At 46.9% G+C, this 118844-nt stretch overlaps 1 protein-coding gene across 1 annotated transcript; it reads right to left on the reverse strand.

The window, feature by feature from the left end:
• Positions 1-14406: 14406 nt before the first annotated feature.
• On the reverse strand, positions 14407-109329 carry LOC144938423 (potassium voltage-gated channel subfamily KQT member 4-like). The gene is made up of 13 exons (XM_078866204.1): positions 109056-109329; positions 108935-108996; positions 51360-51486; positions 50144-50319; positions 45298-45426; positions 44055-44165; positions 42692-42787; positions 41521-41609; positions 34876-35171; positions 33606-33711; positions 30816-30947; positions 18493-18631; positions 14407-15563 (listed from the first exon to the last, which is right to left on the reverse strand). The coding sequence occupies exons 1-13, from the start codon at positions 109327-109329 to the stop codon at positions 14709-14711; spliced, it is 2592 nt and encodes an 863-aa protein (XP_078722330.1). The 3' UTR covers positions 14407-14708.
• Positions 109330-118844: the final 9515 nt, after the last annotated feature.

Consider the following 118844-nt stretch of genomic DNA (forward strand, 5'->3'; position numbering starts at 1 on the left):
ATAATACAGCGTGCCAATTCCATCAATTGAGCGGGACGCTGCGGCCATCCCTCGTCCGCCGAGACCCGATCGGCACACGTATCAACATCGCTATACTAAGCAATCGCCTAACTTCTGACCTAACTTCTGACACCAGTGTAGTGTCTGCTAAAGGGAGGCACACACACTAATTTGGAGGAAACAAGTTTATTAACACAACTCTCTAACAACTTCGGGTTCTACACTGGTCGCTATGTGTGTGCGAGTTAGCTATTGCGAACGGGCCAATCAGCACACACGCTGTCTGACCCATGATCCTGAGTTAAGACCCGGCCCCCGGTGACGTGTCCCTCAGCCTCCTAGGGGGGTTCCCGGCGCTCAGCAGCACTCCCGAATTAGGGGCTGGTGCTCCAATATAGTGACAGGATATGTCACTACAGAAAGATAAATTGTGGACCAGACTTCATCTCTTAATGGTGGCTCTTTGTCGGACTGTGCTCATGCACTCTTGTCTGACGAAATTCACTTTGAAGAATGCAGCCACCATCTTGAAGATCCTCGATGGATTTTCCCCCTGCCTGACTCTCTCCTCCCACTCCCTCCTTCATTGAGTTCCAGTACGGAAAGTCCAGCATGGATCTCTCCAGCACCGAGTTCCAGCACTGAGTTCCAGTATGTGTTCCAGTACTGAGCTGCAACACAAATATTACAGTCTCCTCTTTTCCCTGCCACTGTTAAGATGCCCCTCACTTCGAAATCTGAGGAGTGATTTGCTTATATGTTTTTAATTAAATTTTTGTTTAGCCTACGCTGTTAGTTTTATTTCCATGAACACCGATGTATTTATATATCCCTTTATAGTATTAGTACAGAGGCAATTAGATTCTTCTACAAGCCTTTATTTAAGTCTTGGTCCTCTTGGTAGTCTTCCAGAATTAAACGTCTTTAGTTTGTTTAACACGTAGGCTTTCTTTAACCATCTAAGGGCCCAGCACATCCAAATGGAAATAGGCATGCAAGATTACAGTTGATCCGGGTAGAGGAGTAACAGAGGTCAGTGATTCGTGAGCCCCAGGATTTCTAGACCAACTCACTTCACCTCGTGACAGAGAGTCCCAGTAAGAAGGCTTCAGAAGAACGCGGCAGCTGAGCCAGGAGTGGAGGAGGATCTCGATGAGAGGCGGTGACCGTGAACGAGTGGTGGTGGCACTGTCATGGAATATGGCCTTTTGGAAAGTTAAAACGATCGACATACGTGAGAGACATTGGAGTCGAGACCCGGAGCATGGGTTTATCAAAGTTTATTCTCCAACAATTTGCGCCGTGCATCTTAGGACATTGTTGCACGCACTGCATTTTGCGAGATATTTTACGTTGGATTCAGAGTATGATTGTGAATCACGACGAGATGCACACGTGCGAAAGTAAAAGCGAAGTTGTGTCCGATCCAATAACTAGAACTCGGTCAAAATTATCACAGGGTGTGTATACGGTACTCGCACTCACTCAAAGACAAATATCCCCAGCATATCCTGAACAGACTGTTGGGGCAAGTGTTGTTAGCAAGCAACTTATGACGTCTGGCACGTCACATGAGGGGGGTGGGTGGCCGCCTTTGTCTCCCTAGTGGAAATGTTTTTATGCACTGCACCAGGTAGTTAATTGAGGCTGAGTTGACCAAGGGGAGGTCCATGACCAGTTCAGGTAATCATGACTGGTGTTGGTCATGAGCGGGAATCGAACTCGGGTCGCCAGGTTTGTAGCGCAGTGTGCTAATCACTACACTACCACTCCCTACTCGCCCACAGTCACACAGACTCCAAATACTAAAACTCTTCATGTTCTATCAATAGCTACATGCTGGAGTAACTATAGCATGGGGCATGAATACAGTTTTTTGCATATAAACATAGTTCAAATACAATTGATCTGTATTTATTAAATCCCACAGTGAAGGCAATTAACTAATCATCAATAAATAAATAACTTATTGTTGATCCATAAGAGAGATTTTTGGGTTGGAGCACGTAAATATGTCGTTAAACCTGCCACAACCTGACACAGAGACTTAGTAAAGTTTCGATTTAAAGCTTTCGTGACTGCAGGGATTCATCTTCTTGGTTCTTTCGGTAAAGTCACGTAGAAGGGAAGTAATAAAATAATAAAAAATAAAACATAATAAAACAATTCTCACAATTTTTTATTACTTCCCTTCTACGTGACTTTACCGAAAGAACCAAGAAGATTAGTAAAGTTTGTCACGTAAACAAAACATGCCAATTAGTTACAAAGTTCAGCACACCGGTGTGTTGGAGAGTAAACCCACAACATTTAAAATTCGAGTACATTTCGCCAGTAATCACAACCAGCATCATCAGGCGGACAGCGTGAGTTGTGGAGAAATCCTCCTGCTTCGAAAGATTAATGTGTTGTCACTTTTGAGCCAATCAGGGGCAAAGGCCGATGGGGGAGGGTTAATGTATGCATTTACATTACAATGGACACCATTAACCGCTTTGGTTATTCATAGCGTAATCAACGTACATAATAATGCATGCAAACCATGCCTGTACATTCTTCCGTTTTTGGGTGCAAGAAATAGCAGTACCTGTTGTCTGCTCACAGTTAATCACCATCGACGTATATGGCGACTAGTATAGGCATGCAGTTAAAGTGTATTACTTGATAATTCGCTTCCAAGCAACACTAAGCCATCAGAACGGTTAAAATGATCTTAATTTATCTCAATATCGACAGATTCTCTAATCAGTCTTGGACAATAGTAACTTGTTTTGCACAGATCTTCAACATCAAAATAAATTGAGTGTCTTTTTGGCACGTGTGTTCTGCCACTGTATTTGGGAGTGTTTCATATTCCTTTGGTGTTCTTCTAGTCTCATGCTGATCATTCGTCCTGTCTGACCAACATAGCATTTGACACAGGAGCAATTCATCCGGGACACACCTTCTGTTGATAGCTTCGGTAATATAGCTTTTATGTACGGTGCCAAACCTCACTTGGATGTTTTGTTTTTCCAAAAATATGGCTAGTCTATAAGTTACTCCGACAATGTACGGTATTGTAATCGTTTTAATTGCCTGATGAATTTCAAAGCGTGTGCTATTTGGTTTTGGAATTCAGTGCCCTGTCGATTTGTGCATTATTTTACCTGTTCATTTGCAGTGCTTCTTTAACATTTTAATCCCACTCCCCAGGCTGTCACCATCTGACACTTCCTTCGCCTGATGTATGAGCGCGTTCATGAGGGAGGATTTCTGCGTGGGGTGATGGTGTGACTGCATTCAGATAGGTGTCAGTGTGCGTTTTATTTCATTAAAAGCTGCGTGTTTTACTTATTGTTGATATTTATAGTTGCCGAACTCTAAAACCCCAGATGTAAAACCAAAGAGTAAAAAAACCTGTTGACATAAGCATACCTTAGGGCTTAACGTGCTCAACTTAAGGGTGGAGAATGTTAAATTTCAGGAGAAAGAAAACGATTGTTCTCACCGAGTAGTTCCACATTTCAGCACATAAAACTATTTTTCATCGGACAAATAAACTTTGGAGGCATATCTACCCAGAACATGAAAAACAGGGTGGTGCATTGTGGCATACCAGACGTTGAATGACTCAGGCTTTAAAATTTGCATATACAGTACTTTGTACACTCATATTAAATAAATGTCAATCATAGTATTAAAACATCACAATGCTTGCAGGGCAGTATTGTAAAAGTAAACCAATTTTAAAATTAAAACCTTTGCTGGTCTGCATTCCAGCATATGCGGGGAAGTCCCATGAATGTGAATGCAATAACTCCTTCCTTGTCAAGAAGAAGTCAAGCTGCAGTCATCTGTGCTTGCTTGCGACTGCCAAATTCCACTTCATTTTAGTTCAGATTTGAGACTTCATTATTAACCGAGATTTATTAGTTACTACATGTTGTCACAAGTTTTGCCGACGTTGTTTTGTAACAGATTGTCAATTGTGCCAAAACAAAAACATCCTCAGTCTCGAATGAGCAATGGGTCGTGGTTCATCTCTGTTGGTGAATGTTCCACATTTCTCTGGCAGGTATCAGTCTCAACTTATAACATCGTTAGTTATGACAATGTCATCAGTTAATCTTACGTGGTTGATACGTTCTCTAGGTGTATACCTTTACTTTCCAATTCAATATTTTTTAAAACGACCATTGTTAATCTCAATCGCCGCAGTGAGGGATAATCTCTTTACACGACTATTCTATTTTTATATTCCTACATCCAATCCAATTGCAGCTGTTCTATCCCCACGCATACATTTGAGAATTTTAATATAGCAAAACTTCAGCGAGAAAATCTTGACAGCAGTGATCAACACTTTAAATGTGTTTATATATATATATTTTTTAAATCACCCCGACCAGAACCACCATCTGAACAACATCCACTAACCACCACCAACGCCATCAGGACCACAACCACGAATAACCATCATTACCACAACTGACACCAGAACCACATGGTAGGGCTTGGCCTCACGTGTGTTCTGAGACCTACTCAACACGTCCAACAATCCATCGCAACATCCCATGCAATTTTTGACGTTAACTTTGGAAATGTTTTATTTGTCACCGTTCATTTTTTGTAATACGTTTGATTTTGTAAATATTTTGTTGGATTGTCAAATGCGAGCGTGGGGGCGTAGATATGTTTTAATTTCAATACTATGGGTGGTATACGAAACCACATCTTATGGGTGGAGTATTGCAAAGCTTATGGACAAAGAAAGGGTAGTTTCATATTTCAGCACGATAAGCTCTTTGTAGAAAGATAGAAAACACCTGGATAAATTTTTGCACATTAAAAAAACAGGGTGTTGCAGTGCCATAACAGACTTTGAGCAATGGTCAAATTTTTTTTATGTGTACATTAAGTACAATAACAAAACATCACAAGTGTAAATTACTCCAGCATCCTACTTGTTCTGTCCTTTGACTCTACATCGCTGCTGTGATTACATTTTATGGGTGGAAGGCACTTCTGGTATAGTCAGTCGAGATATAAAACGATTCCTTAGCATTCAGACGTTGATTTCCCATTATAGACAGAGCAGACCTTCCCAAGAGCCAATCTTCTAGATACAGAGAATATTCCAAGGAAGGCCGTCTTTTCAGAGCACGATGGAGGCGTCTTTAAGGAGGCTGGGGTGCGCTGGTCCCAGCTTCACCTAAGCAACAGTGACCATGCAGTGCCATCCCACCCCAAAGCTGCCAGGAGAACCAAGGAATCCTGCCTGCAAAAACACGAATGTGACCTTAGAGCCGCTCGTGAGCCATTTGGGAGCACTGTTACTAACTTTGTTGAGGATTACTAGGCCTGGTGACTTGTGTTCTGCCTCGCTCTTGTCTGGAACTGTCCGGTGAGCCGTGACAAAGATCTCCCCCTGTGGGCTACACATGAGTGCACCGTCCCGTTGAAAACCGTTGGCAATATCTTGTCTGGCACCGTGTAAGACAGCTCGTTAAACATCGCATGTTCTTCCTCGTCAAATTACTCTGCAAGCCACCTCTTTCGCGCACCCGGTGATATCATGTCTGAACCAAGGAATATGGCGAATGCCTTGAAAAGCGCGAGTTGTGCAGTCTGTTGATACCTGGAGTTTGCCCGTGCAGAGTTTACATTATTATCAGTGACTGGGAGATAGCTGGGAGTCAACTCTGGAAACCCTGCATATCTTGTAAGCTCTGATTTTCATCCCGAGCCCAAGCCGTGCAACCTTGCCACCTCGTCAGTAATCTTTATTGATCCTTTAACCAAGGCCTGGAACCATGCGATGTCTGCAAATCTGCTCAGCCCTGTAGTCCGAGAGCTGTGAGCTTGCTGCCTCTTCAACTCGGTCTGGTCCTCCATTTGTGGTCTGCGAGCTTGCAACGTCTCCCCCCTTGTCTCGACCCTGTTGGTCGAGGCCCTGTACATCTGAAACCTTCTACGACTCTGTCTGGATCGTGTAATCCCATATTGTAACCTTCTGTTTTTCACGACTGAAAGTCTGGCAAATTGGAATCAAGTCATCCCTGCGTTGATGTTAAAACTGGAGCACTATGACTATGACTTAAACCTTGCTGTCGCTATCAGGCAATCCAAGGGCCATGCATTCAACGATGTAGTTGTGGTGGTTTCCCCATTTACAGCACTCTGCATCTGCGACCTTGTCTCTACCTACTCCTGTTACCTTTGTATGGGAGTGCAAGAACGAATGGTGAGAACTCGAGTATTGTCCACTTTTCCTGGTCACGCGGTATTGTGAGAACCTTGGATGCATGAGTCCCCTTTGTCCCATATACCATTCTGGCCAAATAACAGCATGCCCCTTGCCCATGATTAGATGTTAATATACTTCCCCAAGCTCTAGTCTGTGCCTTGGGCTCAATGTAATCAGTTTTGGGATTTTTACAGAAGTACCTTTTGCCCTGATTAAATATTTCCTTTGTATAAATTTGATATGTTCCTTCATGCCTTGGATTCCTTTTAAATTTGTTTTTAAATCATTGTGCCGTGTTCATTTTTCTACGATTAACCTATATTGTGCATTTCTATTTTCTTAATGACCCTCTCAAATCATTGCACATTTCATTGTGTTGTTCCTTGCGAACCCCAGTTACCTGACCTTTCCTTGCGTTGAACCTCTTACCCAGAATCTGGGTATCTTGACAAGTACGTTGCCCGAGACAAATGCAGACAATACTTTAATTGTATAAATGTTTCTACATTGTATTTATATCCGTGGTGGTAATTTAGCAGTTTAAGTTGGTAATGTATAGAAAGACAAGTTGTGACCAGACGTCATATTTTAATGGTGGTTCTTTGGCGGACTGTGCTCGTGCACCCTTTTCAGACGAAATTCACTTTGAAGACCGCAGTTACAGTCTTCAAGATCCTGGATGGGGTTACCCGCTGCCTGGCTCTCTCCTCCCACTCCCTCCTTCATTGAGCTCCAGTACGGAAATTCCAGCATGGCCCTCTCCAGCACTGAGCTCCAGGACTGAGTTCCAGCACTGAGCTGCAACACTGAGCTGCAACACGAATATTGCCTGTCTCCTCTTTTCCTCACCACTGTTAAGATGCCCCTCACTTTGAAATCTGAGGATTGATTTGCTCTATTTTTTTAATTCCATTTTTGTTTAGCCTACGTTTTTAGTTTCATTTCCATGAATATAAAACACACTTTATATACTAAATACCCTTGATTATATATAGTTTAGTATGAACCCCTTTTTTTACTACACCATCTTTACCCATTTAGTTTATCTACATTCGGCTGAAGACCACTCACCACCAATATATATATAAATCGCTTGGATTAATTATCAGTAGAAATGCAATTATATTCTTCTACAAGCCTTTAAGTCTGGGTCCTCTAGGTAGTATTCCAGAATTAAACGTCTTTAGTTTATTTAAACATCTAAGGGTCCAAGCATATCCAAATGGAAATAGGCACAAACCCAGAATTAATTAACCACATTAATTGTAACAATTTATAATATGCTAATCAATTTACTGATCATATTGTATCAAAAAATCTGAGACCTAAAATTAACTCGCTCAAAATTATATATCGTCTTAACCCAAATTTTGTAGCCACCACTAAAACATGGCTCTCTTTAAAGATCCTGGACCAGAATTTCAATTGATGGATTAAACATCTTCGGAACTTATAGACTCACTCCAGATTGTAAATGTTGTGGCTTGGCTCTCCAACACACCGGTGTGCTGTACTAGTTACGAATTGGCCACGTTCTTTTTATGTGACAACTCTTACTAGTTGGCTGTGTCAGGTGGTGGCGGGTTTTAATGACATTTATATTTTTACGCGATCTACCGGAAAAAAACTATTATGGATGAAATTAATTTAATTGATTGGTCTTCAATCCTTCATTCGAATATACAGCAATCCATTGCCAACCACGGACTTGCTAACCATGGAATCCACGTACACACGGTTTTATTATCTGAATACCAATTTACCAAACTCGGCCTGGAAACGTTGAGTTCATATTCTATGGGTCTTTTGGTAAAGTCACATAGATAGGTTCAAAGAAAATAACAAAAAACTACGACGTTTCGATCGCAATGCAAGCGGTCGTCATCAGGAGGAAAAAAGAGAGGAAAGCTGCTGAGGCAAGACTATTTTAAGGTTTGAAATGGGTGTAGCCCAAGGGTCATAAACGGAGTGGGCGGGGCTATTGATGTTAATGTGAGAAATTAGCATGTTAATGGCAGATCCGAGGACGACCTCCGAAAGATTTCCGTCAAGATTTAAACGTTGACTTTCCACGCCTGCCTCCTCGCCTGCCCACTCATCCGTCATTGATGACCCGGAAGAGGAGGGGGAGGGTGGGCTGAGCCTCTCCTCCTAACCACCCCTTCCCCCATCATATTCATTGTCATCTTCATAATCGTGGTCTTCTACCGTCAACAATAAAGGTATGTAAAGTTAATGTAATATCTATTCGTGTTTTATTATTTTATTGCGCAATGTACTGTATTTCATTCGTGTTTAGTGATGAAACAGGTAACTTAGTTAACCTAGGCCCCCTATACTCTACCAACCGCGGATTTGCCTACCGCAGCCTTTTTCAGAAACCTCTCTCGCGGTTGTCGAGGGATTGCTGCATTAGAAGTCTGCCTCGTCCACTCGCTAAAGGCAATTTCTGGATATTAAATGATAATTATCAATTTGCACCCCCTCATAGAACAATGAGTAAAAATAAGGTTAACCCCCTGGTTCACGTCTGAACTAAACAATCTCCAATAAAGCTACACAGCATGGGCCATATCAAGGATATCAAATCCTCCCGAAGGAACAATAAATGTCGGAATACTTTGTAAATACGTGTACAGAACAAAAAAATACTAAAATCTAAATACTTTAAACAATTAAGACAGCCCCAAAGACAATTCCAACACATTTTGGTCTGCATTAAACTTCCCTCAGAATGCCACGACTCATTCTTCTATTCCTTGTCTATTTATAAATGGCAGTGATATTTCTGGTGAAAATAGTATTGTTGATTCTTTCAACCAAGCGTTTTGTTCAAGCGGCGAATATCTTGGAAACAAGTCATCTCTCTTCTTGGTTCTTTCGGTAAAGTCACGTAGAGGGGAAGTAATAAAATAATAAAAATAAAACATAATAAAATAATTCTCACGACGTTTCGGCCACAACGCAAGCAGCCGTCCTCAGGTGAAGAATGAAACACCACCAAGCTTGGAGCGTATATTTAAGCTGGGTTGGAGGGGGGGAGGTGGGAAGAAGAGCGCCTTGACAAAATAATTTGCATATCAAGAGGAATTTAGCATATGGAAAATGGAGGTGGGCGGGGGGGTTTCAAATTAATATTATGCCCGTGCATTATGCAGGATTAGCAGCATCAAAGGGAGGGGGAAGGGGGGTAGCATTAACAAAGGAAAGGAATGTTAATAGTATGTAGCTGCAGTTACTAAACAACCACGTAAAAACTAAAGTATAAACTACATAAACAACTAAAGTATAAACTACATAGCATCATCAGTATACTTACTATACTCGACAATAAGCTGAGTTACTAACAGTAAGTAATACATTACAATTCTACGTCGTAAAAATTATATAATATGCTTCCATCTAAACTTTATTCTCTTACATCACACGAGTCTACACCGTACTATATACTGCCATAGACAAACCCAACATTAAATTATATACTGTATTGCTATAAACCACCCTATACCTTATACATTTTAATATAACACTGTATTATTCTACCCACCCTAATGTGTATCACACTGCTATATGTTTACTATACAATTACGATACTATATATTACTTTGTACATTGTATTAAGCATATAAATGTTATACTATTTGTTATTATACACTGTGCCATTGACCGTCGTGTCAATGGGTGAGTCGTGGGGGGAAACTTGCAGCGGAGCAAAGAATCCATTTCCTGCGGAGAATACAATGTCAGTGAGTGGAACGCGGTCTGAAAGTCACCGTAAACGTGAACACAATCAGTTAAGATCCGAAATGGTGTATTACGTCCTTCCAATGATTGCTAAGCCAGAATCCATCTTCTCGGTTGAAATTGTCTCTGTGTTTGTATATGTGGATCGCCTCATGAACGAATCTCTCGTGATAGCCAGATGGCTTGCAGAGAACCTCTGTCTTGGAGAAGTCAATGTCATGTGAGCCCACTGAGTTGTAACAGTGATCTGCCACGGCTGAGGTGTTTGTCCTACCGTGTTTCAGGTCTGCTTTATGTTCACGGATGCGGTCCGAGACATGTCGTTTGGTTTCTCCAATGTAACTGCTACCACAGAGGCAGCTTAGTTTGTAGACGCCAGGGTACTCTATGTCTGGAACCACATCTTTTACAGACGGGACCAGTACATAAAATCCGTGATCTGGTCCCGTCTGTAAAAGATGTGGTTCCAGACATACAGTACCCTGGCGTCTACAAACTAAGTTGCCTCTGTGGTAGCAGTTACATTGGAGAAACCAAACGACATGTCTCAGACCGCATCCGTGAACATAAAGCAGACCTGAAACACGGTAGGACAAACACCTCAGCCGTGGCAGATCACTGTTACAACTCAGTGGGCTCACATGACATTGACTTCTCCAAGACAGAGGTTCTCTGCAAGCCATCTGGCTATCACGAGAGATTCGTTCATGAGGCGATCCACATATACAAACACAGAGACAATTTCAACCGAGAAGATGGATTCTGGCTTAGCAATCATTGGAAGGACGTAATAAACCATTTCGGATCTTAACTGATTGTGTTCACGTTTACGGTGACTTTCAGACAGCTTGGTGGTGTTTCATTCTTCACCTGAGGACGGCTGCTTGCGTTGTGGCCGAAACGTCGTGAGAATTATTTTATTATGTTTTATTTTTATTATTTTATTACTTCCCTTCTAAGTGACTTTACCGAAAGAACCAAGAAGATGAATCCCTGCAGTCACGAAAGCTTTAAATCGAAAAGTAATCTCTCATCAACTAATTTCACTCAACCCTAATTATTCCACCCTTTTGTCTTGCTTAAAAACATTTGAACTAAGAGAAGTAAAAACAATTATGACTAAACTTAATCCCTGTAATACTGCTGAACCAAATGTTGTTCAAATATTTAAAAAAATGTGACAATGCTGTTTGAGTCCCCAGTCCACCATTCGTTAAATGTGTCAGTGCATTCCAACTCAATACCCTGTGAGTGGAAATTTACATTTGTCCGTGTTTATATCCAGGGAGGGATTCAAAGAAATCGTCCACTTACCCGCCCATCTCTAATCTCTGTATCGTCTAAAACAGAAAAAACTAGGCTTGAGTACTCACGCCACTGCCAGGGTCCACTGTTACCATGGTCGGCTACGTAAGGTGCGAAATAAGTTTAACATAATATCTAGATTTGAAGTTTTCGTGACATACATACTTTATGAAGAAATTAATTCCCATCTCCATGCCAGCGCCATACATCTACAATAAAACAGTTATCATAGAATTCTAGTGCTGGCACAGAGATGGAGTTCATCTCTTCATAACAGTGGAGTGTGGCCGTGGTCACCAGCTGAACAAAAACCGCCTTAGACAACTGACCCGCAACATAGTGTGATGGAAACTTAACAAAACATCAATCTGGTTTTAGTTCTAAGCATAGCACCATCACTGCATCACTAACAATTTTGACAATATGCTCAGCTGTCTTCGTAAGCTTGGCGAAGGGATTTATTTGGATGGTAAAAAACAATGCGTAAAACTGGGCAATCTTTTCTCTGACTTCGTTCCATTCAGCAAAGGCGTTACATGAGGTTCTATGCTCGGTCCTATTTTGTTCTCAATCTATATAGATAATATAGTCATCTCATAACATGTATGCTAATGACATGATTCTCTATACCTCAGGATCTTCATTAGTTAATGTACAACAAAAATTACAAGATGACTTTACAATCGTATACCAAATATTAATAAGCACTGAAACTCCACCTGAATGCAAAACCCCCAAAAGGTGTGAATTTTCTGGGGCACTTCTCTACTATAGCTCAGAGGCATTGCACGTTGTCCATAACCACCCTCTAAGGTTCAATTGAAATTGTATCCTCATACAAGAATATTGGCATCTGGCTTTCAAACCTCAAAACAATTTGAATAAATAATAAAGATCCAGACTTTGTGAAGAAACAAATCCTGTTTCTCATCTTTACACGGAAACATGTGATTGCTACTACCTTTATGCCTATCGTAGAATATGCTGACATCAAATATAAATCAATCTCTAAAACCATTTTACATTTGCTAAATCCTAGCTTTCATTCTGCCTGACATTTTATTTTACAAACTAATTACTATGATCTTTAGTCCAAGACCGGTCAACTCTGAATTTTAACTTGGAGGGAGATGCAATGGACAAGTTAATATTGATTGCATACACCTTTTATTTATGTGTGTTTGCGCAGAGCCAGGCAGTAGCTTCATCATTTGTAGAATGCAGTGTCCTCAGACCGCCACCATGCTTGGTTCGCAGACAGTCTTCAACAATGTGTCATCGTCTGTCTTGCACCATAGCTACAGTTCACCAAATCTCAAAACTTAGATGCCCCACAACACTAAAGTGCATTGTAACAAGGGAAAAAAATAAATTCACGGTTCTCAGTCATTCCCTGTTAATGCCCCAAATACCTGGAATTCCATCGTTTCAAAATTGTCCATGGTTTCCCTCCCATACAAATCACAATGATGCACTAAGCTGATTTTTTTAAATAACTCAACTTGAAATTGCATTTCATATATATATATCAGTCAGTTTACAATAACCCTATATCTTAATAATTGTTTTTTTACCCTTCTATCTGGCAACAAAACTGACACCTTTTTACAAGGAGTCATGTTTGCATAGACCACAATACCTGCAGTTACACTGTGAGATCTCTTTTACCAGTGGCAAAATATAATGGTAGGTTTTTACCCTTTTAACTGGTACAAAACTGACACCTTTATTCAAGGCATCATGTTTGATGCCTTGAAAAAGAAGCAACTCTGATAAGAGTTGCTTCTTTTTGTTTGCTTTATTGACTACTTGTGTTGTGGTCATTGCAAACATGATGCCTTGAATAAAGGTGTCAGTTTTGTACCAGTTAAAAGGGTAAAAACCTACCATAATACCTGCAGTCATAATGCAAACAAAAAACATAACTCTGATATTATGACTGCAGGTATTGTGGTCTATGCAAACATGACTCCTTGTAAAAAGGTGTCAGTTTTGTTGCCAGATAGAAGGGTAAAAAACAATTATCATATTTTTACTGGCAAATGAGGTTCCAATGGTGTAAACCCTATATCTATTTAATGTTTCTGTAACTTAAATTGGAATTGATTTATGGTCAGTCTAAAAATAATCTACCCAAGCCAACTTGCAGTATGTAAGACAGCGAATTATGTTTGCGCACTTTAGACATTCGTAAAGGCGCCTTACAAATAAATGTTAACTATTATTATAACGTTGATGTCTCGTGCGACAGTTGTTTTTTTCCGATTTCTACTTGCTTAATTTCTGTTATTTATTAAATTTACCTTTGTCATACTGGTGACCCAAGTCACTCTTGCATTGGAACTATCCTTATCTGGAGTTCCCACCTGATTCAAACTAAATCAACTTAAATCGTGGAAACAAACACATGTTGAACATCCCTGATGCACCCATAGGTGCATAGCGAATGCCTCTGGTGCCTGAATACATCTTTACATGGGTATTCTCACTCAGCAAGAGCCAGAACCCCAAAAGGCACAAAACACAATACAAAGCCCGTCCTCTTGATTGCCTTGACCAGATTAACCATGTACACGTAAAATGAAAGATTTCCATTTACCGTTATAGACCACAGGGGCAAGCGCTGTTAGTGAGTGGGTACTATAGCTGGCAAAGCACGCTATGTTTGATTGTCTTCCCAATGTTATTATTCAATATCCTATCAGTTACTCCGAAGTTGACCTAGAAGAAGTATAATAGAGGTTTAGATACTGATGTCAGGTATTGAAACTGGGTAGCCAAGATGTGTGCTAACCACTGCACCACCATGTCCTATTATATACAAACACACACACACAACCCACACATGTAGAACAGACAGTAATGCATACATTTACCCACTATTGTAATCGCAATAACATAGTTTAACGTCTCACTGAAATCCATCACTCACCTTTTTTTAAATACCTCACTGGTTATATATAAAAAGCAGGATACTATTCGGTAGGTACATTCATAATGCGTGTTTCTATTGATATTCATGCTTTGGCAGAAGGAAATACACTCATATTTGGCTTCTGATACAGGTCTGTCATGTACATTGACACACAGTCAGTACTCTAAATTATACTTAAAACATTTAATCCCAAGCCTGTGGTGCATAATCTCTGCCTTTGGTTTCTGATACAGCAAGACTAACTGCAAAGCAGCCACCTGTGATACCTGCGGGTCTACTATAGTATTTCAATGGGCCAGGAAGTGCAAAATTAAATCCTTGTACATGAAAGGGCTTCAACACCCGTCAATTGGCAATGGTAATGACTCAACACTCCAATTTAACTTGGAGCAGTAAGGTGCATTTGACAGTCCACTTGGCTTGGATATTAACTTCTTCCACTATAAAAATGACGAGACAGCGGACCACCTGCCTGTTCTCATGGGCGGGTGTCCTTCACACGCCACCTCCATCCGGGTGTGGGCCCTGAGCACAGATGACTGGCCCATCGAGCCCACCCTGGAGGGAGACAACAGAGCCCCATGCCCGCTGCTTTATCTGCAGCCCCTGGGCTCCATGACCAGCCCGCCAGCCCTGGGGCCTCACTTCTGGGCCCTGCTCAGCCACTTGTCCTGACCAAGCTGGGGCAGCCGAGCCAATCTGTGCCCGACTGTCCCCGATGACAGCCAGCGATGGCTCAGAACAGACCGCCATTCCCGCCATCTCGCTCAACATGGAGCCCGACAGTGTCACTTCAAGCTGCCCTGGCACCATGCCGGCATGGTGCGAGCATGGGGGTGTGGGTGGTGCACATTGTGCAGAGCCTTGGTGGCCTCTCCACTGCCCATGTCCTGCCTTGCTCACCTGTTGCGGAGCCACACACACACCTGGTGGATCATCCAGAGAGTCCGTTTCTCGCAAGGTGCTGGAAATCGTGGGCATTGAGTGTGCCGTTGTCGGGTAAGGGGGAGGGAGGTCTTGCACGGGGTGGCCGGGAGAGTGTGGTAGCATCGTGAGAGCTGCAAGCCCATTGGCCAGCGTGACTGAAGAAGTCGCAGCAGTTGAAGGCGACGTGCACGCCACGGTGCCCACATTCCCTGTGAATGACACCCTCACACGTGCGGTCACCGCTTCATCTGCATCGTCTGTGCCCGGGTCTCCAGAGGGACTGGCAGCGAAGACCGAAAACTTCGTGTCACCTGGTGTAGGTGCCCTGGAAGTGGGCTCCTTTTGAACGTAGCCCTCCGCCCGTAACCTTGCCTGGCGGTGCAGCTCAATGATCGCATCCAACTTGTCCTCAATCACTTGCACCTGCAATGTAACCATAGAAAATGGTCTCTCTTCTTAGCCTGGTGCATTGAATGCAATAGGTGCTGTTTGTAGTCATCTGAAGAATGGTGTGGTGGTGCATGCCTGTGATCCAGAACTTTGCAAGCAAGGGTTGGTAGATCATGTAGATCTGAATGTAACTCCCATAACCACAGGGTTATGGGGTGGCTAGATGTCATTATAGTCAAACAGTTAATGAACCCATCTGTGCAGACCAGGAAATTGAGTGAAATATATATTTTTTTGCTGTTTTTTTTTTACTTGCTTGATCTGATGCAAACAACTATTCAATGTCATGGGACCTCCTTTACCAGTATCAAAATATAATATTTTACCCTTACTGGCAATAAAACAGTTGTGTTGAGATGTTAAAACACCAAACAGGAACCTTTTGCAAGCAATCATGTCTGCATTAACTACTTGTGGTGAACATGCAAAACAAAAAAAATATGCTTTGGTAGTATATGCATTGTCTTTGAAAGTGATTGGTCCACACCAAGACAACTTTCTTTATAGCCTCGTCTCAAAACATGCTCTGGTAGTATATGCATCAAAGACAATGCATATACTATCAGAAAATGTTTTTTTATTCGCATGTCCACAATAATTATATGTGGTTAATGCAGACACGATTTTTTGCAAAAGGTTTCTGTTTGGTGTTTTAACATCTTAATACCTCGTCTTGGTTCTTTCGGTAAAGTCAAGTAGAAGGGAAATAATAAAATAATAAAAATAAAACATTCAATACAATTCTCTCGACGTTTCGGCCACAACGCAAGCAGCCGTCCTCTTTTTTTAAATCGAAATCTTAATACCTGTTTTATTGCCAGAGAGGGTAAAACCTATGCTTATAACTATGCAACGATTACTTAGTGTATTTCCAAAGATTCCACCAGCAGTGGTTTTTATCTGGGACGTTAAGCAATATTGGGTTTAATGAAACAATTCTTTCAGCATGTTTTATGTTTGGGCACGTGGGCTCAGAAATTCATGGAAAAAAATCAATGATACAAAAACCAGGTAACATGCGTGGCGTAAGTTTTCATAGCTCATTTTTATTTAATTAACCACAGAGAATAATTTCTGAGGATGAAAACTAAATTACTTGCCAAACGTCCCAATGCAAGACGCTCATAATAACAAGTTTTTACACTTGATGTTACTTGATGTAACTTCCATGAATGAATGAATTACGTAATTTGAATTACAGGAAAACCTCGCTGAATCAAGGAGGTTATATTCCTGGAAATTGCTGTGTTGGGGAAAAACAACGTTCGACAAATAATAGACCTGATGAGAAATAAAGGGTTGCATTTCTGGGTAAAAAATGATTACTACTTCCCTCTTTGTTTCTAGAATTCTACGCAGTTTCTGCTCTTATTTTTTAAGTTTGTCTTTTTATCTCTCTGGGTTTTTTGTTGTCTCTCTCTGCTGGTCTATCGAGCTTCGTGTTTGTGTCTTTCAAATTTCACACTTAACTTCTAATTTAGCAATTTTTTGGTAAAACGTAATCAACCAGGCTATGCGTTAATTGTGTGTTGACCGACCCTCTGTGTTGCATTGCGTTACATTTCGAAATTTTGCTAGGTTTATTTGATTTAGTGTACTTTCTCTGTCTCCACTCGTTTTATCGTTATTATGTTCTGCTCTCTCTGTGTCTCGGCTGTTGTCCCTCTCCCTCTCTGCCTTTGTCTGTTCCTCATGTTTGTGTCTTGTCTCTCTTAAAAATTTCACACTTAAATTCTAACTTAGCAATCTTTGAAATACGTGATCAACCAGGCTATGCGTTAATTGTGTGTTGACCGACTCTCTGTGTTGCATTACATTACATTTCGATATTTTGTTAGGTTATTAAATTTAGTGTGTCTCTCTCCCTGTATCCTAGTTTTCAAGCTTTCGCACCGCGTCGTGCTTTTCATTGACATGCTAATTTTCTCTAGCCCCTCCCTCTCTCTCCGCCCCTGCCCCCTCTCTCTATTTAAGGCATCGACACAGAGACATGGCTTTCTCTGTGTGCCTATGTTTTATTCTCTCTCTATGTATCTCTGTGATATCTGTCTGCTTATATGTCTGTCTATATGTTTCTGGTTCTGTGCTTTATCTCTCTCTCAAATTTAGCATTCTCAGGAAGAATGTAATCAACCAGGTAGGGTGTTGACTGTTATGTTATCCGACTCTCTGTTGTATTACATTCCATTTCTAAGTATACTAGATTTGTGTTTCTATTTCATTTATACCTGATGATGATTGCTTGTGTTGCAATCGAAACGTCGTATGCTAGTATTTAATTTATTATTTTATCTTTATACGTGACTGAATAATTCAATTCAATGATTCACATTTGAGAAGTTACATGTTGAAAAATATAGATGGTACTATTTTGGGAGTGGGCCAAAAGCATTAAATGTTTCCTTCGCGCTGCTTACAACAAAAAAATCTCGTGGCTTTAAGTTTTCACATTTTTGGAAGGCTCAATTTGGCTGCATGGTGACCTCGTGACACCGTTTTTCCATCAAATTTCCCGCATGTATATAGCCATGTCCACCCAGCAGCAGCAGCTGGAGCAGCACCATCAGGTTGTACATAGTGCATGGCATCAATTTTTGTTATATTGGCCCCATGAAATCCTAGACCGACCCTGCCCACTCCTCAGGTAGCCCCGCATTTTGGCTGTATCTTTTATTGAGCTTGGGACACCAGAACATTTAAACTGGTACAAGATCCCAATTTTCTCAAAAGCTTCACAACACTGGGGCAACCTTTTTGAGGCTCGGAATGTCTTGGCCAAACCAGGACATTCGGCAGCTTTAAAATGGCTGACACTGTTGTCATTAAAAAGTGCAATGGATAATTGATTAATGGACTCGTTAGAAATGTTAATCGATAACAAGGTTCACCTCTCGCCCCGCACCTGCTTCTCGACACGTGCCACGCGGCCCAGGAGACTGATGTCGTCAGGCGGCTCCCCTCCATCCAGGCTGGACCCCTTCTCCTTCCACGGCCGCTTCTCCCCTTGGCTCTGCCCACGCATGCCCACAATCTGCTCCACCCTTGAGTACATGAGAGGCGGACAGCTCCCGATTAGTTCTCGGAGCGGTACGCGCCGACGCATACTGTCAAAGCATCCATTTGAGGCGGCTACTCTTGTCGTTAGCCACTTCTGGAAACTGAATATATGTATCAGTATTTGCTTTAGCTTGAATATTTATTTTAATCAAATTTGCCTATTCACCCTCGTCAGCCGTTTTTCGACTGAGGGCTGGATGAAGGCCGTTTGAGGCAGAGAATCTGGTTGTTTGAAGCTGCAATCTCTTTCCATCCCACCAATGATATATTTTATCATCCAGAGTTCATCACTTTATCTCCTCATCTGTAATTCTTTCATGCATGTGCCCCCTTGATTATTTTGGATCTACTTTGTTTTTGTTCACCGTGATACTTTCTGCAAACATGCCTTGTACAAATGTATTAACTGTGTACTCCACCTGTCCCTAACACACTGCCTGTTATGCGCCACTCAGCATTGTCATCAGCCATGGTCAAAATACCGCTAGTTGAAGGCCTCTCCAAGCTACTGCCACCTCTCACAATCCTACAATGTAGTAATCCACTCGGCCCCTCACATCGGGCCGATTTGGATCACTCCATTCGGTGGACGACCTCGTGGATGCTTTCCATTCCTTGGCTGCCACAGTGCCTTACTATCAGCCTCACTGTAGGCACAGCTCCTGGGACCATATTTCATGCCTCAGTCCTGTGATACGGTTACATTCTGATGTTTTCCAATCCCAGTTTTCTATACCGTACTCTGTTCATTAAGGGTGTTAACGATTAATTGATTCATTCCTGTTCTTAAGCTTGTGTGACACTTGCATCAGATCGTGCGCGTATTGTGTTTCCGCGGATATTTGTGGTATCTAATGGCCCCTCGTGACCCCTACAGCCACAGTAGGCTCTTTTATTCACCATGTAAAAACACATGTAATGGCATGTGCATGGTTATGGCCCTTTTGTCATTTCACTGCAAAAACGAACACCTCCCCATTCCAAAGGATTCATGGGGGTAATGTGACCATACCTCACCTTACTGGGTCAGTGTAGATTAGTGAAGGCATGAGGGAACTTAAATGTTGGGATCATTAAACTACAGTGTAGAGTATATGCATTATGCTGTGCTACCCTCTGCTGACACTGGAGTAGAATACATTGTCTCAATTCATTGATTGTATTTGGGCTGGTGGAGGTGAAGCACTGGACACCTGTGGTTCATTGTCGTTTCTTAATGGACTTGTGAGGGCCTCGACAGGCACTCCCATGCAAGCTGGCTCAACGGTGATCACGCTTACGCACTCACTGGGCAGTTCACATACCGAGTAAAGAACGAATTTTTTCGATTTAAAGCTTTCGTGACTGCAGGGATTCATCTTCTTGGTTCTTTCGGTAAAGTCACGTAGAAGGGAAGTAATAAAATAATAAAAATAAAACATAATAAAACAATTCTCACGACGTTTCGGCCACAACGCAAGCAGCCGTCCTCAGGCGAAGAATGAGAACATTATCAAGCTAGGAGCTTATATAGGTGTAGCGAGGAGGAGCGCCTTAACAAAAGAATGTGCATATGAAGAGGAATTTAGCATACCAATGGACAATGCGTAGGGGGTGGGCGGAGGGGTTTCAAAGTCCCATTATGCCCATGCATTATGCAGGATCAACAGCACCACGGGGGGGCGCAAGGAACAGCGTTAATAAAGGAAAGGAATGTTAGTGATATGTAGCTGCATTTACCAAACAACCACGTAGAAAACCGAAGTGAAAACTACATAAAAAAACTAAAATATAAACTGATACTTACTATACTCTACAATAAGCTGAGTTACTAACAACAAATAATAAAATTACAATTCTACGTCGTAAGAAGTATATAATATACTTCCATCTAAACTTTATTCTCTTAGCATATACAGTACTATATACTGCCATAGATAAACCCAACATTAAATTATATACTGTATTGCTGTAAACCACCCTATACTTTATACATTTTAATATAACACTATGTATTATTCAACTCACCCTAATGTGTATCGAAATGGTTTATTACGTCCTTCCAATGATTGCTAAGCCTGAATCCATCTTCTCGGTTAAAATTGTCTCTGTGTTTGTATATGTGGATCGCCTCATGAACGAATCTCTCATGATAGCCAGATGGCTTGCAGAGAACCTCCGTCTTGGAGAAGTCAATGTCATGTGAGCCCACTGAGTTGTAACAGTGGTCTGCCACGGCTGAGGTGTTTGTCCTACCGTGTTTTAGATCAGCTTTATGTTCACGGATGCGGTCTGAGACGTGTCGTTTGGTTTCCCCAATGTAACTGCTACCACAGAGGCAACTTAGTTTGTAGACGCCAGGGTACTGTATGTCTGGAATCACATCTTTTACAGATGGTACCAGATCACGGATTTTATGTACTGTGTTGAATCGGACCTGGATCTTGTGTTTAATCAGGATTTTGGAGATCTTTTTTGTGACCCCAGCAATGTAGGGTAAGGTGATGGTCTTGAAAGGCTCCTCAACAGGATCTTTCTTGATGGTTGGAGTGATGGCTTTGCGGATTGTGTAGTCGGAGTAACCATTAGCCTTAAGAGCTTGGCGTACGTGTTTGAGTTCACTGGAAATGTGTTCATGGTCGGAGATGCATTGGGCTCTATGATATAGAGTCTTGATGAGGGAATTCTTCTGGGATGGATGGTGGTGGGAATCCGGTTTTAGATAAGCATCCGTGTGGGTGGCTTTCCTGTAGACAGAGTGGCTCATTGAACCATCAGGTCTCCTTTTGATTAGGACATCCAAAAAGGGTAGCTTGCCATCATTTTCGACTTCCATGGTGAATCTGATGGCTGGGTGTATGGAATTGATGTGGTCGAGAAATTGGTCTAGAGCAGGCCGGCCATGTGGCCAGATGACAAAAGTGTCGTCTACGTACCTCTTCCATAAGGTCGGGCGTAGAGTGGCAGTCTGGATGGCGTCCGTCTCAAATTTTTCCATGAAGATGTTGGCTACAACCGGAGATAGGGGGGAGCCCATTGGGGTGCCCTCAATTTGCTTGTAGAAGGTTCCATTCCAGGTGAAGTATGTATTGGTTAAGCAGTGTCTCACCAGGGGGGGTACCCCAGCATTTAATCCTTGATGAACCAAGTCTTCAATGATTGCGATGGTGTCAGGCACAGGCACCTTGGTGAACAAGGAAACCACATCAAAACTGACAAGCAGGTCCTCTGGGGACAGGGCAATCCCCTTGATTGTCGATACCAGGTCAGTAGAGTTTAGTACTGCAGAGGTGGTTTTTCCAGTGAAAGGCCGTAGGATTTCGGACAAAAAACGAGCCAGTTTGTAAGTGGGGGAGTTGATAGTAGAGACAATGGGACGAAGAGGTGTATCTTCTTTATGTATCTTTGGCAAGCCGTACAATCTTGGTGGCCTGGCTGCAGAAGGTTTCAACGAGAACTGTTTGGTCTGATCAATTAATGCGGTTGAAGCAGAAATGATGTTGTTGGTTTTGGAGACGAGGCTGTTGGTGGGGTCTCTTTTTATTTTTGTGTAGCTGCCATCGTTGAGTAGTTCTTGAATTTTGTTGTTGTATTCTATTTTGTCCATGATGACAGTGGCATTGCCTTTGTCGGCTGAGAGGATGACAATGTCATCCCTCTTTTTTAATTGAGCTAATTCAAAACGCTCATCTTTGCTGATGTTGCTAGCTGGCATCTTAGCGTTTTTGAGGGTTACAGAGATTTCAGATCTTGCTACGTCTGCAGCGATGTGACTCAAGCCCTTGAGAGCTACATCTACTCGAGCAATTATATCATTAACTGGTATGTGTCTAGGTGTGACTGCAAAGTTTAGTCCTTTAGCTAAGACGGATTTCAAACCTTCAGAAATAGGACTGTTACTGCGATTAATTACGACTTTGTTAACATCTAGCTTTTCAATGTGTGGGTCCGGTTTCTTGTTTGAGAGGCGGTTGAATTTGGAAATCAAGTTGTCCTTACATTTAGTCGACATAGCGGCAGCTGAAGAGGCAGTCATTTTTTCCACGTGTTCCCAATCCGATGTGGACATTGTTGCACTCAAAGATAAGTGTGATTTGTAGAGTGTCTTGTCTAACTGATCTAGTTCGGTGCGCGTAAGTCTGATTTTCTCTGAGATAAGAGCTAAGCTAGTTCTAGACAGAATTCGTTTCGCATTAGAAGAAGTTACAGCAGCAGATGTTAGTGTAAATGCGTTTGGTATTACCTTAGAGTCGCGGCATCTCTTCAGAAAGGTGAGAGACTCGATTAGCTGAGCCTTCTTATCCCGGAGCTTGTTGAAGGATCTCAAAGTTATGTGGAAACCCTCCCCGTAGAGGCGGTTAAATTTCGATTTAAAGCTTTCGTGACTGCAGGGATTCATCTTCTTGGTTCTTTCGGTAAAGTCACGTAGAAGGGAAGTAATAAAATAATAAAAATAAAACATAATAAAACAATTCTCACGACGTTTCGGCCACAACGCAAGCAGCCGTCCTCAGGCGAAGAATGAGAACATTATCAAGCTAGGAGCTTATATAGGTGTAGCGAGGAGGAGCGCCTTAACAAAAGAATGTGCATATGAAGAGGAATTTAGCATACCAATGGACAATGCGTAGGGGGTGGGCGGAGGGGTTTCAAAGTCCCATTATGCCCATGCATTATGCAGGATCAACAGCACCACGGGGGGGCGCAAGGAACAGCGTTAATAAAGGAAAGGAATGTTAGTGATATGTAGCTGCATTTACCAAACAACCACGTAGAAAACCGAAGTGAAAACTACATAAAAAAAAACTAAAATATAAACTGATACTTACTATACTCTACAATAAGCTGAGTTACTAACAACAAATAATAAAACCTCAGCCGTGGCAGACCACTGTTACAACTCAGTGGGCTCACATGACATTGACTTCTCCAAGACGGAGGTTCTCTGCAAGCCATCTGGCTATCATGAGAGATTCGTTCATGAGGCGATCCACATATACAAACACAGAGACAATTTTAACCGAGAAGATGGATTCAGGCTTAGCAATCATTGGAAGGACGTAATAAACCATTTCGATACACATTAGGGTGAGTTGAATAATACATAGTGTTATATTAAAATGTATAAAGTATAGGGTGGTTTACAGCAATACAGTATATAATTTAATGTTGGGTTTATCTATGGCAGTATATAGTACTGTATATGCTAAGAGAATAAAGTTTAGATGGAAGTATATTATATACTTCTTACGACGTAGAATTGTAATTTTATTATTTGTTGTTAGTAACTCAGCTTATTGTAGAGTATAGTAAGTATCAGTTTATATTTTAGTTTTTTTTATGTAGTTTTCACTTCGGTTTTCTACGTGGTTGTTTGGTAAATGCAGCTACATATCACTAACATTCCTTTCCTTTATTAACGCTGTTCCTTGCGCCCCCCCGTGGTGCTGTTGATCCTGCATAATGCATGGGCATAATGGGACTTTGAAACCCCTCCGCCCACCCCCTACGCATTGTCCATTGGTATGCTAAATTCCTCTTCATATGCACATTCTTTTGTTAAGGCGCTCCTCCTCGCTACACCTATATAAGCTCCTAGCTTGATAATGTTCTCATTCTTCGCCTGAGGACGGCTGCTTGCGTTGTGGCCGAAACGTCATGAGAATTGTTTTATTATGTTTTATTTTTATTATTTTATTACTTCCCTTCTACGTGACTTTACCGAAAGAACCAAGAAGATGAATCCCTGCAGTCACGAAAGCTTTAAATCGAAATTTAACCGCCTCTACGGGGAGGGTTTCCACATAACTTTGAGATCCTTCAACAAGCTCCGGGATAAGAAGGCTCAGCTAATCGAGTCTCTCACCTTTCTGAAGAGATGCCGCGACTCTAAGGTAATACCAAACGCATTTACACTAACATCTGCTGCTGTAACTTCTTCTAATGCGAAACGAATTCTGTCTAGAACTAGCTTAGCTCTTATCTCAGAGAAAATCAGACTTACGCGCACCGAACTAGATCAGTTAGACAAGACACTCTACAAATCACACTTATCTTTGAGTGCAACAATGTCCACATCGGATTGGGAACACGTGGAAAAAATGACTGCCTCTTCAGCTGCCGCTATGTCGACTAAATGTAAGGACAACTTGATTTCCAAATTCAACCGCCTCTCAAACAAGAAACCGGACCCACACATTGAAAAGCTAGATGTTAACAAAGTCGTAATTAATCGCAGTAACAGTCCTATTTCTGAAGGTTTGAAATCCGTCTTAGCTAAAGGACTAAACTTTGCAGTCACACCTAGACACATACCAGTTAATGATATAATTGCTCGAGTAGATGTAGCTCTCAAGGGCTTGAGTCACATCGCTGCAGACGTAGCAAGATCTGAAATCTCTGTAACCCTCAAAAACGCTAAGATGCCAGCTAGCAACATCAGCAAAGATGAGCGTTTTGAATTAGCTCAATTAAAAAAGAGGGATGACATTGTCATCCTCTCAGCCGACAAAGGCAATGCCACTGTCATCATGGACAAAATAGAATACAACAACAAAATTCAAGAACTACTCAACGATGGCAGCTACACAAAAATAAAAAGAGACCCCACCAACAGCCTCGTCTCCAAAACCAACAACATCATTTCTGCTTCAACCGCATTAATTGATCAGACCAAACAGTTCTCGTTGAAACCTTCTGCAGCCAGGCCACCAAGATTGTACGGCTTGCCAAAGATACATAAAGAAGATACACCTCTTCGTCCCATTGTCTCTACTATCAACTCCCCCACTTACAAACTGGCTCGTTTTTTGTCCGAAATCCTACGGCCTTTCACTGGAAAAACCACCTCTGCAGTACTAAACTCTACTGACCTGGTATCGACAATCAAGGGGATTGCCCTGTCCCCAGAGGACCTGCTTGTCAGTTTTGATGTGGTTTCCTTGTTCACCAAGGTGCCTGTGCCTGACACCATCGCAATCATTGAAGACTTGGTTCATCAAGGATTAAATGCTGGGGTACCCCCCCTGGTGAGACACTGCTTAACCAATACATACTTCACCTGGAATGGAACCTTCTACAAGCAAATTGAGGGCACCCCAATGGGCTCCCCCCTATCTCCGGTTGTAGCCAACATCTTCATGGAAAAATTTGAGACGGACGCCATCCAGACTGCCACTCTACGCCCGACCTTATGGAAGAGGTACGTAGACGACACTTTTGTCATCTGGCCACATGGCCGGCCTGCTCTAGACCAATTTCTCGACCACATCAATTCCATACACCCAGCCATCAGATTCACCATGGAAGTCGAAAATGATGGCAAGCTACCCTTTTTGGATGTCCTAATCAAAAGGAGACCTGATGGTTCAATGAGCCACTCTGTCTACAGGAAAGCCACCCACACGGATGCTTATCTAAAACCGGATTCCCACCACCATCCATCCCAGAAGAATTCCCTCATCAAGACTCTATATCATAGAGCCCAATGCATCTCCGACCATGAACACATTTCCAGTGAACTCAAACACGTACGCCAAGCTCTTAAGGCTAATGGTTACTCCGACTACACAATCCGCAAAGCCATCACTCCAACCATCAAGAAAGATCCTGTTGAGGAGCCTTTCAAGACCATCACCTTACCCTACATTGCTGGGGTCACAAAAAAGATCTCCAAAATCCTGATTAAACACAAGATCCAGGTCCGATTCAACACAGTACATAAAATCCGTGATCTGGTACCATCTGTAAAAGATGTGATTCCAGACATACAGTACCCTGGCGTCTACAAACTAAGTTGCCTCTGTGGTAGCAGTTACATTGGGGAAACCAAACGACACGTCTCAGACCGCATCCGTGAACATAAAGCTGATCTAAAACACGGTAGGACAAACACCTCAGCCGTGGCAGACCACTGTTACAACTCAGTGGGCTCACATGACATTGACTTCTCCAAGACGGAGGTTCTCTGCAAGCCATCTGGCTATCATGAGAGATTCGTTCATGAGGCGATCCACATATACAAACACAGAGACAATTTTAACCGAGAAGATGGATTCAGGCTTAGCAATCATTGGAAGGACGTAATAAACCATTTCGATACACATTAGGGTGAGTTGAATAATACATAGTGTTATATTAAAATGTATAAAGTATAGGGTGGTTTACAGCAATACAGTATATAATTTAATGTTGGGTTTATCTATGGCAGTATATAGTACTGTATATGCTAAGAGAATAAAGTTTAGATGGAAGTATATTATATACTTCTTACGACGTAGAATTGTAATTTTATTATTTGTTGTTAGTAACTCAGCTTATTGTAGAGTATAGTAAGTATCAGTTTATATTTTAGTTTTTTTTATGTAGTTTTCACTTCGGTTTTCTACGTGGTTGTTTGGTAAATGCAGCTACATATCACTAACATTCCTTTCCTTTATTAACGCTGTTCCTTGCGCCCCCCCGTGGTGCTGTTGATCCTGCATAATGCATGGGCATAATGGGACTTTGAAACCCCTCCGCCCACCCCCTACGCATTGTCCATTGGTATGCTAAATTCCTCTTCATATGCACATTCTTTTGTTAAGGCGCTCCTCCTCGCTACACCTATATAAGCTCCTAGCTTGATAATGTTCTCATTCTTCGCCTGAGGACGGCTGCTTGCGTTGTGGCCGAAACGTCGTGAGAATTGTTTTATTATGTTTTATTTTTATTATTTTATTACTTCCCTTCTACGTGACTTTACCGAAAGAACCAAGAAGATGAATCCCTGCAGTCACGAAAGCTTTAAATCGAAATTTAACCGCCTCTACGGGGAGGGTTTCCACATAACTTTGAGATCCTTCAACAAGCTCCGGGATAAGAAGGCTCAGCTAATCGAGTCTCTCACCTTTCTGAAGAGATGCCGCGACTCTAAGGTAATACCAAACGCATTTACACTAACATCTGCTGCTGTAACTTCTTCTAATGCGAAACGAATTCTGTCTAGAACTAGCTTAGCTCTTATCTCAGAGAAAATCAGACTTACGCGCACCGAACTAGATCAGTTAGACAAGACACTCTACAAATCACACTTATCTTTGAGTGCAACAATGTCCACATCGGATTGGGAACACGTGGAAAAAATGACTGCCTCTTCAGCTGCCGCTATGTCGACTAAATGTAAGGACAACTTGATTTCCAAATTCAACCGCCTCTCAAACAAGAAACCGGACCCACACATTGAAAAGCTAGATGTTAACAAAGTCGTAATTAATCGCAGTAACAGTCCTATTTCTGAAGGTTTGAAATCCGTCTTAGCTAAAGGACTAAACTTTGCAGTCACACCTAGACACATACCAGTTAATGATATAATTGCTCGAGTAGATGTAGCTCTCAAGGGCTTGAGTCACATCGCTGCAGACGTAGCAAGATCTGAAATCTCTGTAACCCTCAAAAACGCTAAGATGCCAGCTAGCAACATCAGCAAAGATGAGCGTTTTGAATTAGCTCAATTAAAAAAGAGGGATGACATTGTCATCCTCTCAGCCGACAAAGGCAATGCCACTGTCATCATGGACAAAATAGAATACAACAACAAAATTCAAGAACTACTCAACGATGGCAGCTACACAAAAATAAAAAGAGACCCCACCAACAGCCTCGTCTCCAAAACCAACAACATCATTTCTGCTTCAACCGCATTAATTGATCAGACCAAACAGTTCTCGTTGAAACCTTCTGCAGCCAGGCCACCAAGATTGTACGGCTTGCCAAAGATACATAAAGAAGATACACCTCTTCGTCCCATTGTCTCTACTATCAACTCCCCCACTTACAAACTGGCTCGTTTTTTGTCCGAAATCCTACGGCCTTTCACTGGAAAAACCACCTCTGCAGTACTAAACTCTACTGACCTGGTATCGACAATCAAGGGGATTGCCCTGTCCCCAGAGGACCTGCTTGTCAGTTTTGATGTGGTTTCCTTGTTCACCAAGGTGCCTGTGCCTGACACCATCGCAATCATTGAAGACTTGGTTCATCAAGGATTAAATGCTGGGGTACCCCCCCTGGTGAGACACTGCTTAACCAATACATACTTCACCTGGAATGGAACCTTCTACAAGCAAATTGAGGGCACCCCAATGGGCTCCCCCCTATCTCCGGTTGTAGCCAACATCTTCATGGAAAAATTTGAGACGGACGCCATCCAGACTGCCACTCTACGCCCGACCTTATGGAAGAGGTACGTAGACGACACTTTTGTCATCTGGCCACATGGCCGGCCTGCTCTAGACCAATTTCTCGACCACATCAATTCCATACACCCAGCCATCAGATTCACCATGGAAGTCGAAAATGATGGCAAGCTACCCTTTTTGGATGTCCTAATCAAAAGGAGACCTGATGGTTCAATGAGCCACTCTGTCTACAGGAAAGCCACCCACACGGATGCTTATCTAAAACCGGATTCCCACCACCATCCATCCCAGAAGAATTCCCTCATCAAGACTCTATATCATAGAGCCCAATGCATCTCCGACCATGAACACATTTCCAGTGAACTCAAACACGTACGCCAAGCTCTTAAGGCTAATGGTTACTCCGACTACACAATCCGCAAAGCCATCACTCCAACCATCAAGAAAGATCCTGTTGAGGAGCCTTTCAAGACCATCACCTTACCCTACATTGCTGGGGTCACAAAAAAGATCTCCAAAATCCTGATTAAACACAAGATCCAGGTCCGATTCAACACAGTACATAAAATCCGTGATCTGGTACCATCTGTAAAAGATGTGATTCCAGACATACAGTACCCTGGCGTCTACAAACTAAGTTGCCTCTGTGGTAGCAGTTACATTGGGGAAACCAAACGACACGTCTCAGACCGCATCCGTGAACATAAAGCTGATCTAAAACACGGTAGGACAAACACCTCAGCCGTGGCAGACCACTGTTACAACTCAGTGGGCTCACATGACATTGACTTCTCCAAGACGGAGGTTCTCTGCAAGCCATCTGGCTATCATGAGAGATTCGTTCATGAGGCGATCCACATATACAAACACAGAGACAATTTTAACCGAGAAGATGGATTCAGGCTTAGCAATCATTGGAAGGACGTAATAAACCATTTCGATACACATTAGGGTGAGTTGAATAATACATAGTGTTATATTAAAATGTATAAAGTATAGGGTGGTTTACAGCAATACAGTATATAATTTAATGTTGGGTTTATCTATGGCAGTATATAGTACTGTATATGCTAAGAGAATAAAGTTTAGATGGAAGTATATTATATACTTCTTACGACGTAGAATTGTAATTTTATTATTTGTTGTTAGTAACTCAGCTTATTGTAGAGTATAGTAAGTATCAGTTTATATTTTAGTTTTTTTTTATGTAGTTTTCACTTCGGTTTTCTACGTGGTTGTTTGGTAAATGCAGCTACATATCACTAACATTCCTTTCCTTTATTAACGCTGTTCCTTGCGCCCCCCCGTGGTGCTGTTGATCCTGCATAATGCATGGGCATAATGGGACTTTGAAACCCCTCCGCCCACCCCCTACGCATTGTCCATTGGTATGCTAAATTCCTCTTCATATGCACATTCTTTTGTTAAGGCGCTCCTCCTCGCTACACCTATATAAGCTCCTAGCTTGATAATGTTCTCATTCTTCGCCTGAGGACGGCTGCTTGCGTTGTGGCCGAAACGTCGTGAGAATTGTTTTATTATGTTTTATTTTTATTATTTTATTACTTCCCTTCTACGTGACTTTACCGAAAGAACCAAGAAGAAGAGTAAAGAACGGTCTGTTGAAGCCACTCTTCACTGCATTTACACTCATCAATGAAGCTATACTTCCCCCCACACTATGGAAGTTGGGGGTGTCTTACTGGAAAATGGTCCCTGGTGATTGTTTGTTGGATTACAGACAGGATTCTACTCAACCGCGGGCGACTGAACCGGTACCGAGTCTACTGTTTTTTGTGTAACTGTGTATTCGAAGGTGATAAACGAAAGACTCATAAAGACCGCGATTTTTTGTCGAAAAATGTGCGTAGCGTCTCTCGGCGATATATTAAAATTATTGGGAGTGTCTGATCACCCACGAAATCCTCACAGTGGCTATGTCCCCGACTCTCCCTGCTCCTCCTGTTCCTCCCAGACCAGCGCTGTTTGTATGGGGAGGGCGGTGGCGAACCTTCCCTGCAGGCTCTTGATGCGGCTGAGCATGTCAAGGTGTCCGGCCGAGTACTGCTCGATGACGTCCTTCACGTCATATGGTCGCAGCGTCTCCTTAAACTTCTTCTTGGCGACAAGAAAGTGCATTGCTCTGATGGAGGGGGGGGGATTAGCGGCAAGGAGGAAAGGGTCGTCTTGTGTCACACTCCCACCACACACACGGACACACACACACTGGCCAAGAAGGTTCACTATTGTGCTATATAGCTTTACAATGTGTTTTCTGGTTTTACTGCGTGTTTTTACAGCACGATATATCCGATGTTGAGGGAGGCAGTGAGCTGTTCAATTCAGTTCCTGAATAAGATCCTAGAAGCAAAATGTCAGACATGCCGAACAATACATGGTACAACCCAAGAACACATCAGAGAGCTATACACACCAAATCTTCATTGAATCATAGTGTATACAGAAAACTATAAATTAGTAAAACTGAGCTGAGGAACTATATTGCATGATTTTTGGGACCACAGTGTCTGTGCATCAAATGGCAAGTTAAGTCATCTTCCAACATGACAATGCCAGACCACAAACGATCCTAAGAACATCAGAGGCCAATTGTACAGTTTGGCTGGACTGTGCGGCCCCATTCATCATATAGACCAAATCTAGCACCCTTACATTTTCATCTGTTCAGGCCTGTGAAGGATGGCCCACATGAGCAACATATTGAAAACTGCACTGCGGTACGGGATTATGCTTGCAAATGGTCACGGGATACGGATGAATCGTTTCACCATAATGAGGGATTCTTGCTTCGATTCCACGTTGGCCTACATGCAGAAAAAATAAAAATAAAAGCTAAACAACAATTATGATAGTAGTAGGGTTTTACCCTTTTAAACTGGTACAAAACTGACACCTTTATTCAAGGCATCATGTTTGCAATAACCACAACACAAGTAGTCAAAAAAGCAAACAAAAAGAAGCAACTCTGATAATGATAATAATATGCACTGTCCTTGAAGTTGATTGGTCCACACCCGAGACGGCTTTCTTTAGAGCCTAGTCCCCATTGGTGTTGGACCAGATGACACAAGAAGGCGTACAACTCAAACACAGTGCAATATCAGAGTATTGAGAGCTCGGGGTAAGCATTTACTCTATGAGATCTCTTTTACCAGTGGCAAAATATAGTAGTAGGTTTTTACCCTGTTAAACTGGTACAAAACTGACACCTTTATTCAAGGCATCATGTTTGCAATAACCACAACACAAGTAGTCAAAAAAGCAAACAAAAAGAAGCAACTCTGATAATGATAATAATATGCACTGTCCTTGAAGTTGATTGGTCCACACACGAGATGGCTTTCTTTAGAGCCTAGTCCCCATTGGTGTTGGACCAGATGACACCAGAAGGCGTACAACTCAAACACAGTGCAATATCAGAGTATTGAGAGCTCGGGTTAAGCATTTACTCTATGAGATCTCTTTTATCAGTGGCAAAATATAGTAGTAGGTTTTTACCCTTTTAAACTGGTACAAAACTGACACCTTTATTCAAGGCATCATGTTTGCAATAACCAGAACACAAGTAGTCAAAAAAGCAAACAAAAAGAAGCAACTCTGATAATGATAATAATATGCACTGTCCTTGAAGTTGATTGGTCCACACCCGAGACGGCTTTCTTTAGAGCCTAGTCCCCATTGGTGTTGGACCAGATGACACCAGAAGGCATACAACTCAAACACAGTGCAATAGCAGAGTATTGAGAGCTCGGGGTAAGCATTTACTCTATGAGATCTTTTTTACCAGTGGCAAACATGATGCCTTGAATAAAGGTGTCAGTTTTGAACCAGTTTAAAAGGGTAAAAACCTACTACTATATTTTGCCACTGGTAAAAGAGATCTCATAGAACAATTATGATATGCGCCTGAATGAATGTCAATACGTTATTGAAACGATAAAATTATTTTTTTTAAAGTAACACAAATTTTTTGGGGCTTCCTTTTTTGCAAATTTTTAGGTTTAAGTTTGAGGATGGGTCGTAAGTGAAGAGTGGCCTTCGGTTCGCTGGAGATTGACTAGCGGTGGGGTAAGATAATCAGAAGAACATGGCTATTTGAAATAATAAATTCAGAAATGAGAATGAACTTTGATGATGGACTGAACAATAATAGAACAAATTGAGGAATTCAGACTGCTATTGTCTTGTCAGAAGAATGCCACCAAATGGCAATCCAGCAAAGGCAATGGCAAAGCTCATAGAAGGAGAAAGAAGCAGAGGACGACCGAGAAAAATACGTAGTGACATAGGGGATGAGGAGGCACGAAAATAGAGAAGGATGACTATGGAAACCTCAGCAAGAGGTGGTTTATGATTGCCAACAGTGGAGGACTGCTGCTGATGCCGGAGGTTCGTGGACCCAGCGGCCTCCATAAAGGGGCTGAATAGGGAAAGAGGTATGAGATCAGTCGGAGAGATTATGGTGCATAAAAATGTTCGCTTTATGAAAAGTTTAAATTCTCATGCCTTGGGGCATGGGTGGGGACCGGTAACGCTGCTGTGAGAACATGATACAAGCAATGCATAGCAAGATTTGAGAAGTTTGCTGTTGATGCTGCTGGGTCAAACTGGAAATACCCCCAAACATTACTCAGTCTGTAAGCGTCTCTTGAAGTGAGAGAAGTAACCGTGTGTTCCGCCAAAAGGTAATTGTATAGCCCTATTGCAGTCTTTGGTCAGGAAAAGGTTTCCCACACGTATTATATTGTAACTGCTCGTACAAACCCTTCATTGCACGCACCTGATGGCACGAATGACGGCCTTCACAGAGGGCTCGAAGTCCTGAGGGGCCTCATCCAAGAAGCAGCCCGATTCCTCAGAGCCGCCTTCCAGAAACACTCCAGTCTCTGAATAGATGGGGCAGCCCAAATTCACACAAAAACATGCGGCAAGTCGGGAACGAGGTAAGTTTGGACCACGTAGGCCTTAACGAGGTGTAAGGTGTGCATTTGTGTGCATGTGTGGCCAATGGGGACTGTGGATGGGTGCAAGGGGCTGGTAACCCCTCAACCTTAAATGTAATTATCACTTAACTATGTGGAAAAAATGTAAGCTTATGCCGGAAGCCCCCGGGGTGACAGGCATCTATGTCGTCTCCTGGCCAAACCCCATTTATCGGAGCCAGGAGGCTGAACCCGAACCCTGCATCGGCGAGTCATCTCAGTCAGTCAACCCATGGCATCCGAGTCTGTCCCCTGATCTCCTGGCAGCAGGCGTTCGACACTTCACGTGACCTTAAAGTGCATATAGCTTGGCACAAGCGTCGTGGTGACATCACAGTCACTTAGTGGCGAATGGCGGTTGTTGTTGTGTGCGTGTCGGTGATGTGAAGCAGTATTGTAGCTATCAGTGTGCAGGCATTGCGACTGCAGCAGATTCCACAAGCCAAAGGTGTGAAGACACTGAGCTTTCGAGTGGTCGTGGGCGGGCCCATTCAAACCACGAAGCGATTAATGCTCGGGTCAATGCATTGAGCTACAACCTGAGTAACCCACATTCAATTCACTGACATCCATGTGCTCACTACCAGCAATCGGCAACAGTCCGTAAAGCTAAACTGGAAAACTTTGCATTTCCTGAGTGGTGTGTGGATGTGTTTTCAAAGATGTGTGTTAGGGAGGGTGCTTGCAAAAATGGACCTTTCTGAAGTAATGCCTGCATCGGCTTTAAAAATTTAGGCTGGCCTGCATATGTTCCATCCTGGGTTTAACCTGGCTGAATTGTGCAAGAGGCTTCCAAATCATTTTAAAGATCTGGACATATTCCCATCAATGACCTCCTCTCGCAGGCGAGGGCTACTTTGGCTGGGTCATGTAGCTACATGCCGAGCCACCACACAGCCGAAACAGCTTCTGTGTGCCGTGCCGGATTCATTAGGTGCTCACTAACAGCACTTGCCACAACAGCACGTTAAGGCTATACAGGGGGGGGGGTCTTTGTCTTTGTGTGGCAGCATGTTCCGGTCAGCACTCAAAGAGGGTGAGCAAGGCCCCCACCCACTCAGCCCTCACCATGCGCGGAGCGTGCCCCGGGCGCGCGTCCCAGCCGCAGGCTCGTCCGCCTCCGCGCTCGCTCGCCCAGCCCCAAGCTGTGGCTGCGGCCCTTGGTGGTGGCGCGGAGGGGATTGTTGTTGACCACGTCGCTGTGCCCCGGCGTGCCGAGGGGCGGGTTGGGAGGGCCCCCCAGTCCCTGCACGGAGGAGTCGGCGCTGTGAGTGCGGCGCGGGGGGCCCTGTGCCCCCCCCGGGCGGCTGCGCATGAGCTGCGTGACGGGGCTGGAGAGGCGCTCTCGGAGTCCGACCTTCTGGCTGGGTGCCCGGGGCAGGAGGAGTCACGCACGGGGAAATAAGGGTAGGTTTCAAACGTTGGCGTGGTTTCTTTTTTTTTTTGCGAAGTTTTAATAATACGACACACGTAGGGCGAAGACTGGTTTTCCAGTTTCAGGTAAGCGGTGTTTCCAGCTCGGTGAGTGTGTAGTTAGACCAAAATAACAAGAAGAGACATTTTTTGTTCCAAATTCGGTATTAAAAACGAGAGACGGTGGTCCTGAATAAACAACGTCGTGAAGCAGTCCTTGAAGAGCCGCATGCAGCTCTGAAGCCGCAGGTTGCTGACCCCTGAGCACATTTCTATGACGAGAACATTTAGCGTATTTGCGAGTGATTCCACGTTTGTACTAAGCATTCTGTGTCAGTTGACGATGTGTATGTAATACCTGGTCAATTGTCTAGTGACTGAGGATTTTTAGAAGGTCCATCTAGAGGCAGAAATAAACTTTACAAGGTTCGTTTGACAACTTTCGACGATTAAGGAGTTGATTCTTTATTCGGAGCAAGGTGAGCGTTAAATGAGCCGAGTGTTTTTTTTTCCATAGAGAGACCTTAGAGGCTTTCGAAGGGTGGATGATGTTTTCTAAGGTGCAATACAATTCACGACAAACAAAAATTCGTCATGAAAAAAACTATAAAAGCGCTGTATGCAAAAAAAACGGTGCAACTATGTAAATGTGCAGCCCTTTGTGAATCCACTGCTGGATTAGGGCTGACACCATGCGAATTGTGCGGGGGGGGGGTTATTTTACCAAACTTAACACATCAGTACAGGTTTAAGGTGGAATGCATCGATGTTGGAGCATATGACTACAGTACAACAATAGATATATAGCCTGGAACCTTGCCCTGCAGCCTCTCACCAGCTGTGGTGGTGTCCCTAGCAAGCACCTTCCAGTTGCAAACCTGCTTAGCTTCTGAGAGCCGATAAAGTCGGGCTCATTCTGGTTGATCTACTTATAGGTGATGCAAATATACAGTACAAAACTCCTCTTATCCGTAGCCCTATTATCGAAAACTCCTATTTTCTGTGGCCCTATTCCTATTATCCGCAGTTATTCGCGATTGTACCCAACAAGCGTAGCGGAGCGACTTCTTAATACTTTTTTTTTGTTTCTTTCACAAATAAGAGGAGTTTGGAACAGCAAACTACTCCGAATACCTGCCCGGGAGCTATTCAATTATATAAAAAAAAAAAGAAAAATGCACGAGTGACCACAGACACAAATATACAAGACACAGCAACAGACAGGGAGACAAAGACCCCCCCCCCCCCGTAGCTTCACCAGGCTGTTGGGGCAAGTGCTGTCAGCGGGTAGCAGCACCTGTGAAGGCCGGCACGGCGCACCGGGTACTCATTTGAGGCTGAGTCGACCTAGGGGGGAGGCCCCAGGACCGGTTCAGACGATCGTCACCGGGTGTTGACCGTGAGCGGGATTCTAACTCGGGCCACGGGGTTCGTAGAGCGGCGTCGCTGACCGCCATGCCGCCACTCACCACAGAGAGACATGGACACAGACGTGGAGACAGAGACAGACACAGAGACGTGGAGACAGAGACAGGAGACACAGAGACGTGGAGACAGAGACAGAGACGTGGAGAGATGCACACAAAGTCATCGTGGGGGAAATAAAAAAAGAAAAGGGACGAAGACAGAGGCACGGAGAGAAAGGGACTCTCCCTTGTCTCGAAGTGGGCTGGGCAGGACACGTCGCCGGCCACAAAACACGCACAGTGCCGCGAGTTGCCCAGTTGGCATGGGCGTAATAAAAAAATGCCACGGTAATCGATTACTTGAGATTACCTCACGAAATTCCACGGTAATCGATTACTTGAGATTACCTCACGAAATTCCATGGTAATCGATTACTTGAGATTACCTCACGAAATTCCACGGTAATCAATTACTTGAGATGACATCACGAAATTCCACGGTAATCGATTACTTGACATTACCTCACGAAATTCCACGGTAATCGATTACTTGAGATTACCTCACGAAATTCCACGGTAATCGATTACTTTAGATTACCTCACGAAATTCCACGGTAATCGATTACTTGAGATTACCTCACGAAATTCCATGGTAATCGATTACTTGACATTACCTCACGAAATTCCACGGTAATCGATTACTTGAGATTACCTCACGAAATTCCACGGTAATCGATTACTTGAGATTACCTGACCAAATTCCACGGTAATCGATTACTTGAGATTACCTCACGAAATTACACGGTAATCGATTACTTGAGATTACCTGACCAAATTCCACGGTAATCGATTACTTGAGATTACCTCACGAAATTCCATGGTAATCGATTACTTGAGATTACCTCACGAAATTCCATGGTAATCGATTACTTGAGATTACCTCACGAAATTCCACGGTAATCGATTACTTGAGATTACCTCACGAAATTCCACAGTAATCGATTATTTGATCGATTACCATGTCTGTGTGTCGTGCTCTATCTGTTGAGTGTCTGTGTGTCGTGCTCTATCTGTTGAGTGTCTGTGTGTCGTTCTCTATCTGGTGAGTGTCTGTGTGTCGTGCTCTATCTGGTGAGTGTCTGTGTGTCGTGCTCTATCTGTTGAGTGTCTGTGTGTCGTTCTCTATCTGGTGAGTGTCTGTGTGTCGTGCTCTATCTGGTGAGTGTCTGTGTGTCGTGCTCTATCTGGTGAGTGTCTGTGTGTCGTGCTCTGTCTGGTGAGTGTCTGTGTGTCGTGCTAACTGGTGAGTGTCTGTGTGTCGTGCTCTATCTGGTGAGTGTCTGTGTGTCGTGCTCCGTCTGCTGAGTGTCTGTGTGTCGTTCTCTATCTGGTGAGTGTTTGTGTGTCGTGCTCTAACTGGTGAGTGTCTGTGTGTCGTGCTCTATCTGGTGAGTGTCTGTGTGTCGTGCTCCGTCTGCTGAGTGTCTGTGTGTCGTTCTCTATCTGGTGAGTGTTTGTGTGTCGTGCTCTATCTGGTGAGTGTCTGTGTGTCGTGCTCTATCTGGTGAGTGTCTGTGTGTCGTGCTCTGTCTGCTGAGTGTCTGTGTGTTGTGCTCTATCTGGTGAGTGTCTGTGTGTCGTGCTCCATCTGGTGAGTGTCTGTGTGTCGTTCTCTATCTGGTGAGTGTCTGTGTGTCGTGCTCTGTCTGGTGAGTGTCTGTGTGTCGTGCTCTATCTGCTGAGTGTCTGTGTGTCGTGCTCTGTCTGGTGAGTGTCTGTGTGTCGTGCTGTAACTGGTGAGTGGTTGTGTGTCGTGCTCTATCTGGTGAGTGTCTGTGTGTCGTGCTCTATCTGGTGAGTGTCTGTGTGTCGTGCTCCATCTGGTGAGTGTCTGTGTGTCGTTCTCTATCTGGTGAGTGTCTGTGTGTCGTGCTCTGTCTGGTGAGTGTCTGTGTGTCGTGCTCTATCTGCTGAGTGTCTGTGTGTCGTGCTCTGTCTGGTGAGTGTCTGTGTGTCGTGCTGTAACTGGTGAGTGGTTGTGTGTCGTGCTCTATCTGGTGAGTGTCTGTGTGTCGTGCTCTGTCTGGTGAGTGTCTGTGTGTCGTGCTCTATCTGCTGAGTGTCTGTGTGTCGTGCTCTGTCTGGTGAGTGTCTGTGTGTCGTGCTGTAACTGGTGAGTGGTTGTGTGTCGTGCTCTATCTGGTGAGTGTCTGTGTGTCGTGCTCTATCTGGTGAGTGTCTGTGTGTCGTGCTCTATCTGGTGAGTGTCTGCCGCTGGGTAAGTGAAGCTCTATACACGTCCACTTAAGGGGCCCTGGATTACTCGAAAAATATGAGTGTATAAAATATCGCTTAAAATGAAAATGCTGATAAAACAGCAATCTAATTAAGCATAATAAGCCGATCAATCTCCCAATTTTCTCTTGTCTGCACCTCCCTTCTCGCATCTCTCGACTCGACGTGCGACAGCGGCTGCTCGGGAGAAGGCGGCACGTACGGAGCAAACTGGCTCCTGTGGTCTCAACTGCCGCTGGGGATGATGGGATTTGAATAGCTAACCTCCTTCTCGGCGAGTTTTGTCTGCAGCTCTCTCATCTCACCGCATCTTTGTCTCTTGTATATATCCCTGTCTTGACATCACACGAGGATTAAAACAAAATGGAGGGGGGATTCCTCCCCCCCCCCCCAAAAAAAAAAGTTATGCCTAGGGCCACCATGTGGCTGCTGCAGGAAGGAGCCTCTGAAGAAGTCATGGCCTCTGTGTTAAAATGGTTCGACGTGACCACCGGTGCACATCACTTGAAACAGGAAATCCCAGCCAGAGTTGGCAGCTCAAAAAGAGGTCCTCCCCATATAATAGAACGCCGAACGGGGGTTTCTCAAAATCCATCTATTGCACCCTCTCCACGTCGCAGGTTTTTTTCCTCTTTACCAGTGACGACCTCATTTGCATTTGAAGGGAGAAACATTGGAGGAGATGGATCAGTGGCCTGCGGAATTGCTTTGAGGAGCAAATGGCGTTTGAGAAGTCCCTGGTGAAACGCGAAGCTGAGGTAAAGTGAACGCACACTCAGTAGAAGTATTGTTTTGAGAGAGAAAACAAGAATCAAGTACAGCAGACTCTTAAGCCTGGTTCGGTCAACCACACTCATGCACATATAAGCTAAACTCGATTCAGTGTCTCCACATAATATAAATTAAAACACATTTAGTCTACCAGCCTAATAGCTCTCCAGACCAATATTATCAAGCGGCAGACTTTTATTTCTTAAACAAATGCGATTTTATAATATTAGTCTTGAAAACCAATTGCCTGATGGACTAAAAGTTGTTTATTGTATGTGGAGACACAAAATGTACTTATTCTTATATTTGTTTACCCATAGTGCTCCACAGCAAGGCGAAATTAGTTTGTACATGGATTAGTTTGAATGTGGAAAACCAGACGTCTGCATCTCATCCGGTCCTAACCTTGATTAAAGACTGTCGAACATTGAAATTCTTGAAAACTTTTCATTGACAGTTGTATTTAGGTATTAGTACTCTTTCTACGTCAGGCAAGGGGAATAACTGCTTGGCATGACCGTGGTTTCACAATGGATGACACAAAATGGATGGCACATAGTACACAACCACGCCATGCTCAATCGCGTCAACACAACAAAGAAACCAGCACTGCACAGCAGGGCAACGGCTCTACCTATATCGACGACCTGCGTGCGAGCGAAAGAACCTGTGCAGCTTGCTGTGTGGGAGTGGGGGCAAAGTGGGGTCAAATGTCAGAGGGTGAAGGGTATGTTCATGTCACCATTAGCCTCAGTAGGCTACATTTGAAAACAATAAAAGTTGCCAGCTCGGAAGCACAACAAACCGGGGAGCAGAATAGATTATCTCACCGTACCAGATAAAGGAGAACTCCACGTAAATGCGTTGTCTTGAGAGTGGTGTATTGTTATGCAACCAACCAATGTGGGAATTTTAATGTCCTGGAAGACTTGAAAATTTACCATGACGGCCTACAAAAAAGAGGATGTTCCTGGGAAAACGAGGTAAGGTGGCAATCGCTGGAAACATTTGAGGGAGGAAGAGCATCTCCTTGCTTGCTCCAGGTTCCACGGGAATATTTTTTTGTTTTCTCTCACGTTGTACTTCACAGGCAAAATTTTTTTTTTTCTCTCACGTTGTACTTCACAGGCTAAAGGTCATCGATGTTTATCAGAGGATCCACGATTTCTCCCTGGTGACTGTATCACGTGTTGCAATTCAAGAATTGATTCCTCTTTAACATTGTGGTAAATATAAATCGGCCACCAGTGGCACCAAGGGTCAGATAGATCCAGCACATACGACATATAAATCATCACCAAATGCAGAACTTGAACGTATATATGCTGAACAGATTAGCAATTAGAAAGCGGTAACTGGGGAGGCTAAAGTGGAGATGAAACAATGTGATCAGGACACTGGTATACACATTTTATTTTATCAGCTACGGCCCACGGAGCTATATAGCTATTTTTCAGAAGCGACCTGGCTATCACAAATGATAGCTGAACGAAGTGGCTTATCACGTGAAAACCGAGAGTCGCCAATTACTCTAAACGCATGTTTTTAAATGTGGAGGGAAAAAACCGGAGGACCCGGAGGAAAATGCAGGCGATCACGGGTAGAACATGCAAACAATGAATAAATATGATAGTGGTTATATTTATGATTTTAACAGCTTTGATGATGATGGTGGTGATCATGGTATTCCTGGTGATGATACTGCAGGGCCTGTTGATTGGTTGTGACGATAGTGACGCTGATGTCGATTGATAATGGTGATTGTCACTGCTGGCTAAATGCCATCGTGTGGTGGCGACGATGTCCATTGAGTGAGGTCTCTGCATACCTGAGCGACGGGATGCAGTCGTAGTAGAACCTCCAGGTGGCGATGAGGTGGGGGCGGCTGGCGTCCGTCGAGTGGAGGCGCCACGCTGCCTGGGAGAGCCAAGGAATAGCCACATGATCAGATCACAGGCTCAATAGCCGTGTGCTGGATCAAGTTTCTTCATACAACTCTCACCCTCAATTCCCATGTTATGTCCATCCATCCTCATTGTCGAAAGCATGGTTCCTCAACTATATTTACCAGTGGGCCACGTGACAGCATATGTTAGAGGTGCAAAAGAGTGGTTACGTAGAGGCGTTATAATGTCAAACGCCATCATAACGTCTGTATATACGATCACTAACGTTTAGTAACTTTTATCTAAATCTATCTCCTAGTCTAGCTTTCTTTCATCTCACTCATCTATCTTTTTTTGTCTCTGCGAGTTCTTGGCGGGCAATAGCTCGGCGGCCATTTTTGTTTACATAGTTGTTGAACACAGGCCTAAAGCGTCCAAAACTTCATGCACCGACCAATGTATTTTTTTACATTCCATTAATCTACACATTTTATTTTTTAACAATGTATCCACAGATCCAAATAAATGCACCGCAGTCATCATTAGTACTGCTTTATAACAGAGCATGCTCGCGTTGTGGGCAATAGCCCTTTTTAGAGGCCTTCACTCTGAAAAGTTCGTTAACTCAAACAGTAGCCTCTTATAATAATTTGTATTACAACATTTCAATTGTAATAGTGGTGAGATTTATTTCATGATTATTTTTTGTACTTGCATCATATATTTTGCATTTATATAGCATTGAAACGCGACTGTATTACAAGACGTAGCATAGAAACAGTTAGCATCTTTATTTTTATAGAGACACAGTTAGCCTTAAGCCGAGGTAATAAAGTCTCTAGCCTGAAATTGAGCAGGGCAAGGAGACAACAGCACAGACGACTGAGGTAGGAGAGTTCCAGACTGCGTGGACAGCAGAGGAAAATGAGCGAACACCACTACCAATGCAGTTCTTTGATTTTCCACCGAATTATCAAACTCTTTTTTGTTTTTGTCACAGATGCATTGTTGTGTTCTTCCAACTGTCGGTGCCTCTTTCCCCCACGTGACGGCATCCGCGTCTGTGTGTGTACGAGCGCGCTCTCTTTGTCTGGCTGTATGGGCACCTCCTACCTGTATGAGCCCTGCAGCCGGGCTGCGTCTCTTCTCAAAGTGTTTCTGACGATGCTGCTCTTGCACCTTGAGGGCAAATCCTGAGCCCAGGATTCCCTTGGGGTTGGTGGGAGGGGGAGGCAGAATGGGGCCCGTGCAGCCCCCAAGGGCATGGGGAATCGATGAACATTTGGACAGGGGACCAGGGGAAGGCAGAGAGATAGGGGATGGTTAGATATGCGAATTAGTGGGCAAATCCTCAGAGCCACCCTTAGACAGTAGTCCCTCGGTAAAAACTATTTATTCGTTCCTCGAAAACTTACTGCTAACCGAAATAACTGTGAATTAAATTAACTTATAAGTTGAAAAATTATATTTAAAAAATCACTGAGTCTGCAAGAGAGACTGTTTCACTGCAAAAACAATGTAAACAAAGTAAATCGAGGTCTAAACGCTCATAAATGGTCGTAGCTGATTGTCTGAGGGCATGGCTCAGCCTCACTTAACGACTGCTCGGAATGGCCCAAATTGGTGCCCGCGTGCATTACGTAAACATACCGTTACTCAGAATGTTAACGTTAAGTCGAAACTATGGGGTCTTATGGGAGGCGAAACGTTAACATGAAAACCCTTAACCGATGTCACTGTTAACTGAGGGATTACTATACAGTTCACTGGAGATTATCCGTGGGTGAATTATCCGGGTTGCGGATTAACCGTGCTTGCAAAACAAATCAATGCAATATCTTCACGTGCACTCTTATTTAGTTAGCTGCTCCTCACGAACCGCGGGTCAGCAGACTCAGTTGCCACGTGTTTGTAAACATATCGGAAAGCAAATTGAAAAATGTAAAACACTTGACACATTCTCTAGACATCACCTCTCGTTCCAAAGTATCCTTCCATCTCACCCTCAGTCTCCCTCTACTCCTCTGTCCTGCCTCGGGGTAGCATCTCCATAGCACTTCCAACAGATGTTTGTATTAGTCTATGGGTCCCTGTGTAGCTTTGTAGATCTGTGTGAGTCTATGGGTCTCTATATGAGTTTGTGCGAGTCTGTTGGTCTACATATCTTCTAATTGAATCTTCGTTGTCTCTTCTCAACACTTACCAAACCATCTAAGTCTCATATCGAATACCTTCAAAAACACCAGTAACCCCCGCTAAGTTTCTACTTCATTCTACCTCCTTTCCACTACTAATATTCCAAACATCCATCTCAACATTCTCATTTCAGCTCTGTGATGCTCACTTTCTTCTATCTTCCACCGTGTCTACATCTCTGAACTATTATGGCAGCTATATAAATGCAAGTTGTTGTCATTATCATCAACAGTGTGGATGGTTGGGAAGCGCAGCGTGCAGCATGCGTGTGGGCCCGTACGGCTGGGAGGGCGAAGAAGGATATCCCGAGCAGCGCGAAGCTGGCCGCCATGAGCCGCCCCACCCACGTCACCGGGCACTTGTCCCCATAGCCGATGGTGGTGAGCGTGATCTGTGCAGGAGCCATCCACATTGCACGCAGGCATGCCCCCCCCCCACACACAGATGTGACCGACAGCTATGCAAACACAAACAAACTATAAACTTTTGTTTTTATCTTACACTGGTAAAGCCCACTGAGCTATCAATATAGCTCTATTTCAGAGACGCAACCTGGCCACAAATGATATTTCAACGAAGTTGCCTATCATATGAAAATGTATAGCAGCCAAATGCTCTGAACGCATGTTTCTAAATATGGAGGGAAAAATGGGAGGACCCAGATAAAAATCCACATGACCACAGGGAGAACATGCAAACTCCAAATATACAGGCGTCAGGGTTGGGATCTAACCCACGATCTCCTGCATACCAGACGACGTAGTGAACATCTCACCACCGTGATGCACACAAACGCACACGCATTAAGGTGCTTTGGTCCAGGGGTGGGAAACCTTTTTATTACGGAGGGTCGGATAGGTATCTTGAATACCTTTCGCAAGGACATGTATTAACACGCCGCTGTGGTCGCATCTGTTACTGCTGCAGGCTCCTTGTGGTGACATCAATGACCGAGTGCACTAATATTCTAAACTCCGTATTACCAGATAAACAATATTCCCCTCTAGCACCTCATTAATGCAGCTAACATCCTTGTAATGATGCATGGATGTAATGTGTGGGCAGTTTTAATGTGGTGGGTGAGATGTGGCTGCTGGCCATGTGATATGAAGTCGTGGGGCGGATTCTCGGCCTGCAGACCGGGGGCTCCCCACCACTCCTTTAACTTTACAAACACACGTGAGACACGTATGTAGGATTCAGGAGCACAAGCTGCCACGACAGAATACGAGGATGTAGACCAACAGCCAACATTGGTCACAAATATCTGAAGCAGTCTTGGGCCTCCCCTAAATCGACTCAGCCTTAAGATGAGTACCTAGTGCAGTGTGTAACGTCAGCGTTTTAGAGATAAATGCGGCCGGGCGTGGTGCCGTTCACAGATCCCCCTCGTGCTATGTCCCGACCTTCATATATCGGTGCTCCCTGACGGCACTTTCCCCGACAGCCTGTTGAAGGCTACATGGGGGATCTCTGCCTTTGCCTTCGCAGCCACCTCCACACAGATCGGTTCCTCATCTCACCGTGCCCCACCAGAGTGCGTCGGCGTAGGTGCCGAACTCCTTCTGGTTCTCGTCCTTCTCGGCCAGATAGACGAGGAACGAGGAGAACACCAGCACCAGGAAGCCGATGTACCAAGCCGTGATCAGCTCCTGCACCACCACCACCACCAAGCACAGTCATAAGAGCCGCGTGACTTCATATGCCCAGCTTCTTCAGGAACGAAATTCAATTACTGAAGAGGCGCCGAGCACGCGGAGCAAAGACATCGGGCATCGTGTCGAACAACACACAAGCATGTTGAACTTCTTTCGCACCATACGTAGCCAACCGTGCTAATCGGTACAACCCAACAGACAGCAGACAGCTGTAGGGTACAACCGTGAAACCCTGTGCAGTAGCGTTACATTACATATTCAAAACACAGTCGGCTCTCAATTATCCGGCGTAATGTTGGGAATATATGGCTTGCATAAAACAAGCACACGTATAAATACAAAACTGATGCAAACTAGGCTTTGAAAATGTTTACTATTTTCTTATATTCTTTGTATTCTTTAGTTCTTTCAGTAAAGCCACGTAGATAGAAAAATAATAATAAAAATAAAGTGAATACAATTTTTTTTTAAAGAAAAATAATAAAAACAAAGAAACACTAATGTAGACTGTAGCCTGGCTCTTAATCGGAGTGAGTGTACTGGCCATCTATAATTTCTTACATAGAATGTTTTCAGTATTTATCAGATAATCGAGAGGATCTGTATATTCTGCTTTACCTGCCACCCAGCAGAATGTTTTTGTTCAGTGATTTGTTGACCTATCCTATACTTTGTTGTTGTAACTTTCTGACCCGCCCCTACTGGACATCTATCAAAGAGAGCTTTATAGCTCATCGGATTCCTCCATTATAAATAGTGATTCTGATTATTTTGACTGAAGCAAAGTGATTGTTTAACTTCCACTCGTTTACCCAGGAAAGCCTCACCGAGTTTAATGACTCTTTTAGGCGCTACGGTGGTGAGATATTAACTACCTCGCCGGGTATACAGGAGGTCGTCGGTTAGATCCCGACCCTGATGCGTGCTGTATATTTGGAGTTTGTGTGTGTCTCTCTCCCCGTGGTTGCCTGGATTTTCTCCGGATCATCTGGTGTTTCCCTTCACAATTAGAACCAACGTGCTTTCAGAGTATTTGGCTCAAATACATTTCCACGTGATGAGCCACTTCGTTGAGTTATCATTTGTGATAGCCAGGATACCCCTGAAAAAGAGCGATATCGCTATATATTTACTCATATACACAGTACATATAACGGTTACACGCCTGAGCCACCCAAAACACTTCACACAATCACTTCTTATCGTTTCCCGATTTTCCAAAAAAACAATGTGTTTATTGTGGCCCATTTTATATGGAAAAAAATGTATTGGCAAACTAAAAAAGCTCTAAATTCAAATTACTCATTCGAAATGTGTGTTTATAGTGGATTGATGGCAGGTTGATTGTGACATTTTCATCGTTACAGTAACCATTTAGTTCTTGTGAAATTGACAGCATCCGTGCAATCTCGGTGTTATTGATTGTAAAGTGACACTGATTAAAAGACTTATGGCAGGATTATTTTGTATGAATTATATTTAAATCATATTTACCCATACACAAAGTACAGCGAAGCATAATACAATAAAATGCGAAATGCAATTATAAAGTCGTGGGAAACTAATATTACGAGAATCATGCGGCTGTTGAAATATTGATTTATTTTTTACGAATAAAAAACTACACATTTTTTGGGGGTTTCCGACTCCTGAGTTACGCCAAATCACACTGCCCGATTAGACTGCGGTTTCTTGCTGTTGGCCAGCAGAGGGCAGAACAGCCAAGTCATTGTCACACTCCCCACCTCTGCCAACCCGCACTCATTATTTAGATTTGTTTTGCTGCTATAAATGTCCAAATGATAAGCGATTTTGTTGAGCTATCATTGGTGGCCAGGTCGCTTCTGAAAAATACGTTAATACCTCAATGGGCTTAGCCTGGTTGGATGGAGATGGTTTAGTTTCATTTGTCTCTGTCTGGGTGATTTATTTAACTTTCCTGTACTTTGCACTCCTATCATATTTTTGTTTTGTTTGTTGGAACGTTCTTACCCGCCCCGACTGGACATTCCTCCAGTATTAGTAAATATTCTGTTTTTGATTCTGCCACACAGCAGAATGCTTTTGTTCAGTGATTTGTTGACCTATCCTATACTTTGTTTTTGTAACTTTCTGACCCGCCCCTACTGGACATCTATCAAAGAGAGCTTTATAGCTCATCGGATTCCTCCAGTATAAATAGTGATTCTAATTATTTTGACTGAAGCAAAGTGATTGTTTAACTTCCACTCATTTACCCAGGAAAGCCTCACCGAGTGTAATGACTATTTTCGGCGCTACAGTGGTGAGATGTTAACGACCTCGCCGGGTGTACAGGAGGTCGTCTGTTAGATCCCGACCCTGATGCGTGCTGTATATTTGGAGTTTGTGTGTGTCTCTCTCCCCGTGGTTGCGTGGATTTTCTCCGGATTATCTGGTTTTTCCCTTCACAATTAGAACCAACGTGCTTTCAGAGTATTTGGCTCAAATACATTTCCACGTGATAAGCCACTTCGTTGAGTTATCATTTGTGATAGCCAGGATACCCCTGAAAAAGAGCGATATCGCTATATATTTACTCATATACACAGTATATATAACGGTTACACGCCTGAGCCACCCATAAACTTCACACAATCACTTCTTATCGTTTCCCGATTTTCCAAAAAAACTACGTGTTTAATGTGGCCCATTTCATATATCAAAAATACTTGACAAAATAAAAAATCTCTAAATTCAAATTACTCATTCGAAATGTGTTTATAGTGGATTGATGGCAGGTTGATTGTGACATTTTCATCGTTAAAGTAACCATTTAGTTCTTGTGAAACTGGCAGCATCCGTGCAATCTCGGTGTTATTGATTGTAAAGTGACCAGTGGCGGCTCCTGCAAAATCTCTCAGGGGGGGCAAATGTCTGGATGATTGATAAGGTCCACCCATGCAATGAATACATTAACAGCTTAAGCATGTAAAGGCAACTTCACTTCTTTAATATTAATGAAAAATAAAGTGACTCTTACAATACATCTTGTTTGTTTATATACTCACTATTAAAACAAACCACTCAAGTTTATTTTATTAAAGATTCCACTAGGTGGCGATAAATTATATTGTTGGATGAAACGTGCTTACGTATGATGACGTTAGCACGTATGATGATGTAAGCACGTTAGTGCATGCCCTCCCGGAAGCCATAGAGAATGCATTGCAGCGCCCCCGTTCGAAAAAAAACTTCTTTGAATGTAAGTCTATGGGGCCACTCGGGGCGATTCTCAGCCGTAGTGAAATCGCCCAAAAAGAGGCGGTACTCCACAGAACGTGACATGACGCTGATTGGACTATATCCAGAGGCTGACAGTGACGGCTAGCGTGACTCTGTGGTTGAATAACATTGGTGGTGCGTCGCCCAATCGCCCTAATGAAGAAACCGCCCCTGAAAGTGACACTGATTAAAATACTTATGGCAGGATTATTTTGTATGAATTGTTTTTAAATCATATTTACTCATACACAAAGAACAGCGAAGCACAAAAAATAAAATGCGAAATGCAATTATAAAGTTATGGTAAACTAATATTACGAGAATCATGCGGCTGTTGAAATATGAATTTATTTTTTAAGAATAAAAAAAACTACAAATTTTTTGGGGGTTTCCGACTCCTGAGTTACGCCAAATCACACTGCCCGATTAGACTGCGTTTCGTGCTGTTGGCCAGCAGAGGGCAGAACAGCCAAGTTCATTGTCACACTCCCCACCTCTGCCAACCCGCACTCATTATTTAGATTTGTTTTGCTGCTATAAATGTCCAAATGATAAGCGATTTTGTTGAGCTATCATTGGTGGCCAGGTCGCTTCTGAAAAATACGTTAATACCTCAGTGGGCTTAGCCTGGTTGGATGGAGATGGTTTAGTTTAATTTGTCTCTGTTTGGGTGATTTATTTAACTTTCCTGTACTTTGCACTCCTATCATGTTTTTGTTTTGTTTGTTGGAACGTTCTTACCCGCCCCGACTGGACATTCCTCCAGTATTAGTAAATATTCTGATTTTGATTCTGATAAAACCCCACGATCCGCACAGCGTGAAGAGTAGTCTCATCCAGCAGTAGATTGACATAAGGGCTGTTACATGCACAATATCCTACCTGCACAAAGCCAACGGTTGAAATGAGTCCATTCAGCCGCTTGTCAGACGTGATCGATTTTACTGAATGGTTATTTGCCCAACAAAACTCGCCACGACCGAAATGATGGACACGACCTCTTCTCTATCCTATTGCGTCACGGGCTGCCCACCCATTCATACGATAACTGCGCGCGCATAGACCGTGGCCAAGGTAAGTTCCCGCTATTCCCAAGAACTTGCAGCTCTCCAATTTGCTTTCCAGTTGTTACCACGTGCGGTTTGGCAAATCAGAATCCGAATATTTGTTTATACTGCAACAGGAATCCGATGAGCTATGAAGCTCTTTTCACAGGTGTCCAGTCGGGGCGGGTAAGAACGTTCCAACAACAAACAGTACAAAAACACGAGAGGAGAAACACGTCCCGACGTTTCGCTTTTCACGTGATGGGAACTCCTGCAGACACTTCCGGCGAGCGGAACAACACTCGGGTAAAATCCGAAAACACATCGGAGAACTCGACAGCGCACAAACCCCGATAACCAACGCCAAAGTGGCATTTGTTGTTGTTGCGGCCTTTTGCGCCAATTGGGGGCCTATCCCTCGCCTTGCTGTGCGCGTAGACCACGGAGCCCAGCAGCTTCCAGGTGCCGCCCCTGCGGTCCATGCGGACCATGCGCAGGATCTGCAGGAAGCGCAGCGAGCGCAGCGCCGACGTCGCGAACACGTTCCCCTGCGTCCCAGCCGCCAGCACGGCCAGCGACGCGATCAGCACGATGATGTCTGGAAACACAGCACCGAGGATAACGGTTAGCATATATATATGCACAGTATATATAACGGTTACACGCCTGAGCCACCCAAAACATTTCACACAATCACTTCTCATCGTTCTGATTTACCGAAAAAATACATTGTGATTATAGTGGCTCATTTTATATGGGAGGAAAATATGGACAAAATTAAAAAGCTCTCAATACAATTACTTATTCGAAATGTGTTTTAGAGTGGATTGATGGCATGTTTATTATGTGACATTTTCATCGTTACAGTAACCATTTAGTTCTTGTGAAACTGACAGCAACCGTGCAATCTCGGTGTTATTGATTTTAAAGTTACACTGATTAAAAGACTTACGGCAGAATTATTTTGTGTGAACTGTATTTAAATCATATTTACTCATACACAAAGTACAGCGAAGCACACGCACAACACAATAAAATTCGAAATGCAATTATAAAGTTGGGGGAAACTAATATTTCGAGAATAATACTGTGAAATGTGTTATTGTATCATGAAAAATTATAGCGTGGCAATTCGAGTATATTCAGTGACCTTGGTTTCATCGCTACAGAGTTGCCACTTCTACAATAAAATAAAAATTAACTACATTTAAAAATGGGAAGGATGTGGGAAGACCTACATGAAAAAATGCATTGTCTTGAGTGGCGTTTTAACGAAGCGACTGACAACATTTGGGATTGTCAGTGCCTCAGAAAGATATAGATAGGTTGCCGACCCCAGGCCTAGCTGCAGTGCATTCATTAAGTGCATGGTTCAACTCCAGCGGCTGCCCTGGTTATCACTGTGGGTTCTATAGCATAACAATACGCGCCGTCTGCCTGACAATTAACGTTAAAGATCCCGTGACGTATTTCGCAAAAAATATAGACTATTCCTCAGCCGGCGTCACGATCCGAATCTGTGATCTCGGACAGCTACCTCAAGGAGAGGATGATTCTAGGACACACAAAAAAAGCGGGGCAAGGTGGCAACCCTAAGCCATGCCACGCACGAGAGTTGGTAGGAGCGGATGCATTCACCGATCACGCAGAAGGGCTTCCTGGAGAACTTGAGGCGGCCCCTCCAGCCCCGGTAGCGGCAGCAGCAGCCGGCCGCCCAGATGCGCGCAATGTACTCGATGCCAAACACCACGATCATGATGTACTCCTGCACGGGCACGCAGATAGACAAGCAGGGAGGGAACGAGACGCGGTTGAGACTTGCAGCGTTGCAGCGTCGTGGGTTAGCGCTACGCTGCGCTACGAACTCGACCACCCGAGTTCGATTCCCGCTCACGGCCAACGCCAGTGACGATTATCTGAACCGGTCCTGGGCATCCCCTAGGTCGACTCAGCCTCAAATAAGTACCTGGTGCGGTGTGTAAATATCGCCTACTAGGGAAGACAAAGGCGGCCGGGCGTGGTGCTGGCCAGCCACGCCCTCGTGTGCCGGCCTTCACAGGTGCTACTCGCTAACAGCACTTGCCCCAACGGTTTGTTAAGGCTACACGGGGGGATCTTTGTGTGTGTGTGCGAGGGGAAGGGAAATGGCCGGGTCGTTAGCAGACTGAACCGAAGCTCAACAAGAGATTTCTAAACATATTATAAAAAGTTTTAAGGTTGGTTCAGCCTAAAATAAGTAAGACCTGGTATTGTGCGGTCACTATCCATGCTGGGGAGACCGAGATGGATTTGGTGAATTGAGAACCGACAACAGTCTCTCTAATTTTGCATTTATGAAGTGAATGTACTGCAAGTATCCACACATATATAGATGTGGGGTTGATCCTGACCCTGATGCCTGTGTATTTGGAGTTTGCATGTTGTCTCCCCGTGGTCACGTGCATTTTTTTCCAGGTCCTACGGTGTTTCCCTCCACGTTTAGAAACGTGTGTTTAGAGTAATTGGCTGCTATGAATGTCCACGTGATAAGCCACTTTGTTGAGCTATCATTTGTGGCCAGGTCACTTCTGAAAAAAAGTGACAGCTCAGTGGGCCTTACCTGGTAAAGTAAAATATAGTTTATACCCACACACACCAAGTATTCGTGCACATACCAATGCATATTTTGCTACTTTTACCAATTCAAGTGGTGGGTTGCTTATCTTGAAATCATTTTACTAAATATGATTTTAACAAAGCTAGTTTGTGCACATCAATTTTTTGTATGACATAGAATGAATAAGTTTGTATGAATTAAAATTTTAGAAAGTAGATTGATACAATAAATAAATGGCATGCGCCAGCTTTCCACATGCCAGACATTGCCATCCTAACTCTTTTTGTTTTCGAAAAATCGAGATGCACACACACAAAGTGCTTTGTGTTCACATTTTGTATTTGCAATGCTTCAGACTTTCACGTTACATTCTTCAAGGTTGTCTTACACCACTGCAAAAGCTCTGTTTTGGCTGCGTGGGTGAGTGAAAGCATTGCCTCGTGCCTATCCATCCAATGTGGATGCAGCAATGGTGCAGAGGTGAGCAAGATTGCTTCACGGACCCAGCCACTGGTGGTCGGTTCCCGGCCACGGCTTCTATGAATGGCGAGTGATACCTGAACCGGTCCTTGGTACACACCCATTCACGAATATGGATTGACCAGCATGGTCAAATATGGTCAATGACTGACCAGTATGGTGAAATATGGTCAATGACTGACAAGCATAGTGAAATATCCTCCATGAACAATGGCAGTGAGGGGGGGGGCTTCATCCAGCAGTGGAATGAACAAAGCTGGACTTGAGCACATGTCTGTATTTATAGACCCAACTGAAATCCTCTAACATATCTGTGCCTTCCTCTGGTAACCTGCAAGGCTGAGTCCATTGTATTCATGGCACAAAAGGGGACTGGGAGGATTCTAATGTAAGGGTCATCACAATCTGGCTCAGTGCACCAACACAGTAGTGGCACGTGCGCTTGCTCTCAAGATAATCCATAAACATTGTACAGCACTTTTGTCAATCAACCTGCCGGATGAGGATCTCTCCACACCTTGATAGGGTGGAGGGGTTATTTGGCTATACTTCACCATGCTGGTTTGCACACGTTTGTGAAGCAAACCACAGAAGCACGTTTGAACAATATAATGTTTTTTTCTGCACTGCCTTCTGCTGGCCACCAAGCAACCCAGCCTCAAAAGATGCCTCTGACAACCTAGCATGCGTAACCAAGGCCCCCCCCCCCCACCCCTGCATCTCACTCTCTGGCCAGGATCTTCACCGAATCGACTGGGTCGGTGAACAGACTTCGAGAGGGTCCGATGCCTACTCTGCGTTGTGTCTTCTGCCCTCGAGTCACGCAGAAAAGGCCAAGGCTTTGGAGAGTCGACGATGAACCACGGTGGGATCAGTTCAACACAACAAGCCTGCTGCTCGGAGCAACATGCGAATCCCCATTACAACCAACACGCAAGCAACATAATTTGAATGAGATCAAACGCGTGCACCAAGCAGCATAGCTGTAGCTTTTGCTATGCTGCCTGCTACACGTATATTTGATCGTATAATTGTTTTCTACCTACATGACTTTACCGAAAGAACCAAAGAGTATGGATTCCTGCAGTCACGAAAGCTTCACATCTAGATTCAACAGGAAAGTTCAAGGGCTCAAATGGACTCGCACAGAAATCATCAACAACCAATTTAGCCGAATTGTTCTTACCTGTACATTTTAAATCACCATGAGTGCTCCCATGACATTGCCCATTAAACGTTGCTGTTGCGATTAGTTCGAATGGCGTAACGCTCCAACCGATTTCAGTTCGACCGCAGGAGCGGCCAGGACTGGCTGACAAACGAGAGCGAAGCCGCTTGGAGCACACGGCACAAAGCAACCTCACGTCGCAATCTCACGTCGCAACACGTCGCGTGGACTCGGCACGCAACCCATCACACGCGCGCACAGCGGCGATTCCTCCGTCCCAGCAGCTTTATTGCAGGTCTTGAATACCCGCCGAGCTTCCAGACGTTCAAACAAGATCGGGCTCGGGCACAGCCAAGAAGGCCATCCGTTAGCATCGCGGCGATTGGACGATGTCGTTGCATTTATTTTACGCTTCGTAAATCCAAAATTTATTACGCGACCACAATAGGACAAAGACCTCCCCACGAAGCCCACATATCATGTTGGGGGCAAGTGCTCCCTTATAAAGGATGATGGCCGAAGAGCAATCAACCACAATAGTGGAGGGTCGATTACAATTTTCAGATGATGCATTGACTTAATTAACTAAGCGCCTCAGCTTTGCTCTAAATGACTGCGCACATGCGATATCCCACTGGACCAGCAATGATTGCAAAATGTTGTAGGTACCCAGTAAACCTTCACATTAGTGTGAATTATGTGTTGATGTGACAAGTCTATTAAAAAATTCTGTCTGAAGGCCTGGTGATACATTCCTGGGTACAGATTTCAATCACTATCCAATACACTGTCCAAACGTAGTCGAGTGGCAATTTTACCACAGATGATGCACACACACAACACCAGTTTCAAAAATACTTGAGCCACACGCGCACACACAAACACACACACAACTATAATAACAATCGCCATTCATCAATAAATGGCACCATGACACCTGTGCCAGGCAAGGTGCACTTTGCGGCCACGCGGTGTGACGAAGGTTAGCTGAAGGGAGTTTTGTTGGAACAGGCCCGCATTTTGAAAAGGTAAACTGGCTGGGTTGATTTGAATAGTAAACTTTAAACAAAAAAACGCCTTAAAACATTCTGGGTCAGACAGCCCAATGTGGGACACTCCTCAAGCACAGCCCTTGACTCCGAGTAACGCTTCATCAATCCACACTGGCCAGCGTGATAACATGTGGTCAAACAAACCCTTGAACCGACACGGGATAGGAACGCCTGTGCTCATTATTTATAACTAGCGGGAAGTACCCGGCGTTGCCCGGGTCTTAAAATTTTTTCAAAACTACTCTTAAAAATCTAACAGCAGTGCGTACTGACTATGGTGGTGGTACCTGCAATGATTACAGCAGTGCATACTGTGGTGGTACCTGCTTTTACTGCAGCAATGCACACTGTGGTGGTACCTGCTATGATTACAGCAGTGCATACCGACTGTTGTGGTACCTGCTATAATTACAGCTGTACATACTGACTGCAGTGGTACCTGCTATGATTACAGCAGTGCATACCGACTGTGGTGGTACCTGCTATCACTACAGTAGTACATGCTGACTCGATAGCAGTATTTATCGACTCTATAGCACAAAGTACTAACCTGACAGAGTGGCGTGGTGAGGCCTAGTCCCGTGCAGAGCCTCCGGCCTCGCCTAGATTGTCCAACCGGCCGAGGTGGCACCTTGGCAGGCTGGGGCTGGGCTGCTAGCCCTGACACCCCCCCCCCCCCCCTCAGGCACGATGTCCCCGGCCGCTCTGCAGTAATATCTATGGCCTATAGTGGTAGCATCTACCGACTGTATAGTAGTAATAACTGCATGCATCGGGGTGGGGGGGCTATGAGACAGTGAAAAATTTACCTGAGCGTTTAGTGTATTTTTATAGGATTTTTAACGCGAAAAAAAATGTCCCCCTCACTCCCACCGAAGGCGTGCGACTTGGCATGGGCCGTCCTCCCCACCAAAGGGGCGTGAGTTGGTATGGTCGTGCACGCGTCATAAATAAATAAATAAATAGGAAGAAAGCACGCAGAAATCGCACTAAATCTCTATTTAAACTAATTTAAAGTTGACGGATGTGAAAAAGGAATAGCACTTGCTCATGGCGGGGCTTACGGCATGGTACCTGGCTATTTTTCTTCTTACTTAAACTCCACCGTTGGAGAGCCAAGCGCGCGACCACACACAAACCCCGTCACAAACAAACCCCGCCACAAACCCACACACAACTTTTGACTTTAATATATATAGATGCGGGAATGTATTGGGAGCCAGTGAAAGCCAAAAACTAATTAAACATGACCAGGTGAGAATGAGGGCATTTGGCAATTGGACCAACTTGAGTTTGTGGAGGAGCACATTAGTGATACTGTAGAGGAGGGAGTTACAAGTCAAACAATTATGTAAGTGTAATGTTCGCCTGGATGACGACATCTTTATGATGATAAATAATACACTTTTGACACGGAAGAAAATCATCTCCTTTAGATATATATTGGGGCGCCACGGTGGCCAGATGTTAACTACCTCGCCTGGTATGCAGGAACTAGTGGTTTCAATCCCGACCCTGACGCCTGCTGTATATTTAGAGTCTGAATGTTCTCACCGTGGCCGCGTGGATTCTTCTCCAGGGCTCTCCGGTTTTGTCCCCCACCCTTTAAAATGCACACACTTTTATAATATTTGGCTGCGATACATTTCCACACGATAAGCCACTTCGTTGAGCTATTATTATTTTTGATAGCCAGGTCGCTTCTGAAAGAGATCTACATATATCAGTGGGCTTTACCTTGTAAAATAAAAACATTGTTAGTTAGTAATAAAAAAAAGTATGAGTTACGCCCAATGTTTCAAATGCGACGTGAACTTGAGTGGCACAGCTCAAGTTTGTACCACAGATTAATAAACAGGTGTGGATGTCCAGTAGAGGAGTGGCGTTTATAGGATTTGGCTGCTTTGAAATTCCACGTGATAAGCCACTTCGTTTTGGCTATCATTTGTGGCCAGGTCGCATCTGAAAAAGAGCTACGCAGCTCAGTGAGCTTCACCTGGTAAAATAAAAAAATAGATGTATTTAAATAATTTAGTATAAAAAAACGAATCAACAGATTTAACCGATGCGCACAAGCTTTCCCAATCGCTGAGGCGCACCACGCACCGCAACCACAGCACAGCGACCACCAACTACGCGACACGCACGGAACAGCCACCACCAGCACCACCACAACATCCGAGTTATTAGCGCAACAACAATTCTGCTGCCGACCTCGCATCGGACAATGAGACTTCTTCACACAAAGTCCGTGCGAGGTTTATTATGGGGCTAAATTCGATGTTGCTTTATAGCTCAATTCTTCACACACTAGTGACCTACTCCGTCATGAACTCCCTCGCCGTTCTTTAGACCCCCGACTCGGGGTCCATTTTGAACGTGTTTACCCTTTGTCACCCGTCGTCACAAAATCACGAGGTCACTCTGGTGGCTCTATATTCCTGCCCAAGCTCTACTAATTTATTTATTCTGCTTTTTTATGTAATGTATTTTGCCTCCATAATGTATGATTCGTCATTATTTATGAATTCCAATTAAACTTTGTTCCATAGGCACCGATTGTTGTTGCGTTTCATTTTCTCCAGGAAACGTTTTAGCTCTTTATTGTAGGCATTTTTCCTCGAAGGTTTGTTTGCAGATTTAATCGGTCCCGACGGACAATGTCCCACGTGGAAGCCTCTGCCCGGGACCCTTCAAGGGCTGTGCGAATGCTCCACTTTGACTCGCGAGAAGTGCTGGGCAGTGCAGCCAAGCTCTGCTTCATATAGTTAAATTCAAATTTCCGTCCATTTGTACATGATGTATAGCACTCTGTGTCTGGCACAAAGCTGTATTTTTAATTGCCCGTTCTTTCACACCCCTAAGGCATTCGATCTCATCATTTAACGATGTTTTTTAGCATGGGCTCATTCGAAGCAAGCTGAATGTCAATACTCGGCCTGGCGCCTCTCCCACACCTGAGCATTGCAACTGAATGAGGGGTGGTTCTGTATGCAGACAGTTGTGTTGGTCCCAGTCATTGTGATTAGAATTAACGACATGAGACAGCATTCCTTGCAAATGTTTTGCGACATCTTTCGACCATTTAATCTAACAAACGTAGATTTGGAGATGTTCCCTGTTTTTCACATCTATCAGTATTTGATGTAAAATTTGCCCCATTTACAGTTTACAGATTTTTTTTTTTTACACCGGTGTGCAATTCAGCTCTCTCCATCTCTCAGCCCAGTCTTGCAGCTGCTCTGCCACCTTTCTTCTCCCCATCACAGCCTCTGCCACCTCCTGGACATCTCGTCTTTAGGCGCGCGTGCAACAGCCTTCACCGCACACACTTTTGCCGTCAACTTCACAAATGCGTGCATTCATAGAACACAACATTGCGTTAAGGGCTTTCGATATAGCGGCCAAGAAAAGCATATTGAGCACGTGAACGAATCACGAACCCCCTCTCCCCATACTCAATGGTTGTATTAATTAGGCCCAATCTCAGCACTTGACCATCTGAGCTATGAGCTCAGAGACAAGGAAGAAGAATGCAGCACGTGCATGGGGTCCATTCCTAAACCTTCAATATCTGAGCCCAGAATGGCAATGACTGCCCCCCCCTTCCTCAAATAAAATCCCTCTTCCCCACCCACTGCCTGCTCTGATGAGTCTGCTGTGCCTGATACCGTCGATGTCACTGGTAATACCGTCCAGAACGTCAGGATGTTGCGAGGGAGGATGTACCCACCAGGATGAGCAGGCCCTCGGAGGCGAGGTCCTGGTACTGGGGCACCGTGGAGAAGACAGACAGCACCAGGCAGCTGAACACCAATGTGAACCTGCAGAGCGCGCACACGCACACGGCGCGCAATTCATCCCCTCCAAGTAGATGTTTACCAGACTGTTGAAGCAACAGCTGTAACCGGGCGCCTTTTAGGGCCAACACGGTGCAAGCATTAAGGGCTAAGGATAAGGTTTTGCCTATACTCTTTGGTTCTTTCGGTAAAGTCACATAGGTGACTTTACCGAAAGAACCAAAGAGTGTGGATCCTTGCAGTCACGAAAATTTCAAATCTAGAATGAAGGTTTTGCCTCTTTTGGGCACTTACGTGCCTCACAGAACTCATAGAAACGTATGTCTCATATTAGCCATTCCAATGTACTGCTGCAGTCTAGGAAAAGGAGAACCCCAGTGGCAGCTATGCCTGTGTGGTCACAGGGTGAACGCAGCATCGACTTGCAGTTGGGTATTCGTCTGCCCTTAGGGGGTGATGTCCCAACAGTGATTTGGCGTGGCTCGTACAACACCTGGCCAGCTTTGTTTGCCCACTGCTGGTGTGTACACACTGCACAGGAAACTCCTCGTTATAGGCCAAGTCGACCTAAAGGAGACCCGGCACCAGTGGCGGTTCGTGACATTTCCACGAGGTGGGGCTGTTGTGAGTGACCTCTGAAAATATGGTGTTATAATTAAGAAATACCTCCTCATGGTATTGGCCTTCCCGTGAAAGTGATACAACTGTCGTATCTACCAACGGGTAGGCATTATGAACGATACGAAACAAACAACAACGCAATCCAATGCTGTCCCCATGACCCTCAAGTCCACACTACGCAACCCCTTTGACACTGCCAAAAGCCTAGAGCGTGTAGGCCGTGACCTGCTCTATTGGCACAATGCCACCTCGCGTCGTGACGTCGTCTCATTACAGATTACAGCCACGGGCGCCTTTTTCACCGCCCAGAATTGGTCTCAAACGGCGTGGCTAAAACGCGAAGCTGATCGCAATGAACGAAGGGGAAATCTCTCACTCGGACGCCTCCGCAGCTGCCCCGAGACCTCACCGAGGCACAAATCAACACTGTGGTATTGCAGCAGTTTCTCATACGAACAACTATTAAAGTTAGCTTCATTAGGCAATTCACGTGAAGGAAGCATTATATTTATACAAAAAATATCAACACAAAACAATTTCTAGAAAAACATATTCTATAGGTCTTTCGGTAAAGCCACGTAGATAATAAGATGATTTTCAACTGAAGACGATTGCTTGTGTTGCGATTGAAACGTCGTGATATATTTTTTTTATTTTTCAATCTACGTGGCGTTACCGAAAGACCCATAGAATATGTATTCCTGCAGTCACAAAAGCTTTAGGTCATGATTTAATTTATAGAAAAGTATTTATTATTGGAGAAATAATTTCCCATCTCCAGCTGCTGAGTGGGGCTGCCCCCCCACCCCCCCCACGAAAGCTTCAAATCAACACGGAGAGAACATTCAGACTCCACTGTGCCACTGTGCAGCGAGGGTGGTGCGCGCTGTGTATTTTACACCGAGCAGGCCTCCATCACGCATCCATTAGCCACGTGGCTGGTGTGCATTAAAGGTCACTCGAGATTCACCTCGTGGCCAGAGCGATATTGACCAGTCGTGGATATACACGTACCGTTGAAACTGACCTTATAAACCAACACAGACGACTATTTTGCTCATAGAGGGAAATCATTGGGATGCGCCCATTTATATTGTGCCACAATCACGCCCAGACAAATACAGATCCAGCTGTTAGCCTTACCAATGTAGTGACATAGAATGGTCACTACTGTGTCGGCCTGTACGAAGGCTGGGGGCCCCAAGGGGGTGCCTGGGGGGTCACGTGCTGGAGGGATCCGGACCTTCCCAGAGGTGGGGGAAGTGAGGCGTGTCCTGGGAAGGGAGGCGTGGCCTGAAGAGAGCCAGCCACGCCTGGGTGGAGCCAGCCACGCCAAAGCAGATATAAGCGTGGTGTGAACGCAGAGCAAGGCTGTTGTACTGTACTCCGAAGTGAAGACATCATCGGCCGTCAAGTCCCGAGTCGTCGTCCTGGGAGCAGTGTCGTGTTCCAGAGTGTTAGTGAGTTGAGGAAGGTGGTCACCACCTTATGTACAGTGTTATATTACTTACCGTTTAATAAATAGTGTTGCCTCCAAGCTGCGTGTGTGTGCACCTAATTCGAACCTACTACATTTGGCGTCAGAAGTTGTGGAAATATAAATATTGCTAGGTGTTATCCTAGGGAAGTAAAATGGGCACACGAAAAACAAAGACAAAACTCATCTGGACGCCTTCGTACGACGGGGATGGTGTGACGACCATCCTTCGGACAGCCCCGGGGATGGCAGCCCCGGTGACAGAGAGAGAGAGATGGCGCTGCACGCGGAGCGGCGGGACTGGCATCGCACCGCTGCTTCGCCACCATCGGGAACGGAGCGATGGAGCCGCGGGGAGAGGACACCGTCATCTCTGCGGGGGCTGGCGGGGGGAGGCCCAGGCATGCGGGCCACGCGGTGGGGCCGCCAACTCGGCGGCTGATCGTGGCGCGGTTCCCGCCAAAACGCTGCTCCCGCCAACTCGAGGGCTGGTCGGGGCGCGGTTCCCGCCAACTCGAGGGCTGGTCGGGGCGCAATTCCCGCCAAAACGCTGCTCCCGCCAACTCGAGGGCTGGTCGGGGTGCGGTTCCCGCCAACTCGAGGGCTGGTCGGGGCGCGGTTCCCGCCAAAACGCCGCTCCCGCCAACTCGAGGGCTGGTCGGGGCGCGGTTCCCGCCAACTCGAGGGCTGGTTGGGGCGCGGTTCCCGCCAAAACGCCGCTCCTGCTGCCGAAATGCCGCTCCCGCCGACATCAACGCCTGCAGAGGGGGAGTTCCAGCCTTCTGCTCGAGCGCGAGAGGTGGATGGGTTCGCAAGAGCAGGCCGCGTTCACCATGAAAGATTCTTCGGGCCGTTCCAGTGCTCCACCTTGCCGCCCTCCGCTATTCACAGTTTGCCAGGCGAGTCGTGACATGACAAGCACCCGGCCCCAAGAAAAATAATAATAACTTCACCCATCTTGCGTGTGCCGGGTTGCGATCGCGGGTGTTTTTTTTTTACTCGCTGGTTTGCGGAGCGTGTTTGTCCGGTTGTGTGCGTGATAAATTGACGCGGCTTCCATGCGGTTGTCGGCTTGTAACGGCGTTGTTAAATACGGCGTCGAGATCGGTATCTTTTGGGTGTAGTTAATGATTAATTCGTTGTTGGTGTCCCGAGCTCCGTTGATATGCTGTAGGTTGCCGTGTTAACGACTCGTGTTGTTACATCGTTTTGTTGCGAAATCGCCATTGTTATTGTGTATACTGTATGGAGTTTCGCTCGTGATTGTCACGTGTAACTGTAAGAAACTTTGATCGTCATTGTTGCCAAGGTACAGAACGTATGGAGCTTTGCTTGGAATTGTTAACAGGGTATGGAATGTTGGGTACTTGCTTGTGATTATTTACTATGTACGGATTGTCTGGAGTATTGATTGTGTGTGTTGCCATGTGGGGACTGGATGGAGCATTGCGCCAAATGATTGACTGTACGAACTTCGTATACTGCATATACTGTATTAATCAATTCGGCGATTTTTGACGTTTGTGTCTAGTTTTTTTATTGCTCTCAAAATTCGAATGCCCTGAGTCCCATGGTTAATGTTGAAGGGGATTATGAAATGACAGGTTCGGTTTGTTTCAAACTCACTGGTTGGTTCCTGTCCGTTGTTGCACAGATGATGTCTTTTGTGCGGGAATGCTCCTTGTGTTCTACATGGATCGGGGGTGCGTTTCCGTTAATTGCCGTCAAATTGCGTTGCTCTCTCCACTCGGTTGGTACAGCTGCATGCTGCAATGCGAGTCTCGGAGATGATGTGTACGGATACGGGATGTGAGGTGTATTGTTGTGACCATTGAATATTCGGGATCGTCACAAATTGTGCGTACCTGTTCGGCATTGGATCAGTTCTGTGGGGGATCATAATTCAAAATGTATGTGTTGTGATGGTGTTAAATTGCGATGGTGACATGCTGCCAGGGATTTGGAATTGGGCTGCTGGCTGTCACCTATCTTGGGGCGCAGGTCCTGACCAGGATGGCCCAGTGAGTGTTGTGTGTCTAACATGAACGTTGTGGTCCCGTCATGCTATGGCTGACGGCTTGACCTGACAGCCCGGAGATTGAAACACTCCGTGGTATGTCTAGCCTAGTGGGCTGTGCGCTCACAGGGCTCGGAGAGTGTGGTCCCGTCATGCAATGGCTGACGGCTTGGCCTGACAGCCCGGAGATTGAAACACTCCGTGGCATGTCTAGCCTAGTGGGCTGTGCGCTCACATGGCTCGGAGAGTGTGGTCCCGTCATGCTATGGCTGACAGCTTGACCTGACGGCTCGGAGGTTGAGACCCTCCGAGGCGCGTTGAAACAGTGGGCTGGAGTTTCGTAAGGTTCAGGTGGAGTTGTCCTGTTACGTTGAGACTGTATCCCTCAGTTGTTAGGGTGCATGTTGTGCAGTGAGTGAACGATGGGTCGTCTCAGCTCGGTCGGTACAGCTATATGCTGCGATGCGAGTCTTGGAGAGAGACTGGGTCGTCTCAGCTCGGTCGGTACAGCTATATGCTGCGATGCGAGTCTTGGAGAGAGACTGGGTTAAAATCCCCCCGATATGGCCGACGTGTGCTACTGGTTGTGACGCCGCGTCGGAAAGGCGGTGGGGTGGTAACATGGAAATTCCCCCCCCGATATGGCCGACGCGTGCTACTGGTTGTGACGCCGCGTCGGAAAGGCGGTGGGGTGGTAACATGGAAATTCCCCCCCCGATATGGCCGACGCGTGCTACTGGTTGTGACGCCACGTCAGAAAGGCGGGGGGGTGCTAACGGGTGACTGTCATTGCATGCGTGATTCTAACGGGGGGGGGGGGGGGGGGGGGGCTGTGCTGGAGCGTAAGTGGGTTAGCCAGTTTTCATGTATATTTGTTGTTTATTCACCGTTTTCTATGCGGTTCCCTTTTACCCTCGTCGATTCTGTATATATTACGTGATTGTATTTCTTATCGGTCGCCAGTCATTTATTGATGTTGCTGGTTCGGAGGCACACCTTTTCGATTTTTCACAGTTGTGTTACAGCCGGGGACGGCTGTGTGTTTATACAGGGGGGGGTGATGTAGTGACATAGAATGGTCACTACTGTGTCGGCCTGTACGAGGGCTGGGGGCCGCAAGGGGGTGCCTGGGGGGTCACGTGCTGGAGGGATCCGGACCTTCCCAGAGGTGGGGGAAGTGAGGCGTGTCCTGGGAAGGGAGGCGTGGCCTGAAGAGAGCCAGCCATGCCGGGGCGGAGCCAGCCACGCCAAAGCAGATATAAGCGTGGTGTGAACGCAGAGCGAGGCTGTTGTACTGTACTCCGAAGTGAAGACATCATCAGTCGTCAAGTCCCGAGTCGTCGTCCTGTTAGTGAGTTGAGGAAGGTGGTCACCACCTTATGTACAGTGTTATATTACTTACTGTTTAATAAATAGTGTTGCCTCCAAGCTGCGTGTGTGTGCACCTAATTCGAACCTACTACACCAAGCAGCCGTTAGTGCCCGTTCAAGCTGGCACCTTCGGTTAGCACGGTTGGCTACGTACGGGGCGAAAGAAGTTCAACACACTACAATCATGACGCACTCTGGAGGTGTCGTGACCAGTAGCACAAACGCGTGACCACCTTTGTCTCGCCCTTTGCTACCAGTGATGTGCCGCAATAAATACTCGTTTTAGATTTGGTTGACCCAAGGGAGTCTTCCCCTTCCCCCCCACCCCACTGACTCGTTTTAATTTTTCCACTGCCACTGCCTGTTGTGCACCGCGACCGGCGATGGAATGGCAAAACAACCGTTCTCTTTAGTTATTTCGGTAAAGTCACGTAGGTATAAAATAAATAAAATAAATCACGACGTTTCGAGCGCAACACAAGCATCCGTCATCACCTGATGACGGACGCTTGTGTTGTCGTGATTTTTTTTTATTTTCTACCTACATGACTTTACCGAAAGAACCAAAGAGTATGGATTCCTGCAGTCACGAAAGCTTCAAATCAAGAAACGACCGTTAGTTACAAGCAGAGGGGCAGTGCGCGAAAAACTACCACCGATTGTAGCACCGCAACCTCCTCTCCGCGCTCCCCGCGTCTGCTCCGGCCTCACTTTCACCAACCGCGTTGACTAAGCGGGCAGGCAAAGTCTTCCCCCGACAACGCAAGCGGCGTGCATCGGGAGGCACTCGTCCAACCCAGTGGATTGATTGACAAGGGTCTGGCGTGGCTGTGGGGGGGGGGAATCGAACTGCCGTTTATCCATCACGAGGCTCACAACAGTCGCCGGCATTCCAACACCCCGGCCGCATGCGCATAGGCACGTGTCGAAATTCTGACTTTCACTGTATAAACCGCTTACGTATTTAAAAAAAATTAAACGCACGCTCGCACGCACGCAACGAGGCTTATTTCCATGAAATCTTAGACCCGCTCTCCATTCTGGGCTATCAAATGCCCGCCCGTCTCGGCAACTAAATAAAGAAGGGAAATCCCAGGGCTAATTGACCGGAGGACACATGCGTGCGATCGCCGGGTTCGATGGTGCCCTGCTTCAGTCGTGTGGGCTCTATCAATAGGGGGGGGGGTGTGTGCCAAAGACAAAGAACCCCCGTGTAGTCTTAACAGACTGTTGGGGGAAGTGCTGTTAGCGAGCACCTGTGAAGGCCGGAACGCCTCACGAGGGGGTGGGTGAATTGGCCAGCAACCATGCCCGGCCGCCTTTGTCTCTCGACCTAGGGGAGGCCCAGGACCGGTGCGGGGAATCGAACTCGGGTCGTCGGGTTCGTAGCGCAGCGCGATTACCGCTACACCACCGCTCCAGGCGGGGGAGGGTGGGAGCTGTGACACATAGATACACACAGGCAGACAACTCCACCTGAAAAAACAATCGATCGTCATCAGGAGAGGGTTCAACTCCAGGACCGGATGAAGGCCCTCCCCAAGGCGGTAACCATCCCTTGCGATGCGGCAAGCGGACGGTGTCACGGGAGCTTTCTCCGATCGCTCCGTCTCGGCGCTCGTTGGACTTGTCGGGCACAGTCCCCCCTCGCTCTTCCTTTGGCTGCCATTCCATCGTGACTGGTCTCCACCTGCCGACATCTACCCAAGCCTGCTTGCCCTTTCAAGTCAATCGTTTTACTCCGCGGTAGTCAAGTCAGGTTTTTGTGTTTTGCTGCCGACACACGCGGCGCCTTTCCGCCACGAATCTGCCACTCAAAACGTCGGAACATAAAAATAGGAAATTCTATACGATGAGGGGAAAAAAACACATATACGATCTATATTTGTTTCAACTACTAAATATTGTTTTGGCTGAGAGATAGCCTATCCGATATCTGAAAGAAAAAAAAAACAATAATCTGAAACTCATCCAGAATGTGAACACACCTCCTCTATATTTAAGGGACCGTCACAGAAACGACCCCTCTCTCTGTGCCGATATGTGTCCTCTCTCTGTGTGTCCTTGTGATGTCTGTCTGCTTATGTCTGTCTATAGTTTTCTAGTTAGATTTATTGCTATTTCTTTTATGCCTGATGATGATTGCTTGTGTTGCAATCGAAACGTCGCTATTATTTTAATTTATTATTTTATTTTTAGACGTGACTTAACCGAAATAACCAAAGAATAATTCCTGCAGTCACGAAAGCTCCAAATTAAGATTGAACCACTTCTACGGGGAAGTTTTAAGCTTATCTTTTTTCTCTCTCTGGCTATTTGTTCTCTCTACCTGTGTCCTCTCTTTTGGAATGTTCACACTTAAATTCTAACTTAGCAATCTTTGAAATACGTAATCAACCAGGCTATGCGTTAATTGTGTGTTGACCGACTCTCTGTGTTGTATTACATCACATTTCGATATTTTGCGAGGTTATTTAATTTTAGTGTGCCTTTCTCCTAATTTTCAAGCTTGTGTGCCGTGCCACGTCGTCATCTTACTTGCGCAGCAGCAACACGTTGCCGTACACTCATTGATATGCTAATTTTCTCTGCCCCCTCCCTCTCTCCGTCCCCGCCCCCCCTCTCTATGTTTAAGGGACCGTCACAGAAACGACCCCTCTCTCTGTGCCGATATGTGTCCTCTCTCTGTGTGTCCTTGTGATGTCTGTCTGCTTATGTCTGTCTATAGTTTTCTAGTTAGATTTTTATTGCTATTTCTTTTATGCCTGATGATGATTGCTTGTGTTGCAATCGAAACGTCGCTATTATTTTAATTCATTATTTTATTTTTAGACGTGACTTAACCGAAATAACCAAATAATAATTCCTGCAGTCACGAAAGCTCCAAATTAAGATTTTACCTCCAGTGCAGAGAAGTCACAAATGGAAAAAGACAACAGGATTGGCCTCATTGCTGTGCTCACCGTGACCTGTAGAGCGCCCGCGAATTGTGATGAGGAATCGAATGCCCATGGAAAATCAGGGCATGGAAAGCCACACGCATACACATAGGCACGCACGCGCGCACACACTTGGCACACGCGTGTGCAGTCATGCGCTGCGCGGACTTACAAAGCACGCTGCCACGTATACTGCGAATAATTATCCAAGTGCAACTCTGGGAGTATTCATCTGGAAGTCTACAACTACCAAGACAAACAATATCCGATCCCATGGTGGTCGCTTGGCTTGAGGTGGGGGGCGCAGCAGGGGACCTCCTAAGTGTCCGAATCGAAGCATTGAGCAGAGCAGCGCCGAAGTCAGGAGTTCCAATAGGTGTGTCCACCCATGATGATGTCAACTTGTCAAGTGTGGCGAGTCGATGGTGTCAGGACGGGGCACTAATGTACACCGCGTACAGCCCCTTCGTCAATCCGCCGATAGATTCAGAGCCTCTCCGCGCCTCTTGCAGGTCACGTGTGTTACTTTTGCCACTCGTCCCACCGCGATCGGCCAGTGCCTTGTTTAAGGTGTGGCAACATAGACGTGGGGATCACAGAAGTACGGGACAACAATGGATGTCGCTTTGCGGTGCACCTCTGCTGCCCCGACACACGCAGCCCGCGCAAGCTTCGCTTGTGCTCTGGCGGTCGGCCTATCCCAGCACGATCCGTGGGAGAGCCCCGCTCAGCTCCGGAGATCGGGATGAGATCGGGATGAGATGAGACCGAATCTAACCTGGGTGGTGGTGGCTGCTGCTGGTGCCGCATTTCTGCGAAACAATTCTCGAACGCCGGGCAACACGCGAAGGCCTTTTCCCCGTGTGGCCTTCAACAGGCAATCGCCGTGAGCAACTATCCGTGAAGGCTGACGCGGTGTACGTGGGGGTGGCGTGGCCGGATCAATGGGGGCCATCCATTGAGTAGGTACGCCAAAAATCTGTCAAAACTTGACATTTCCCCAACCTCCCTGTACGCACGCGGACTTTTTACACCACAACCACCCCCACATGCGTACGTATGCCTGACACCCCCCCCTCCGAGTCCTATAGAACGGCCGATATTTAATCCACGCTGAAACGATCAAGGATTACTAATATTAACGTGTTTAAGCAAACAGATAGTCCACCGCCGGACTATCTAACTCATTTGAAGGCCAATGTAGACAAATTATTATCGAGGCTTTAACCCCCCCCCCCCCATTTCTTATGCCGTACGTAACATTGTCAGTAGACCCCCCCCCCCCATACGCAAGCGGTACGGATTTGGGTTAACCCCCCCTCCCCCCTCATTGCGTACGCACTAAATGTATGGTCCCATACCCACCTGCCGCGTTTGTCTCCCACGTTATAGCGTTTATATGTGCCGTTTAAGGCACAGTCGACTTAGGGGAGGCCCAAACCCGGTTCATTGATGTCGGCCTTGCGAGGGAACCGAACTCAGCTTGCCAGGTTCGCAGCGCGGCGAGTTAGCAACTAACACACCACCGCTCCCCAATAACACATTCACAAAATTAAATCGTGCCCTCACAGCACCACAGCGATGAATTCACAAACACCGGCACGTAACTACAACAAAGATACAAGACAAAGATCCCCTGTATAGCCTGAGAAGACTGTTCAGGCAAGTGCTGTTGGCGAGCACCTATGAAGGCCGGCGCAGCACATGGGGAGGTGGGTGGCCAACACCACGCCCGGCCACCTTTGTCTCCCCAGTCTCGATGTTTACACACCGCACCAGGTACTCATTTGAGGCTGAGTCGACCTAGGGGGAGGCCCATGACCACTTCAGATAACCGTCGCTGGTGTTGGCCGTGAGCGGGAATCGAACTCGCCTTGCCGGGTTTGCAGCGCAGCGCGGTTAACCACCACACCACCGCTCCCCAACAACACATTCACACAATTAACTCGTGCCCTCACAGCACCACAGCTATGAATTCACAAACACCGGCGCATAACAACACACACACAACACCACCAGGCTCTCAAGCCAAGCGCGCGTGATGGAAACTCATAAGTTCGTCGGGACAAACGCGCGCACACGCGCCCTTCGATTACGCAACACTTGCAAGCCTGCGCTCATTGCAGGATAAAACTTATTTTTTAAAATCCAATACGCGCGCTAATTACGTTCAAAGCGTATGTACCCACACGCAGGGTGATTAGAGTGTAACATAAATACGTTGTTTTTTCCACTCCCTTTCTTCAGATGAAGTTTAAGAGCTCATTAACACGCAATGCCTCTTTCGCAAGAGGGGGGGGGGGTCCCGGGAGAAAACACTTGCAGGGAGTCTCTTACAACCGCGCGTGTGAATTAGACACCTGCACGACTATTTGCACACCGGTAAGGGGGGGGGCACCTATTACATGGCAACTTCTCATTTCTACACCGCATACTTTTTCTCTGATCGGGATGCAAGGACGTCAGAGCACAAGAAAGTTTGCTGCGGTCCAATGTTTGTGCAGACACGGAAAGGGCCCCCCCCCCCAAATATATATGTTTATTAAAAGTCCAGAAGGCGACGAGATTAGTGACAACCCCAAATGTCGTTCTCGAAAACAGAATCGTAAGTCGAGAATTAACAGGGGAGGAAGCAGCGAGATCGTAACTCACCGTTTCGTAAGAGCCGCTACTTGGGATAACGTCATTCCTCCACTATATAGAGAAACAAGACCAAAACGTGGGGGGGGGGGGGGTCGTTGTCAAAAGGAAGGAATACGCCGGAGAGGAGCTATGCAATCGGCTCATGCGCAGGTGCCGGATGGAATGTCACACGGCGGGAGGGTTGCGAGACGTGGCGCTCGCTTTGCTCGTGGAAATATTCATCCCGTAGTGGATTGTTGGATCGTGGCGAATAGTTCGGACTAATTCCCTCCCCCCCCCCTATTAGACCAACTGTGCGTCAAACGAGTTAATTGCCTTCAACATAAATCCGCCACTGGTGCCGGTCACGAGTAAAGTTTATGAAGCACATTTAATATACTCGTGGCGTGTAATCGCTTCGAGCGTGTAAACGTATCGGCTCTAATTACGGGCAGCTCACCCTGCCATTAAGCGCCTCTTGTTGTGAATGAATTCTGTAACCAGTGGGGTACGCGGAACCCTGAGAGGGCCGTCTGGCCAATGATTGTAACCGAGGTGGGGGTGGGTGAGTTGGTTTGGAGTTGGTGGTAACACCACACCTCGGGCAATCTGGAAAACGTTGGTGCAATTTGGCTGCGCGTAATTAAAATGTGTAACGGGTTTAATAATGCCACAGAAAAAAACCCCACCGTGTTTTCGCTAAGTCTGTAATTCTCTGTTCATTATCTTAATGGACTTGTTAGTTTCGAAAGGTCCGCGTGTATAACTTAATCCAACAAACGGACACAAAGACATTGCTCATGCGTGCACAACACACACACGCACGGGGTGGGTGTGGATCACATTTCACACGCGTACATGTGTGGGGCCCGTTTTTGTCAATTCACTGCTCGATTCGGACCTCCATAGGCCCTGTGCAGGCAAGTGGGGTGGGGTGGGGGGGTTCCGTGGCTACGGCTTCACCACACACGTCAGTTGCAGGTTGTTGACACTGGGGAGCATTGGGCGCCACGGTGGCTAGGAGATGTTAACTACCTCGCCTGGTATACAGGAGGTCGTGGGGTTTGATCCCGACCCTGTGACGCCTGTTGTATATTTGGAGTTTGCGTGTCTCTCTCTCTCCCCGTGGTCGCGTGGATTTATATGCGGGTCCTCCTGTTTTTCCCTCCACATTTAGAATCAACGTGCGTTTAGAGTCTTTGGCTGCGATACATTTCCATGTGATAAGCCACTTCTTTGAGCTGTCATTTGTGGCCAGGTCGCTTCTGAAAAAGAGCTATATAGCTCAGTGGTCATTACCTAATACAAATAAAAGAAGTAGTTTACACAGCCCCACAACTGAATGACTCCCGTTTGATGGTGGTCACCCATCCCAACAATATCCAGGCTCAAAACTCGATTAAGCTTCCAAGATCTAACGTGTTTGGGCAACTGTACATTTTCACTCGTATAACCACGGCAAACATGTACACGTCCAAAATCTACATACACACGCGACCATGCACAACATCGACCGTTGACCTGTTGGCATAGTCGCACCGCAAAGATATCTGCCGTTAGCGGGCACCTATTAAGACCGTTGTTGCTCGCAAGAAAGTGCGGCGGTTGAAGCGAAACTGGCACGGCATCCGTTGGCTTCTGTCGCTTGCAACATCCATCCCAACGCATAGCCTCCAAATCCGCATTTAAATTACAGCACATCCCACTTGCACCACAGGAGTCACGTGACGAGGTGTAGAAAAAATTACATTTCGGTCGGGTCTGCACAACCAAAAGACGAAGAGACACTTGCTTCACGCTCTGCAAAGATGCCACCCAATTCATTTAATTCCATTTATATATCTGGCGGGGAATGCACAGCTTATAATGAGCGGGGCTGTGAGTTCAATTTCCCGGTTGAGGGTCAGCTAAGCCCATCCACCGCCCCCCCCCCCCCTTTGCGGTGGATATAAACACAAATGAGTGCGTGCGAAGTTTTATGCCGAGTCGAACGGAACACGGTGGTCGATGCACTCCACTCTCAAGACTTGCGGAACAAAGTTCGATCGTCGCGACGGCAGTTTAGAGGTGCTGATGAACGCGGCCGAATAAAAAAAAAACACCCGCGTCGACAAAACAAAAAAACGCTGGAATTGATGATTTTAAAAGAGTCAGGAAAAACTGTGCGCACTGGTGGATTGTGATGTCCACCACGCGGTTCGTCTTAGCAGGTATTTCATGAATAAGGGGGTGGGCAACACGTATTTGAGTATTTTGAAGAAAGAGTCGTGCGCGTGTTGCCGCCGTTAAAGCAACCCCCTGATCAACTTTATCCAATTTTAAACAGGGCTAGTCCTGAACAGCGAGTCGACGTTTAGGCTGACGTTTCCTCCAAATTGGACCAGTGTGAACAGACCGATGGACAGACAGGCAGAGCGAATGCATAAACGTTCTCAAATCTTCGCTTAAAATGTAAAAAAGAAATACGTGCCTGTTCTCCGTTGGGCAACGATATTTTCCTACAGGGCAATCCCCACAGCGTCAAAACCGCCTGCCACAAGGCACAATTACACATTCCATACCACACTTTTCACATTTCACCCGCAGAGCCCGTTTACTGGCCCCACTGCACACAACACAGCTGTTCCCAGGCCTCTGCTTCTTGGCCACTGGAATGACTGTCATTGCAGCGGCCGTAGGGGTGGGGGCAAACCAATTCTCTGCAGGCCCCAGCCGCCAATATAAACAACATAGAAACACAGTCCAGCAGAATTCATGACCGCACCGGTTACATTGACGCGGATATTTTCTGTCTGCCGGAGAACGAATCAATCCAGAATGCGCAGATCTCCTCCCAGATTTCGGAAGCTAAGCGGGGTTGAGGCCGGGATGGTGCCTGTGATGGGCAACCGCCACGCGCGACAGGTTTTTGTCGCAGGTTGCGGGGCTTCACTGTGGGCAGGAGAGGTGCAGACCGACAGCTACAATGTCACATGCAGGTGGTCAAGCCACATTGCCGGCGTCAGGAGCAGTGGACCCGGGCATTGCGCAATGGATCGGGCATTGCGCAATGGATCGGGGCATTGCGCAATGGATCGGGGCATTGCGCAAAGGATCGGGGCATTGCGTCGTTATACGTTGTACGGTCTGTTCAGGATGGCCACGGTGGAACACTCTCAGCTCAGCGATATACAGACGCAGCTCAGTACGCCTCACCAGGTAAAATAAAAAAAAAATGCACTTCTATACTCCTGCATATACACGTCCGACCTTCACAAACCCACGCTGACAGCCGAGTGAAGGATGTTCAAATTACTCCCAAAGCCTGCACGGTGCATGGGAGGCATTTTCCATACGCATCTAGCAGATGATGACTTCAGCGAAATCTTAATATGTTAAGGAGTCAAATGTATGCGATAGCCGTGGCTCCTCATTTGACTGACAATGGTGATGACGGGACATTGCGCAAGCTAGCTTGTGGCTATTTTAGGCCGAGTTGACCTTGGGGAGTCCCATTTCATTTACAAATACTCTGTGCCAATTTCCATTGAGTGCTCAGGAAAACCAATGGCATCGTAGTGCAAGCATTGAGCGCACCACGTAACAAAGACAAAGTCCCCCCCCCCGTGTAGCCTTAACAGACTGTGGGGATAAGTGCTGTTAGCGAGCACCTATGAAGGCCGGCACGGCGCACGAGGGGGTCGGTGGCCAACACCACGACCGACCGCCTTTGTCTCCCTCTTAGTCATGTTTATGCACCGCGACAGATACTTATTTAAGGCTGGGTCGCCCTAGAGGAGGCCCAGGACCGGCGCAGATAATTGTCACCGATGTTGTCGTGAGAAGGAATCGAACTCGGGTCGCCGGGTTCGTAGCGCAGCGCGTCAACACGCTGCGTCACGGCTCCACACGGACACAAACGCACACGCGCTCGCAAACAAAACAAACACACACACGTACACACCTACTCGGACACACGCGTGCATACACACACACACATGCCCGGGTCAAAACACATGCGCACGGGCACACAAGTCGGATATCTCACACAGTCACGCACTTACACGCACAAGGATATACCACGGCGTACTCTCAGGCGCATTGCCTCCTTTGGCTGCAGCTCCGCTGTTCGTCTCGACCGGCAGTCGTCAAACCAAGTAGCAACACGTCTCGCCAAGCCCAATTACTTGCTCAAGTCAAAAATTACGTCTCTCTCACCTGCGTGCATTCTCTAATCCACGCGTTCCGAGACGCGAGTCATCAATGGCGCTTGGGCACAGCAGCGAGACAGACTTAAGGGGCGAAGCAGTGGGGAGATGTTAACTCCCTCGCCTGGTATACAGGCGAGGGAGTATACTCTGTCTCACCCCGTGGTTGCATGGATTTTTCTCCGGTTCCTCCTGTTTTCCCCTCCACGTTTAGAAACGTGCGTTTAGAGTGTTTGGCTGCTATAAATGTCCACGTAAGCCACACGATACGTGCAATGATAATTGGACTATCATTTGCGGCCAGGTCGCAAATGATAGTCCACTTATCATTTGTGGTCCGGTCGCTTGTGAAAAAAGCTACGCGGCTCAGTGGGCCTTATCTGGTAAAATAAACCAAGTAATAGTTTAAATAGTAAGTATTGTATATCACAGGACAGTGCAAGGTGGTGATGGCGTGGGGATGTCTTCATCCAGCAGTGGATAGATCACTGCTGTGGATGCTGCTGCTGTTGCTGATATACAATGGCAACATATAATGCATAAACACGGTCGCACACAAAATGTGCGACCACGCACGCGCATTTTTTTCACGAAAAAATAGCAAATTGTGGACTTTATGGAGCGTCAGGGCAAGTACCGTGGAGAGTTCTTCTTCCGTACAGCTGCTGATGTATAGGTGAAGAACAACAGCTACAATTTTACATGCCGGTGGTCAAGCCAGATAAATGGCAACCCAGAATGCGCAGATCTGGCATTGCGTCGTTTTCCGTTGTACGGTCTGTTCAGGATGACCACGGTGGCGCACCACTGTCCATTTGCGCATCAGGTAGCAGCGTCTGCCATGGTTTGTGCAGTTTGATGCGATTTAGGGTGGACCCATGAGCTTTGTGGAAGATGAAACCCCAAAGGATCGTCGGCTTTGGATATTTCACGAGGTGTTTGCTTTGTGAGGTTCTTTTGAACTCCATTCCGCCCTCCAGGCTTCATATGGATTTCAACTGGCGCTGCTGAGCGCATGGCTCCAAAAGGGCTTGGGCGTGACTTCGAGCGAGTGAGAACCTAGGATGAGGTGGCGCCAACTTTGCCTTCTCAGTGTTGACTCCGATCGTACCGTACCGGATTTCAGGACGGTACGGATGTGCGTTGAGTTGACGTATGGGCGGCCCAGAACACTTGTGCGTGTGTGTGGTGAGGGGGGTGTCAGATACCAATTGTCACTTTCTGTGCACTGGTCGTGTCCACCAATGGCGGAGCCAGGATTTTCAGGTAGAGGAGGGCAACCCCTCCAGCAATGAAAATTGATAGAGGAGTTGTTAGTAAGTAAGGACTTGCCCCTTGCTTTTTATTCGACGCGTGTGCGGCGATGGCGCAGCCATCGATCGAGGGTCGAATTCGAACCGTGTGTGATCGGCATCGCGCTCGCTGAAGGTGAATTCCTTCAGGGAAGTCGTGTGCTGTATACGCAACTGCGCACAATTCTGTGAGTCACATATAACCGCTTTTCCATTACTTATTGCCAATTATGGACTCAGACTATTGTCCTATCATCTCATAGAGTCCCTGACACGTAATAATATGAAACACAGTGGGAGTGAGGGTCGCAAAATTCCGATTTATTACTAATAAACCCCAATGATCCGATCGAAATTAGGGATTTCGATCGGATCATTGGGGAGGCACGTGCCCCCCCCCCCCGCCACTGACTCCGCCGGTGGTGTCTACGAAATGCTCGGGAAAATTGCGGGGCTGATGGCGGTGCCACAGTCTCCCCACGTTTCTGAACAATTTACAAAACCCCTGTTATTTCCACGAAAATACCAAAACACTAGTGATTTCTAAAGCTTGCAACGTGATTTCATTCGACTTTTTAAATGACGACAAAAATGAACGGAGAAGCGATCTCAACGCCGCGGAAATCGCCGCAAAAACCTCCCACGTGGCGAGCTGCAGCAGCGTCCGTGCAGCATTTGGACCGAACTTGCGTGTGCAGTCTCAGCGCACGCTTTTTTTAGTTGTTTTGAGTATTGCGAGTGCAACGTTAAAATTATTTCAAGTTTATTTTATTGCAGCGGTACACTCTATCTATGTATATATATGTACCCACGTTGTGGTCCAGGCTACTACCCACTATGCCACTGCTATGTGTGCGTGCGGATCTGTGTGTGTGTGCATGGCCAAGGCCATTGACGTTGATCTGAACCGGTCCTGGGCCTCGCCTAGGTAGACTCAGCCTCAAACGAGTACGTGGTGTGGTGCGTAAACATTGCCACTAAGGAGACAAACGCGGCCGGAGGTGGTGCTGGCCACACGCCTCCCTGGTATGCTGTGCCGACCTTCGTAGGTGCTCACTCAGAACACTTCCCCAATAAGTCTGTTAAGACTACACGGGGGATCTTTGTTATTGTATGCGGAGGGCGCGGTGGTGTTGCCGTGGCTACAGCCCTGCGCTACGATCACTGACCTTCGATTCCCGGCCAAACAAAAGAATCGGTGGAAATAATTGACACTTGAAGCAGTCTTGTACCCCCTCTGGGTTTACTCAGCCTAAAATGAGAAGCTCGTGTGGTGGGACCACGATCAGTGCCCCCATGCGCTGTGCTGACCTTAATAGGTGCTCATCAACACCAATTGGCCCAATAGTCAATCGTGTCAAATGGGGAATCTTTATTGTTGTTTCTTTATACACACGCACACATACATAACACGAACCTATCCCAAAGGCAAAGATCCCCCGTGTAGACTTAACAGACGGTTGGGGCAAGTGCTGTTAGTGAGCAGCTATGAAGGCCGGCACGGCACAGGAGCGGGTGGGTGGCCAGCACCACTACCGGCCGCCTTTGTCTCCCCAGTGGTGAAGTAGACGAGTCGACCTAGGCACGGCCCAGGACCGTGTCAGATCTTATTCGCCGATGTATGTTGGCTATGAGCGGGCGACCTTACTCGGTCACGATAGACTCGCAGTGCAGTGCCACGAACCACTCCACCAACGCTTTACACAGCTCCCCCCCTCCCCGCCACACACACACCACGGAACCCCGCGTGAGTGATGCGTGGGTCGGCTGGCAGTGCCCAGCTCGAGAGAACAGGGCCGCTTGGCTCATGCCGCTGCGTCTTGAGCAACAACACAGAAGTATAACGGCGCATGCCCTGGGTCACGCTGCGCGGGCCACGCCTGACTTTCCAAGTCGGTACCCGCTGGGTGTCTTACCTACAGCCACGAGGAGGCACAGAATTCAAGTGCACAAAGGGGGACATTCAGCGGTGGTCTTTGCACGTGTGTGGCTTAAATCATCGACACGTTGATTTACCGCTCGTCGGATCTCGTACGCCAAGCAGCTGCTCGCCTGGATAGCGCTCGCACAAGTGACCGCCATGCACAACAGGTATTATTTGGGTCTTTCGGTAAAGTCACGTAGATAAGTTGAAAGAAAACAAAAAAAAACTACGACGTTTCGATCGCGACACAAGCGATCGTCATCAGGATCGTCATCAGGATGACGCCCGCTTGTGTCGTGATCGAAACGTCGTAGTTTGTTGTTGTTATTTTCTTTCAACCTATTTACGTGACTTTACCGAAGGACCCAAAGAATATGAATTCCTGCAGTCACGAAATCTTTAAGTCAAGATTTAGGTCGCTACAGGCTGCTGCAGGGCTACATGCTGGGCAGCAGAGGTCGGTGCGGACAATCCGTTGTTGTTCTGTACCTCCATGCCGACTCCTACATTCTCCGACCTTGCGCTGGCCAGCGCAGTGAAGTCTGGCCAAGTTAAACCTCACGAGCTTGCAACGGAGAGGCCCCTCACCCGACAGTGTCATCTTGTTGCCCTTGACGCGCGCCTCCCACGAGCACGGTTGGCGACGTGAGACATGAAAACAACGCGACACACACGGGGGGGGGGGGGGCGCATTGTCCACGATGCGGTTAAGTGCGAGGGGGGTGTTCATCGACTGGTGAGCTGCACGCGGAGCAAAGGAGCGCTTTATTTGTTGTTGTTGGTGGTGTTGTTGTTGGTGGTGTTGTTGTTGGTGGTGTTGTTGGTGGTGTTGTTGGTGTGTTGTTGTTGTTGGTGATGGTGTTGTTGTTGTTGGTGGTGTGGCCCACAGCCGTTGGTGGCCGAGTTCATCACCGGCACGGCTCCATCATCGGTCCCGGCGTGCGAGGAGAGCCCGGCTTGGGGCCGGGGGTGGTGGGGAGATTTTGGCCCGGCGGGGTAAGTGGACAAGAGGGTCTACTCCCCTGGCCATCACGCCATTCCGCCTTGAGAGAATTGTTTAGAACCTTCTATGCTCCCACGGCGAGAACTCCCACCCCCAACACCCAACACGCTCACACGAGCGGCTCCAGCCAGAGCAGCGATGGTTAAAAGCATTCCTGTGGCAGGGTCGGTCTTTCCATCGGACACGCGCTGCGGACACCGTCGACGCACATTAGTGCGGTCGGGGGGGGGGAGGGCGTGTGCTCGTTTTACAGGCATCGTAGAATGAATGATGAGCCGAAACTGATTTTTAAAATAAGAAAGAAAAACCATCCCATTCCGTGCAAAATCCTATCCGCCTTAACGACTGAAATCGCCAGGTTGAACCCGGGGGCAGCGCACGAAGCAAACAAGCGCCGCCGTCTGCTGTCGGGGGCTACGATGTCAGCAACAATGGAAGTGGCCGAACAATTTTTAAACCTGAAATGAACGCGGCGCGAGTAAACGTGGGCTTGCCCATGTCGATCCGACATCGGCAACCCACAACGGGGAAACGTCCACCGCAAAGGTTGCCTCGTACTCAATTTGTAGGGTTTCACTCCCAATGTGAGTTGGGGTGGCCTTCGGTTTGACCTTTGCACTCCCTCGCTGCGATATCATTTTTCACGATACGACGTTCAGTTTCACAACATGACGATTACCACAATCAGTTCCCATATCTTTGCAAATTGTAATTAGCATCATATTATCTTGTTTTGGGTGTACTGTACAACCACACATATGGATCACTTAAATATTCTTCCACTGTAGCAGACTGCAATAACGTAATTAGTTTTAATATCAAAACACAGGTCACTCTTATAAAACGAGACTCATCTTGGTCTCTCAAGTTATCACCTGGTTAAGACAAAATAAGCCTGGAACATATCATTGTGCAGCAGCAGCAAAAAGCTTTAAACAAATTTCATAATAAGCCTGGTGGATGATGGCCTTTGAGAGGTCGCAATTTCACTGTTGCCCGTTGTTTACATCCGCCCAACGCCGCCAGCATGATGAGCCGATCCCATTGCCCATTCTCCACGGCGGACGTAAGAAAATATATGCAACGCATTGACATCACGAAGGGAAACCTACATCTTTACAAAACATTCTTTGGCGAAACTGCAGTGTTCCAACAACACTGCCGTAAAATGAAGAACAATATAGAACCGGTTACGCTTCAGACATTGACTCTTGATAGCGAGTAGATGTGCTGTGCTTCGAAGGGCCATTGCCAGAAGCGTGACGTAAAAGTCACGCGAGTGACATCGCTCGAGTTCGCGAGAAATGCACGTTGCCACTGTCACGGTCGCCGCTCCTCCTGATGTAGGTCGGCGTAATTGAGGGCGGAGATCGTGCACCCACACGCTTTTGAAACCCCGCGTTGACACGTGGTGCAAAGGAAAAAGAGAAAAACAAAACCTCTAGCTCAGCGTTGGCAAACAGCGTCACAGGTGCACCAGAGGTCACCGAGGTGGCGTTTCCAGCACGCGGTCTGTTCTCAAAACGCCTTCCACCAGAAGTTCGTGACTCCCGAATGCGAACCGCTGAGAGCCGATTTACTCGGAAGGTCTTACGTCGCAGGGCGCAAAAAATCTCGAGAGCGTGACGGGACTTACGCGGCACCCGACGGGAGGATTATCCACCCAAGAATGTGCCTAACGAGTAAAAATGTCGCAAGGGATTGTCTCAAATGGCTGTTTCGTCAGAGTAGTCAGGCAGCTTAGGGCCGGATTTATGATGAAATGGTAACAGAGTGGATAAAAGCATAATATTTTTTTAGATGATCTTCACAGGAAATATTTTACGTTTTTGCTTGGATCCACGAAAAACAACATCATTGCGACAGTTTTTACAAGCCAAAATGTGATTTTGTTCATTCCGCACTGTGAAAATCGCTAAAAACACGTGTTTTGGTCAAAAACATTAACTGTGAAACCGGATGAAAAGAGCAACCTTAACAGAGTGTTGCAAATATTACCAAAATATAGTCATGGCCACAGATGTAAACACAAAATTGCCAAAATATGATTTTGTTTCTAGAAAATTACTGCAATACCTGGCGTTGTACTCCCAGACCATAGAAAGAAAAAGGCTCCCACTGTTGCCAAATCTTGACACTGAGTCGACTATGCACCACCACTACCTCTATACATTGGACTGAATGTTCATACCCGTGTAGTGACTGACTCAGAGAGACTAAGAGTAGGAGGCACTCTGTTCATTAACAGCCTTAACAGTTCACACTATAATAACTACAGCTCCCAGTCAGGACAATTGGCAGACTGCCTGACTGACGACGCCGAGATGGTGAAGGTGGTGACGGTGACGAAGACCTCAGCAGCACGACGGGGATCCCACTCCAAGCGACAGCCCCAAGGTCCCCTCCCGGGGCCCCTCTTATACTGTCAGCGTGGCCTGGCCACGCCCCCCTTCTGGAACCTACCAGCGGGTTCTCGATGTGACCCTTCCGTGACCTTTCCCCTACATCTCTCTCTCTCTGGTCTATCACGTGACCCGCTGTCAGTCAAGGCTGCCGTAGCTGCAGATCCCCTTCCCTGCCAGCAACCAGCGCTATGCTGCTAAGTGACCGATTCTGTGTCACTACACACGTACTGATCACAGCGGATCACACGACTCTACGATGTGGGTCTCGGTGTCAGCTATGACCGAATCTTGCAGCCTGAGAATCAGTTGGCAGCTGCAGCCTGTGTTTATACTGAGAAAGAAGGGGACAAGGGTGCGGCGGGCAGAGGCATTGAACGCTGCAGGGCTCGAGGGGGTCGATGGACATCAAGCTCAGCAGCGAGAAGCTCTGTAGGTCACAGCAGAGCAGGGGGGAATTTCTTATGCGAGAAAAATTGCGTGATCTCTACGGCCTGAGAGACACCCATAGGTGTCCAATGCAGTAGCCACGACAATATGAAATGGTAATGCTCATCGTCGATTGTGATATAAGCCTGCAATCTTAGAAGTGTAATAATATAATAATTTTATATATATACCAGTTCATGAAGCCTTTCTTTGCCAGGCAAATTCTTTTTTTCAATAAATATAATAATGAACCTGATTTTTTACAATTTACATCTACGATCAGACAGGAACAACTACTCCAAGACATTCATATTTTGCCGCAAAACTAAAATTGTTGACGACTTGATTCAACTTCGTATATTTGAAGACGTACCCATCGGAAACCGCTCAATTTAAAGATTCCATTATTTTTTTATTATTATATAAAAAAACATTAATTAATGAACTTAATCCTCTGTGAGGAGAAGCTCCTATCTTTGACCGTTTTCGAATAATTCACATTTGAACATCATAAAATGCGTATTTTTTTCATTCAAACCCACTTTCATCCTAAATATCTCAAAAACAATAAAAGATAGAACAACGGTTCTCGCTTGATTTGTATTTGCTCTATCAAACGAAAAACGCCGCAATCTTATATTTTGAACGATTTCTGAATGATACACACACACATGTTAATGGCGCACTTAAAATCGAGATTTGGGGGCCTTAACATGAAAATGCTCCAATGTTCAGAGTTTTCCTGTTGTTCTGTTCTAAAAGTTACCTGGGTAACACATTTCAGCATTCTACCTTGTCGGCAAGTGCCCTAGAGGTTGTTTGAGACATGCCGATAAAGGTGTTAATTTATGTAGATAGGTCAAGAGGTCATTATTGTCAATGCCACCAGTCCTCGCCGTTGCTTCCTTCCCTCTGGCAAATCCTTCAGCTGTTCTCCAGTCAACACCAACCTCCCACGTTCTGCTCTTGCAGCAAAACACGGCATCCCAGCAACAGCTGTCTCGAGCGCTTCCCCTTGGTCACCAATCTCAGGTTGCCACTCCAATGCCCGTGTTTAAGCTGCCCTGCTCCATAACGGTGATAATTAATTAGTCCCACCATGACCGTCATCAACCGTACTCTGATTAATGCGAGATGAAGCACTCTCCACACCGTGTCAATCCATCTCCTGCATATGAACGGATTTCATAGCTCCACCTTAGGAGTGATTGTCCTCCCAAGTGCATTCTCTCCTTTGGCTACCATTCTGTCGTCAATCTTGTCCAATGCAGAACTATGTCTTGTCCAAGCTTACTCTCTATTATTCCCAGTTAACACAATTACATTTGTGCATTTTTACCCAATCTTCCCGTTACTCATGAAATCTTTCACGATAATTTTGAACATGGATCTCTTCATCACCTGTCTAATCTCCAGCTTTTGTTCCAGTTTTTTTATCTGGTTAGCATGGTTGGCCACGTACGGTGCGAAAGAGGTTAAACACACACACATACATTTTCCAGGTTTCTGATCCATATGCCATGGCTGGTAGTATGCACCCAATGGAAACTCTCTTGTTCACACACGCACACACTGCTATTCAGTATCAAGTTCCGCATTCCAAGAACAGTCACAACCCTGCTTTTTTGTTGCCTCATTGGCATCGTATTGAGCCGGATCTGCCTTTTTTTCCCCAAAGTATTTTTTTTATTATCAAGACGATTCAGGTACACGACGCGGAGGATATGAACGGAGGTTGACACCAGCGCAGACGCGTTACGAATTACAGTGGAATGGAAACATGTCTAAACCTCGTGTTTCAATAAACTCTACAACCCCCTGGTGTCTTCATAAGCTCTGAAAGCCCTCTAGGAGAAGGAAAACGGGAGGGAGGGGGGGAGAGAAAGGGGGGGGGGTGCCTAAATGCCCTAATGAATGATCTTAAGAATCAATGCCCACTGGAGGAGTGATAGTAAGGGGTTTGCCGGATCTGCCTTTTTCCAATTCATCCCATCATGCCTGGATTGGATTACTCATTCAACATGCATTCAATTCACTGAGAATTGAAGGGGGCCATCCAAGTTATCAGGAATCGGAACCTTATTAAAATAAAGAAATATATACATTAATTATGAATACCACGTGTAGAGAGGGAACTTGCACATTGAGATTGAATGAAAATCGTAGCGATGTACAAACCTAGAAGACGAGTGAGAGAAGGAGATACACACTCACTCAGGCCATTCACACTGGGATTAGAAGGCATAACACATTTTTTGCAATAAAAGAAAGGCCAAAAGACAAGTGGAAAAGTAGAGTGATCTCGGATTTGCAGAATACGATCGAATTCAAGGAAATCTGAAAATATCGGACTGCGGTTAACTATGAGCGAAAGTCACAAACAAAACGTTTGCTAAACAAAATAGTTCTAAGGAAAACAATTTCAGAACACAGCAAACAATATTTAAACTAGTCCAACATTATATGTTTTGTATACAAACTGTGTACGTGTGTGTGTGTGTGCCGTTATTGCTCGCTGTCCAGCAGCTCACTACACCGCAGAACTCCGTTTAATCGCAGACAGTTGCCTGGATTCGAACCCAGGTTCTCAAGTGGTGCTCGGCCCTCATCGGTGCTGCCTGGCCACCGGCCGGTCACGTGTATATCATATCAAGCGTCCAAGTTAGAATAAAACAGTAGTGTATAGTGTAGTGTATAGTGCAGTAGTGTATAGTGGTGTTGTAGTATACTCTTTGGTTATTTCGGTAAATTCACGTAGGTAGAAAAAAATAATAAAAGCTTCAAATAAAGATTAGTGTAGTAGTGTATAGTGCAGTAGCGTATTGTAATGTATAGTAGGGTCTCTTAATTGGACACTGCTTGCGTGGGATTCAAACAAATAACGGCGTTCCAAGGGGACTTGGCGAAGGGCGCTCGGAGCCAGCCTCGTCACTTGCTCGAATTTGATGAAGCCGACTTGTATTTAATGCGGGCGAAGACCCCGGGGCTGGCCCAGGCCACGCTGGCTGTGGGGCGATGTCGCTCAGCTGACCTGGGAACGCCTGGGAATCCCCCCAGGAAGAGTTAGAGTCTGTGTATAGCAGTGTATAGTGTAGTAGTGTATAGTGTAGTAGTGTATAGTGTAGTAGTGTATAGTAGTGTATAGTGTAGTGTATAGTGTAGTAGTGAATAGTGTAGTAGTGTATAGTAATTTATAGTAAGGTATTAGTGTAGTAGTGTATAGTGTAGTAGTGTATAGTAGTGTATAGTGTAGTGTATAGTGTAGTAGTGTATAGTGTAGTAGTGTATAGTAGTGTATAGTGTAGTGTATAGTGTAGTAGTATAGTAGTGTATAGTGTAGTGTATAGTAGTGTATAGTGTAGTAGTGTATAGTGTAGTAGTGTATAGTAATTTATAGTAAGGTATTAGTGTAGTAGTGTATAGTGTAGTAGTGTATAGTAGTGTATAGTGTAGTGTAGAGTGTAGTAGTGTATAGTGTAGTGTATAGGGTAGTAGTGTATAGTGTAGTGTATAGTGTAGTAGTGTATAGTGTAGTAGTGTATAGTGTAGTAGTGTATAGTGTAGTAGTGTACAGTGTAGTAGTGTATAGTGTAGTGTAGTAGTGTATAGTGTAGTAGTGTATAGTAGTGTATCGTGTAGTAGTGTATAGTAATGTATAGTAGTGTATAGTAATGTATAGTAGTGTATAGTAATGTATCGTAGTGTATAGTAGTGTATAGTAATGTATAGTAGTGGTGTATAGTAATGTATCGTAGTGTATAGTAGTGTATAGTAGTGTATAGTAATGTATAGTAGTGATGTATAGTAGTGTATAGTAATATATAGTAGTGGTGTATAGTAATGTATAGTAGTGTATAGTAGTGGTGTATAGTAATGTATAGTAGTGTATAGTAGTGTATAGTGCAGTGTATAGTAATGTATAGTAATGTATAGTAGTGTATACTGTAGTGTATAGTAATATATAGTAATGTATACTGAGATGTGGACTCGAGTCATGTGACTTGGACTCGAGTCAGACTCGAGTCATGAATTTGATGACTTGCGACTCGACTTGGACTTGCATAACAATGACTTTGTCCCACCTCTGATGTATAGTAATGTATAGTAGTGGTGTATAGTAGTGTATAGTAATGTATAGTAGTGGTGTATAGTAATGTATAGTAATGTATAGAAGTGTATAGTAATGTATAGTAATGTATAGTAGTGTATACTGTAGTGTATAGTAATATATAGTAATGTATAGTAATGTATAGTAGTGGTGTATAGTAGTGTATAGTAATGTATAGTAGTGGTGTATAGTAATGTATAGTAATGTATAGAAGTGTATAGTAATGTATAGTAATGTATAGTAGTGTTGTATAGTAGTAATGTATAGTAGTGGTGTATAGTAATGTATAGTAGTGTATAGTGGGGTATAGTAGTGCATAGTGGTGTATAGTAATGTATAGTAATGTATAGTAATGTATAGTAGTGTTGTATAGTAGTGTATAGTAATGTATAGTAGTAATGTATAGTAGTGGTGTATAGTGATGTATAGTAGTGGTGTATAGTAATGTATAGTAATGTATAGTAGTGGTGTATAGTAGTGTTGTATAGTGGTGTATAGTAATGTATAGTAGTGGTGTATAGTAATGTATAGTAATGTATAGCAGTGGTGTATAGTAATGTATGGTAATGTATAGTAATGTATAGTAATGGTGTATAGTAATGTATAGTAGTGGTGTATAGTAATATATAGTAGTGTATAGTAATATATAGTAGTGTATAGTAATGTATGGTAGTGGTGTATAGTAATGTATAGTAGTGGTGTATAGTAATGTATAGTAGTAATGTATAGTAATATATAGTAGTGGTGTATAGTAGTGTATAGTAGTGGTGTATAGTAATGCATAGTAGTGTATAGTAGTGGTGTATAGTAATGTATAGTAGTGGTGTATAGTAATGTATAGTAGTGGTGTATGGTAATGTATAGTAGTGGTGTATAGTGGTGTATAGTAATGTACAGTAGTAATTTATAGTAATATATAGTAGCGGTGTATACTAGTGTATAGTAGTGGTGTATAGTAATGTATTCTAGTGTATAGTAGTGGTGTATAGTAATGTATAGTAGTGGTTTATAGTAATGTATAGTAGTGTATAGTAGTATATAGTAATGTATAGTAGTGTATAGTAGTGTATAGTAATGTACAGTAGTAATGTATAGTAGTGGTGTATAGTAATGTATTCTAGTGTATAGTAGTGGTGTATAGTAATGTATAGTAGTGGTTTATAGTAATGTATAGTAGTGTATAGTAGTATATAGTAATGTATAGTAGTGTATAGTAGTGTATAGTAATGTACAGTAGTAATGTATAGTAGTGGTGTATAGTAATGTATAGTAGTGGTTTATAGTCATGTATAGTAGTGTATAGTAGTATATAGTAATGTATAGTAGTGTATAGTAGTGTATAGTAATGTACAGTAGTCATGTATAGTAGTGGTGTATAGTAATGTATAGTAGTGGTTTATAGTAATGTATAGTAGTGTATAGTAGTATATAGTGATGTATAGTAGTGTATAGTAGTGTATAGTAATGTAGAGTAGTAATGTATAGTAGTGGTGTATAGTAATGTCGAGCTAGAGTCTGTGTCCAGGAAAAGAGAGTTCTGGACCGCCCTACTGAACACGCCGCCAACACCACGACCCTGAGCAGGACAAGCGGAGTGAGAAGCGAACGAACGATGCGACAACAAGGATGCCGCGGGCGACTTGGTGGATCGTAGGATTAGTGGCCACGCAGTTCATGAGCCAGCAACAAGATTCCTGGCTTTCAAATCCGAGGGCTCTCACAGTTTCAATGGAATGGCTCAAGTCAGCAACTTTGATGTTCTCAGCACTTCATTTGATCCAAAAACCCCAACTCCAGACTTCACGCAGCAGACGGTGAGTAAACACCACTCACTCACACGGAGCCACCAACACGTGCAACTGCGAGGCGACACAAGAGTAAAGCCGGCCTATCCGTTTATTCAAGTTATTGATTACGCCGCCAATTGTCATTTTAATTAGTTGACCAATCTAACACGAAAATAGTTGGGAAAAGTATCGCTTGCGTTCCCACATATATACACAAAGACACATCGATTCCTCGTGTAGCCTTAACAGACTGTTGGGTCAAGTGCTGTTAGCGAGCACCTATGAAGGCCGGCACGTCACACGAGGGTGTGGGTGGTCAGCACCACGCCCAGTCGCTTTTGTCTCCTAATGGCAGCATTTACACAGCGCACCGGGTGCTAATTTCAGGCTAAATCGACCTAGGGGAGGCCCAGGGCCGGTTCAGATCATCACCGTCACTCGTGTTGGCACACGAGGGTGTGGGTGGCCAGCACCACGCCCAGTTGCCTTTGTCTCCTAATGACAGCATTTACACAGCGCACCAGGTGCTAATTTCAGACTAAGTCGACCTAGGGGAGGCCCAGGGCCGGTTCAGATAATCACCGCTACGCTACCGCTCCCCATACAATATAGCAAAATTGGTGAAAAATATATAGGAGGGCCTCCCCTGTCACACATGCATAATCAACGACTTCACCATAAATAGTCACATGTATCATTTAAACAAGCTTACCATGAAATAGTCACATGCATCATTCAAACAAGCTTTTTGTGGGGGGATTGGGCTCAAATTTAAGTTTATCAACATGGGAGTCTGTGCCGTGTGTACCTCGCCTGTTTGGATTGTGACAACTATTTTTTGGAACTATTTTCTCGTTTCTAAACTCTCTCGGATGGCAGGGGGGAGAGCAGGCACCATCGAAAGCAATAAATCAAAGGCGTTGGGGGCAGCACTAGCTAGTATCGTGCTCAGATGTTTGGAGCAGCTGTTCCCCAGCTGACGTTGGCGACGGCCAAAGCCTGCCCATCCAGCTCCCCGGAGCAGCCAAACCACTGTCACCACATCCACACGCGTTGACTTCCGCTGATGATTCCAGCCCTTCCAAACGATAGGAGGAGGGCCTTTCGCTGTCGGCACAAGACGAATACAAATATTCCCCCGTTGAGCCTGAACAGACTGTTGGGGCAAGTGCCGTTGGCGAGCACCTATGAAGGCCGGCACTGTGGCACGCAAGAGGAGTGTGTGACCAGCGGCCATCGCGCCTGGTCCGCCTTTGTCTCCCCAGTGGTGACGTTCGCACACCGCACCAGGTACTCATTTGAGGCCGAGCCGACCTGGGGGAGGCCCAGGACCGGTTCGGACGACAATTCGTCCGCTGGCGTTAGTGGCCCGGGTCCGTAGCGCAGCGCGCTCACCACTGCACACGTGGCCATCGCGGATCCGAGCACTGGTGGGGGTGGGGTGGCACGTGTCCCCCCCCCCCCCCCACAATGATCCGATTGAAATCCCTAATTTCGATCGACGACTGCTGATGTTCCCAACAAAGTTCGTTGCTGTCCCCGCAGAACAAAGCGGTGCTCATTTCACCGTCCTGGGCGTCGGGATGGTGGTGGTTGGGCAAATTAGCGCCTGTTATGCCATCACACTGAGACACAGGAAGAGGAACGCGTGGCTTCGAGAGCACACGCGCACACAGGTTCGTGGCATCGTTTCATGGGCTTGCGTATGGCGCTTCGCTGACGTCCGGTGGTCGAGACTCGAGATGGGAGTGGACACTCACCCAAGAGGATTGTTTTTCTTCCTACTGCAGAAAGATGGAGCGATTGAATAAGCGTGGAGTAGCTCGATGGATTGTTCTCTGACAAGACCCTGGGAGTTGCTGCCTCCTCAGGTGCTCGCCACCTAGTGAATAGATCATGGCTGCTGCTGATGATTAAGTGCATTATGATAGGATATTGGGTCTACACCACACACAATATACCAGCATTGCGTCGCGGGTGCCAATGTTCATATTCTCATTTTAGTCAACAAAGGTGGGAAGACGAGGTTCAGATTTGATCTAGGAATGAATCCAGCTCTAACCACCCTGAAACCCACACCACACTTACAAAGATAAAGACAAAGACCCCCCGTATAGCTTTAACAGACTGTAGAGTCAAGTGCTGTTAGCGAGTAGCACCTATGAAAGCCAGAACGGTATACGAGGGGGTGGGTGACCAGAACCACGCCCAGCCGCCTTTGTCGCCCCAGTGGCGATGTTTACACACCGCACCAGATACTCATTTGAGACTGAGTCGACCTAGGGGAGGCCAAGGACCGGTTCAGATAATCGTCACTGGGCGTTGGCTGTCAGCGGGAATCGAACTCGGGACGCCGGGTTCATAGCGCTCCCCACATACACTTACACACGCACACCCATCACGCGAATTCGTTCACCGAATTGCTAAGGGCAGAAACGACCTGCTTGAGGTGTTTGTTGTTGCCAAGTGGGGGGGGGGGGGGCGAGTTCACAATCGCCACCGCCCAGGGAGTCGGCAGGTACAAGCATCCCGCGGCGAGTGGGCACTGCAACAGTCACCACACGCTCGCCGACCGGCCGCCCGTCTCCCATCTCTCCCGTCGCACAACTGCTCCTGGCCACACGGCACAGAAATCACCACCGGTGGTCCTTTACAGCCTGCCTTAAATGGATCTTAACGGTTTGATATTATTCCATTGCGTTACCTCTCGGTAGCGCCCCATGTCTCTGTCGGGGTCTGAGCATATTCATTGTCTTGAGTCGTTTTTTTTCCTTTCTCGTATTGTGCAACGTTCATCAGAAACGCTTGTCTCTTCGTGTCGAGGTTGGCGACCCAGTGGATGGTTTCAGATGGCCTCACATGGTAAAGAAGAAGCCTAATGCAGATTCATAGCAGCCAAATACTCTAAATGTGGAGGGGAAAACCGGAGGACGCGGATAAAAATCCACGCGAGCCCCCCCCCCCCCAATCAAGACTACTGTACCCTCCACATTTAGAATCAACGTGCATTTAGAGTTATTTGGCTGCTATACATTTCCACACGATGAGCCACTTTGTTGAGCAATCATTTGTCATCGCCATGTCGTTTCTGAAAAAGAGCTATATAGCTCAATGGGCCTTACCTGGCAAAATAAAATATGTTTTCTTCGAATAGTTTAGTTTATATCGAGTACGGGTTTGGCCGCCATGTCACTGGGGAAGGCCTTTTGCGATTTGGCCCATCTCGTCATGTGGACTGCGAAAAAGGTCAATCGGCCTGGTCCAGCCATCGATCGGCTTCAGCTCCGGGATCGGCGGTCGACGGTTGCCTGAACATCCTCTCGGTACGATCCCACACGACGTTCCCCGTGGGGAGCTTTAACTTCCTCTTGCCCTTGGGTTTCCCCCAACTGCTAGGCACGATAGGGGGGCACCTTGCACCACGTGTCTGCAGTGCGCGCCGTTTTCCTCCGTGTGACCGAATCCAGCATCGTTCTGTTACCATTCTCACTTCATTGTTTGTAAAAAAAAATGTGGTCATCATTTTGGTCGGTGAAAGAAAAAAAAAGAGCATCTCCAGTGTCATGCGCACAATGCAGCCACATGGGAGTATTAATAACACGCTGCACTGAAATAGCCAGCGGTCGCTGGTGGGGGGGAAGATTTACTGCACAAACTATATTTTAATGTCTCCACTGCACCGCATGTGTGAAGATCACACGTTGCATGCGGACATTAAAAAAAAATCTGCGATGCATAGCGAAGCACGAGTCTCGTTCCAGCCAACAAACTCAAATCGTCGAAGAGGCAAAAATCCTGGGACCACTGGGACCGCAGTGAGGCAAGGCGACATCGTCCATGAACCGAGTCGAGTGGGCTTGGCCCAGGTCACCCAAGGCAGCCAAACCGGGCCCATCCAGCACCAGACGGGCGGCTTCAGTGGCCCACTGTGACTGACTATCAAAAACAAAGCCACAAACTCGCATCCAGGTTGGCCCTTGGGTCCAGGTTCGGTTCAGGGTCACCCCTAACCGCAGCGATTGCCATGGCAGGCCGTCGGGTTCAGAATGTATTGCGCCAAGCACTGCACCACCGCTCCAACCCATTCAAATAATGGTGGAAAGCCAACATGAATGCATACTGTGATATCGAAGATTGGTGAGGGGATGGCGAGGGTGGAGTGGAGGGTGCCGAGCCGAGACGGCCGCGTGGTCACAGAGTGCAGGGACAGCTGGAATGGCCCAGGGCCATTCCTGGGCCAAGGCGGGTTACCAGTGGTCGTGGAAACATGGCACAAGATAACGTCACCCTCGAAAACCCAGGCCGCAATTTGGTCCATTTTTAAAACACCATGCCATGGCTACATGGAACATCTCCCTCCTCCCCCAAACCTCCCCATCTCTGTCAAGAATCACTCGCCTTCACACCTCACCCTGCTCGTCAGTACAGATTGATAACTACAGACATGTGAAATACATATATTACACTGAACCGCAGACTGCTGCCCACAACAAAGCCCCCCTTGCCCCGATGAGAACCCGTTTGTGCATGGCGGTCACTCGATCCAAGCACCATCCAGGCTTTGCCCGGCTTATCGTCATCGATCGCTTCCACTCCGTCTGCGTCGACGTGAGGTGTGGGATGAGGAAGACCGCCAGGCGCCCCAATGACCTTGGAAGTCTGTAAATGTTCACGCCGTGCGCAATTCCACCGCTGCCCTTGCTCGCCAAAACACGCAGAGGACCACAACGATGGCATCGATCGGATGTGGAAATTGTCTGGGTACCAAGCTCATTAAAGTGCCCTTGCTGTATCGTCAGGCACGAACAGCTCTCCTGGCCCACCCACAGTCGTGGCTGGACGCGGTTGGCAGAGCGGAGTCGAGAGAAAGGCTCCTCGCGCCGTAACTCCATTAAATATTGACGAGACCGGGGCCTGGACAGTAACAGCACCCCGACGCGCGCGCACGCACGCACATGTGCACTCACACACATACGCGCGTGTGCACACACACGCACGTGCGCACACACACACACGTGTGCACACACGCGCGCGTGTCGTAAATGAGTTTGGATCGGTGGGAGACGCAACCGCAAACATGATTTTTGACCTTCGAGTCTCATCAGCATTAAATAAAATGTTCACGCTGCCAGTAAATTAGCCAATAACTTATACAGAGTAGGACCCATTACACCGCGAACGCTACGTAAAAAAGAGGGAGAGGTGGAAGGTTGCAATAACCGCAGACACCCGCACACGAACACAGAGCCCCCACCCCCCCACCCCCCCCGTTTAGACTTGGAGCATTTTAAACACTTGCTGTTAGCGAGCACCCATTAAGGCTGGCGCAGCACAGGAGAAGATGAGCACTTCTCACAGAGGCGTTTGTCATCTCGCCACTTGCGATGTTGACGCACTGTGCAATGTACTTATCTAAAGCTGCGATGACTTGGCCATTCTCGGGATTCCAATTTCTTACTCTTGCTGCGCATCAGTAGCGATTGAACCCTAGGTCGCGAGGATAATAGCACAGTGACCACAACGAAGCTTTCCGCACACCATTAGCACGCCCAAGCGCTCCGCGGCGTGTACGGTTCGAAGCGACATAACGACGCACGAGCGATGTGTTCACACTCGAGCTGAGACGGTGACTGCCGCATCGCGTGGCGCTTTCGGATGCGCTTCTTGCGGCCGTCTGGAACGCTCTCCCTTCCGAAATTAGGAAGCCACTGGAGCTATGCACTTTTAAATCACCTAGATTGAAAACTCGTTTCTTTAAAGCTATTTTTTTGTGTTTAGTTTGTTGTCCTTCACCCCGCACCTCCGATTAGCACGGTTGTAGCTACGTACGATGCGAAAGAAGGTCAACGTACATACACAGACATGGCAGGTGTACGAGACGTAATTGCTTCAGCCACCACTAATCGAGACTCCGCCGCTTGTTCGGAAAGTAGAGCACGCGGTGCAGGTGGCGCGGTGGTGAACGAGCTGCGAACTCCGTGACCCGAGTTTGATTCCCGGCCACTCGCCAGCATCAGTGGTGAGTGATACGTGAACCATCCCTCTCATGCGCCATGTGACGTCGGCTCATTGTGCGGCTCGGAACGATACGCTAAGAAGACCAAACTTGCTTAACACGCAGGCTTTCGCGACCATTATTATCCACAACAGAGAAGTTTTTTTTGTTAGATCGTGTGAATATAAATGTGTCGTTAAACCCGCCACCACCTGACACAGCCAATTAGTAAGGTTTGTCGCGTAAACAAAAAATGCCAATTCGTTATTCATACAGCACACCACAACATTTACAATTCGAGTACGACGTTTCGCTGATAATTACAACCACCCTTATCAGGCGACAGCCAGAGTTGGTGGTGGCGGGTTTAACGATACATTTATATTTACGTGATCTAAGCCAAAATCCCGCTATTATGGATAACTCCAAACTAAATACTTCCCAGGACAATTGCATATTGGGAAATGGTTACAGACTTCACGAATAGGCGACGGGTTCCTTCCCATTGTTATTATACTTTGGAATATTTTTACATGTTACGGGACAATGTCTTCCGTTTTTGACGTGGCATTGACACAGTAAAAATATTGTCTGAAATGTTTTGTTCACTAAGAAAGGACAACATTTTCCAGGAAGAGCTCCGCTTTTGGGGATGTTTGTCCGGTTACTTTTTTTGGGAATCTTTTGTGAGCAATGGGAGGAAACTGCAAAGTCTTGGAGAAGACCGAGGCTTGCGGAGAAGAGAATGCCTAAATTCTGTCCAAAACCCACGAAGTTGCGTCGATTCCAATATATAGCTCGCTGCTCTTGCAGGTTGGTGTACCGCACAACAAGCCACGGCTCCATCATTATTAGGTGCGCATTGTGCTTTACACCTGGAGACCTGAGTTCGAATTAACACGTTGTCTTTCGCGACCAATATGATCCGTAATACAGGTTTTGTTTGGGTTAGATCACGTAAATATATAAATGTGTCGTTAAACCCGCCACCACCCGACACAGCCAATTACTAACGTTCGTCACGTAAACAGAACATGCCAATTCGTCACTACGTTGTTGTGGCTTTACTCTCCAACACACCGGTGTGCTGTACTAGTAACGAATTGGCATGTTCTGTTTACGTGACAAACATTAGTAATTGGCTGTGTCGGGTGGTGGCGGGTTTAACGATACATTTTTATTTTTATGCGATCTAACAAAAAAAAACCCTGTATTATGGATGAGTTCGAATTGCCGGCACAGCCAATTTCAGGAGAGCAAAGGTCACGAGTTGTGTGGGTGGAGCTAGTGATTGAGTGGGCGTGGCTACGGTAAAGGTCAGCGGAGGGGGCGGGGCTTAGTGACGGGAGGGGCTGCCAGGTCACCACGTGATCCAGTTGAGCCACCCAGAAATGTTTGTCAATTATATACAGAGCATGTTAATTTTGCCCATCTTAGCTGTTGGCAAATAAAAAACGAATAAAAGGACGTTCTGCATCTCCATACAAACAAAGATATATTTTTTATTCCATAAGCCTATTGGCTTTCGAGACCAATACCATCACGCAGCATTTGTTTAAGCGAACAAATGCTGGACCAGTTTGAACATTTTTGGGTCCCAAGTTTAGAGTTCGGTTTGCTGCTGGAATGCTGCATTTACCAGATCTCACGTCACAACGGGATTTGTTGTGACGCATCCCAGGATTGGCTTTGTCCCACAATCACAGGGAACATTCATTATCGCCGCCTGGTTTTAAATGAATTTAATTCGTCAACAGTGGCTGGCAACCAAAAAAGCCGATGTGAAAATCACTTTCAAAGTACAGATCTCGTACCCGCCGAGATATTGTTATCGATTCAAAATTGCATTTGTCCACACGAGATAATAAAAAAGAAAGGTTTTCACGTGCTTGGAGCTTGAGGATTTTTCCCTGGCCATTGCTAGCTGAAGCCAAGTATTGACTTGCTCTATCGAGCATTGGAGGCCCGACCGTCGAGTTGGGGGCCAACTATTACAACAAAAAACAACACTTCTAAATCTTAGTTGGGAAGCGTTCAGAAATATGAATCCAGAAACACGAAACGCAGCGTGCCCTATCTAGCCCTTCAATATCCATTGGCACACTGCCCAGCACTGCCTGGCAGAGTTCCCGAACGCAGTGCCTGCACGTTTCATTCGAGACGCGCCAAAGCGCGGCCCTGGTTTGTCACGCAGCGCTGCAGTGCCCAGATACCCTTAGATAAACCACTTGGGGATACACAGCACACTCAGTGCTTCCACGCCTCCCGGGGGACACGAGCCAACCTCGGATTTCATAACCCGCCTGGTTTTCAACTCCAGGCTCAGTGGCCAATCCTCGCGTTCATGTGCGCACCAGTTGACAGCCGCTTGGTATCATTATTAGTTTAAAGCTGCTCGCTTAAAGGCAACTATTTTTTTACTATTCCCGATTGTACCCTGATTGTGTCATCAGAGTCACGTCCCAAGATGATGAATCCATTCAGAACTCACGTGGCCGTTGCGCAACCCTTTGTGCTGGAGAACGACCCTCAGAAATGGATATCGCAGATCTACATCCGAAAGCACTCTCAAACCTGCCCTGCCACTGATGGTAACGTGAGTCTAATGACAGTTAAATTTATATTTCTCAGAACAGTAAGTTATCCTAATTAAGTGCGGATCCAAAGCTAATGTGATGCTTGTTTGTGCATTCATTGGCGACCGAGCTGACAGCATCAACTCCCTTTACTTGGGAACTTGGTTCGATCACAAGCGGCTGCCTGGATTCAAACCCAAGAACTCTGCGGTGGTGGCGGCTGATAGCTCTAACTTCTATGTCACCCGGCCACCTAGATTGCAAAAATGTTTATGATACTTCCGTCTTCCATCGCATAGTCTGGACGCAGACAGCACATTGAAGGGTCCTCCCTAGTCCAGGGCTTCCGAGAGTCCATTCCTTGTTCCACTCTCTAATCATTCAATTTCCTGTTTATATCGTTATATTTTTATTATTATATTTTTTACTCTTCCCCACACAATTGCAATCAAGCTGTCGCACTCGACCAACACCCGACGAGTTACACTGGAGAACTGCACTACGCCACGGTGGTGCGAGCAGTGGACTTTTGAAAAATAAGCATTGCCCTCAAAGCACAATCGACGCACGCTCGCACAGCCTCATTACATTTTTAAAAACATCACCGTATCGCTGTAATTAGTTTAACACGTAGTAGTAGGAGACTTTCGCCACCCATATTATCCATAATAGAGGTTTTTTTGGGTTGATCGTGTAAATATAAACGTGTCGATAAACCCGCCACCACCTCGGGGGCTCACAAGTGATGACATCACATGTATCCCTGTGTTTAAAATTGAAACAGGAGGATTTCTCCACAAATATGTCTGTCGCCTGATGATGCTAGTTGTAATTACTGGCGAAACGTTGCACTCGATTTGTAAATGTTGTGGATTTACTCTCCAGCACACCGGCGTGCTGTATGAATAACGAATTGGCATTTTTTGTTTACGTGACAAACCTTACTAATTGTGTCTATTTACGCGATCTAGCCCAAACAAAATATCTTGCTGTAATTAAGCTGTTATTATTTTTTTTATCCCCATCAAATGCAATGCCAAGGTTTGAATTTCTTCCGCGACTGCAGCGATTGTGGGAATGTAGCAGGGTTGGAGTTGAAGGGCCATCATCGCCAATCCTAAATGACTCCAACGGGAGCTGGGTTTGTGTCCCGTCGGAATGGTGCATTTCCAACAGCCGAGTGCCGAGTGTGGTTGCGGGTTCTTGCCGTGGCCACTCGCACGCGGCCGCACACTGTGAAGCGTCAGGCAAAGGGGACAGCCAAGACTGACCAACAGTCATCTACACCGGGCTTCAAATTCCGATGATCAGATCCAAACCAGTTGCTCCAGAAGGCGACCTGGTCGGCCTTCCAGGTTGAATCAGAAATGGCTGCAAACCGTCGATCCGGTGCCACATAACTGTAACATTTTTGTCAACGCCATCATCAAAGCGGCCACCAACATCATCCCCAGAGCCCAGTGAAAGTGATACACTCCATTCTGGAATCTAGAGAGCGATTAACTTCTGAAAGCATTCAACAGAACTGGCGACAAGGCAAAGGTGTCAGCACTATTAGAGGCTCTAATTTCGGCCAGACAACAGCGATGGTGAGAAAAAGTTAAGGAGATAAACTTTTGACACTGCAACTGCAAAGCGTGAAATCCTCAGCACCATCTCAGCGCCAGCGAACTACCCATAAAAAAGGCACCACAAGTCACCGCCGACCAAATCGCCTCCTCGCCTGCACAAAAGCCGCAATAAACAAGCAGAACAAACAAGACATATGCAAAAACCTCACTGCATCCGTAAGGAGCGTACCAACAAGCTCCACATTCTCCCGTCCGTACTCAAGGGATGAGATCGTCCACTCCCTATGGAGCACCAAAGCCAACAAAGTCGCAGGCAACGACAACATCTATCCAGAATTCTTCAAGAACTTGGGACCTGTCGACCAAAACTGGCTCGCGGCCTTGTTTACCACTGTCCATTTAAGTGGCACAACTCCCAGAGCCTGGAAGGGAGAACAAGTCGTCGCCCTACTGACATCTGCAAAATCAGCAGGTCAAGCCTCAAGTTAAAGGTCCATCTCACTGCTATCGATGGGATACAAATTGATGGGAGTGCATGCACCTCACAGGCATCGCGCCCACAGTTTAGCTAGACCAGCCCGTCGAACAAGCCGGCTTTCGACCTGCCAGAAGCTGCTGTGAGCAGGACCTTTCACTTACCAGCTACATTGAAGCTGGATTCCAGAAAAAGCAAAAAACCGGTACTGCCATGACACCGTCTGGAGACGATGGGGTGCCCACTCAAGGCAGGACTCATCATCAAGTGCCGTTCAACACCGAATCTGCTGTATTCGCAACTTAGCAATCGACACATCTGGGTACACCTTTCCGGTAACACAAGCCGTACAAAGAATGTCAATGATGGCTTACCCCAGGGATCAGTACTGGCTCCGATCCTGTTTAACATCTTCACCAGTGACCTGCCAAAAACATCATCCCGCAAATTTGTCTATGCAGACAACATTGCAATGGTTACTCAGGGAACAAACCTGAACTCTGTTAGTGACACACTAACAGAAAACTTGTCCGTATTAGAAGACTACTTTCGAAGCTGAAGACAATGGCCGTATCCAACCACAACGACTATCTCAATCCACAATCTCAATAACCGCGATGTAAACGCTCAGTTGGAAGTGCATTTCTGTGGTAACTCTGTGAGAAACGAGCCATACCCTAGTACTTGGGCATAACATTAAACAGAAGCCTCACATTCAAAAAGTATATTTACAAGGTGTGCAAAAAAACTAAAAGCAGAAGAGTTCTGATACGCCAACTGGCCGGTACAACGTGGGGAGCTGAGTACTGCACGCCAGTCTGGGCATGCAGCGCCCACAAAAATAATTGGACGTCCAGATGAACACCGTCCTTCGAACGATAACGGGCACAAGCGAAATGCACTCCCACTAAGTGGCTTCCAGTTCTGGCCAAGAATATGCGAGCAAACCTCCACCAGGTTGCCACGACATCGAACCAACTGGAAAAAACCCGAGGAAGTGTACATCTACCGTTACACCAAGACCTGCTGGATCCTCCATGAAGCCGTCTGAGATCCTGGAAACCAAATCTGGAATTGCGCGAGACAACTGTATGAAGCGGGGTCAACTGGAGACTGCTGCCAAACACTATGGAGTCCTGTGGAGGTTCCAAATAAAAGCCTCATCGATGACCCCACCATTGCTCTGCACGGCTTTGATCTGCCAAAGAAACTATGGTACTCCATCAACCGCTTCAGAACAGCAACTGGTCGCTGCGCACACCTCCTCCACAAGTGGAGAATTAAAGACAACCCAGAGTGTGACTGCGGCCACCTGAACCAGACAATGGACCACCATTTCGCGAACAACAGCATCCTATAAATCTTGACTTAAAACTTTCCTAACTGCAGGAATTCATATTACTACGACGTTTCGATCACAACACAAGCGATCGTCATCAGGAGGACGATCGCTTGTGTGGTGATCGAAACGTCGTAGTTTTTTGTTTATTTAATTTGTATTAATTCGAACCTATCTACGTGACTTTACCGAAATGCCCACAGAACAACAGCATCCTGTTGTCGGACTGAGCAGTATTTAGCCGCGCTACTCCCGGTCAACTGAAGCGAGGATTTAAATTGGGTAGATTGTGGAGAGGCATTTGGAGGACTGGTTATGGATTGGTGCCTCGGATTGACACACGAGCTCTGACAATAACGTAGAGCTATCATCTCCTCTGCCGCCCAGTGATCCACTTAATTCACCATCATTATTATCGTCGTAAATTTTTTTACCGCAACAGTGGTGGGGAGGGCACCGCAGAGGTGCTTCGGCTGTCAACTATCACCACATTTTCCTGCCCTTCGCAGCTCCTCGGTCAGCTACGAGTCCCGTCTCATCAGTTCACGTGTTCACATATTTAGGGTTCAATGTGTGTGGCGAAGCCGCGTGTGGTAACGGGTCTTCCGAGGCATCGCGTCTTCCGAATGCTCGCATGTCGTTAAAGTTTTTAGTCTCTGCAATAAATTTTGGCAAACCAAGCGGCGTTGCAGAAATAACTTTTAGCTCGTAGTGGCCGCATTTTTGGATGCGAGTGATGCCACTTAATGAAGAGCGAGAAGGACACCGCCTGGCAATGACTCAAGGTAATCAATACCGAAGAGACAGCGGTCGCCACACATGCGCGCACTGCCAACACGCGAGCAAACTAACAGTGCAACGCGCACACAGTGGCGCCTCGGAGCCTCATTAGCACGGTTGGCTATGTACGGTGTGAACAAATTTCAACGTACTTACATGCATTTGAGCACCGAGGGAGCTCTACAAGTTCCTGAACCCGTACATATGTATGCTGAACTTCTTTCGCACCGTACGTCGCCAACCATGCTAATCAGAGGTGCGGGGGAAAAAAAACCCGAGCGGCCACCTGCGATGAAACCCAATTCTCAAGTGCAGCGAGGCGGCCGATTACCAATGTCAAAATAACATGCGTTCTACTTGACGGGTCTTGCTCATCTCCGAGGGAGCATGGGCGGCACGGTTGAGGTGCAGTGGAAAAACACGTGTGCCTCAGAGCAAGAAGGAGGTGGGTTCGATTTTGGACTCGGCCACCTTTCTGTGTGGAGCTCTCCCCCCTGCATTGGTATCCTTGAGGTTTTCCGGTTTTATCCCACAGCTAATACAACACAAAAAACGTACAATGTAACGGTGGGTTGGCAAAACATGGCATGCTGAAAAATGTCATACAAGTCATTAACTTGGAATTACACCTATCAACATCACCCGATTGAAAACAACTTGGCAGGCCCCCTCTAAAAACGAGTGGCTTGAGGCTTCGAGGTTCTTCCGGGTTAACAAATGTAACAAATAACAAACTAATCACCATAATGTTGTGTTTATAGTTTGTTGTCCTTCCGCACATCTCGAATTAGCACGGTTGGCCGTATATGTGGTGCGCAACATAAGTTCAATATAATAGTGGTCTATCCACTGCTGGATGAAGGCCTCTCCCAAAGCCATTGCCAGCCCTCATGGCACTACAATGCGCCCAGCACGTGCAAACCAGCCAATGTCGTTGCTTTCGAGGGCTACTGCGTCGCGAGTCATGCCCTAGGGGCCAACAACCCCAGCCGAGCGACGGATTCTGCCCAAGTCCACTTTACTCTTTTGTGTGGGAGGATCGGGTGTGGCGGTCGCATACTCAAGGGATTCAGTGTTCTACTCATATAAAGAGCCTCGGCACCACACTCGGAAGAATATCGTTTGGTCACCACGTGCAAAATCGCAGTCAGGTCCTGCAATGTTCATAGTAGGGATCTACGGACACATTCGACCACTATTGGGTCGTGACAAAGCCAATACGGTGGCCGTACGTATGTTGAACTTCCATGTATTCCAGATGCAAACCAAAAGTGACTACCACGCGTTAGCGTGTGCCTGTGTTCCTTGTGCGAGATGAAGGGAGCCGATTGGTCGGCTTGGTCCGTAGGCGGGGCGAGCGCGATGACATCACCGATGACATCACAACCGATTCCCGCTGCGGGCATTTTTGTGTAAGGGCAAAAATATATATAATAAACGACGTTTCAGGAAATGGCCCTTCGTCATTGGACAAATATGAAGGGAAATTACCCAAACGTTACCTAATATATATCGAGCTGTATTAACTATTGAGCTGTATAGCTCTTATTCAGAAGTGACCTAATAGACTCAACGAAATGACTTATCGCGTAGAAATTTATAGCAGCCAAATACTCTAAACGCACGTTGATTCTAAATGTAGAGGAAAACCCTGGAAGACCCGGAGAAAAATCCACGTGACCACGCAGAGTGAGAGAGAGAGAGGCACGAAAACTCCAAATATACAGCAGGCGGCCGGATCGGGATGAAACCCACGACATCCTGTATACCAGGCGGGGTATTTAACATCTCACCACCGTGGCTGTCGTTGCATAATGGTTCGCACACTTGGCCTGAAATCTCGGAGATTGCCGGTTCGATCTCCCGGCATGGCTACTGAAACAAGGGGCACATTTCCCAAATGCCCCTGCGCCTTTTTAAAGTCTTTACCCGCCCTGCAATCTAAATGGGTGCACCGCGAAGAGTCAATCGGTGGGTTGTGTGTGATGGGGTAAAGTGTGGGTTCTCCCACCGCTTCCAAGATATCTTGCCGGGGTGGAAGAGGAGGCCAAAAACCCCTCCAGTTGGGCTCTCTGTTAGAGCGAGCTCCCTCTAGTGGAGGTAATTCTGCCAGCAGCGGCAGGAGCAAGCAATTGCGGGGCTGCGCCTTTACCTCGCTATATCCGTGTCCTGTAAGAGGTGGGATCACTTCTTTTTGCAGAATTTCCAACATTGGCTGGACGTTCGACAAAAGCACGAACATAAACGTTGCATGAATCGGCTGCTCCTTTACCTCGCTATATCCGTGTCCTGTAAGAGGTGGGATCACTTCTTTTTGCAGAATTTCCAACATTGGCTGGACGTTCGACAAAAGCACGAACATAAACGTTGCATGAATCGGGCCCCGCAACGAGTTGGTTATGACTTAAAACTTTCGTGACTGCAGGAATTCATACTCCTTGGTTCTTTCGGCAAAGTCACGTGACTTTACCGAAAGAACCAAGCAATAGTTGGTTGTGACCTTGGCCAGGATATGAACCAGGTCCCTCTGGATCATGAGTCGTCCAGTAAACTGGCCCTATTCCATTAGGGATTATTCGAAGCTATAAATATTGCAGTGACACACACACCCAGAGTGGCCTCCCGTGCCCACGCATCCCTTCTCTGTAGACGCAGCCACCACTGCGTCAATGTCAATCCACTGCTGGACGAGGGATTCCCCGCGCTGTGCGGGCCGTGGGAGTTATTCCACGATACTCTACGCAGATCTGTTCGGGGTTGTGCAGTCAGGGGAGCACAGAAGTGCAATACAACGATGGATCTTTTCTGCATTGTCCACTGTTGCCCAAATAGCAGTAGAAGCCGGCACATGGACGGGCGGATATTATTATCCTTCACGGTGTGTAGACATGACAATCGATTCTCATGCAGCACTCGTGGGGTCGAATGTAGAGTTTTATTTATTCACATAAACCACGCAACACCTGTGGCAGGATGTCGCGAGAATGCGCCGTGGAATCCATGGGGCTTTGTCGTGTGGGGCAACCCCAGGCGAGCGGCGCATCGCTCGGATTCTCAAGACTCAGACGGACTCGAGGGTTTCGCGTAACCAAAATACCACGCGCGTGCACACACACAGTCACTCAGCACCAAGCAACATTAATAGGCACGAGGAGAAGCCGTCCCGTCGCTTATTCAGACTCTCGTCTCCCGGTGTACTCCGTGGCCAGCAGTTCCACCCCGTCAGGCTCTGCAATCCCAATACGACGCACCCGAGAAGGAGCATTAACGGAGTGTCATCCTCCGATTTCAGCCAATGTCAGTGTACGTTAACCGCGCATAGTGATAGAACCCAATTGTTTGGATTTTGTTCGGCCCTTGTGGCCTCTTGTAGGTGCAATAATAGATGAATAACCCCTCAACACTTCACATCATTCCGCTTCCCTGCATACACCACGGGCTGTTGTTTAGCTGGTGCCGTTTTTTTTCTATTTACCATGCCAATCAACGCTCTCAACGTAATTAAGGTTTTCGAGGCCGATTATCCGCATTGGACAGCGCCAGAGGCCGATGTGCAACCGTCGGATGTTTAACTTATCATGCGTCTGGAAAGAATGTATCCACAAAGTGGTTACCCAATTGGTGGATATAATCTTGAAGCGCCAGTCGCTGACTCACAACCACTTCTCAGTATTTCATAGAGTGTGCGCGATTCACAGTGTGATGCATCGATCCACAGGCCCGAGTCGCATCTCACACCAGCTATCTTCATGATGGTGGACACGCCTGGTCAGTAAAGCCGCGTGGCTGAGAGTCGGAGCCATCGCCTGTTCACCTTGGGGTGCACCAGCGATGTCGTCTGGCCCCTTCACCATTTAACTTAGTTGGGAAGTGGTGGTATCGCGCGCCTGTCATCCAGCACTGTGGAGGCGAGGGTTGGTTGATCACACACACATGTTGTGAAACTCCCTTCCCGTGCGTGTCGAGGTGCCATGCCGTAGCTCGCCAGTAGAAGACAGTACAGCAAGTGGACCAAAGTTTCCCTCTTGCGTGTTGCGGTGTTTTCTCCGTGTGCTCCAGTTTCCTCCCACGTGTGTAGACATCTTAACATAATAACCTTATCCAGGACCCTCCCAATAAAGCCCCATGACTCAGTGTCGCTTTCCTGGATAAATACAGTCATTATAATTGTGATATTACATTTTTACTTTAAACTTTCGTGACTGCAGGGATTCATATTCTTTGGTTCTTTCGGTAAAGTCACGTAGATAGAAACAAGTAAAATGAAAATAATGACAAAAAACTCACAACGTTTCGATCGCAACACAAGCGGTCGTTTTAATTATTTTTCTTTTCGTTATTTTCTATCTACGTGACTTTACCGAAAGAACCAAATAATTGTGATATTATTTCCAAATTGACTCTTTCGCACTAAATAGCTATGAAGCTGTGGAGGACGGTGTGGATGTGATGCGGACACATTCATCAGACGTACTGCTGCTGCTGGCACTGCCCATTGCGAGCTGTATCTGTGTTTCTCTCACCTGTAAATTCATTTCCACCGTCTCACCTCAATTTGTTTAATTTTAATGAATCATCCCGTGGGATGCGCGGGCGTACGATTAACACGGTTGGCTACTACGCTGCACACATACATACTACCACCACCCATCGTTATTGTACACATTTTTGTTTAAATCAAAACGTCACACTCCGTCAATGTTCCTTATGAATGGGACATCCCTGCTTTTTTTCTGCTCCCCACACAGTCTGGAACTTCCTCCCATAAGATTTATAACATCACAAACTCCTCCTTGTTCAAGCCTAAACTCCTACATTATTGCCGCAGTTGTTCAAGATGGCCATGGCCGACTACTGATCCAACAAAGACGAAATGGATGCAGCCAGGAATAAAGTGGATCCAGATTGCAATGCGAGCTATTTTCAAACTAAACAATGATTGTTTTTTATTTGACCAAGTAAGGCGCACTGGGCTATGGAGCTCTCTTTCAGAAGCGACCAGGCCACCGGTGACAGCTCAACGAAGTGGCTTCTCACGTGGAAATGGAGAGCAGACAAAGAACTCGAAACGCACGTTTCTAAATGTGGAGGGGAAAACCGTAGGACCCGGAGAAAAATCCACGCGACCACCGGGAGAACATATAAACTCCAAATATAAAGGCGTCTGGGTTGGGATCGAACCCACGACCCCTGTATACCAGGCGAGGGAGTTAACATCTCGCTACCGCGGCACCCCCAATGAGTGCACAGAAGAAAAAAAAACGACGAATGTTTTGGCGTGTTCATACTCCGTGTGCTCTTCACCTTTTTGTTCTAAAGCACCGGTGAGACAAAGCCATCAAGGAGGTTGTCTCTGGTGTAGGCCAATCAGGTCCAAGGACAATGCATACATTATCGCAGCATATTTGTTTGCATATTTTACCACAAGCATGTGTGGTTAATGCAGACTTGATGATGCCTTGTTATCGGTGTGTCTATTTGATTTTTAAACTGTCAACCAACACCTCCTGTATTATTGCCAGAAAGAGGTAAATCCTTTTTATTATTTTTTTCATATCAACGTAATACTGACAAAAGGGGGCCCATAAAAATACGCGTTGTTAAAATGTGTATTTTTTCACAGTTGAAACCAGCTCCGAGGGCTAAAATTATTGAAATTAATTTCGGGAGCGTTGTGCTCTGTTGCATTCAGTTGCAACGCGTTTACCCGTTTCCCGTTCTGATGATGTGCACGTCATTGTAACAAAACTGGAAGAAAAATAAAATAACTTTTATCGGTACCGAGGCGCCTACAATGCAATGCGGGAGGGCGTGTGGCACAGTTTGGCACCAGCTATTATAAAGTGCGGTCGTGTCGCTACAGTTATCTGCGGTGAGTACAATGTCTTTAAAAACAACGGCGCTATACCTCTCTAAATACAGTTAACGCTGAACCGCTTGCGTGTTCCTATATTCAGCGGTGAACGGGACCCAACCTGAAACTTGCCGTGGTCTCGGAACTGCAAAGGGTTAAAATCGGGTAATTTCTCGCGATTGATGGAGGTGCAATCTCGTGGGATCCGATTGCACCAACATTGCTGAAGTGTTTCCCAGCCCCAATAGTCCACGAGCCCACACCACACATTTCACTTGGTCGGTCCCACCTGACGTGGCGTAACTTCAGTGGTTCCAATTTCACAATGCAGCCAACAACAGTGAATTAAGTGCTAATCATGTGAAGTGAGAGGATTAATCAAGTAATTCACTAATTAGCCATACAAATAAATGAGTACTGCTAAGGTTTAGCTACCTCAGGTGGTACCAGTTCCTGCCCTGGCCCATGGGCTAGGAACAACAGAATATATGACCCAAGTTGGCCTGCACCCCTGCTTTTCATTCACCACAATTTATTTCAATGTGATTTTTAAAATCAAATAGTGAACACAATTACTGTTTATAAATTATGATGATGAAGCTGGAGTCACATGAATGTTCACCAGAGGAAGCTGGTTCTCTTCTGGGGCTCAACTCTTCACCTTCTTGGCTTGATAATAGAACGTGAAAACAAAAATCTCTCAGAAAACTAAATCCTGGCAGAGCCAGGATTTTCAGGGAGAGGGGGAATGAAAATGATACGAGTTGTTAGTAAGTAAGAACTTGTCCCTTGCTCTCTATTCGACGCGTGTGCGGCGATGGCGCAGCCATCGATCGAGGGTCGAATTCGAACCGCGTTGTGTGATCGGCATCGCGCTCGTACTGTATACGCAACTGCGCACAATTCTGTGAGTCACTTATAACCGCTTTGCCTCAGCAGGTGACTCAGCAATTCCGCCACGCTGTCCGACTCCTCCACAATGTCGAGTCGAGCCTCCCTCTGCCACGTGGAGGGAAATCATCTCCACGTGGTACCTGTCATGTGCGTATAGGAACAGGCATTGCAGTCCCTTTTCGCTGCGTGTGTACCGAATTTCAAAAATTGCGCGAAAAATTCGCTTTTTTTTTTTCTTCAAAGAACGCATTTGCGAAACGTTCAACTTAGAAGGAAAAAAGTTCCCTCGTGAATCAGCAACGTATATGCGATGCAACGCGCAATGCGGCAAACTTATATCAGTAGATTCCTGTCTACCCCATCGCCCTACCAGTAGCTACATCCCATGAGTAGCTATGCCCGTAGTTCAAAACCCACCGTGTTCTTCTTGCCGTTGTTGTATGACAGTTAATGTAATACCCGCGCACTTTGAAGACGCCTCTCATCATGAACAGTTGGCAGGGAAGCCACTGCGTCGCACTACCTTACCCAGTGTGACCGTGCCAAAGCGCAAATCCTAAATGCGACCATCACCCATGACACAACTACGCGGATTGTATCTATCTATAGGTATGAATTTGGTCATCCTGTACATTAATCAGTGGTCTACATTTGCACGGCGAGTGGACTAACCCACATCTCCTTCCATCTGTATGGGGATCGAGCGTTCCCCCCTTGCTCACGAGGGGCGATCCGCTCTCCTCCCACTTTGACGAGGTGGTCCAAATGTCTTGCGACTCACAAATTAATTGACCATGAACATCTTTTTCCTATGCATATTCAATTTCTGTTTAAAATAAACGTTGCTTTAAAGAAAATAAAAGATACGTATTAGAGGATAAAATTGGGTGTTCACAAGACATTTGGACCATCCTGTAGTATAAACACTCATCAACCAAACGCAGGACCCTTTTTTCAAAGAGTCCGACGAGCCAGTGAAGCTTTCGTGTAATCGCAGTAACTCTTATTGGAACAACATGCACGTCTATTGATACGTTTCAATCGACGTGCTCGATCGCAATCACATCAGACACTCGTGAATGAATTCCATAAGAGGCCCATTCCACTCACGCACGCAGCCGCCACTCGGTGCAGAGCGCGTGGAGCCGCGCTGCACTGAGCGGAGCTGCGATCTGCACTGAGTGGAGCTTCCCTGCATACGTGAAGCTTCCCTGCACTATACGGAGCCTCGCTGTACTGAGTGGAGCTTCCCTGCACTGAGCGGCCACTGTGTCGCGCCACCACGACTCAGCTACTTTACTAAACACACATTCCCTCTCCGTCTCTGTCTCTCTCCGGTACCATCCGGCTCTCAAGCGCTCCTTCGTAGAGAGGTTGTTCCAAGCGACCCGACGGTCACTTCGATGGAGGTCTCACTTAAGCCAAGTGCACCAGAATTGCAACGATAAACAACCCACGTCGCATATTCATTGCGTTGGCTCGTTATGCACGGTAACAGCTTCCTTTAACAATGTCAACTAAGCGCATGGAATAGTGTAATCTGGATATCTGTTCAGCAGTTCCGTGTAAGAGGAAACGCAGGGCGCTTTACAGACCTCAGCAAGTGAATTTATATGCGGTTCGCCCGACATCCAAGGTGCTCATTCATACGCCTAATTAAAAACTGTACATCATTAACAGGAACCCGATATGCGAACTGCCCAGAGGGCGCAACTTCTGGATACACAAGCCCTGCAGATGTGTCTATGTATGTTTATGTAGGGGTGTTTATGTGCCCCCTGTAACGATTACGGATTCGGGTGGAAAAGCAAAGTTAATAAAAAAAATCTGCACATCAGAAAACATTATTTTACGTACGGTGCTGTCATTGTCAGTTGTTGGGAACATTGGTGCGTGGATGAATGGGTGAGTTGAGTTGGTGAGGGTTGAGAGATCGGCTGAGGTTGCATTTCGAGAGTCGAATTTGTAGCGTGAGCGAGTGGAGTTGACGAGTCGCGAAGTGAATTGGTCAGGGCGAGTCAACCCGGAGAAGAGATTTGGGAGTGAATGGACGGTGGGCGAGTTACGTGCAGGGCGCGCTACCCCGAACGAGTTTGCGAGTGAACGCAGTCGTAGTCACGGCTCGTCGTAGTGGTCACGGCTCGTCGTAGTGCTCACGGCTCTAGTGGTCACAGCTCTAGTGGTGGTCACAGCTCGTCGTAGTGGTAACGGCTCTAGTGGTCACGGTGGCGCTAAGCGCTACTGCTGCGTGGCCGAGCGGAACAACTCGCTCCTGGGCGAGTTGGGGCGCAGCGTTCGAGTCACCACCGCAGCGTCGTCGTTGTCGTTGCGTTTGTGAGCGAGCGGAGCAGCGCGAGTCACGCCGCGGCTCGGTGGATGTATGGGGGTGTGCCGGGGGGAGGTGGCGGGGGTGGTGGAGGAGTGGGAGTGCAACAGGCGGAGCAGCTCACTCACACGAGTGCGTGGTAGGCGAACGCCCAGCCGCGCGGCCGCTCCAGCACGTTGTAGAGGGCGTTCTGCAGGCGCCGGTAGCGCGCGTGGCGCTGCGCGGCCCGCCGGTAGCGCCACGCGCGGCCCGGCACCACGGGCACCGGCACCTGCAGGATGCTCAGCTTGCGCTCCACCGACAGCGCGAACGTCGAAGACGACGCGGAGGAGGCCGCTGCACCGGGCGCGCGGACACCGGGGGATGCCCCCGTCAAAACCTCTCCCACCAGCACCACCTCCTCCACCTCCTCCTCGTCTTCCTCCTGGAGCATCTCGACCGCGGGCTCCATGAGCCACTCGCCGCCGCTAGCGCCGCCGTCTGCCGGAGTCGCGGCTTCGAGCGCCGAGGTCTGAGCGCGCATCGCGGCCGCGCGGCATGGCGCTGTGCGGGGGAGAGAGGTCACCGGGGCCACGGCCTCGACGCTACCATCCCGTGCGGCCCCCCCTCCTCGGTGCGTCCTGCCAGAGCGTCTCGGGGCGCACGTCGAAGGCGCGCGGTGGTCCAGGAGCCGCGGGTTGCGCGTGGCGCCTCGATGAATGAACGCGGCGCGGCGCTGCCTTTAATAAGCAGCGATGCACCCCCCCACTCCCCTCCCCTCGGCAGTTCAGCCACCGCCACACTAGGGCTCCCCGCTCCACCTCCCCCGAATGCGCGCGTCAGTGACTGCACCTGTCGCACGCAATCACGGGGCGAGGTGTGCGTAGTGCGTAGTGTGTGTCAGTGTGTGTGTAGGTGTGTCAGTGTGTGTGTGTGTGCGTAGTGAGTGTGTCAGTGTGTGTGTAGGTGTGTGTCAGTGTGTGCGTAGTGAGTGTGTGTTTCAGTGTGTGTGTGTCTGTGTGTGTGTGTCAGTGTGTGTAGGTGTGTGTGTGGGGAGCGGTAGTGTAGCGGTTAGCGTGCTGCGCTACGAACCTCGTGACCCAGGTTCGATTCCTGCTCACGGCCAACACCAGTGATAGCGATTATCTGAACCGGTCCTGGGCCTCCCCTAGGTCGACTCAGCCTGAAACGAGTACCTGGTGCAGTGTGTAAACATCGCCACTGGTGGAGACAAAGGCGGTCGGGCGTGGTGCTGGCCACCCATCCCCTCGTGTGCCGTCCCGGCCTTCATAGGTGCTTGCTAACAGCACTTGCTCCTACAGTCTGTCAAGGCTATACGGGGGATCTTTGTCTTTGTGCAGGAGGGGGGGTGTCACGGCGCCTCGTGGCTTTGCGCACCGAGGCGGCTAAGGTGTCTCTGTCGATGGTGCGCGCCTGTGACGGGCGGCTGGCTGGACAAGTGCTGTGTGTGGGCTGCCGCTGGGGACTGCGTTGTGGGGGCAGCAGGGTCCAGCAACGTCGATATCCCCGCACGCCCCACGAGGCTTCGGGACGCCTTCATCCAGCAGTTGGGACGGACCATGCCGGCTGCTGCTGCTGATGAGGATGATGATGACGATGATGAACGGTGTGCTCAATGAGCAAGGTGCAACGCAGCCGTGCAAGAAAATAACAAGAAGCGGTGTGCGCAAGAGAAACAATGACCGTGCAAGCGGCGTTGTGTACACACGGCTCTGAGAGAGGCCACCCAATGCTACAAACCCCGTATCACGAGCATGCAGTGCCGGATGAAGCTAGTTGCGGGGCATGTAGCAAATGATGGTATAAAGGGGCCCTAATTTTAAATATTAAAGCACGTACATTTTTAACTTGCATAGTAAAGTAATTTCATTTTTTTCATTTGCTATACGGCCAGATAATACAACTCGCTAACCTTAAACACCCGGTCGTTCGTAAAAGTCGAAGGCGGTATAGTGCTAGAGTAATAGAGCAAGTGCAGAATCACCGAACCGGAATTGATAGCTTGAAAGCATTTAGCGCGGGGGCCTTGAAAGTGCGGGGCCCGTAGCTACATATGTAGCTCCTCTTGCTACGAGGATAATCCGGCACCCCAAAGCATGACCAACCGCCTTGCACCTGTAAGTATATCGACCATCACCTTCGGCCATGACCAATCCACTGCTGGATGAAAGGCTCCCCCATGGCTGTCGCCATCTCTCGCGGTCTATGCGATGCGACGTTCACAGCCCAGCGCGTGGACGCGAGCCGATTGTCATCGCTCCATCTCCACGGTGCGCGATCCTCTCGGTCGCGTTCCATCTCCTTGGCTGCTACTCCATTATTCGTCTGCAACAACCCTCGGCCATGAACCCTACCAGAGGCGCGTCCTGCCCACCATGCCCGTTTACCTTTTGTGAACACTTTGAAAGATGTATTTAACCCTGCGTATATGCCGACATATGCCCCGATTATCGCGGCTGGCTACGTACGGTGCGAAATAAGTTAAAGATTCAGTACACACGCACGCTCCCGAATGATCTAATACAGTATTCCTCATTCTGCCTCCAATGTCGCTGCAATCAATACGGCGAAGACAACAATCTTGAACGTATACAGTTGCCAGCATTTGTACCATTGACACATTTTGCACAAACCAGGAAAATGCGCATTTGACAACAAGTGGATCACTGCCTTGTCATCCCCATCATCATCGTCGTCGTCGTCGTGGCAAGCAGCCCCCACCGCTCTTCTCAGCCGTTCTTCCACGCCTGCTCTTCCACGCCTGCTCTTCCATCCCCTCACTGCCTCGCGACTCCATGATCCATCTCGCTCGCGCACCCGAGCGGATCCCATTGCTCCGTCTCCGTCGTGGGGAGGGGGGGGGTCGTCTGCTTCGGGCTTGCCCTCTGTGACGTTCGTCTCCGTCCATCGCCTCCAATGGCGAGCGACTTGCCCGACCCCGGCTTCACTTTTGCGTTTCTTCTCGCGGAATCCACGTGCTCCTCAGCCTTGGCGTAAATAACCAAGGTGCATCCTCTTTCCGCGTTGCTTTGCGCATTTTTGTTCAATTGTCACGAAGAGTTCAAGCCAGGTCCTACAGCGGACAAGTGTGTACTCAGTGCACACTTAATCCGATGCATTTGTGAAACGCCGTTTGCTGTCTTTCGTCCCGCACCTCCGATAAGCACGGTTGGCCGTGTACGGTGCGAAAGAAGTTCAACAAACACGCGCACCTCTTCCCCCTGGACATCTGTGAAATACTGGAGATCTGTGAAAAAGACCTTTATAGCTCATCGGATTCCGGCAATATATTATTAAATATTCTGATTCGGATACATACGAATGTAACTGTGCAAAACTATTAATTCGAATGTCCACCTCTTTATTACATTACTTTGAACCCAATTTACCTTCCATAATTCATTAGCCATATACATATTTTACAACATTCACATTTTTACCAGCCTTAATTCATTTTATTACAGTGCTGTATAATTCAAACAAACATCTCACACTTGTATTCCAATTGTGCTCGCGGCTTCATGTCAAGAGCGACTGATACATTTCCCTTCTGAACTTTCGCTGCTTTTGCAACGTCCAAATACCGCATGAAAGACGACATCAGAAACATCCCTCTGTGTGTGTGTATACATTCACGCAGTGACCTTTTCGCTATTCAAAGAGTTATTCGCGGCGTGCCAATCAAACTAGAAAAAATAACCTCGGTGTGGAGATATGACGTGTCTGTGCGTGTAGTGGGGAGCGGTGGTGTAGTGGTTAGCGCTACGAATCCAGCGACCCGAGTACGATTCCCGCTCACGGCCAACACCCGATGACGATTTTGTTAACCGGTCTTGGGCCTCCCCTAGGTGGACTCAGCCTCAAGTGAGTACTTGGTGCGGTGTTTAAACATCGCCACTGGGGAGACAAAGGTGGTCGGGCGTGGTGCTGGCCATCCACCCCCTCGTGTGCGGTGCCAGCCTTCATAGGTGCTCGCTAACAGCACTTGCCCCAACAGTCTGTTCACGCTATACGGGGGATCTTTGTCTTTGTTCTTGGAGGCCGTGCTGAGAATATCAACTCTCCACACTTGCGGACCGGCTATGTTGGTTAGCCGGTCTAACCCGGGAGTCGAACCCAGCTAGTCTCGCCAGTGTCGGCTCAGTGCTGTGAACCCAGCATCGGCCTCCGTGACTCACGAGTCAGGGAAGAGGAGGAGGTAGAGGAGGTGGTGGAGGAGGTGGTGGAGGAGGTGGTGCGGTGGGTGGCTCGTGAGTGCAGGAACAAGGCGCGCGCGGTAAACATCGTCGAAGCAGCAAGCGCGTTGATGCAACTCCACGAATATTTCGTAGCGAGAGAAGAAGTAGAAGACGACCCCGAGCGAAGTTTGCAAGCCGCCGCTTCGTAGACAGCCCCCACCCCCGCCCCCCGCCTTGCCGATGGTTGACGTCCACCACTCCGCCAGCCCAATCGGCCGTCAACAAGCGGGGATTTTGGCACCAAAATTCCGCGGGGTCGCTGCTTCTCTGCCGAAGCAGCGGCGGCGGTGGCAGCACTCCTCCTCCTCCATCCTCCAGCCTCCCTCCTCGCCCCTCCCTCCTCCTCCTGCCTACCCCCTCATCCTTCCTCCTCCTCCCTCCCTCGCTCCCTCCTCCTCCTTCCTCCCTCCTCCTCTTCTTCTTCTCTTTGAGCAGAGGAGCGACCTCCGCGGGTGATAAGGTGGACTCCTCGTTTACGATGCGGAATGGCGTCCACCTCTGTGACATTGACCCGGCAGCAGCAGCAGCGGCAACGCAATAAAGAAGTTGTGCACGTGGGTTGAGGTGAGCACAGCAATACTGTTGATGTTAGACGAGATCGTTGTTACACAGCAGTAGTCATGTTTACCTTGTTAGGAATTGGAGCAGAATTGAATGTTGAATGTTCTCCGTTCATCGTATCGCACCTCCGATGAGCACGGTTGGCTCTGTACGGCGTGAAAGACGTTTAACATACATGCATATTAACCATGTTTTAAATATTAACCATGTTAAAAAGGTTATCAAAGTTGAGATAGTGGAATGCAATGTTAAAGTCTGATAGTTTATCATCATCTTTAGATATAATATTAACAACCATGCAAACAACCACAGCCATACACCACAAGAACCACAGCCGCACACAGCAACAAGCGCTTCAACAATCAGAATCAACCGCTCAAACAATCCCACACCACAACGAGCGCTCAAACAACGGTGATGGACCTCCGTAACGGTCACGACACCATGAGCGTCACCCACCTCCTCCATGTACGCCGACTTCGATCCCTGCACCTCGTTGACCGGGAGTGACCCCGCGGTATAAAGAAGGGGAATCGGTGGCTGGGGATGAGGTGCCATGGTCCGAGGTGTTAGGGAGTGGAATCGGTGGCTGGATGAATTGGAGGGAAGGGGAGAGGGGGCGGTTGGGATGAGAGGGGACGTCGGAGGGGTAACGAGGAGAGAGCGGTGTATGAGGGAGCTGTGTGCGACGGAGGTGGAACCCTCAACTGTCTCCGCATGCTGGTGAGCAGAGCACCCACGACAAAACGATAAACCAAACAGCAATCATACACGAAGAAAAAATGTGCCAACACAAACTACACACGAAAACACAACTGCTCAAACACGCGACTGCAGACATGGTCCGAGGTGTGACGGTGTGCGATCGGTGGCTGGGGAGTGAACGTGACAGGGATGAGAGGAGGGAATGGGGGTAGGGACCGTGGGGATAAGAGGGGAACGTCGGAGGAGTGGCAAGAGGAGAGAGCTGTGGCTGAAGGAGGGAGCCGTGTTGAACACGTAGGCTTTCGCGTCCAATATCATCCATAATAGAGGCGTAGATGTGTCGACCTTTTTTCTGCCTCTATATAAGGAACGAAACAGTTAGACTTCTGCACAAATCTGGCTGTCGCCTGCTGAAACAAGATGTAATTACTGGCGAAACGTCATACTCAGATTGTGAATGTTGTGGCTTAGCTCTCCAACACAGCGGTGTTGCTGTACTAGTGACGAATTGGCCACGTTCTGTTTACGTGACAACCCTTACTAGTTGGCTGTCGGGTGGTGGCGGGTTTTAACGACACATTTATATATTTCCGCGATCTAACCCCCAAAAACATATATTAGGGAGCCGTGTGTGACGGAGGTGGAGTAAACGTGCACGAACCCTCACCTGTCTCCGCGTGTTGGTGGGGAGAGTCTTCAGCCGGGCCCTCCTCGCCGGCAGAGCCCGCAGTAGATGCCGGCCGCTACCTGCACAGACGCTCTTAACCACCTCTCGGTGAGGGTCCTGGCTCAGTCCACCCAGATGCAGATGCTGGCGGGTCCGCCTGTCGTCTCCCTCACCTGCAATGCCGCCGCGTGTCTCCCACTCCGGCGACGTCGCTGCTGCTCTGCATCTCGTCACCCACTGCTCCTCTCTTTGTGTTTAGTTGTGTTGTCGTCCCCCCCCCCCCCGCATCTCCGACGAGCGCGGTTGGCCACGTACGGTGCGAAAGAAGTTGAACGTGCACACGCACGCCGCTGCTCCTCGTGCCGCCACTGCTCCGCTCAACTGTGGCCCAGCAGGGCGAGGGGGGGGGTTACGCAGCTCCGCAGCTGGCCGCTGCGCTCGGCACGCCTGGGTTCGCCATCCTTGGGCCTTAATGGGTCGCCGACTCTGGCGGCAGAGCGCGCGTGGCCCCTTCTGCCTTCAGCCGCCACTCGCATGGCCTCCCCCCCGGTGCCGCAGCCTTGCCCCGAGATGACCTCAATCGCCGGGAGCACGGCTACAAGGTGACCCTCCCACTGGACGCCTTGTACAACAATGCAATGCAGGCGACAAAGACCCCCCATTTCCCCCCCCCCCCGGTATAGCCTAAACAGACTGTTGGGGCAAGTGCTGTTAACGAGTAGTACCTATGAAGGCCTGCGCAGTACACGAGGGGGTGGGTGGCCAGCGCCACGCCCGACCGCCTTTGTCTCCCCAGTGGCGATGTTTACTACACACCACACCAGGTACTCATTTGAGGCTGAGCCGACCGAGGGGAGTCCCAGGACCGGTTCAGATAATCGTCACTGGTGTCGCCGGGTTCCTGGTGCAGCACGCTAACCCACCACACTACCAAAATGCGACACAGGCGACACACATTGCCACACAGGCGCCTGGCCTAAGGCGCAGCGCAACGGCACCCCATGCTAGCCACCTGGGGAGTGGCGTCCATGAACCTCTGGAGTGGCGCTGGCACCGCCTCTCGACCAGTCCATACTGCACGATGACACCCGCGGGTGGCCGCTCCAGCCCACTTCCTCTCTCCGCAAAACATCCTTGCCACGCCCCATCCGCTACCTTTACCAGCTCCGGCCTCCGGCCACCATCGGCTCTGTCTGCCACCGGTCGAGAAGTTCCAACCACCGACGGATGACTGGGACCACTTCACCCACCGCTACCGGGCAGCGTATCGTGGTCCGATGACGACGCCCAGCTGTACCTCCCGGCAGTCTTGGGGGGAATGACGCATTGGGAGGCCTACGACTCCATCCCAATGGAACGGAAGACCAACCACAACAAGGCCATGGTAGAGATATTTACTTACAGGAACGGATCGGGGCCCCGGAAGAAACTCCCATGGCCTTCGCCATCATCCCTCTGCCTCGTGGCCCAGAAGACTTACATATCTCACGATGGACGACGCAAACCTGGAGGGTGTGGTAATCGAGCGACTGATCAACTACATCGCAGAGGCTGGCATTTAACTTTCCATTGTTGAGGACCACCTTGGGGCTGGCATCCTACTGCCACTGATTCGTTCCCTGCAAACTGCTTGCCGCTGCGCGCTTCATCCACGCCTATCGGCCTTGTATGGTCAAGAGTTCACCCTGCGGAACGCCCATGACGCCCTCCAATTTGCCCTTCGGCTTAAAACAACCACTTAGGCAGTTCGCTCCAGGAGTACTAGTACTCGTTCCAGGTCGCACATTGTCACGGCACTCGCCACGCTAATGCCGATGCTCTTTGGTGAATCCCGCCGACCACCGCTTGTGCGCGCGCGGACGGGGCTTCCCGATGTCGGACTGCTTCCTCCCTGGACGTCGCCGCGCCTGTCACGCTGCACGACCCTTCCTCTGGGCGGGCCACAAATCCCCAACTCTTCCTCGTCTCCTCCTGCGGCCCTTCGGCCATCGATCTGGCCCTGGGGCGCGCCGCTGGTCGAATTAACATGGTGGCAAGCCCAGGACGATATCATCGTCTGTTCGGTGGCACTGGTTGAGGAGGCCCCGCCCAGCCGGCCACGGCCACACGGCTGGGACCCATGTCGCCCACCCGCGCCTTGTTTGTGCCCTCGCTACTCCAGCCCCAGCTGATCACCGCTGTCCATGCCGAAACCTTGCTCCACCCTGGAAACTCTATGACGTCGCTATTTTTGGCACGGCTTGGCAGCTGACGTGCGCAGGTTCCTATCGCACGTTGCCCAGACTGCGCACACCGCAAGACTCTACCTAAACGATTCCGGGCTCCGCTGCAACCTATTCTGATATCCCGCATGAATGACTTGGTTGCCCTGGATGTCTTGGGCCCTTTCCCCACGATGCCCCAGGGCAACCCTGTAGAATCTCTTATGCTGGCCATCCACATGGCCCATACCCGACCAGACTGCCACGACAATAGCCAATACATTTGCCCGGGGCTACGTCCTGGAAAGGGACATCCCCGAGCGTCTGTTGGATGACCAGAACCGCAATATCTCCTACAAATGTATCCAGGCACCAGGAAAGTCCGTAATGTCCCCATACCATCCTCAGACGGAAGTGATGTTGGTTAGGTTTAACTGCTCCTTGGCAGATAGACTGTCCCAGGTAATGGACGAACATACCACAGATTGGGACCTGCACCTCACGCCGGGGTCTTCGTGTACCACATCGCCCCCCATGAATCTACGATAAGAGAGGACGTCGGACGAGTGACGAGAGGAGAGAGCGATGTATGAAGGAGAGAGCTGTGTGTGACTGAGATGGAACTCTTATCTGTCTCCGCATTTTAGTGTGGAGAGCATCCACTACAAACACACATCAATATCCACAAAGACACACACACACAACTGTCCATACACAACAAGAAACACGGAGATCTCTCCTTTCACACAGCCGTGTCAGTGAATGATGTTGGACTTATGGCTGCTTGGTATCATTCGTACATTGTTCTGGAAATGTACACAATTCCCATGCGTATATCCCAGGGGGAATCTGAAATGGGAAAATCGTGTCCTACGCGAATTTTTAGAATTGTATAAGCCATTCGGTAGTTGGACCCCAGACCTTCAATTCCTCTGTTCTGCATTTAACCTTTTTTCGTTCCGAGATATTTGAAAGTTGCAGGGTGGGGGGTGTCCCGTTAACCACTCAATCTCGGAGGCGCAAGCGGTTCAGCCTTAATGTTATGCAGAGAGGTGTATGTGCCTTCGTTTTGTAAAGAAGTTTTACTCACCGCAGAGAAGTGTCGTGTCACATGGTACAATAACTCACAAGGGAAAACGCAACGGGGATGGTGTGGTCCACCTGCATAGGGAAAGGGGGTTGTGGAAAAGCAGGTTCTGAGAGGCAGGGAGAAGAGATGGAACCACGTGCACGGAGTAATTTGAAATGATAAACAGAGGCGTGCAGCAAGTTTGGCTCTTGTGTTGGGAAACAGGTGGAAGACCAGATTCCATCAAGGTTTCAATCACAATGAAGCGAGCCCAACCCAGCCCAGCTTCTTAGAAATAGGGAACCACACCACCACACAATAGAGGTGATTGCAAGAAGTCCCCAGCCACAAGCATCTCTGCGCTCGAGCTTCAGCCAGCCAGCAGTGGAGAGAGCAGTCCAAGGAAATAGCCACGCCTCAGGCTTGGACGCCCGGTGAGGAGCAGAGACGGGCAAGGACATTCAGCAGAAGGGGAGAGTAGCACAAGGAGGCTGCCTCTAGCGCCACCCGTTGGTGGGAAGGAGCCAGAAGGGGCCTCGCTCACTTCCTCTGCTCTGGCGACGGTGTCAGGCCGGTGGGTGGCCCACGACATTCTGG

Source organism: Lampetra fluviatilis, chromosome 22, assembly GCF_964198595.1.
Source record: "Lampetra fluviatilis chromosome 22, kcLamFluv1.1, whole genome shotgun sequence".
NCBI classification, from domain to species: domain Eukaryota; kingdom Metazoa; phylum Chordata; class Hyperoartia; order Petromyzontiformes; family Petromyzontidae; genus Lampetra; species Lampetra fluviatilis.

Excerpts from the sequence above, each read along its gene's own strand:
- LOC144938423 (XM_078866204.1), bottom strand. The coding sequence starts at position 109,329 with ATGCGCGCTCAGACCTCGGCGCTCGAAGCCGCGACTCCGGCAGACGGC. Across the intron at positions 41,610-42,691 it reads CGGCTGCAGGGCTCATACAG|GCAGCGTGGCGCCTCCACTC; the intron begins GTAGGAGGTGCC and ends TGGCTCTCCCAG. Across the intron at positions 35,172-41,520 it reads GACTGCATCCCGTCGCTCAG|CCAGAAGGTCGGACTCCGAG; the intron begins GTATGCAGAGAC and ends CCGGGCACCCAG.